Raw genomic sequence first — 144179 nt, 5'->3', positions numbered from 1 at the left:
TTGATAAAGTTTGGGTAATTCTTTCTTTAAATTTGATCAGCCATGTTATATAGAGAATTAATTCCAGCAATTTATGATGGAATATGCCACTTCCACTGGCATAATAATGTGCCTTTAAATTTGATTTGCTTTGACTCCTTGTGTATCAAACAGTCTTGGCCAAAGCGCATATATGGTGCCAGTCTCCAAAGTAATTTGACATCTAACTAAATTCAAGTGTTGAAATAGAGACAGATACATAGATAAGAGAATCATGAGTACAATTTAGTATTTGATTTTTATCCACAATTGTTTTGATTTTGTGAACTCTGACCCTGTTTTGAGTGTTTGATTGACAGGTTTAGCAATTTGAGCCACGACCTTCCTACTCATATTAGGTCACGGGTCAAAGGTCAAGATCACTCCTAAGAAATGTTTGATAATTTGATCTGTGCAAAGTGGGAGGGAAATATCATAGAAAGTCGGTACCTTATGATAACCCTCATATCAGACAAGTTTTGGCTCAGAAAAGGTGTCCCTGGAGGCTTGATTACTAAAGGCCTATGTAGAGATTTCTGGAAAGACATACATGATAGCAACATTTTCATGGATCAGATCAAAGAAATATCAACCATGCATTCAATAAACAGGTAAAAATTTATGCATGTTGTCTATTGTACACAATTAATGTCCCCATGTATTTTTGCTGCTTTATAAAGTTGTCCAAGAAAAAATATGATTTTTTTTTTTTAGATCATGCATGATTACAAGCTTGATTTAGAATTTTCCTTAACAAGCCTGAAATTATTTTTTTTAATTTGATAATACATATTCATTTCAAATAATGGATAAATATTTTAGACATCAGTTATTTTATGGTTGTGTTTCCCTCAAATATGAAGGAGCAGAAAAAACAAAAAAACTTAATTAAGATGCACATTTGAGACCTTGAATAAATGAAAATAAATATTGTTCAAAGATGTATATAAAGTGTGAGCAATGAGGATCTAAATTTTAAAGGCATAGATGTTACTTAATATAGCAACTACCGTATATGGATTATAAACATACTGTATATTGCAGTGTAATATTAAAGCACAAGTCCACTCCATCAAAAAATTAATTTGAATAAAAAGAGAAAAACCCAACAAACAACAATCCATTGGTGAAAAGTTCATAAAAATCTGATGTAAAATAAGAAAGTTATGACATTTTTAAATTTCGTTTAATTTCACAAAACAGTTAATGCACATCCTTGTTTGTATGCAAATGGGGGACTGATGATGTCACCCATATGTCACGTGGGAAGTGACTTTTTTTTAATTATTTACTTACTGCTGCTTGACACCAAAAAAGAATACGTGAAACTGATAAATACAGTTATTAAAAAGATTTAATCATATCTCTTCAATCTTTCTGATGTTCTCTTTTGATGGTTTTACAATAATTTGTACATGAAAATGTACATGGATAAAACAAAATACAACTTAACTTAACGGTAATCGTTGACTCTAGCCCCCATCGTCTCATCTGGCCTGACATGCCCCACTCGGCCCTGGTGGTCGGTCCAGTTCCTGGCCTCCGCAGCTAGCGATGTCTCTTCCACTCGGCCTCGGCCTCCGCAGACTGTGTTGCCCCTTTGATGAGTAACCCCCAGATCAGAGATGTGGCTTCAACGAATTAGTGGACGAGATCGAGCCCCCAATGATGACATGAGTTTTGACGAAAACATGTCGGTGGAGAACCGGTGGCAGCTGGGGTCGTTATCTCGTCACCGACGTAGTCCCTTCAGTTATAACTTAGACTGCCTATACGAACGTCTGTAGTCTATTCTAGCTTAGGTGGTTCTCCTTGAATTATTGAAACTAACCTCCTAATATACCCTACCGTTACTAGGAATAACTGTAAAATTTCTATAACGTAATTCAAAGAATTTTTATAGCAGATGAGTGCATAAAGCAACACATTCTTAATAACAAAAAGACTTCCTGTGCATCTGTACATCTACATTCTTCAATGCTAAAGCACAGTATTAACTATTTATGACACCTGTATGAAGATGCTTAGCTAGTACGAAATATGTCTAACACTTGAACAAAATATGACATCCACCTGATCTTGGACTCTAGGGGGGGGTGTATCAAACGTTCCCAACGCTTGCTTTTGAAACATTCAAAACATATGTACATATACAATTGTCTATAGGCCTACCATAAGCTGGACCAAGTGAATATTTTAAACACATGTCTGAACTCAACTGAAATACTCTATAATTAAATTTCTTTCCTGACAATATCCCCCACCTTAAGATGAAATTAAGGGAACCTGAATTACATCCGTTAAAGAAATTTACTTTCAAAGCATTGACTAAGCTTTCATAACACTATTTCCAAAAACACAAGTAATAATCGATTTTTATACCAGCATAACATATATGCCAAATGCATTATACAAAACCATTTCATATCAAATCATCTAAGCTTTTTAGTTTTGTAAAAGATCAATTTCACTTTCAGTTTCAAAATATCGTTTAAATTCTGCAAAGCGCATTATAATTTACAATCCTTTCTTACTTTGCTTTGTCAAATAACTGTTTAAATTCAGTAATCTTTCCGAACACAACTTCTTTTAAAACAAAGTGCAGTGTTTGTTACCACTTTCATAGCATTGTATATTTCAATAAATGAAAGTACTTCATAATCCTTAAAACATTGCTTTATGTATGTAAAATCAGTATTCTTCTCAAAATCAGCATTTTTTTTTTTAAACATTCAAGTAAATTAAAATTATTGCAATGCCATTCAGTTTTCAAAAATTCATATTTTTGTGTACATAAATTACTTCAAAAATGGTTACAAAGTTTCAACCGTTTCATGTTTAACATATTTGAATTCAACGTTATGTTCTTGCTTAATTTTATTTTTTTTAAATAATCGATTAAAGAAACAAATTTTATATTTCAAACACAGTTACTGATTCGCAATATTTTCATTAAACGAATTTGAATAGCACTTGTACGAATACAGCATATTCTAACACATAAATATGTATTTTGTACAATGAAAGTGCCTGTTTTAGAATATCAATAACTCTTTAAGATTTTTTTTTGTTTAAGACTTCTTACGAACAAGCGACTCTTTCCGTTTTGTTTTCATTGCATACATATTTTATATAAAGTACAACAAAAATATAATTTTACAATCTTATTTCCTAACTTCCTAAACTAAATGACCTATAAGTTTCCCTATTCTAACTAAATTCACAGGTAAGCCCTACTAACGTAAATCCCTATTCTAATTTCTAATCGCGAATTGTAATTGAGTTGCGATTGTGATTAGCTTCGAAGATCCAAGGATACCTGGAATAAATGATAAAAAGATCATGAATATCTGCAAAATACTTATGCATCAAACAAAGCATTGTATATATATATATAAAAAAAATTGGCCTTATGGCTTCTTTTACACGACAGGAATATAGAAAATATTACTATTCATAAGTGCACAGATATTATATAAAATGTTTATTTTACGAAAACGAGCAGTGTATAATATTGTGTATAAGTATTTAATGTTTATGAAATATATTTTGAACCATATATCCGTAATTATCAACATCCTAGTGAACTAAAGCTCTCTCACACCAGCTCATTTGATATAGACCCGGGATCAAACACGGTTATCTTGTTAAGGTGCCGGACATCTATCCAAAACCAGTCTGAACTATCCGGTTTCTTAACCAATACAATCGGATGCGCATAAGACGGATCCGAAGGCTCGACAACCCTTGACTTCAGCATTGACTCAACCTCGACAACTTGGGGTACTCTAGTGTAAGGGGGAGAACGAACAGGTCCATCACTTGTCAAATTAATTTTACACTCAGCCACTGAAGTTCGCTTAGGAATGATCGTGAATACATCCTGGTATTCGCATGACAATTCTCGAACCTCATCCTTAGGATCATGAACATGATTCACAAACTCCTTTTGTAATGAGCATGGCATATCAGGCGCATCTCCAATACACTCATCTATCATCTCTCCCTCTTCTTTATCCTTAACATTGAAAGTACCAACATCAAAACAGCTAGCAGCCACCTCTTCTTCCCTACGAACATATCGCCTGAGAAGATTGATATGATATGTCTTCCTCACACCATTGACGTCGACAACATAATCATAGTCAAACTTGGTACCAACAACCTTAAATGGTCCTTGCCATTCCACTAGTAACTTGTTATGAACAGTAGGTAAAAGTATCAAGACCTCATCACCAACAATCAACTTCCTTTTCTTCGCATTTCGATCATAATAACCTTTGTACCTCTTTGCGGAGGATTTCAAAGTGTCTTGCGCCAATTGCCAAGACTCGACCAACCGCTTCCTTAAGTCAATTACGTATTCATACTCGTTACCTAACTCTGCGTCAATACTCTCATTCGTCCATAATTCTCTCAAAATATCCATTGGACCTCTCACATGTCTACCATAGAGTAATTCAAATGGAGAAAACCCCAGGCTCGAACTGGGTGCTTCTCGCAGAGCAAACAACAAAGCAGGTAAGTACCTGTCCCACTGACGTGGCTCCTCAGAACAAAGACGCCTCAAAGCTGTCTTAATTACTCCATTGTACCTCTCTACAAGGCCATTACACATCGGATGGTATCTAGAGCTTGTTATTTGTTTGACTGATAACAACTGTGACACCTTCCTCATTAAATCAGATACAAATTGTGTACCTAAGTCTGACATTACTTCACAAGGAACACCTACCCTACTATACACAGTGACTAATGCCTCAGCTACATCTACAGTCGATATTGATTTCAATGGTATAGCTTCTACATATCTAGTCGCATAATCTACTATCGTTAAGATGTGAGTATGTCCTCTTGCAGATGGAATGAATGGACCCATTAAATCTATCGCAATTCGTTGAAATGGGACGCCAACTATCGGTAACTTACCGAGAGTCGTTTTGGGGACTCTCCCTTTACTAACAGTCTTCTGACACACGTCACATGATCGGCAGAAATTGGCAACATCCTCATACATACTTGGCCAATAAAACTGGGCTTTAACCTTTGACAATGTATTGTTAATGCCGAGATGTCCACCAAACAATGAATCATGGGCAATTCGCATAATCTCAGACCTGTGTGTCTTTGGAACAACCACTAACTTGGGACCAACACCAACACTTGGATTTCTCATATCCCTTTCTTGTCGATAAAGACAATTCTTCTCTGACATGAACAAGAATCTCGATTTAGTCTCGATATCATTCACCTTGTTCCACAAAGGCTTAAGTGACAAATCATCCTTTTGCTCTCGCAAAAAGTCCTCCGACTTCACTTTTACTCCCGAGTCTCTTACTTTCAAATCTTGTTTAGGTTTAGATTGACTTTGCTTTTGTGCTCTAGTTTCAACAGCCATCGCCTCATCCACACATGAAGGCACATCATCCAAAACCTCATCCACTTTCGTAACAGACTCATCCATTTTGGAAACCCGAACATTATCTTCCGAACTCGACACAACTTCCGAACTTTGCATATCAACTTCGGATACCCGATCATCAACATCGGAACTATTCGCCTTTTGAACTATACTAGGCACCCATTGCAGGTCAGGATCCTTGGGCTCACGTGCCCCCTTCACATCATTGCCAATAATGACGTCACACAAACAATTGGGCATACACAAGGCATTGATTTCTCCAATGAAATAGGGACTATCTAGCATGATATTTGCCCTAGGAAAACGTCTCAGAGTACCATCTATCAGCCTAACTAACTGAATCACTCCCGTGAACTGATTGTCTAATACTAAACTCGTTCTCACTACACTTGTACTACTCCCAGAATCCTTCAGCACGGAAACAGGCTTGTTCTTGGGTAACAACCTACCCGAAACAACTGGCATATCATCAATCATTGCACCAACCTCATCGTATGCCATACCAAGCGTTTCAACACTCTCACTTTCTGACGGAACTGTAATCATTGGATTGCCTATGAGAACACATCCAGCTGAACTTTCAACAAATCCAGTGGATTTTGACTGACTACTAGCCCTATCGTCTGAACGCAAAGTTCCTATTGACATAAAATTCTCATTCCTATTCAAATGTAAACCCGAATTTTCTGACCTAACACTATCCAGTGGAGTGTCCTCCACACTCATAGCCTGAGCTGAATGAACTATGGGCTTCATTGGACAATTCCATTTCAAATGATTCGGACTACCACACATATAACATCCATTCTTTGTACCGCTATTACCATAGCTAGGTTTTGTGCTATTTTTCGTTGAACTAGCATACTTGGGCTTCCTATCTGCCTGTGGACCTAATACTGATTTAGTGTTATGGATCTGACTTAATTTCTGTTTCTGATTTTGATTCTGTCTTTGGTTCTGATTCTTAGGATTGAATTTATCATTTCTATGACCAATGAAAGTATGCAATCCATGCGCATGCACATATATCTCAGCACATTCAACCATCTCATGTAACTTCCCACAATTCCTTTCCTTCAAGAATCCAACTACCTCTCTGGGGCAACAATCCAAAAATTGCTCCCTAACAACCAAATCGACCAGGGAATCGTAATCACCAACACCAGACAAATCCAACCACTTATCAAAGTATCCTTTCATCCGAACAGCAAACTGTTTTGGGCGCTCTTCCCTATTTGGTCTTACCGACCTGAATTTCTTTCTATAACCATTCTCAGTAAGATGGAAATATTCCATAAGCTCACGCTTTACCCTATCATAATCGGTGCGATCAGTGCTATTCATTCTATTCACTACATCCAGCGATTTTCCAGTCAGATTTGAAATTAAATGCAAGCACCTAACTTGTTTTGGTACGTTCTGACTATCCATTAACAATTCAAACTTTGTTATGTAAGAATCAAAACTGTCAGTTGATTCGTCAAACTTTCCTACCTTCAACTTAATCCCACTGAACTCAAGAGGGCGTTCCTCTAATTTTGCCTGTTCAATTTTAATTTGGGCCAAGCGCAATTCATGAACTTCCTTTTCACGTTCTCGTTCACGTTCCATCGAATCTGTGACAAAACTACTCAATTCGCCACCACTAAGTCCCATCTCCCTACCTAAAGTAGAAAACTCCTTCATTTTCTCTATGCTAGCCATATTGAATGAATTCCAAAAACCTAGCAACCAGACTTGAATTGTGAAAGGCGTCCGCAAAACAAAGCAACAATAGCTTTAACCTGGCAACCAAATGCCGAACCCTAGTACAAGCACCGCACTAGAAATCGTATCTCCACGAGCATACAATTATTCAACCATGCGAACAACAAAGCCCACTTCACACATACAAATTCACAGTCTGTAACATACAATACTTGCTACCCTGCCAACGAGTTACCCGTAAGAATAGACAGTAATTATGTGAATTAAGAACAAACAGTTCTTCCCGACATATCCTTTATCCTAACGACCAACAGCCCACTATATACCATAGCATTAAAACAGGGCCTGCTTTCCCTAAATGCTGTTTACCCGGCCGAAAAAAGGTATGAAGTATATTTTCTCACTGAAAATTTCCCACAATAATTCATCGTACTATCCAAATGTAAATTCAAGCATAGCAAGTATGATTAGTACCAAGGCTTCAATGCACACCTTGGGGAGAAATACTTTTAAGAGCTATTACCAATAGACCATCAATAAAGTATCCATTTGGAAAGATGACCACAGATTAATTTCTTTCCTAAATAATTTTGAATTATTTCAAGCAGCAGTGTCTCGGTGGGACCTCCAAATTGTCACGTGGGAAGTGACTTTTTTTTAATTATTTACTTACTGCTGCTTGACACCAAAAAAGAATACGTGAAACTGATAAATACAGTTATTAAAAAGATTTAATCATATCTCTTCAATCTTTCTGATGTTCTCTTTTGATGGTTTTACAATAATTTGTACATGAAAATGTACATGGATAAAACAAAATACAACTTAACTTAACGGTAATCGTTGACTCTAGCCCCCATCGTCTCATCTGGCCTGACATGCCCCACTCGGCCCTGGTGGTCGGTCCAGTTCCTGGCCTCCGCAGCTAGCGATGTCTCTTCCACTCGGCCTCGGCCTCCGCAGACTGTGTTGCCCCTTTGATGAGTAACCCCCAGATCAGAGATGTGGCTTCAACGAATTAGTGGACGAGATCGAGCCCCCAATGATGACATGAGTTTTGACGAAAACATGTCGGTGGAGAACCGGTGGCAGCTGGGGTCGTTATCTCGTCACCGACGTAGTCCCTTCAGTTATAACTTAGACTGCCTATACGAACGTCTGTAGTCTATTCTAGCTTAGGTGGTTCTCCTTGAATTATTGAAACTAACCTCCTAATATACCCTACCGTTACTAGGAATAACTGTAAAATTTCTATAACGTAATTCAAAGAATTTTTATAGCAGATGAGTGCATAAAGCAACACATTCTTAATAACAAAAAGACTTCCTGTGCATCTGTACATCTACATTCTTCAATGCTAAAGCACAGTATTAACTATTTATGACACCTGTATGAAGATGCTTAGCTAGTACGAAATATGTCTAACACTTGAACAAAATATGACATCCACCTGATCTTGGACTCTAGGGGGGGGGTGTATCAAACGTTCCCAACGCTTGCTTTTGAAACATTCAAAACATATGTACATATACAATTGTCTATAGGCCTACCATAAGCTGGACCAAGTAAATATTTTAAACACATGTCTGAACTCAACTGAAATACTCTATAATTAAATTTCTTTCCTGACACCATATTTCTTTGGTATTTTATTATATGAAATACAGTATTCTAATTTTCCCCTCATTGTCATGTGATGGAAAGTTTTACATGTATTCCTCCCTGAACATCTGAAGTTACCAATGTTGTTTTAATAACATTTTATGGTGCAGTCAAGTTGGTCCTTGTCAAATTTGTAAAAATTGAAATATTGTATAATTCAAACAATAAAAAAAAATTAATTGTGAGTGAGGGACATCATCGACTCTCTCAATTGCATGTCACTGATTTCTGCATATAACTATTTTGTGAAAAGTAATCAAAACTTTCTTATTTTACAACCGATTTTTATAAAATTTTCAGTGTTATGGCTGATGGATTTTCTCTATCGATTCAAATCCACATTTTTCTTGGGTGGACTTGACCTTTAAATTATGAACTCTTTTAGACCGTAAATTCACAGATTATTTTTAACATATGTGAAAATTGGTATTTTGTCTTCTTTATTCTTTCATCAAACTGTAGATTGATTTGTTTTCATAAAATGTAATGTACAAAATTGAGTTAATCTGCATTAGTAATCAAATTTGGTAAGTTGAAAGTAATGGCTTGTATCTTATAGTAATTATCACATCAGTCAACTCTTCATTAGAGTGTGTGTTGATCTCATTCGCAGCTTGATTTCTCTCCTGTACCTGGGCTAGGTCAGTCATGAATTCAACAACACGATTGTTTGTTGACTGAATATAGAGTTCTTTGCAAAAACTTAAAGGAGAATGAAACCCTTGAAACCAGCGGAATACATATCAAAGAGAAAAATCAAAGAATCATATTGTTGAAAGTTTGAGGAAGATTGAATGAATAATAAGAAAGTTATGAGCATTTGAATATTGAGAGCACTAATGCCATGTAGTTCCTCCCATTGGCAATGTGACCAAGATCTGTGATGTCACACACGTACAACTCCCTCATTACTTTAGTACTTATTTCACTTATATTCTCACTTTTATAGAGTCTATCACAAGGTGAGGTGTTCTCTTTATGAGAGGACAAGTACAGAGGTTTCACAACATTATATCATTGATGAATTGTTTGTCATATGATTAAAATGAGCAAAAAGAGATGTTTTGGGGTATATTTTCAGTGTCCAAAAGGGGAGAGTTGTTCATCTGTGACATCGTAGATCTTGGTCGCATTGCCAATGGGAGGATCTCCATAACATTAGTGATCTCGAAATTCAAATGCTCATAACTCTTCTATTGCTAGTCCTACATGTATTTTACTCAAACTTTTGTTGATCTTATTCTTTGATTTTTCTGCTTTCACAAAAGCTAACTTGCTCCAATAGTTTCATTCTCCTTTAAATGGATACATCTAAGTTGACTATGTGCCTACACTCTACATGTACAGTCTGCTACAAATTCAGACAGATGCAGTGCATTATGAAAAAAATATATTCATGGTAGTTATTTGGAAATGAATGTCATTTTTCAAAAAAAGCATGATATCTTCCTACACAAATGAAGTATTTCAGGGAAATGCCAATCTCTTAAAGTAGCCAAATATTTTGTTGCTTTTTTATGAAATGATATTCACCAAATTAAATTAAAATCAGTATGTTACATTTAGTTCTGTAATGGTTTTAATCACCAGTTCAATGAAATATTATTGTTGTGCTCTGTGTCTTTCTCAACTCCAGTTATTTTGCCGGAAGAGTTCTTCTCGCTGAAGAAGCTTGATACACTCTGTTTATCAGGTAACCGTTTGACGAGCATCCCATCATCCATCACTAGACTGTCTTCTCTGAAATCTCTTCACCTATCTGGCAATCAGATCAAGAACTTTCCTACAGACATAGGGGCCCTAAGACATCTCGATGTACTGGATCTATCAAAGAACCTGATAACGCAGATACCCGATGGCTGCCAGACCATCCAAGCCATAGAAATCAATGTTAACCAAAATCAGGTAATCAACCAAGTCTTTCATGTTAATTAATGTATCATGATATCTATGCATTAATAATGAGAAGTAATAAGTTTCAAAAGTCTTAGCACTTCTATCCGATGCTTGATATAGCCGATGCTTACTGTAGCAAATCTTTAGTAATTTATCAGGTTATTTTTGCATTGCATCTAATAGAAGGAGTAAGTATTACAACAGGCTGAGCTACAAGCCAAGTCTTGCTCAGCATTAAAACATGCAGAACTTGTACATCAATTGACCTACAAGGACGGTTGCTTGCCACCTTTAACAATTTTCATCTACCTGTACCTCTGTCCAATGGGTCTGCAGCCAAAGTTCAGAACAGAGTCCAGCTCACTCCATCATCATGGAACGGAAATGGATAAGACACAGACACGCTTTGTGTGTAAATTCAATCAAACTTGTTATAGTCATCAGAGTCTATAATAGTAACCAGGATTCCTCATCAACCTATCTGTTATTGGCATTTGCAATTTTGAGAATTACCAGAATGACAACCAAAGTTGACATCATAATTTCTACCGGGTTTGAGTCATCTTGGCCAAGGGATAAACACTTTCAATGTGCATGTACGCATTACATCAGTTAGATGATGGATTTGGTGGACATTAGTAATAAGACAACTGCTATTACAAGCTGGCTTCTTTGGCTTCGTTCTCACTCATGCAACTTGTCAAAAGTCTCTGTTATCACCTCTTTTAGCAGGAATCTTGCTATAAGGATGCTCTGCATCTTTCATTGAGGCTTTCGTGCATTAATACCTATTGTAATGTCTTTGATGAAATACTCTGAAAAGCTGCTTGCAGTATTTCTGCTGGCAAGACATGGCTCTAACCTTTGACAAGGTGCCGTAGACCTACTAGACCATTAGCTTAGGTGGCAATAGCTCTTAATATGAAAGAATTTGATTTTTATTTTTCATTTCATTTCTATAATGTCCTTTGAAATAAAACAATAGGGAATATGTATACCTGATTGAAATACCCATGGGGGGGTACTCAAATTATAAAATGATACCTATGTGCCGCACCAAAAACGAAAAGAGGGGGCTCTGGGACTAAACTCTCTCTCTCTCGTCAATCTGTCTATATTATTGTCCAATAGACTAACACTCTTGTTGATTTTAACCATGCTTTCCCCAAAACCTGGGGGGTAGAGAAACAATTACTATTTTGTGGATCAGATGGTCAACTTTCATCTTTACATTAAAATGAAGAAGGACCCAATCTTCTATTACTTTTTTATTATTCATTGACATTCAAATCATTAAAGACAAATGAATAAATACAGAAAATTATATAAAAAGAAGGCCCATGACAGATCTGAATAAACAGAACAAGCAGGGCATACATAGAGAACATAGCTTGTAATAACGGAGCTTTAAAATTTATTACTACAATGTAAAATTACATGGAATCAAAATATTTTACAAGTATATTATTGTATTGAAGAGCTACTGTAGAAAAAGAACTAAAGCAGTTGGAAAACAAGAAAAAAAAATGAATAAAGGCAGATTTGGTACATTTGGTACAAAATTGAGATAAACATACTTCATAATACCATGGACCTACATGATGATACATACTCAATGTTTGCCCCAAAAGTTTGAAAGCAATACATGTACACACCATTGGCACAACTTCAAAACATAGCTAGTAGTATAACGCCCATCAGGTAAAAGAGACATCAGCATTGATTGGGTTGTTGTCACCCACGAAAAGTTCATTTTCCCAGCTGGATCAAACTTGGCTACACACAACAAACTTCTTCTTATGCTTGTTCTCACTGCCAAGGTCAAAATAATCTCAAACTTCTGTTACCATCTGTGCTTCTTCATCTCATAACAGAACATATATCTCTGAATATCTCTCTTCATCAAGTAGGCCTAATTAATATTTCATCCTGTGACCTCTATAAAGAGTACAGCTCCGTAGGTGTGTAGAAGTTGCTTTGAGAGCAAGAGATAAAGTGCAAGTTTTTGTAGACCTCCTCTTAAGAATTCCCATTATCTATTTTATCCGTATTATATCAAGGAGTCTTTTCTGGGGAGCATTTCGTGGAGTAATTTTTTTCACTATTTGTTATAAGCTACTGTAATTCTTCCACGCGATTGGCTCAGAGCAAATTTGTCAGTGAATATCTCTGTCAAGATGGTCCATGAAACACTCCTTGGACTGTAGCTGTTACACTCTTTTGATCTTTTTCTTTTAACCAAAGCTTATCCCATAATCGCACCTCATCTTCACCTTGGCGCTATCACAGACATCACTGCTTTCACAACTTTGCACATTAAGTACAACAGAAGTCATTATTTTGCTGCTCATTTTGGTGAATGAATTCTGTTTTTTTAAGACTAAAAAATGAAAGGAACCCTAGAAAAAGTAAAGAGAGTGAGGAGACAGATGAAGAGGAGGATGAATATGAAGAAAATGATGTGTAGGAAGAGGAAGAAGTTGAAGAGGAAAAATTGGGAAGGGATTATTTGTTTTCATTTCATCTCAAATCCTTTATTCTTATTGATGTGATATCCTGTTCATTGCTGGTATTATATAACACTGACAAATCAGAGTTGTCCGGCAAAAGAAAGACGAGTCATGATTAATCTTACAGATACAAGTACCTAATTACTCTTGATTTGACAATTGACATTGATTTGTTTTGAATGTAAATTACAAAGAGAAATACAAAAAAAATATGGAAATCATTAGGTTTGAAACTACCTATTAGTTTCCATTTTTAGAATTACATGCAGATGGCTGGATGAGATAGAATAAATTTTTAGGTCAAGGTTGTTGTGATTGCATGGTGAGCTCAGTTCAACCTCCGGTCTGCTAATGCCCTCTGCAGTATGAAAGAGGGTATTAATGTAATCATATCTGGCAAAATTTATTATTGACTTAAAACTTAGAACATGTCCTTGCGCTGAAAGGAAGTTGCATGAATTGAGAGTAGCCACAGGGCGGGATGAGATGGGTATCCAAATATCTCTTTTTATGAGATAATAATTACTGCATATGACCCTTCAGTGATGAACTTTTGCAAGGCCAGTACAAAAAGGCCGTCTGCACCAGCCCGAGTTTTCAAATTAGCGCGCTATTTCTGATCTGGCAAATTATCCCAATCTGAACAATCTCGAGGTTATTTGTAATGGAGATGCAATTATCGCGATAGTTCGTAGGATTAATCTCGACATTGTAATCCCAAGTCAACTTGGGATTGTTTGCAAAATAGCAGGCTATTTTACGAATTATTCACGACGTCAGACCATAATGCATCGATGCCTTCTCAAGCAGGAATCGCTCTACTTGCGATGGTGGAGACAGGGTTTCTTGAATCTCAAGATTAATCGCGAAGAGGGCCGATTGGGCTAAAATCTCAAGATTGAGCAAACTCGGGCTGGTTTTACAATTTTTAGTAGTCCCCGGGGGGGGGAGGGGGCACTCAGTATATAATGCATAGTGGGTATGTGCCGCGGAGGGGACCCCTATTTTTACACTAAATTTCCGTTCCAAGGCATATCATTTTTTGTCTTATTGAGAAAAAGAACAAAGAAAGCCGCTCCAAAGCATAGCATTTTCTTCTTATCGAGAAAAAGAAGAAATAAATCCGCTCCAAGGCTTCGCATATTTTTCGTTCCGGTCGCATTGTTCTGCTACAATGAGCCGCAATTTTGGTGAAAAGTGGCCGCAGAGCGCTGTCCGACCATCGCCTCTGCGCTAGCGCACCCGGCGCCCGTACCGCTTGGCTAGCTGCATGCAGGTTCCATAGGGATGCATACGCACTCACACGCAGGGATCCGTTCCAAGGACCCCCGTTTTCACAAACATTTGTAGTTCCGAAGCCCGTTCCGAGGACCCTCCTTTTTACAATAAGCCCGCTCCAAGGCCCCCGTTTTTTGTCTCGCCCGCGGCACATACCAACTACTTTTTTGGTCGAGTGCCCCCCCCCCCCCCCGGGAGTAGCCCCGCACTTGCTTTCAACCTGCATTTATATCGTCTCCATATAGAGGATAACTTCCTGTGCCCCAAAAAATCCTCTTCATATTCTTTCTTTTTTACTCCCCTTTCAGTAGAGGGACAGAATTTGGAGGGGAGAGAAACTTTTGATGAGAAATTGACAGGCCACACATATTTTCACCAAATATGAATGTAATTGGTGCAAAGATGTGCTATTCACAGCCTTGAGCCGTGACATTGGGCCGTATGCATAAAGACAAGCAATTGCTTATAAGCAAATGCTTTAAAGGGATGGTCCGGGCTGAAAATATTTATAGCTTAATAAATAGAGTAGAATTCACTGAGCACAATGCCGAAAATTTCATCAAAATCCGTCAAAGTATCAAAGTTGTTGAATTTTAAAGTTTAGCGATATTTTGTGAAAACTGTCGTCATGAATATTCATTAGGTGGACTGATGATGTCACATCTCCACTTGTTCTTTTGTATTTTATTATATGAAATTAGGTTTATTCAATTTTTTTTTTTGCTTGCACTGCCTAAGCAATTGCTTATGTGTTGGACAAAGGATCGTTACGGTTGTGCGAACATCGCACAGTAGGACAACGACGCTTCGTTCCCGACCTGGCAGAAGTATTTTTTATTACGCAAATAGGGGGAAAACAGTGCAGAGCATCAGGGGGGTTTCTGTGTAGATCGATGGACAAAAATTGCCGTAAAAAGTCTAAAATAACAGGAATTTGATTAGATATGAAATCACAACATAACCTCTGGAATATGGAGCTTGAAACGGTATGAAAATGTAATCCTTAAACCAGAATGCCATGAGTAAGCAAGAGCTCAAGCTGGTCTGGAGGTGCTTGAAAAAACGCAAGCAATTGCTTATCAAGACAAGTAAAAGGTTTGTTTTATGCATACGGTTTTAAGCAATTGCTTGTTTGGTAAGCATTTGCTTACGAGTAGTAAGCAATTGTCTGTGCTTGTAAGCAAAAGCTTTTGCTTATGAGCAATTGCTTGTTTGTGTGCATACCGATTCAAGCAAAAGGCTAGCACAAGCAATTGCTTGTTTTTATGCATACGGCCCAGTGTATACATACTTTGAATATTCTCTCCAAGGCTTGGAGTTTGTTTCCGAGATATGGACACAGATGTAAAGTAAACTGTTAGTGGTAAAAAATATACATAAATTATTATTTATGACTTTCCCTGTTCTTAGGATAATGAATCTGAATTTAGAGTTGACCAATGATTATTGGAATCTAATCAGGAAAAAGAAACTTGGCTGAGGTTCAATGGCCAATCAAGCCACTGTACTGTCCAGGGTCCCATTTCTTAAATTGGTCAAAATCCATTTATTTTGATGTCAGTCCATTAAAGGCCATGATTTCAGGGATGGGGGGGGGGGGGTTCAGTTATTGTCATTACAATATCAGTTAATTTGAACCATGTGCTTAAAATCAAAGGAAAAAAAAGATATTAGCTTTTGGAATCAATTGAGCTCCTGTATTAATTCCTTTTGAAATTGAGCAGTTTGGAGCCATCCAGTTGAAAGCATGTGGGCCTCGGTATTCAAGATACGACATACTGCCATTGACAATACACTTGCATGCAGCTTGCTGATCTGTGATTGTAGCGTGCATTCTTGTTCACATGGTTGTTTGTACCATGTACCAAGTACTATGCATTCAATTCTTTGTATTTACCTGTGTCAGCAAATCAGGGAGGTACGGTAACGTATCATTTGATTATTTGAAAATTGTGAACAGGGCATGAACTGCCATACACGGACCGGAAACTTGTTAACCTCCTTTATTACACCATACGAAAACAAAGTTTATCTAACAATAGATTCCCATGCCATTTCAATTATAATCATGTGAGTGTATTGAACCAATCTCAATAACAATTGATTAGCCTGAAACTGGGAGTAATGCGTGTACTGAGTCACTAAAATTAGAATACTAAAACAATAGTTTCACTTGTTGATCTGAAAAGCAGGACTTTTGGTGGAAATGCCAGTATCTGCATTGCTTGTACTTTCATTACCTGGGGTGGATTCTTGAGAAAGGAAAGGGAAAAGGAAATTATTCTGTTTGTTCAGATGTTTTCCTATGAGATGTTGCTCATCAGATGATGTTAGTATTCAATCTTTTAATATGCTCTGATCTTTTTCCCTTCTATTTTTGAAAGAATAGTTTATTTTACACCTCATCCTGTCCTTGATACAATGTATTTTGACAGATTGAGGAAATTGAGGTTTTACGTAAAAAAAAGAAAATTAAATTATCTTAATTAGCATTATAACTCATCTACCTTTGCTCTTCATTGCCTAATTACTTTTACTTTCAAATGAGTCACTTCTTGTTCTTACTTTCCTCCAACCCCTCATCCTCTTATCTAGTGGCGGACCGTGACCCGGAGGAGACAAAGCATTGGGGGGGGGGGTGGCACAGCATTGTTCACAAACAATACAGTGCCCCTCCAATGCTTTGTCTCCTCCGGGTCACGGTCCGCTACTGCTCTTATCCCCCCCCCCCATCCATGCCACCCTTCTGGATCCCATACCAACGGTACTAGGGTGTATTACAAAACGCAGATATAATGAGAAACAAAGGGTGTGTTCAACGTCCACTATTCCCGGTCGTAAAATTGAACGTCTTTCAAACCACGATTCGGAGGAAAATTTAAACGTTGAAAAAGATGCATCTGTAAATGCGATCAGCTCAGATTTACGACCTTGAGCATCGCGAATGCAAACACAATTGGATTTTGAAACGTCTTTAATTTGCTCTCGCAGTGAAAGCCTACACAAACAAGTGCCAGGACTGACCTTTCTTGTGATGGGTCAAACTGAGCACTAAAGCTGAGCTCACGAAAGCGGGAAATTCAAAGATGATCAACCTGTAAATGGCTTTATATTTTAGACACTGAACGGTGCACCGATGATCCTGTTTGTGTTCGGTGTTTTGGAATTGAGTTTTTAATCATGATTCATGTTGCTGTTTAAATTTCAAAAATCGACATTGAACACACCCTAAAGTCCTCTTGGCAGCTCTATTTGGTTTTAATTCATTTCCTCTCTATCTTCTTCCAATCCATCTCTCTCTTTCTCTCTCCCTCTTTCATTCCATCTATCTGTCTGTCTTTTTTCTCTTCTGTGTCTCTATTTCTGTCTCTCTCCCTCTTTTCTATCTTTCTGTCTGTCCATCTGTTTGTTTCCATGGTCCATCTATTTTTCTCTTCATATCACTCACACCTCTATCTATTTCCTCCCATTCCATCTTCTTTTCTCTCTCTCTATTTTGTTTTATTCCCTCTCTCTTACTCTTTCTTACCATTTTTGTTCCTCCTTTCACTATTCATCTCTCCCTCTTACCTTCATGTCCCTCTTTCCTCCTATACATGTAGCAAAATTCCTTCTATTCTATCTCCCTCTTCTCCCTTCCCCTTCTCACTCTTGCCCTATTTCTGATCACTCCCCATCCTTCACGCTCTCTTCCTTTCCCTTCATTTCATTTTCGTTGATGATTGGTGCTCCCACCCGTGCTTTAACATCGTGGTCAATCTAGTTCTGTCCTGCCTACTTCCTGATTCTGGTTGTGTATGTCACGAGTAATCGGAAGTTTGCCTGAAATGTGTTGCCTCTCAATGTACCTTGAACTTGACTAGTATATTCCTTGGTCTACAGAGGATGTCTGCCTTCTCTTGGGACTGCTTTTGCTATCCTGTATGACCCATATACCACTTCTTACACCCTCTATGGGGCATCTTAGGTGGATGCTTACCCCCCTCCTCTTCCATTATTCTGTACCCTGATACCATATCTTACAATTACTGTAAGAAAGGTCAGAGGTAGATCTATCTAGCTGACCCCATCCCCACCCTATGTCCATCACTCTTTACGCTCTGAAAGGACTAAAACAATTCTTTAGATTTGATCAGAAGAGTATAAATTGATAGAACTTAATAGTATTTTTTACATTTACTTTTTACAATTCTTTATCTTGAGTATCATTTGCCCATTCTTTTTAATAGGGTTCTCTACTTTTTTTAATCATAAATATATTTCACTGAATCTGGTCTACATATTCATTCATACAAGATGTAAACCATTAAACCCAAAACGATGTGCCATTTCAGATGAAAACATTAGTTTCTCGCTGGTGCCAGAAGAGGTAATAACATAATACTATAAGAAACAATTTGAAACTGAGTTCTTCATTTTGATCTATTTCTTTTATTTAGTTTTACAATGACAAAGTGAAGCTTTACATATAAAGGAACATTGATCTTGAACAAAAAATTGTTTTCTACACAGTATTTAATGTTCAGGTACAGTGATGATATTTGGAATGCAGTACCCTTATTGTGACCCCTGCTAATCTTAATTGTGTTTGCTATCTAAGTACCTTACTTTGCCAAATTTGTATTATATTTTTATGATTTCTGTGCTGTATTTGTAACAAGAAATGTGATCTCTATCCATAAAATGTAAGCTGATATGTATATGATTGGGAGGTCTATCCTCTCCTTGGTTTGGGCTGGAAACATTCATTTTTCTCCTGAGAAAAGCGAGGAAGAAAAGGATTTGCAAGTGCGTGATGCAATCACGGAAATTGGAATATGAAGAGCAACAATCAGATTGAAGCTGTGACAAAAGACCATAACAAACCTCATCTCATTTCACCTTCCTCTAAATCAAACATCATATGCCATAGTTGATCACCCCTTCTAAAACAGATCTAAACGTACCGTGGTAAAAAAACCCAGATATGAATATAAGATCAATTCCTACAATCCTGTACCCCTTGACATTGCCAAATTTATATGTCTTTTGACGTTGATCGATGTGGCTTGAGAATAATAACCTTTAACATCTCAGTTTGCAAAGACCAAATAATATTATCATGTAGCTTGATCTTTATTTGTGTTTCTTGTGGTCTTTTGTTTATAGGTGATTATGAGTGATTATGTCAACGCAAAAACACTCTGGCAAATAGATTATAATTGCTGGACCAGTCAGTTGGTTTATCCAGGGTTGAATGCATTATCTTTCGGAACAAAAGCAAAAGTGAAATAGACAACAACAACAGAAACAACATTATGTTTACTTGTACATTTACATGTAAGACACCGTTCTCACTACCGTCCTAAAACTAGTTTAACGTGTAATGAGAACGGTCGAAGGGGTCTTGGAAGTGATCTTCCAAACCGGTTCAGAAAACCACCTTGCGATGTAGTTTTAAAGATTGCTTTGCCTCGTTAAACTGGTTTTAGTGTAAGTGAGGACACAACCGTTCTTCGGGAAGCGATCTTCGCACATTTTGAGCGTGCTACTCCACACACTGTATGTGGAATGCCTACATGTATGCTGCGGTTTCAAATTTTGCGCGAAACATGTCACCCCACTGAGAGTGTTCTCATAACAAGACAACTTTACGTGAAGTGGTTTTGAAAACCACTTTCAGGTGATCAAATGGGAACGCTAGCAAAGCGATCTTCCAAACTGGTTTCCTGAACCGGTTTCCAGTAAACCAGTTTTAGAAAGTATAATGAGAACTGTGTCTTAATTACATAGGTGTGATAGTATGAAGATACATGTACTATGGGTTATGTGTCTGTTTATGTTGATATTGATGAAACTGGTGTAAGATTTTCTAGGGATTTTCATGAAAAAATCATGAAAGTACACTTTGATAAATAAGGAGTGAATCAGACCTTTTAACAGGTGCCTGTCTTGAAGAGATAAACAAGATCCAATCTTATTTTCTGAATGTGGTTTTCTTTTCATTCTCATATTTGCTTTTATAAATGATCTCTTAAGGCACCCATGGTTATGAAGATTTTATAGATGTTATGTCTTATGATGCTTGATAATGTTGATACTTTTGCTGTCTGCAGATCTCAACGATATCTGACTGCGTATCCCAGTGCCCGAGACTGAAGGTGTTGAGATTAGAGGAGAACTGTCTTCATATCAACGCTCTACCAGCCAAGCTGCTCACTGAATCTCATGTCTCGTTACTAGCCCTTGATGGAAATCTCTTTGAGATGAAAAAGTTCCAGGAGGTCCACGGATATGAAAAGGTGAGAGTATTCCTGCTCGTGAAACAGAGGAAACCTATCTACACCTGATGTGGCAATGATTTCCTCGTCTCGCATACTGACTAAGCTCTTTTAATCAAATCTCCATCGTCATATACCTTAAAGAATCAAAACTCTGATGGAAAAATCATAAATGAAATAGAAGAATTATTGCCATTATTTGTTCAAGGGTGGTTATGTGCAGCCCATGTCACCCATGGAACCTAGCTTTAAAAAAACTTAAGAATAAAAACCCAGCCCATATAATCTATGTAGCCTAGCAATAACAGTTTGTGAAGAATTAAAAAAAAAAAGCTCAGATCGAAAAATCATAAATGAAAAAAAATTGCTGTGATTTGTTCAAGCATATCAGTGTGCAACCCTTATCATCCACGTAGCCTTGCCATCGAAACCAGTGACATTGAAGTCCTTAATGGTATCTTTATCATGAAAAAGAATGAAAGCTGACTTCTATCGCCTTGTCAAATAGGCTACCTATGCCAACTCTTGTATATTTGAAAAAACTTGTTACATTCTCAGGAATATTTAAAAAAAAATCACTCTTGAAAATTTGCACCAATTTATCACCTTAGATTACTTCTAGTTTATGTCTGGTAGAATTAGACTACAATTCAATTTCATACCATTATTGTTAAATTTTATATTTTTGAAATATATTTATATTCAAAGGTTAATACCATTATAGAAAATGAGTGATGGATGGAGATTGGAGATTGGAGAATATCAGATGTGTTCATTTTTATATTGAGCAAATTTTCTGAGTGTCCTACATGATCTGACAAAAGTAAAACCTCATATTCCATTTTTAATCATCAGAGCTATAAAGTCCTGGCTAAGACAATTTTAGCACATTTCTGGTAACTAGTGGTAAAGTGTGTAAACATGTGTGATTGCAATCTCTTTGCTTGCCCCATAATTTGCACATCGGTCTTTAATGTCAGAGATAATTTAGCATCAGATTTGTCAATTGAAGTTGACTGGTAATTGATTGAGATTTGAGATTTCCTCATGGTGTCAAGTTTGCTTCATATACATGTACATGTAGCCCTACCATTACAGCTTTGAAGGCCATCTTAAAGTTACCAGTCAACTACATCAGTTCTATCATTTTGTCGTCCAGCAAATCAAGTCATGGAAATGATACTTAAACTTTTCTAGCTAATTATGATGGAAATATATTTTTTGTTTGTTGAATTTGCTTAATTTAAAATGAGACAGAAATGAGAATATAAACACTGATATTTGCTCTGTTATTACCTTTTAATGATATTAAGAAATAAATAGACTTCATTGCGGACACGTTGGATAGCCTTTGTGCGCCTTTTTGGGAGTAAAAACTACAAATTCTTAAAGAACCCTTTAATTCCATGTTTGAAAAGGGGACTAATTTTGTTTGCTTTGCACTTCCTATGGGTATATTTCTACATTTTCCATATCCTCCTTCAATCGAGGTGGCTGAATGAATTCCATGTGGAACAGACAATCCATATGTGTTTGATTACACTCAATCCTATGCATTAAGAGCTCTTCACTTCATATGTGACCTCTTAGCTTCTCTATCTAATCCTCAGCCAACTTGCTGAGATGTAACTTCATATTAGCTGCATTTGCGTTATACAATATCCTCTACAAGGCTGGGATAAAAACTGTGGACAATCTCACCATCATGTGCTGGGTTTTTGTTTCAAAGGAAGTCACCTGCAGACGGTTGTCAACCTTGCATTACAAATGAAAATTATTGACTTGAGACACATATCCAAAATATATATAGGTCTTATAGTAGACACACAATAAATTGATCTTTTTACAGTATAATCCATGGTTACATGACGTGCACAAAAAAACATATATTTATCATGTGTTTTAATTTCAGTCTGTATGATTTTTCTTTTGCAGTACATGGAGCGATACACAGCAGCTAAGAAGAAAATGTTTTGATGTGGAGCTAGTTGATGCTATGTGAGGCTATCTCCAAGGTCCTGCTGCTCAAAAATGAAGTTGTAGCTGTGCAGATTTCATATATGGTGCTAACATGGTTGACTACTGTCATGCGAGTTTTGTTAAAAATCAAGCATTATAACCAGTATCATACTCTTCACGTTCGGGTACTGGTAAGAAACTTAGGCCAAGAATCATACAACTGGTTCTAGGACATTCAAGGACAACTCCCCAGTGCCTGGCAAGTTATCTTCAAATTAGATATTGTTCGGTTATCGTGTGGATATTGTTTGGTTGACCTAACTGCTGGCTATCTGCAATGAATCGTCTTTACATCAATTACATTTCATATGCTGGAATCACATTAAATTCAACATATCATTTCATATAAACTGGTAATTGTAATGAATTAATCATCCCCATCTTCTAACAATTCAACAGAAGCCATTTTTCGTTTTCTGTCATCAATATTTCATAAGTCTCCTACTCACGCGCCATCTGTCAGTCGCCATTTTGAACCATGGTAATGTATGTGGATCTGAGCTGCTATATGTAGAGTCACAGTAAGCGCCACAAATGTTTTGGTGACATTGTGCCGTCTGATGTCCAGAGTCCTGATTTCGATATTCAGTTGGTATTTGCAGTAGGGTTATGAACAGCGCCGCTCTGACACTTTTATACTGACAATAGAATTACATGTATTAAGGTCCACACACAATGTACATTCCTCAAACATACATGTGTCTACTATAAGTTAAGTGGTTAAGGTGTTCCTTAGGAGACTTCATCTCCAAGATCTCTTCCATGAGGGATGTTTTCTAAGAGTGTAAGTAAGATCATGTGTGAATGGTATCTGGGGAAGTTGTCTGTCTATAGGATCTGTTCTTCTTGAGGAGTTGTCCTGTCATGCATACGACTGAAGGTAGCTTCCTATATCCAGAACCCAGAATATCCAGAAGCAGGTTTGATTGTTAGAAACTGCACTTTTGTACTTGTTTCATGCGAAGACATGAGACATGTAGATTGTTTATTGACCGATGTATCAGTCTTTAATAACAAACTGTGATGCAGAGATTGATTGTTGGCATAACTTCTTAGATCTGTCTTGAGATGTTTGAACATCCTGTATCCTGAAGATCAAGGAAGTAAATAGCCGAGTTTAAACCTGGCAAGGTTACGCATTGATTGGAATGGTGATTTTTAGAAAGATAGTTGGTTTGACAAAGGTTCTATTGTAATGTGAGGCATGGATGCAATATACACCTACACGTTTCATGTTATTCGGATATGGTATGCTATTATTCAATTGTTACGTATTTAACATTTTCCTTTTAATTCAATTTTGGTAAATGATGGTCAATCAGTGATGGAAATGACAATCTAATGGAATGTGATTTGGGAGATGCTTCTACTGTTCTTTCATACCCTTAGTTTTGAAGTTATCTCAGTAAACAACTTTAAATGATATTTTTCCCTTTTTTATCCTGTTATAGGAATGTTTGCTTCTTGAATTTGTATATTTCATAATGATGATATCTTATCCAAGTATGCACTTGTAAATGAGCCTTGCTATCAAAATAATTCAACCTTGATTACAATAATTGGTTGAATTAAATTGATATTAGACTTTTTTATTCCTTAAGTTTATTCTCATATGGATTGGGATGAATTGTGTGGGTATAATGAAGGAATTATGATTAGTAATAGTAAAATTAGTATTACTCAATTAGGTTTTTTTTTCTCCATCTCCTTTGCCTCTGAGATGAAAAGATAGCATGATCAATTCAATTGCTGTGTGACACTTTCTTATATAAGTGAATATGTGTCATACAGTTGGTCCACTACACTGGAAGTTACTTCTCTGATGATACAAAACCAACCAAAAATTGTATGATAGCTGGACGGTCAATCAACAATCAATTTTGTTGAAATTTTTTTTTTATCAAATGCTGAATTATTCCAATATTTATCACTCAAGTATCAGTTAGATTTTTCAATGTGAAAACTGACATGATATTAATATGTTTTAGGGTTGTTTTCAGCTTAAAGTGGTAGATTATATTCTTTTTGAGGAATTTAAAAGTGTGCCTATTGCTGACTGACACCATCAAGTAATTTGCCTACAGTTTTCAACCTACAGTGTATTCAACAAATACACCTTCAGTTTCACATCAGGATATTTCAAGGGGGAGGTAACTGTGTGTGGTGCGATTGACTGTGTGTTATGAATACATAGTCTTAAAATATACGTTTTCAGATATCTACTAATACTACAGAGAATAAATACCTATAATTGTATTTGTATAGAGAAACTAAAATGTTTTGAGAGGAAAAGTAATTGGTAACATAAATATTGCGGTATAAATGTATTGAGTCTTTAATTAGCATGTTATCATTCAAGTGGGTCTATATTACTAGACTACACTAGCATTATGGGTCAGGAAACTGGCCTAGTATGAGTAGTTGAGGACTCGAGATGGTGCTATTGGTTCGTATCTGCTTTAACACAACCTCTGTCTTTGATATATTGGGAGGAGCATGTTTTATAAAATTGATTGATCGACTCAAAACCACTGCACAATTAAAATACAAATACACTCATAGTTTAATCCTTATTCACATTTTTATGTTGGATATGTTAAACCATTGCCTTGTTTGTTACTTATTTTTATTATTAACTTAATATTGATCACTTATATCAGGGCTCGACATTAGCAGTGGCCCGGGGCAACTAAAAATGAGAGTCGGGCCACCAAAACTTTGTAAAAGCCCACACTTGGTAGTCCACATGGGCTACCAAAGTTTTGATAAATTATTAAGTTTTCTATCAGTTGTTTTAGGGCCACCAAAAATTTAAAGTGATGATTTTGATGGGCTGTAAGTGTGGAGCCTTGCTTATATGCTGATTAGAGTAAGTGATAGAACAGAAAACTAACCTCACAAACTTTTTAATGCTTTTTAAACCAACATTCCAATTTGAAAAATGGGTGTTGGACAATCAAACAAGATTTACTATTTTATGGAATTTCTGGGTCCATAATTATGGCCTTGTCAAAGTCCTAACACATAATCCTCATTGGGTTACCAATTAAATGGTATCGATTCATCCAAAAAGTAATTCCATTAAAAAATTCTTCAGATTAACATTTTGATTAGTTTTGTTTGCCATGACATACATGTTTTGTGTGAACAATTTTTTTTCTCGAATAGTGAAGGGAATTCCTTCTATTTTATTGGAACAGTCTGTTCTGTGGTCCAAACATTTGCTTTATGTAGGGGCCCTTTCAGATAGCTAATTACCAATTTCAAAATTTTGAATAAAAGAAGGATGTTCTCTCTGATTAGAAATGTAGACTGTACCCTTTCTGCAAATGGCCCATTCTTGCCAAATGTGCAACACAAACATAAAATGGTTTGCAGTTATGCCTAAAATCTGTTGACGGGCGTTTGGCATTCTCTTGAGAACTAAATCCAGTTATAGATGTTGGCAGTGATATACAAACATCCCTTGCAGAGGATTAACAGTGTTTTTTCATCAAATTTATTGAAATTCTACAGGATTAGCCTCTTTGGTCGACATCAGTCTCGTCTTTCCAACCTCAAGCCAGACCATATGATATTTTAGTATCATTTCTAACCACATGAAGCATTGGTTAACTGTGCTGTTTAAGCATATGATGCTAGTAAAAGTGTGTGTAGATCAGCAGGCTGTAAAACAAACTGTTCTCAATCTATGCATGAATAGTGACAATTTCTTGTGCTAAATGAGATGGTACTCCAAATTTCCATATTTTAACATATAGAGAGTGTATTCCCTTTAACACTGATTAAATTTGGAGAAATATTTATATAATATTGACTGGCCTTGAGGGGGACATCAAATATATTGCCGGCAACAGAATCATATTGGCCCGAGTCTTTAGACGAGGGCAATATGGTTCTTTTAAAGGCAATATATTTGATATTCCCCGAACAGAAGAGCCATTCAGTATTATTATTATTTCCTGCAGCTGTATAATTTGTGATTCAAGCTAATATTTGGAACAATTTCTATGACTATTTGCTTGTCACAACTTCAGATTTCAGATTATTTATGAACTTGATGAAGTAATCCTTGCTAATTGTTACTGCGCAGTCGGATTGAAAGTAGAGAGCGAAATAGGTTTTTTATTTAGCTGCTAAAATGCCTTGTATAGGTAATAATGAATAATGATTCAGAAACAAATAGAATATTTCAAGCTACAAAGATCAAAATTTAGCTTAGTCACTGATGGGACTCCTATTGATAAGAAATCGAATTTGGCACCCAAAAAAGGGTGAACAGTCATGTGTATTAAGGATAGCTTTATGAAACACCACCTATATTTAAAAAGATACATAGGGGTAGAGTTTCTAAAATAGCCCTCATGATAAAAAAAGAGACCCTGCATATGTTCTACTCCTTATAAGACTTGTACATTGATACAAACAGAAGTAGGAAATTAGTCCCTGAGTAGAAAACATCACATTTTTTTTCTTGTAGAGATCCTCCCTGTATGAACAATTTTTTTGTACTCTCTGATATTCTATCTTTCTCTAACAGATATCTGTATACCTGATGCTTGTGATCAGATATCAAATAGAGTTGATGTTCTGAAGACCAGCATCTGTATTCCAAATGTTTTAATTTATCTTGTATTGTCTTCTTTTTTTTCATCTGCCTTTTCTTGATTCTCTTGATCTTCTTTTCCTTCAACCTTCTTTAGGGGCAGTGACAGTGGTGTTTTTTTGTGTGGAGGGGGGAGGGGCACGGTGAGCTAAAGGTTACTTCAATTTTTTTTCTACATAAGAAAATGAGGTATTACATAGCTATACAACCCAAAATACTCTATTCAATATTTTTTCCCCTTTTTTTTATTTTTTATTCTTGGTCCTTTTTTATCCCTTTCAATTTTCAGTCACTTGAAAATCATAGCGGTAGTCGCCAAATGCTCTCCCATGGAAATGTCCCTGTCTGTCTTTTTTCCTCTTATATTAATCTCCCCCCCCCCCCCTTTCTCAAACTTTTTTCTTCTTCTTGCTTTCTGTCTCTCTCTCTCACTATGAGCTGTATTTGTTTTCCAATGATTTTCATGGTAAACAACTTTCTACCCATTTTTCCCTCTTCTCTACATCTCTCTTCTCATTTTCCTTTATTACCATGTTTTTATACTCTTTTGATCATCATTTTGCAGATATTTTCCTCATCTAACTTATAATCATTATTAGATCTATATTCAGTGAAATTCTATTTTTGTACCTCTTGACCAAGATATTCTTGCTATGTATTACACTGTACTTTGTTATGTTTGTGATGTATATAATTATTATGCAGTCTGCTTTATTTTTATAAAAGGGGGAAACTTCATAACACTTATTTCCATTTCATTTTGTTGTTACATTAACTGAACATAAACAAGCGAAGAATGTCAAATGCAATTTTAGTTTATGCCAGGGGTCGATCTAAATCTCCGAACTCATACTCAAATACCCTCTCACAATGCCAACACCCCACACAACAAAATATGGAATGTTATAATCTGAATGATTCAGTTTCTCTGTGCAATAACTTCGCTTTTGTCTTAAAATTTATAAATTCTCTTGTATATTCTTGTATAATATATATGATTCTCTGTTATATGTATTATGTGTTGATTATTGAGATGTATGTGTATAAAAACAATGGTCATATCATTAAAATACCAATTTAGAACTTATAAGATGTCAGTTATTTTTCTTTTTTGGTGAAAGGGTTGCTTGTCTCCAAAATTGCTTCCCTAGTATGATAAGTCAAACTTCTTATAAAAGGAGCTTAAAGAAGTTTTTTTTTTAATTGGAAAACTAGATCTATTTGTGAACAAAAATGTAACCAAGCAAAAGAGTCCACCTTCAAATTATGTTTTAAGATCATTGTTAATTCTGTTTTGATGAAGAACATCCATGTAGGTGCAGCAAAAAACCTCAATAAAAATGTATGATCGGTCAGATTTTTTAAGGAATTCGAGACCCTTTTGTTGATTTTTTTTTGGTTGATTGGATGGAGACCCCCACTCATCAACCCCACCCCCATCCCCACTAGTACACCAACTATTGTAACGAGGCAGACAAATGAGGAGACTGAGTTTTTCTTTTGGTGCATTTTTTTTTTCTGAAAATCTGTCGGGGAGCAAATAGGAAAGCCAACTGCATGTATTTTGTAAAAGTATAATAAAAAATCATTACAGCCAATGATTGAAAGATATTAAAGGGGAAGTTCACCCTGAAGAAAAGTTTGTAGTAAAAATAGCAGAAAAAAATAATAAGAAAATATTGGTGAAGGTTTGAGGAAAATCCATTAAAATTGAGAAAATGACTAGAATTTTAAGATTGGGATTTGTGACGTCATAAACGAGCAGCTGCCCTCATGGGCGGAAATCTGTCCCCAAAGGTAGGGGGACAAGGGCCTGGAAATTTTGACAAGCAAAAAAAAAAGGTTATCACCCAAAATGTAAAGTAATTTTAACCCAAAAATAATTTGACAAGCAAAAAAAAAAAGGTTTTACCCAAAATGTAAGGTTATTTAGTCCAAAACACATGTATTATTTCGATTGTGAAGTGATGTAGTTTTCTCCATCATAAAAGACCAAAAATAGTAGGGGGGACATTTGATATTGTGTCCCCACTACTATTTTTGGTAGGGGGGACCTGTCCCCCCTGGGATTTCCGCCCATGACTGCCCCATAAGTTATGTAATATAAATTGCAGAAATTTCCATTTGTGATGACTTGTTTTTGCTTTCTTTTTACTAGGAACAGGTGTGAAATGATTTGACTATTTATATACTGAAGGTACAGTAAAAAACATTTCAAATTTCTCTGTATTTTTGACCATACGCTATGTAGGAAAGCTGCTCGCATATGACGTCACAAATCAAATAATTAAAATTCTAATAACTTTTTTATTCTTTGATGGGTTTTTCTCAAACCTTCGGCAATATTTTTGTTATAATTTTTTCTTCTATTTTTACAATAAACTTTTCGTCAGGGTGAAATTCCCCCTTAATGATAATTGGTACTACAGATAATCTCTCTCTTTTCACTACTTAAAAATCATCTGGAGCTGACCCCCCCCCCCCTTTGTTGCACCGCCCCTGCCCTCAAATCCTTCCAATAAATACACCAATAGAATGTACGTTCTTGATATGCGGAGATTCAAGTTTATTATCCAAACAATAATTCTGAACGTTATCAGACCGTTTACCGATATTTATTTCTCCACTCGTTTTTTTATATTTTTTATTATGGTTCATCCAGTGTTGCGTTTACGCTCACATTGGCCAAAATGCAAGTATTATGACTGCGCTATACTTGTTATAAAACGACTCTTGATCATGATAACCAAATAGGATGAACAAAAGTGAAAGATATATATGACAATCGTTTGATAAATTCTATCTTAATGGTCTTATTCGTTGTGGTTAATGCTTCAAATTAATTATCGCCTCGAATGAGACTTCCATGAAGATTGATGGAAAGTGTGTCAACATACAACATACCAAAATCAATTTTCATAAATTCAGCCCCCTATTTCTTGAAATACGCACTCCCACCAAGAAGATATATCCTTACTCCGACCAACCTTCTCATATATTGCTGCTAATGCTATCTTCGTATCATCCGATGGCCATATGATTTTGATAAGTGATTGACCCAGCAGTCTCATACTTTAATCACGTGTCTGCCCCCATATCTAGTTCTATACGTCAAAGGGAAATAAAAACATGGTCCGATTTGGATGATTATTGTATGATAACATAGTTTCGATGTGAGGTGTGAGCTATTATTTACCATTTACCTATCTGCCACGATCGCATGTGTATTGTTGAACTCTAGTTTCGTTTGAGATGGCCCAATTATGTGGAAAATAATTCCTGTTGGGAAACGATGCAAGCGCACACAGTGTCATGTAGGAATACAAGTGAAATTTTCAGGACCAACCTTATACATGTTTAAGCATGGATCCTACTAGTAGGATCCATTCTTTAAGTTAATATTGAAAATGCAGTACTAGGGGTTCTTAAGTCCTGAAAGCGTGGATCCTACTAGAATTAGAAGGATCCATACTGAAAGCCTCTTGACCTCTCCCGGATGGGTATTCGGCTATTCAGCACTTTTCCTGTGCCCGTCAGTCTGGAGGGAGGTGGGGGGGGGGGGGGGGGTGGAGCGTATTTTCTCACCTTCCCCCATTTACCGTATCTACACTCATAATAGGCAGAGGGGATGGGGCAAACATTGTTTAATGTCGTCCAATGGTTAGGAAAACCAAACTTTCTTTATGAATTTATATCTCCATCAGTTATTTTACTCACTTTTCTTTACTCTTGATTCTATGTAACAGTTTAAATTCCGAATGCTTTTTCTGCATATGAATTTGTGTTATTCCCATTACCATAAATTTCTCCATCTCATGTAATAGCAAAGAAACGAGGGGTAATTTTATGAGCTAATCACTGGGTTCTGATCAGTGGCTTTCAGAAAGACTATAATCCAATTTAGATATTGAGGCAGGGGCTCATCCAGTTTTCGCCAATAGGTGGTGGGGGATATTTTCATCCACATTCCCCCCCCCCCCCGAATTTCGACTGACTTTTTTTTTTTTTTTTTTTTTTGGGGGGGGGGGTGAATATAGACTAAAGTTTTAACGACATCTATGCTTTATTTTACACACAAGATAGGTATCTCATAAGTGCGAAGTGCGAATTCTATTTAAAAAAAAAAATTATTTAATGCATTTAGATATCATGAACAAGATGCGTATCTAAATAATTAATGAGAGCGCGAAGCGCTAGCTGAATTTTTTAATTTTTGACCCATGAAGAGCATAGATATTTCATACATCAAATAATGCGAGCGTCCAACACATGCTGACAATTTTTGATATTCCGACCTGAGAACTGGACATTCGAAGCACAGGATAGCTATTTAATCAAAGAATTATTGAGAGTGCGAAGCGCGAGCTGATTTTTTTTTATATTCCGACGTGAGAATTTTGACAGTTTAAGCACGTTTTAATAAAGAACAAGATATTATCATTATCTCATGAAATCAGTGGCAGCACCAGGATTTTTTAAACTGGGGGGGGGGCAAATGTGGACAAGAAATTGTTTGCCTGTTTCACAAAATCGAGCGCAAGCTGAAAAGTTTAAATTTTTTTCACTTTTTTTTGTAAATAGGCCTATGACCATGCAGGAAGCGTGTCTCGGTAAACAAAATAATATAAACTCTAGTCACAAGAAGAATAATTTGTACATACTGACGTGAATACTGGATTTTTAAGCCCCACGTTATTTTGAACAGATCATTTATTTATCTCAACCAATATCCACTGGAGCGCGAAGCGTGAGCGAAACTATGAATGTTTTAAATTAGTTATATCATGACTTAAAAGATTTGTGCTAACGATGACTGGTTGAAAAAAAAATGTTAAAAATTGAAGAGCGAAAATGCTGAGTAGGATTCTTATGACAGCATTTACTATACATTTTTCAAACAGTTTTCAAAATGTCGGGGGGGGGGGGATGCAGATCAATACAATTATACAATGATTGAGCAATTATACACAATTTCGGGGGGTGCAAATCAATACAATTATTGAGCGATTGATTGTATTTTTTGTTTTGGTTGATATCGGGCTCAGAAAGGTGAAACGAACTTTGTTAAATAGTGCATTATTTTGATGGTTAAAGAGTGAGCTTGTGAAGAGCAGTTATCTGTTGGGGAAGTGTGTTGGTAACCATGGTATCGAGATGTTTCCGTGGTTAAAGTAGGCGGAAGAGCGTCCAAGAAGGCAGCGAAAAGCCTAGGGATATTTAGCAGAGATGGGACGGGGACCACCAAGGCGGAAAAAGATGCAAGAATTCGGTAAAATTGCATGGCAAGCTTCTTGAAATATTTTACTGACAGTACGGACTCAGAGTCAGTTTTATAATCGTTTTGGCCTTTTGACAAAGATCCTCTCATCCTAGTAATTATGTTGTAGCCCGGATGTTGTAGGTCTACATCATTAGAAGAGTTAGCTTAATTAGAGTAAACCTATGCGTTTTCATGTTGTTAAAAATGGCGATGTCGTAAAACGTTAACTTTTCAACTTTGTACCCAAAATGGTAAAAATTGTCAATTCACATGTAATTTCAATTAAAAGTTCGACAATGAGGAAGGTAGAGATCGTTTTATCGAAACTTTTATTTTATTCTCACTATGGTCGGAATAATTTCTTTCCACATTGTAACTATGACCTTCACTTAATTTTTTTTTTCTAAATTACAACAAACACTATTTTTCAAATAGATTTTTGATTTTTTTTAACATGTTAATTGCTCTATTTGTATATTAAATTATTATGGTTACATGATTGAACGACCCCATGACAAACATGCCATCTCGGCTTTCAAGGGCTATCCTTTCGAGAAATTGAATACAGTAATGCCAAATGTTTCTTCTTTGTATTTCCTGTGCTACCCCCGACGAATATATCAATCATTGAATCATCCCAATCGTATTGCAAGCGGGTTTCCCAAATATAATGTGGATTTTAATGCGTTACGATTGTAAAGATTGTCTATTATATTTTCTTTATCGCCCCAAACTTCTTTTTTGCTCTTTAAAAACAAAAATTGATTGCGTGTTTGCAGCTCAAACGATACCGTAAATGATAGAAGATTATATGTAGTTGAATATGATGGGCAGTAGATGTATCTGGAGGGTGAGCATCTGTCATCATCAGTAATATTTGGAATTTTAGATTGTCACTCTACTAATATTGATACTAATCCCTCAGCCACATAATGACAGGTTCCGTCGACGAGCTGAAAGATTGGTGTCATTGGATTCGGGTTTGGAAAAGGAGTGGTATTTAAAGGACAAGTCCACCCCCACCAACAAGTTGATGTGAATAAATAGAGGCAATCGAGCAAGCGCAATACTGAGATCAAAATCGGGAAAATCAGAAATATGCGGCATTTGTAAGTTTTACTTTTTCACAAGACAGGGAATCGATGGGATCACCTACTAGATTCGAAGTCCCTCATTGAATTGCGTTACCGTTATGGTCTTTGTTCCACCTGTTCAGTGAAGAGTAAAACCACTTCATTCATTATTGAAGGAAAATTAGAAATTAATTTTTTTTATTTAGTTTTCTCTTCGAATCATACAGTCGATATAAACTTGGCATTTAATTTGTGAAACAGGGGCTGGGGAGGGGGCGTTAACATGCACTCTAAAAAATATTGGGTAAAAGTGCTCCATGAGGGTAATTATTTGCCAACCAACATTGGGCATTTCTTTGGGGCATTTTTATTTATCCAGTGTGATGACAATTTTGCCCATTCTAAAGCAATTGCTGCTTATTTTTTTAACCATACTGGACAATTATGTTTCCGCACTGGGTAAAATACTGCCCCAAATAATTCACTTTGAAGGGTAAGTTGAGAAAGGGGTCATGTTTATTTCAGTGGTAGAAGAAAAATTGATGTGCATGGAGGTGCTTGTGGTTTGTATGGGAGTGGTTATTTGGCCGGCGTATATAGAGAGAAGGGTTTGGTACTGCCATGACTTGAAAGAGATCTGGCAACTTGGTTAATAATGTCTTGAAATCAGATCATGGTATCTTAAAAAGCAGAGGTGTGGTTAAAACAAGCCAACATTTGAGTTAAATCGGTTGCTTTTACATCAACCGACCCGACTGCCAGCTCTACCTTCTTACTAAATGGCAGAGGCGTCGATCCTGGGGGGCAGGGGGGCGATCGCCCCACCAATGAAAATATTGGGGGGCAAACATATCGTTTTGCCCCCCCCCCCCAATAATTCCGGAAGTGCAAAAATAAAATAAGAATGTAATGTTACACAGCGAGTTTGAGATACACAACTCGTTCTTAACTTAAAATCGTGCTCAAAATGTCCGCTTTTCAGATAGAAATCTAAAAATTTTCAGCTCGCGCTTCGCGCTCGCATAATTTCTTTAGCCAAAATGATTGAATAGGTGAATAGAATGTCCCGTTTTCAATTCTTTAATTCAAAAGAATTCCCGCTTCGATTTGCAATAATCTTTTGTTGGATATATATCTTGTTCTTTATTAACAACGTCCATTAATCTGTCAATTTTTTTTTCAGATCGAAAAATCAAAATTTTCAGCTCGCGCGCTTCGCGCTCACATCTATTGTTCTTATGGATACCCATCTTAATCATTGATACCAAAAATGCTAAGAATATCAAGCTTTCAGGTCAGAATATAAAAAAAATTCAGCTCGCTCTCGCATTATCTGTGTAGTGAGATATGTATCCTCCTCATAATCGAGTTACTACAAAAGTCCTAAACAGGTACCATTTTCCTGTTTTCAGGTCATTATACTAAAAAATTTCAGCTCGCGCTTCGGGCTCGCATTGATTTGTTGGTGAAATGTGTGTCTCTTTCTCATGAGTCATATATTATACAAATTATTATATATGTATATATATAGGCCTATGCGTGTGTGTGGGTGAGTGTGTTTGTTTTGTGTGATCGAGCGCCTTTGAAACGTTGATTCATGATCCTGCCCCCCCCCCCCCCATCTGAAAAATTGGATCGACGCCCCTGCTAAATGGCTCGCTCGAGTTCAGTTGGCGCTGGTTCGTTTTTTTTGACAATTCCTCCGCAATTTCTGCATGTCCGAAATTTGTATACAGTCTCTATCTACAACGGATTTAGTCAAAAGCGCCTTACTATTAGGTTTTATTGGGGCACAGAGTACCCCATGTTTTTTCCCCAGATTTTGGTGGGGGATAATGCTATTTTTCAACTCTTCAACGATTCAATCTCATGCATGATTCCAACAATATCCGGACACAGTTATCTAATCATCTTTAATTGACACTGACATTTTCGCTCAAATTACTCATTATATTATTACATTTATAATAAAAATACTAACGATTATGATCTCATTGAAGAAAAAGTACAGGTTGACACCAAGTCGGTTCTTATAAAGTATAAACTAGAGAAAATGAAGAAAAAAAAATCTAAAGAATAACAGCGTTATTGTTTTTTAAGTTTCTTGGCACATGATCGAACAATGAATCCAGATGACACGAGGTTTTAAATGTTCCACACGCGACATCCCTACAACCAATACTGCTCTATACAACATCTGAATGGAATGAATGATATATGGGAGTGTATGATTGATATGAAATGAACAGAATATGATCTGTCACATGATATGTCAAATGATTGGATTAACCAATCACTCTCATGGACAGGAGTGTGGATTCCGGAGTACATTCGGGATTGTTGCCAATTTCATGATAATATTCATTCCCACCACCCCCTCCCTCAGTGATGGAGATGTCTTTATTGATGACCTGGTTGATTTTTTGTAGAGAAATTATTCATTGATTATTTTCGTTTTCTTATAATTTATGCAAATAAGTATCTAAATACTTTTATTTCACAACTGATGTGAAACTGCAAAGTCGCAAAGAAATAGATGAGAGATTAGTTGCCTTTTACATGTTCAAATTCTTTTGGAAATAATTCAAATAGCATTTAATTTATATTCTATCTAAATTTATATTGTGTAGCTCCGTGATGTGCGTATTTTGGTCCCTTCTGTGTGATAGGTGATTTTATCTTAAATTCCCCCAAATATGATAAAAAAGTAGGCGTGCATTTCAAGTTATTGTTACCTCGCTGTTCTTAGCACTTTAATTCAAGTTTGTTAAAACTCGAAGAAGAGGAAGAAGTAGGAGTAAAAGAAGTAGGAGAATGAGAAGTAGAAGTAGAAGAAGAAAAAAAAGAAAAGAAGGAGGAGGATGAAGAGAAGTAGACATGGCGGTGAAGAAAAATGGCGAAGGAAAATTTGAGACACATAAGGAACATTAGGAACGAAAAAGACACAAAAGAAGAAAAATATGATAGAAAATAGACTATAATATGAAGTAATTGATTTGCATTTTTATATATTAATATAAAAAAAACTCGAATATAAAACAAATGAATAACAGAAAAAATGTTCTAAACATGATTCCATTATTCCAAATCTAAAACTGAAGTATGATTGCATACCTCGCACCACAGCTCTATCAATTCATAATTTTCTTAGAAAATGACTAATGGAATTGTGGGATGTGAGATGAAAGTGTGTCTAAATTATCTTTAGCAGAGGGGAGGTTGATATGATGCATCTCTCGTTCCTTTTGTGGAGTTATTCTTGACGAACCCCCTGCAGTGCAGCAGAGACGAGTTGTGAAAGTCAGTCCCATTTTATCACGATCACACGTCTTGTTAAAATGTTAGCTTGGATCAGTTTACCGGGCTACTGCCGGGCCAGAGTACCTTGACACATCCATTGGGTGATTTCAAGTTCGGTGTTGAGTGTTGAGCTGATTTTAACACCAGTAACAACACCGAACATGAACGAAAAGCTTCTGATGCTGGGTGTTGGCGCTTGGTTGCGCAGCCCTAATTCACTCTCCTATTACTAACACAAAGCTTGAAGTCACCGTTCCACCACCAAATATTTGTTTTCAAATTCCAACTGCAAATAACAATTAACATGTTAGTCAACAGTTTATTCACTTGGACTTGCCTTATTCTTGTAACTACCATATTGAAGGTTTGTATTTGTGACGCAATAAATTAATTGACATAAAAATACACAAATTCATATTCGTAATTGCTGATGATAGCAAGGACTTCCAGATTTAAACTCGTGATAATGGTTAACGTTAAAGAACAATCAGTATTAACGCCTATCATGATGATTATACTGATAGTGATCATGATCATGATGACGGTACCATCAAAGATATTGTTGAGGATGCCACTGCTGATACTAATGATGATAATGAAAATGATTATAATAGTGATGGCGATGATGATGATGATGATGATAACATATGATAATTTCAAGATAACACCAAACAGAAGGGGAAATTCCTTTATATTCCCCCCACTCCTCAAAGTTCCCCAAAACCAAGGAGCTTCCATGCCAAAACATAGTGGTGCTCAATAGTTAGTGAGCCCCTCTAGAAAATGAGCATTTATTTAAAGTGTTCGAGTTCTGCCATGTTTTAGATATTTAATTGTTAAGTCAGATGATAAAATGTTACATTCAATAAAGTTTCTTTCGCTGGGCTCGCTGAAAATTGTAGTGTTGTCCACATTCAACACTTAGCATGAAATAGAACATTTTGTGTGTGGGTGGGGGGGGTACTAACTTTTGAGCACAAAGTAGATTTAATTTCCCATTGTTGAAAACATAATCTGTGGTCCCTTGGTACTCCATAATGTCTATTCCACCTATTATAGTTTTAAGCAAAAAATAATAATGATGATGATGAGGAGGAGGAGGAGGAGGAGGAGGATGATGATGAGGATGATGATGATGATGAGGAGGAGGAGGATGAGGATGATGATGATGATGATGATAATAATGATGATGAGAATGATGAGGATGATGATGATGATGGTGATAAGGAGGAGGGGAGGAGGATGATGATGATGATGATGATGATGATAATGATGATGATGATGATGATCATAATAATGATAATAATTTAATGTATATTGATAATAAAGGAAAAAGAGTTTTCAGATGCTGAATAAAGTACTCATTTTCTCAGAGCTCTAGCAAAATTCTTGATTTTAGTGTCATCCATCTGGATCTGTATTTAATATTTGTAATGTTTCCTTTAAATTTGCAAATTAAGCAGGGCCTTGGTCAATTCATTAAGATTTAGTTAATTACATATGTATAACACATTGACTGACATTCTCTCGTTCTCTCTCTCCCTCCAATTTTTTCTCTCTCCCCTTCCCCTCTCATTTCTCTCCCTCTCCCTCGCCTGAGGCAATCGGAAGCAAGGGTGTCTAAATCACCACGTCTCAGAGTCAGGTTCAAGTTCAGAAACACCGCCAATCTGGTCCGAATTTTACGTCTAATGGGAATTTCGCCCAATAACGCTTCATCTTCGCGGCGTGTTAACTTGCCATTTCCATCTTGCAACAAGTTGAAATATTTGCTACACGTGCATCGTATTTTGCTAGGTTGAAGACCCGAGGCTTAGCTTCCAGAATGAGGAGGATTGTTGTTACTTCCACACGTTCTCAAGACTTGAAATAACATGGAAATCTTCATCTCCTAACTTTAACTTTGGCTTATTTCTCGGTGGGTTTTTTGTCGTTGATTTTCTCCGGGTCACATTTTGTTCTGTTTTTACTCTAAATATATCAAGGTATGCATCTTGTGATAAGTACATTGTTGAACTGATGCGAAAATATGCCATAATATTTCATTATACAATATACCTAATGAAAAAATATTAGTTTCATGGACAAGTGTTGAAGCTTGCTAATGAATAAAATAATTTTATTTTGCCGAAATCCATAATTAAATACGTAATTACATACGTAGAAATATTGAATGTCTTATAGTCAAGGATGTTTTTATAATTTATGTCAGAGATAATGAAATTAGTTCCCTTCCGATATCAGACTTCATGTCTTTTGAAATAAATTTGGTGAAGAAGCACATAAGATCAACGAAATGACCTCAGTAGTCTGGACACATACAAGAAAAGAAACCAACTAGCACAAAAATAATTGAAGAATGAGGTATCTCTTTCGATTTAATACTACACCATGACAATGAATCATAATAATTTATATGCAACGTCTCTAATTAAAAAAGAAAATACGATATAAATTCATAAAGAAGCATTACACAAGTTATTGAAAAAACAGCTTTGTTTGGTATATATAGAACGAGTATAAATGGATGGTCATAGAAACTAAATCTTTTCTCAAGATCATGAACTCGATGGATAGGCTACAAGAGTTGCGTCCTTGAAGGTCTAGAGGCATAAGGACGACAACCTGCGTGGTTGTATGTACGACCATAGACACAAGTACCTTTTCGTCTTCACTAGAGCACGCTCGTTAGCTGTTTCGATTGGTTTTATAATTATCTTGAGCCATCATTAGTATTCGTGACGTGGGTGGACATATTCAACAGCAACACGGATAGAGAATAGCCACAAGCAATCAGCTAAAATCCTAAAATTAGTAAAGCTTTATTAAGCAAAAATTGGAAACCGTGCCAGCATAAATAGGCTGACTAGCAAATTAATGCACCCCTCCTATACTTTGATTAAGTTATTCCAGTAATTACAAAGTGGAAAAAGGGGCGTCTTATATACCACTAGACCACATTCGACATCCCTTGCAACATTTATTATTATGTTTATACAATATAACATAATCTATTATCTATTCTGTAAAATGACAGTTCCAATACTGATCTTGTTTTGTTTAATTATGACAACAAACTATGTACAATTATAGGCACCTGCTTGAAATGACTATTGCTTGTTGTACTTATCACTCTTAAACTGAGTATCGAGGCACTGTGTAGAATAAAGGCCCAATTCATTTCCAATTCCACCACCCTTGATCACGTAACATCACCAAACCCCGTCGGTGCTGCAACACTGCATGGTTTAGCCACTTAAGAACCTCAACCTTTCGTGATGAAAACTCGTATGTAAGTGCATCATTATATATATCTTTAAACTGAAAAAAAAATCATCCATAAATAATCACATGTTCAATAAATTAAACACCATTATATAAATAATATAGCATAAATAGTAGTAGTCATGATAACGGTACATGCAGTGAAGGATTGAACATCAAACGATCTTACTGATTGCATTTGAGAGGATAGAAAATACAACAAAAGTGTTGCTAAGCAACGTTGGACCTGAGTAGAAGAATGACACCATCAAATCACTTATCTCTCTTTCTCTCATCATTTGAACAAATACCAATATTCAATATTAATGTCAGAAAAGTCGTTATATTTTTAAAAGAATTAAAAAAAAACAGGATAAAATAAATGCTTCATTCCTCAATATGTGACTCAAAGCCTTAATGATTAGACTGAATCGTTATTGAGTGTTCGTCAGAACTACAAACATGAAAATATTTTAAAACTGTACAGCATCACTTATATGCATTTACTTTAAATTACAAAATATTACACAGGAATCATATGTAACGTATATAAGATATGTTCTTTCTAAACAAACTATCAGCTGCTCAATTCCATCTATCAAATTTATTAACATCTATAGATATATATTTTTTCGTATCGTTTGAAAGAGATTGTCATCAGTATATGAGGCAAGAAGCCCATCTTCGTCAGTTGCAAACCAAAAGAGCTGCATTGAAAATAGATCACCATGCTACGTTCACTGAATACGTCGTCACATATTTGTAGAAATTACATCGAACTTAGAAATGTCCCACTGAAGTAACATCTTAAAACCGTCACATCTTCGAAATCGCACGATGGATCCTGCATGATTTTTTTTTAGAGCGGGTAGGATTTCATCAGATTCACCACTGATCAGAGTCAGTCAAGCTCATCCTTAGTCATCAGGATAAAGTTGTAATCTCAATATTTTCCTTCTCTCAATTCAAAAGTGAATCTCGTGTTTTTTCCAACACCCAAATAGCCTACTGGTCCTTGACACAGTCATACTCCGTTGAGTGTTCAGGACATAACCCGATGTTGCTGAAAACCTTTGAGATTCACAGCTTATACACAATCAAGATGTGAAGCAGGTCTCTGACAGGAATGGATGTTGCCGAAAACCTTTGGAAGCAAAGGCAACAAATCATCGATCCTCAAGATCTAACAGGTCTTGGATCGGATCAGTTTCAATTGTTCACTGGCGTTGTATTACACAGATCTTGTATGGTTTGGGGTTTAAGCTGATGCCATAGTTCTTGTAGATACTCGGGTTTGGGTTCTCTGGTGCGGGGATGAGCGTGAAGTATCTAAGCATCGATGAGAAGAATAAAAATAGTTCCATCCTTGCAAGTTTCTCACCTGGACATGCTCGTCGACCTAAAGAAGAATATAGCATATGAGTAAGATGATAATTTACTTCATATTCGTGGGGTAAATGTTCATATATATACTGTATATTTACATTATACTGAAGCATAGTAAGTACATAAATGACTACCCTTCCCCCTCGGCTGGTAGTGGACATTCGAGTAAAACAAGCAAGTCTTAATTATACAGGGGATTACTTTATGAAGCGACATGTAAGTGATTTTTCTTCATGAATTCGCTTATATTTGCCGACCATTGAAAAAATGATACGTTACTGATTATGATACTAATAGCTGTTCTTTAATATTGCCTACAAGCCAGCATGGCACTTCATGAACACTTCCTAGAGATATTGACCAAATGTTCATGTTCCGGGTGGTTGTCCGATTACAAGAACATAAAGGAAAATTATTGAAATTGTTAAATAATTTGGCCAAAAAGATCAAATTATCTTTGAATGTAATGAATCGACGGCTGCAAATGGTATATTCTTCCAATAAAGCTATATACGCACCTGCAGAGAAGGGCATGAGAGCCGGGTTGTGGATGACAGTTCCATCTTCATTCAGAAACCTTTCTGGCATGAACTTATCAGGTTCTTTCCAGAGGGTTGGGTCTACATGGACTGAATACAGATTGATGAAGACATGCGTATCCTTGGGAATACTGTAGCCTGCTAGGTCTGTATCTTCTGTAGTCTTGTGTGGGAAGGTTAGGGCAGTGATGTTGGCCATCCTTTGGATCTCCATGAGTGTAGCTTCTGTGTAAGGCGTACGGTTCCTGTTCCTCCATGACGGGAGTTCCCCGGATGCAATAACCGCATCAAGCTCGTCTTGGACCTTCCTCTGTACTTCTGGCTACATTTCAAAATCGTTCAAGAAAATGCTAATAATTGATCTACAATATTGTAATTGATATGATTCAAGCTAATGATTGCCTAAACGGGAGCCCGGATAGATCATCTTGAACATGACTGGTCACGCAATCCAGCTTCAAGGTTCAAATCACAGTCGAAGCGATGTTATATTCTCACATTTATTCTTGAAAATATTATATTCATTGTCTAAGAATGAGCAGCTATTGGACTCGAAACAGGTCACGGCTATTTATAGTTTTTATAGTTAATCAACATCCCACGCGTCGCGTTTGCAAGGATTTGTGATTACTCTTGTTAAACATAATACATCACGAAAAGGTTTTTTATGTTCTGAATTGAATATTTATACCTGTTATGAACTCTGATTTTTTAATCGAACCTTTCAATTTGTAAAAGACTGTCCATGCACTTTCATAATTTATCGTGTTTATGAATATTTTCTTCTTTGATTAAAAATGCTGAGATATGTTTGCTGTAAAAGAAGTTACTCCAGGGCTTTTTGCAATGTCTGAAGATATTTAACACCATCTAAAACTGATCTACATATAAGAATCAAATCAATCACATAATGTGAACTAGTTACATAAATTCACCACAATTTTTATAATACATTTCATAAGAAATAAATATCCTATCAGCTTTCTATTTACTTGGAAACACTGCATCAAGTTGAAGCAACATTTAAAGCATGAAATTAAGTCATATTGTAAAAACATATTCGACAGAAGTTTATGAATGTTTGAATGTTAACCTACCTGAACTATCATATAAAGAATAGCCCATCGAATGGTTGAACTCATCGTCTCTGTTCCAGCAAAGATGAGATCATTTAAGATGTGAAATAGATATGTCTCCGTGAAGGATGCATCCACCTCGCTTATTTTCTCCCCGTTCTTCAGTGCCTGAAAATTAAGGATGACGTCAAGAAGTCGTCATGGATTAAGACAATTACGTCAATCTTTAAAATAGGATTGGAAACAAATCCAAACTACAGTCGTATTCAGATCATGGTTATAACATCTGTGGTGTAATATGGTGTTGCGATGTTATTCATAATCTAATGGTTAAATAACGCTTATTAAGATTGGGAAGATCGTGTACTTGACACTGACTGTGTTCCATAACGATAAGCTTCTCTAGATTGCAACGGACTAATAAATCTATTTTGAAAAGGTGATGTATTGATGGGGAAATATGAAAGACAGGGGGTATCAGATCCTGGTAATTACCGACGAGTTACACGCATGCTTAGCGATCTTTTTGATATAACATTAAGACACAGAGGGAAAAGATTTACCTCTTGTCTGCGTTTGATCTCCAGGAGATAAGCATCGATGAAATCTCTCTGTCGTGTCTCATCAAATGTCTCCTTATGATCTTCAATCATACGCTCCAGGAAGCTACGAACCACCTTATCGATCTCAAACACTTCTCGGATTTCAGGAATAGGAAGATGCTTCAGAAAAGGAAAGAAGTTGACTGCTGCGGCGTTCGTTCCTATCTCGGCGAATCTAAATAGGAATGCAGAAATATAGGAGGGATCCAAATAATTAATAAGAACTTGAGGACAAAAATGCGTATACATTTATATCCAGCATGAATATCAAGTCTAATTTCAATCAACAGGATGCTAATTAGGTTACAGAATTATGCGTTGATCGGTTTCTTAGAAATATTGGTGATTGGAGCTGATCGTTCTCAATTTTCAGCTTGACTTGAAAGAGATTTTGAAATGTGTGATACAAGTACGCCAAGGCCTTTCGTGGGGGGGGGGGGGGGGGAGGGTGACCTAAGTGGTTCATATAAGTTAATTGAAAGGTGGAGTCACCGTATTGTTGGATATGTCACTACTACTTGTGTTTCCATTATACCTCATCTTTCACCCAGTGTTTAACAGGGCGGTTGGGGGCGAAATTTCACTCTTCATTAGGTTTTTAGAAGGGGATTCGGCATAAATTTAACTCTTATCAAGAGTGATATCATGACATGATTAGCATTAAATTATCAATACAATTATGTCCGATACTGAATAGACAAGCGTATCGATTAAAAAATAGATTAATTAGTTAATTAACTAATACATAATTTTAAAAAACTACACAAAAGGGGGTCCTTTCTACCTATAGATGCTATCCACAAGAAGCTGGAATTTGGGGTCTTGATACTCGAACCTCCGTCCGAAGTTGAAGTTACAGACGACATTTGATACGGCGATCTCTACGATATGATCAGAGTTAAACGACGATCCTTCCTTCTCTTTGAAAGCTGCCAACATGTAACGAATTTCCTCCTGAATTTCGCCTTCAAAGTTCTCTTTTCCAAAACCAAAGTTACGAAGTGACGTCAGGGTGAACCTTCTCTGTTCTCTCCACACTGGGCCCCAGTCAGCCACAACGATACCTATACATGAAAACAAACATGAAGACAAGTATTTATAGATATGTATTAGAAGGGGGTTTAACTGGAGTTGTTGCACAAGGAATTGCAATAAAACACAACTATAAATTGAAATGAAACTTGGTTTTCAAACAAACAGATGTGCCCACTTGGGGGCTTTGATTTTCTTAGGTCTTTTGAACAATGGACCTAGAGTATTAGGTCCATGTTTGAACGCATCTCTTGCAAAGCGACCCGACTTATTGCTGTGTATCGTTATTATTATTATTTTTTTGTTCCTGTTCGTGTAATTTAAGGGGCATTTCTACCAATGAAAACATCAAGATATTACCCTGCAGGATATACATTTCATTGGACAAATACAATCAAAATTTACTTTAATCTCTACATAGAAAATCTGTAGCAAAACCTTATGACAACTACTTATTTTAGTTACGTTTAATGCAAAACGCAACGACGGCAATTGCAACACACATGTATGTATCATCCTTTAATCGGCCTAGAGAAAACAAAAATCACCATTCTTACTTTGAAAAGAATTAATGAAAAGAATATTTCAAAACCTTTATCAATAATTGTTTGTGGGTTTTTTTAAGGAGCCGGACGAAGAAATACATGTTATTCGGGTAACACAACGTCAAGCACGTTGTAATTGTGTTTGTTCATGACGAATTTATCATATAAAGGTCATTCAACATAAAACTTGTGCAATCAATCCAGAATTCAATAAACAGCTCATGAACTATTACCAAATAGAAGGCTTTGTCATCGATTTCCATGATAAGTGAATGTCACTTTTATGGTAATAGATGATACAGTCGCCGAGACAAGGACACCAACTAATTAAGTCACTAGGGGCAAATATATCACAAAGCTTAGTAATTGATCTTACTGTTGATTTGTACGATTGATTGCAATTGGTGGTCAGTTGTCATTACAATTAATTGTTTGAAAAAATCTTCCCTCAGAGCAATAGCTAAGCTTACATGTAGTTTAACGGGCCTCATTCGCGTTACATTATGCCATTTTATACATGTAAGATTTATAATGATCTATTTGTCCTTATTACACAAATAGATCTGTGAAACAAGCTTGTTTGGTTTCAGAGTGCATTGACTTAAATTCAAGTATTATTTAAGTACTGTTGCGTCATGGTTTTGATTAATGTCTGCCATAAATCGTTCATGTTTCCTTCACCATGTACTTTATTTCTCTAAATTCTTCCATTCGATTCGGACGGTTTAAGATAGTGGTCATCAAAGTTCACAATCGCTCATTTTCAGTAGTCAATACTGTCTTCTAGTAATTTTGGTTGAAGTGATTTCGACGACACAAACACAAAATAGAGACCATATACATGTATGCAGGGCTGCACCAGTGAATTGTGCACCGGTGTATGTTTGTTGGGGGATAACAGTAAAAGTTACAAGACCAGGACCTCATTCATTGTCATTTCTTCTTTCTTCTCTTTCATTACCATTTCATTTCCTTTTTTACTACTTGAAAAAGAAAATCATTATGTGCAGTCGCCCCTCCCCCCACTGTAACACCGCCCACTTTAGGAACAATAGACACGTGAAATCAAAGACTTAAAAATAATAAGAAACACCCTGTAACTTGAATGTTCCAGAAAGTGATGTTATTTGAAATTTAGTGCGATTGTAATAAAATTGTCGATTTCTTTTACCAACGCTTGTGGTTAAATCATTGCAATCGCAGATTTTCAAAGTTTTGACAAGTCCGACAATAAACCCAAATAACAATCTTCCGTTCCATAGTTTTCATGACAACTTTGTCATCAACTCAGAATATGTGTCAAAGTTCACGATTCCACGGATAAATGTTTGTTATTCCAATGATAGACTTCGACCACAACCGTTCGAAAATGATCAACAAGTTAACAAAATCAGCAAGTTTATTCATCATATGGCACGTACGTTAATGCAAAAGATGACGAGAAAAAAATTAAGAATCGGCACGAAATACCTGTAAGCCATTTTTTTTTCTTAAAAAAAAAAAACCGATTCTCGGTCAGGATTTTAACAACAAACACCACCACGACTTCCTGAGATCAACATAACTTTTAGGATGCGACCAATATAAGGTCAAGACTTCCTTCACGTGTGACACAAATATTATTAGATGTCTTATTCCAGACATGCAGGTCAATGTGATCTGAAAAGACCACATATCCGTAAGGAAAAATATCCGAATGCTGACAAATAAAAATGACCGCACCATCTTCTTAAAGTATGTAATAAGTAATAAGCCTTGATAAATCTAAATGATATTCATTTTCAAAACTTGAATATAACGTCCGTTAGAAAGAAATAGCATTATGAATGAACAACATGTCTTGTGAAGGTGTGGTGTAACTCTTCTTTTAATAAGAAAGATGGGATCCTATTTTATAAAGTATTTTCTTTTATACTTCCTAAGCATGGAATACGACGAAAATGTAAAGGTACAATCTTCGTACATAACCATTCTTTATAAACGATAACTAGGTATGTAAAAGATAAAGAGTTGAAGACAAGTACTCAGTGCGTTCGCACTTTGAAACAAATTTGTCTATGCTGAAATATTTCTATTCATCAAAAGACAGAGAAATTAGAAAAAAAGATGAAATTAAAATATGACAGGTTCAAGAGGTAGACACCAGCCATTGGGGAAAAGGGTGAGGAAATGGGAAATACAACATGTACAATGTAGGAAGACAACTTCAATAGGAAGGAAGGGAAGTCAAGTTTATCCGGATACACTTGAAGTAAACACGTAAGAAATAATCACATCTGACTACTTCTAAAAGATTATTAATCATAATTTCCAATACCATGATAAGAGTCATATCAATCATAAATTGCTTCCATCTGACAAAAAAATGAAATACCTGGTGGAATTGATCTAAGTTAAACCGCGGACCTACTTCTCTGGTTAGACTAAAATAAAATGCATGATATCCCTCACAAACGAAAAAGGGAAATTGAATAGGTAAGATTTATGAAATGGAAAAACGTTTTGAAGCATGTACTTATTAGCGCCATTTCAAATTTTGAACTTATATTTTAATCCCCATATTTTATCACAAGTATCGATAACTAAACTTCTAACGAGGATTCGAAATACAACCATCATTTATGTTATTTCAATCATCCAACATTAACATTTTCAAAAGGAAAAAAGACAAAGAGGAAGGTTCATCATCTATATATTTGTTTGAAACGTTTTTTAGGGGTATCACGTCAGGGCAAACTGGTGAACGTGACACGTAACTATGCATCATATTACATCTACATGTACTTCTTAACTTCGATCTATAAAAACCGGTGTTTACTATAAAGGTTTACAGACCACCGACTGAAAATCAATTTGTCTGTTGATTACAATCGATAAACTGACAAAGGACGAGTGATTCTCACTTCAATATTTCGTTAGCACGCTGTGTCAATTTTCTTTATCGTACAGTCTGTTTATCATTGTTGTTGAGGGATGTTTAATTTAGTAATGCAATGTTGGTAAATGTTACAAACATGTAGAGTTGATCAATAGTCGTAACGAAATCAAGAGACTTAATTGCAAAAGCAACCTTCAACAGCCGCGATGTGTGTTGGGAGTGAAATTATTGTATTTTTCAGCATCATGATTTTTAACGAAATCTCCTTTAATAATTGCCCTATTTAACTTTTAAACATTCCAAATTTATTACGAAATCAATCTAATTCAAAATCACTATTTTAAAATTTTGATTTAATTTATTTAATTCTATTATATTTCATTTAAATATCATTTTATCTATTTAATTTACTTTTCAATTTGGATTTCATTTGTAAAATTCTATTATATTTCATTGTATAAATCAACTTATTCATATAATATATTATAATTATCTTCATAATCTATTTGTTTATTATTTATTTTTAAGAGGGTGATTGGAGGGGGCTCCCTCCCAAATAATGCAAAATCTTTCCCCTCATTTTTTTTTCATCGATACGCCATTGACGGCGAGTTCTTTGACAGAAACCCTCAAGAAACATGAGATGAAGATCTTGGAACCATTTTCTGATCTTAGTTCGGTAATAAGAAGCTATCATGTCTGTCAAATGAGGCTCAAGTCTCGGCGGATACCGGCCCAATGGATCATGATTTAGCGTTTTCTTTCAAGAAAGGTGTCTGTCTATCTTGGGCCATTTAAGTGCTCCAATCCACATCCATGGCAGGATATCAAGAGATTTGTATAATTGGTCCTCATCTTGAGACTTCTTTATCGCCATCAAGCCCAAACAAACTGTGTCGAATGCAATCACAAGTTCTTCCCAATAGAGATTTATCAAGTCAAAGCTATTGGTTGACGCGATGTACATGATTGGAAATTGTAGTTATTGCTCGAAAATTTTGTTCCGAAAGTTCATATTGTAATATATGAGGGTATTATTTTAGAAAAGATTAATGATCTCAACCAATTTTTTAAACGATATCAGTCTTTTCATCGGATGAATCTGGAAACAGCGGTGTAGATTCTTCAAATTATAATTATTTAAAAATGAATATGAACGTAATATAGTTTAGCATTGGTTTAAAATCCAAACCTTATAGATTTTGTAGCAATACATTTAGTTCTTAACAATTGTAATATAAAGTAGGCTTTCCTAAAATCTAAAGAGATGAAATAATGGGGTATGTTTTAAGGGTTCCAACAGAAATTGTAAATTATTTTGTAGCAATAAAAAAATAAACCAGGTATATCTACGCAGAATAAACACACAGTTTGTGATTGCTCAGCTGATATCCCCATCCCTATCCCACAACTCGGTGAGGGATCAACATCATATTGCATAATTTACAGTAAACTTGTAAATTCATTATGTGGCCTAAAGCTGGAAACCTTAATCAGAGACTAGCTTAAGCTTGTCAGTATATGACACCAATCACTCTTTTGATATGTTTCCAAAAAAAGGCAGAATGTGTGTATAGAAAATATGAATATTGTTGATGTCCGCTTCATCTCTCTGTTAAAAGGTAACTTCCGACGCACAATGTAAACAAAGGCGTGTGTGAAGAAAATGCGCGCGGAACATTGTATGTCTTTGATGCTTTTATTCATGTCTAACACGGCACCAGAAGGCAAATCTAGAATTGGACCTTGCTAGATCCTTAATCCAATTTCAGAGCCTTCACATGATAAATTCGTGCAAATTGATTGCATGAAGTGGGAATTGAGAAAATTGAATATCAATGTTAGCATCTTTAGCAGTGAGCGGGTCTATCCGGCTTGTCTAATGAGTTAATGGCCAAGAGCTTCTTCGGCATGGTTAGGACGACCAATGCGTGTTTGTCACCCTGAGGCTATACCCTCTATACCAGGACATGTACGTGAACTGTACTTTCTATGAGGTCATATCAACTTAATTCTTTGCAGTTCACTGATTCTTTAATCCTTATTATACATATTGCGTTGCACCATCCCATATTATAGACTTTAAAAAAATGATTCATTGTTTGGTTGCGCGAAACTGTGATATCTCGTGCGTATATTATTCAATCTCTTCATTTTTTTTCTTTTTTCGATCACCCTATTATATCCTCTAACTCGTCTCTACGTGTAATATGTCCACGGTTGGAGGATCAGTGGTCCCCCCCCCCCCCTCTCTGCATATAAAAGTAATATGGCCATATTTTTGTTTGATAAAGGGGGGTCCATTTTGTGCATTTTCCCTTTTATCCACTATGCAAAATTATGAAAGACAATCTGAATGTCTTCCCCCTGGCATAGTTTCACCCTCAGTTCGTGTGGACAACGAAAAAGATAAGCTGGAAGAGCGTGATACTGATACCATGGTCTGTGTTGCTGCGATATAGTATCAGCACAAGATGCTTGAAGGGCGACGCAGCGGGCATGGTGTGAGGTACAGTTGGTGGAGACGAGGTAGGCTTACAGAGCGACACAGCATGCATGGGGTGAGTGGTGACGAGATAGGCGTCGAACCGACGACCCTGAGTCACTAACTACGCCTTGGAAAAGAATTTTCCCCTTTTAACATTACAACTTTTACTCTCCACCAACAAAAGACAAGATCGTATCATGGACTTGATCGTATCAAATGGATTCCCCTATCAATGCCAACTTGGTTGTTTATTCGTGTTAGTGTTTAGTCACAGGGTGCAAACTCCAATTTAGGAGGTACCTCTTTCACGCCATTGTTCAGTTGAACATGTTAAGATCCATGCTTAGTATAAGCACGGGGAAATACAGTATCTTTTTAAGTTCTTGGTACGTTCAATATAAACAACGCTGAACAAAATGTAGAATAGGTCTTACCAAATGGAATTCGACTGGTATAACAGTCCAGTAAAGAGGGAAATCACATTTCGTAGATCCAGAGATTACGCTAATCATGTGATTTTAGGTTATGAAACCAGTGTGCAGTCATCAAAGTGGGAATGTTTAACTTGATATCATTGTGTTTACCAGGGTTCAACTAATAAACATCTCCATGGTGGGTGTGATATTCGATAATATCGGCAACTTCTATACTAAAAGTTTGCAGGATTGTGTTTGTGACGAGAGAATTCTTCAAATAAACACGTACATGTAATTTAAACGCCCCTTGATCAGGATGATAGCTATCTTTTACCTCGATGTGTGGTCAATCTGAAGTGTTCTACGTGCAGGCACCGACCAAAATCATTTTTAGAGGGGCGATGCAGTTTACCGTAGACAATCACCTGACAAATTGGGCCTTTACATGTATTATGATTCCCACAAAATACAAAATATATACATTTTCAAAATAAGGTTTACTCAATATTGTGAAAGGTTTGTCGGATAAGATAACAGCAAACAATTAGTAGAAATTACGCATGGTGTGTTCAAACTCACCCATTAAACTTTCATCAAAGTATAATTAACAACCGAATATGCATGTTCCAAAGTTTCTACTCGATCTTCTTCGAAATGTAGTTTCGTCACCACATTTACAATGTCTACATGCAATCACAACATCGTTTTGGGAAAGGCATTTACATCTCATAGATGTACATGAAACTGAAAATAAATAATATAAAGGTCAGATTTATAACGATAAAACGCAATTTACAACAGAGTACGGTCTACAAAAATCCATTTGCAATCCGATGGTTTGGATAGTTGAAGAGTGGGCTTAAATTCTCTTCTAAGATTGATTTCAAAACCAATAACTTTTATTCTCATGAAAAAAATAAATCTTTATTTGAATTTGTAGAATAGTCCTTGAAAATAAGAGGGTATACTTCTGTGCTTTGCTGAAATTGCAGGGTATATTTGGCAGAAATTTGTAATTGCTTGGAATTCAACCTTCATCCCCTATTCGATTCATGCTTTGCCTTAGAGCGTCAAGTACAAGGCGTCGTGGCGCCACATTTGTAATTTATTTATAACCAAGAACAAAAGACGTTAATCATTTAGATTTTGTTGCGTCAGTACAAAGTGAAAAAGTACTTTTGGTTTCATATGAGAGTACAATGTCAACAAGTATTTGATATTCCTCGCTCCGTTTCCTCAATCGATTGAACTTGCTTTAATTTTGGTGGTGAATAATGCAAGAAGGCGATCTTAGTTTGCAGTAGTAAACAGGTAATGTGGCGTGTAACAAGATAAACTGGAAGGTGCTTATTCTCTGTTCGACAAAATGTAATGATGCGGTGACACGGCTCATTTAACACACACAATCCAACAAAACCATTCTATGAAATTAACTCGAATGGCTATTAGATATGAAAAATATAGGGATAACAAAATCATAGCAAACAGACGCTTTCCTTTCAACTGAGGGAAATAAAGGATTTCGCTCCGGCGTGAATCTGGATCATGCATCATGGTCCAAATTCGTATCAAAAGGTTTTCATCTCTTTGAGAATTCGATTCTATGCCTCTTGCGAAATCTCATCAGGAAAGAAGAAAAATGGGTTGGAAAAAGAAGGGTTCGTTTGTGGAATGGGCATACCTGCATTAATAACAAAACTCATATCGCCATTCAAGATCTAGATTGTATTCATAAAGTGATAAAGCTTCCCCTTTTCACGTTGTACTTTGCCTAACTAAGCATCTTCGTTTCAAACGATCCGCATATAATCAGACAATAGGAATATTATAGCCCCAAGATAGATATAATTCAACGTATACGGATGAACATGTTTAAGTTGCTGTGTTAAATCACAATCATGACAAAAATGACAATTGTGATGAAAATTAAAATCTTTTGGTGGTTTTATATCTATAGAAATCTTGTAGAGATCTGTTCCCACCATGTTAAAGAAAGGTTCCCGAATCAAGATAATTTAACCATGACATTTCAAGTTCAACAATAAAACACAATCTATTTGCAGTAAAATAATATGAAATCAAATTTTTATTCTAAATATGCATGTTTCTGCATTAACAGTCTTCTATATCATTGAATGGAAAGGCATATATTAAGTTAAATATTGTATTTAGAAGTTATAACTCGTTCTCTTTCCAACCATTTATCTGGATTCTGGATCATTGCAGACTCCGATGTTATTGGTTCCATTATTAGTGTTTTTGAATGGTTTATGTTCGGATGATTTCCTTTCATATTACAACTGGATATAACTTAAATCTTGGTAGTCTTTTTATTGAATAAAACGCATAATGTAAAGAAGAAATAGTGAAAGCTTGAAATAATGTCTGTCTGTGCATATTTTGTTGCAACATCTCAGCTCTGTCTTGAATTATAACCCCTATTCTCATGGTCATCAATTTTGATTCAGATCTGAAGGCCTATGGTTCATTCTCTTGGTTGTTTTTCTTTGCATTTTTCTCTTCTAACTTCCTCTAGAGATTGGTCTATTGTGAAAACCAATCATTATTGATTAGGGCCTTTATCTTTTGAAATACAAACCTTAATCCCAATTCTTGTATAGACAGCGATATTACAAAGGTGTGTAAACTCTAAATGGTATCAGTTTATGGAGTTAACAGTTGGTAACTTGTCGAACATTGTACAGAAGGAAAAAAGTACAATTTTGCACCCTTGAAATACAACACTGTTAGCTCCAATTTGGGTGGAATTTTGACCGTAAGGATTTTTTTTGCACCGTTACAAGGGTGTAGTTACCAATAATGGGGTTTCTTTTTACATTTATAATGAATCTGAATCCATAGGAGAGGTCTCTGTACTAGCAATTAGTGCATATATGACACATCATTCAGTTGCATCTTTAAAGAGAAAGTGCAAATTTTTGCATTTTTGTAACTTTGTGCACCAAAAAGGTGTTGTCAGTGTTGCATAGTGTGCAAACTTGAACCTCTTTTAGCGTAGGCATATACGTAGCTTTGGTCTACGCTAATTCAGAAACAACATCCTGAGTTAATAGGATAAAGTAATCACGAACTTCGTTGCACTCTTATATGGAGGCTATTAGTTAATCTGTGTCGAGTGACACATGAAATTATTACTTCCACTCCAAATAGCGTTCGTCTTCCACATTTTTAGTCAAATATTGAGTTTGGCATTTTCTGAGTGAGGTTTTGCAAACCAACCATGGGGTATATCGAATCAACAGAGGAATAGAACTAGTCATCATGGGGGGCTGTATTATTGATTTTGTTCTTGAAGTACAATCCGATTGAACGTGCAAGAAGCTGTTGAGGAGATAATATTTCTTTTGTTGTAACAACCCCAGTTCAAAGTCTCAATCCCTGTGTCTTGTTTTTTATGAGTATGATCCAAACATTTCCACTCTTATAGACCGAACGGCGATACAATAGTCAATTTTGAGTATAAAGAGAGCGGTTAAATAGGTCCCCATTTTATGACGTAATCTCTCTTTTATTGCTTACAATCTAATTATCTCCATAACAAAGGCTATTACTTGGTTAGGACCTGGGCACCCTATCAGACTGGTGCGTTACAAACAACAAACAAATAGCCACCACTTCAACGTCTTTAAAGCTCAACTGAAAATAACGCAGACATGTAAATCATGTTGACTTATACACCTCGTCGAAACACATTGTAGACTTGGAACTACATTAACACTTTAAAATACGATTATTTACCCAGCATCATGTACATTGAAACATTTACTGAGAAATACCAGGTTTAAAAGAGTATTTTATGGGTAAATTTTCAGGAACAGCGTGTAAACAAGTTTTTTATTAAACCAAAAAGACATTCACGTTTCCTTGATCTGTTGATATCAATATTGAGTAATTTTTTTAGAGCGTATAATTCCATCATGTTTATACCAAATTGTCTGTTACACTCTGACTCTATAAATGCCTCGATTTATCTATGTACATCACAATGTATTTGCCTTTATTTTCTACTTTCCACTGTTGCATTTGTTTAACAAATGCAGTTTTCGGGATGCCAATATGAAAAGTCGCCGAATCAGCCACTCACATAGATTTGGCGGGAATTAGGTTTTTTTCTTCTTCCTATGAGCTATTTTTTATAGGTTGCTTTTAAATGCATACTGGATGCAGACGCTGATTTAAATTCATACCAAAATGGTGTGAGATGATTAATTGATAGCTATGGTACCAACACATGTCTAATTAATTATGTTCAAGGTAGAGTCATAAATCACAACCAGTTTGTCATAATCAACGAGTTTGCTGTTACCTACACGAACATGCCGATGTAGTTGTTTTAGCTATTTGTGACTCACTCAATATTATCGATTAACATGACACTTTTAAATACTAACGAAAGTACTACCAGTGGGTACGTCTATCCTGCGGTTCATTGTACAGTAGGCTATGGGATGGAACTATGTTCCGTAACAAGCCGCCTTATCGATTTATTAAGAGCACCGGACAAAAATCGAAAAGCTAGAGGTGAATAACCAGTTTGGACAACACGTATCCAATTAGTGGACATTTAGAACGCATAGTTTCTCAATTTCTCGACATTGTTGCATATTTTCATTTTGCCTTTACCCCCCCCCCCCCCCATCCGCCACATTTATAAAGACATCACGGATCTATCGGCCTAAAATGAGATAGCATTTATTATTTACCTCCGCATACTATACACTGTAAAAAAATATTTGGTTAAATTTTTACCACCACGAGGGTAATTATGTGTCCAACCAATTTGGGGCAGTATTTTACCAAATGCGCGAAGCATCTTGTCCAGTAAGGTTAAAAAAATAAGCAGCAATTTCTTTAGAATGGGCAGAATTGTCATAACACTGGATACATAAAAAATGCCCCCCCAAAATGCCCAATGTTGGTTGGACACACAATTACCTTCATGGAGCACTTTTACCCAATATTTTTTAGAGTGTACTCAATAATAAATACTCAATCACTTCAAATCAAATAGCAAATATTACTGGGCTAATATACACCATTTACATTCGGTTGAATTATTGAATACATGCCAAAGTCCATCTTCATGAATTGTGATCAAAACGATATAAATTGTATTGAAACGTGCCGAAAGTGCAAGATAAATATTATCACCACCTTGTCCATGCCGACTATCTATTCATCAAAATACAGACTTGATGAAACGGCTGCAAATCTGTGTACAAACATCTTCTTCCTTTTCTGGTGATTATAGAAGTATACCATGGACCTACTTCTCTCAGAGTAGTAGGTCTATGAACATACCAACAAAAAGGTTTATCTCCCAGTTAGGTATTATCGATCCCTATATATTTCTTCCAACAATACAGTCGAGGACAGATTACAGAGAAGTTACAGAATTTGAGAAAATATTCTGATTTTGGTATGACTAAAAACTAGCGAATTGGCTAGGAGTTGGGTAGAGTAAATATTTCATTTTTTCTCAGTCAATAATTGTCTCTACAAAGTCAAGAATGTTAATAATTCGTTTGCAAGTATATGAGTACAGTACCATCTATACATTTTGTCACAGGTAGTTTTCTCTTTTTTTCTGGGGGGCGTTTCATTGTGTTCTTTTATACTGTTATCGTGAACTAGCGACGTTGGCGATAGTAATCTTCAGTTTTTTTACTTCTTTAAAAAATGACAGAGTAGCATACCCTTGAGCAGAGTCCACACAAATAAGAGATAACCTGGTTTACGAAGTTACATGATTCGATGTTGGACAAAAATATTTATAAATTGGCCTACGTGATGACTTTTAATGAAAAAAAAATGTGACGGAACAAAAAAAAAACACTTGATATTGAAAATGAATGTGAGATGACTATCTTACCCTGTCCTTTGGTAAGTTCTTGAGTTAGTGCCAGATGTGGACGACCAGCGAATACTCCAGCTTTCTTGACCAACGCCTCCCGGACAGATTCATAACCATTGAGGACGACAACCAGCTGGCCAGCTAGGTTGAGGGTGAAGACATTCCCGTACTTCTTGGCCATATCCATCAGGGTTAGATGAGGCTGTTTACCCAAGCTGAATATGCTGCCGATCAGCGGGAGGCCCCACGGACCTGGCGGAAGCTTCCCGGGTAAACCAGACCTCTGACGGTACCACCGCACTGCCAGCATCGTCACGAGAGTCGTCAGCACAAAGAGGAGAATCGTTTGTAATCCAAGAACCATCATGGTGAAAACTCTTGACTGGTCACCATGAAAATAAAAAGAAGATATGAACTAAATCTAGTGCTTTCTCCGTTATTAATGTTTCTCCAGAAGCATCGGATTCATATCACCAACTTAATGCAGCTCTGGAGTGAAATAAACTCAACGAAAGAGAAATGCTATCTATCTGGGGAATCCACTTCGGTATCAGTATCTGGTTGCTCTATTCCTAACGATGAAGTTCAGCATCATAGCTCTAAGCTAAGAGTCTGACTGGTTACCAATGTCCAAAATCTGTTCCTATTTGTTGTTTATATATGTAAATAACTATCAAGAAAACCCCAACACAAACATCGCGGTCCGTGTCATCCGTGTTTATGTGCCACCGGTCCGTAGAAGCCCACTGCGCGTGTCACCAATTATAACCAGAGAACCTCGTAAAGTTTGCTGTTCACTTATTGCCCGCCCTCTTCTTCCATATTTGGGGAAAATGATGTGGGTGCGTGCTTCGGTACGGGTTGATAAGTGGGTTTTGATTGGTTGTTAAGACATGGAATTTCTCTTTCACACGCAATAGAACTTTCCCTTTCACAGAACTCCGTTGCCAAGGTTTTCTCACCCTGGAAACATACAGCTTTATCAGAATAGGAAATTGGTATATCCATGGAATGATCAGACACATACATTGACATAATATGTCGTTGTTGGAGAATCTAGGTTTGATCAAAATTATTGACTGTTTAATAAGTTACATACATGTATGTTAGTTTTCAACATGGTTGAGGCTTTAAAACCAACACTTACCCCTCCCCCTCCCTCTGTCTGTTAACTTTCAGTATGTCTGTCTGACTGTTTATTAGTTCTTGTCTCTCTCTTTCTATGCCTCCGTCTCTCTTCTTCCTCACAATAGTCAATATTCTGCTATTTTTTTAGATTTAATGTCACAGAAAGGTGGGGAAGGGGACGAGATCGACCCTCTCTCTTCCTCCTTGATTCTCCAACCCCCCCCCCTCCGTTATGTCTCACCCTCAATATTTATGTTTTTACTCAACCTTATTACACGTTCCTTACTTCTAATTTCTTCGAAACAGTGGGATAACATGGATAGAGACCTTTCCGCTGGAGAAGTTAGTTTCGTACACAATTAGGGCCTATGATATCTGGCAACTCGAAAGCGAGTTTATAAAAAGTGAATAATGGACAATTTTGTAGATTTGTTTTGAAAATTACTTTACATTTTGATGGAAATGTAAATAACCTAATTGTTAAAACATGTTCTCAAAATAAGTTGGAACCCAGCCCCTTCCCTCAAGTTCAACAAGCCATTGCTTAAAAACACACGGCTTTATAAATTCACGAATTGTGATTTTTTTAAATCTCGCCTGACATGTCTTATATCATAAATTATTATTCGCTGAATGTAAAAAAAAATGGGCTCATACAATCGAAATAAAAATAAATGTGCATGATTGATCCGTACTGCTTGCCTCACAACTTATTAAACTTTACTTTTCACACAAATATTCTTGCTGACATGAAAGCTCGTTCGAGGATTTCTGACATAGCAACAGCTGATGAACAGTAAGTGAATTAGATTCCAAATATCGCAGTTCAAGTTTTAATTACATTTTTATTCGTCACCATCAGCAAACTTAGTAATAAAACAGTTCTTTTTTTTATGTATTCCAATTCTTATATAAAAAAGGGCATATCTTTTTAATATAGAGTACATATATAGAATCACAGAGAAGTCAGTGAGTACGATTCTAGATCTAAAAGGAAAAAGAAAAAATAGTAGAATTCAAGGGATTTTTTTACTAAATTGTGTTTACTCTTGTTTGAAAACTTCAGGTACCCTCGATGTTGATGAATTTGTTTACCTTCTGCTTTACTTCTCAATGTTTTTTGTATATATACTGCACTTGGAGGTCTCCTTGAAGATAATGACGATTGTTTATTATTTGATTTCATATAATACTCAACATGATTACTAGAATTGTTTGTGCATTTCAAAGTACAGATCATTTTTTTCTTATTGAAAGCATGTATAGTGTACTAGCTCATAATAATCATCACCATAAAGCATGCATAATCCACATAATTTTTAGATTATGCAGATACAAATCTGTTACCAATGTCAATCTTTTTCTAAATTCAATTTATCTGATAACAATCTCGGCATCTCTTCGTTTTGTTTAATTTGTTAAATACTCAAAACCAATTTGATCTGAAAATTATTTTGCACATTCATTGTTTATTAATGATCATGACAATACGGATCGCCTGTAACACTGAGGTCGTTATTAATCAATTTGTCTGTTTCGGATTTGTTTGTTGTCATGCAATTACCAAAATTTTGTATTTAAAAAAAAAATCATTATTCATCACACGCGGAACGTTGCATTCACTTTAAATCATAATTCAGTTTTGTTCATTATGATCATTTGATCTATTTTTATATCATTATTGAATTGTAATTGTATTAACTCCGACAACATATTTTTCTGGTAACCACAATGGTCAATATATTTATCACCTAATGACGATGGAATGTAGACCAATTGTGTTTCACACCAGCATTACTTTTTTTTTTTTACAAGTCTCATACCTCTATATAGTTGTGAAACCGACCTTGGAAAACCAGAAATCCGCCATCGAAACATTTAGTCTTTATTTAACCTTTTGTCAATCAAACCATGTCAGACAGGATTCAGACAACTTCGTCATAAATAAGTAAAATAAGTAAAATCATCCATATTTCGCCGACTAGCACCTTTTGTCCAAATTGATAAAATTACAATTTTTTTGTGAATGAAGTGACTGATACCCTTATCAAAAGGATTTCCAACACTAACCTAAATATACCGTGTGATTAAAAAAAATAATAATAATAAAAATTGACACCTCACAAAGCCCAAATTTAAGGGGAAAATACGTCATGATCAGGATGTATTCTTTGCATTTTGATTTGCGCCAAAATAAGGCATGACTGCAATGGATGAATTCAGATGTCAGTGATGTCACAATCCTACCATCACCATGATCCTACAAGGGTTGCATTAAATAATTATTTTTGTTTCAAAACACTTTTTCAGTAATTTACATAATACTTATCTAATAACTCTTTTTAGTATCAATTCTAAATTTAATTTCATTGAAAATGGGTTTGTAAATAGGTTTACTAACTCATGTAGGATTATGACATCATGATTCATTCATTGCAGGCATGCTTTACTTTGGCGCAAATCAAAATTTACATCACTGCCAAGAATACTTACTGATTGTAAAAGCGTGAAGACATACCACATAAATATGGTATTAAATTATTTGGGAGAAGATACTCGTTTTTAGCCATATATAATGATTATGCGTTCATGACATTTTTTTTTTTAATTGGGGATTGTTGAGGTGTCAATTTTTTTTAACCCACACGGTATATGTAGACTAGCATAGAATGAGAGCAAATTTTTAACACCTTTGTGTGAGCATTTAGCTGGGAAAAAAGCCTGTTTGCTCGTTAAAATGAAGTCACAATGAAAATGAAGGAAAGAAAATTACCTTGCTATATTTTGCAATAATTCTAAACTAATTTTGTATGAATTTTCATTAGGATTGTATTGTCTTTAATCAAAATAGCAATGATAGTTGTTCTTTAGAGTAATAGCTTTGAAATAATCGAAAAACACCATCCTTTTCTATTTGAAGTTTGATAAACCAAATCATACGCAGACGCGGGGGTGCTCAGTCTGTTTTCACATTTGCGTTGTATACTTGTTGTCTTAGTCGTCATCGTTGTCGTCTCCATCGTTATTTATTTTAACTTCAAAGGCCTATTCACCTTCCTCTTCCCCTTCCTTCCAGTCGAAATGAAGATCACACCCTCGACATCCGTTTCGTCTATTTTTTATTCGACACATTGCCTCAGTCTGACCTATGGATGGATCCAGGATTTTCCTTTTTTTTCGGGATGGGTAGGAGGGCACAAAATGACGATCGCATTGGCCTGGCATGGTGGTAGTTTCATTGTTCGACTACACATGTATGTTCTTGTTTACAGATACATACTTTATTATTTATTTTGACATTAAATTCTACAATGATGGGGGAATACCTACAGATAGACGCTTATGTTTATATCAAATCACTCCCACGTAGAGCACTTTCGGCTATGATAAAAGAAGCGGGTCACCAATTTTGCAATTTTCATCAGGAAATCATTGTCAGTTGAAGCGTTTATATAGGATACCAGACAGGAAAGCCCTCTATCTAATTGCTTTATCGTTTGCATTCTCTCCTACATGTATTTGCACACGTAATGAGATCGCACCGATTTCAATGAAAATAATTCATACCAACAGTGCATGACACTTTAATGAATCAGATTGATGAGAATTTCAAGGTACGAAGAACAAGGTATATTCATCAAAGACAAACTTCTAATCATGGTAATTAGTACAGTGACATTTCAGGTATCAGTGCACTACAATCACTGCTCAGAGAGCAGTAAATGAGGGCGCTGTTCAAGAATCCTTGGAGAGATTGTGGGCGCGGCCGTCATAAGTTCATAACCATGATATGAGTCTTCTGGATACCAAGGTAAAGCTAGATATGGGACCAACTCCCTTTTTTTATATTATTCAATCAAACTTGACGTCAGCATACAACGCAGAGTGTTAGATATTGTGTCATGAGTAGAACAATGAAGAAATAAATGAAAAAATATGTACCTTTTTACGTGGCCGTCATCAATATCTAGCCTAATCGTTCACGGTGGAGGTCTCCTGCATTACTTAATTGTCATTTTGTTTAATGAGTAATACGTTTTGTTGAAATTATTGATTCAATGCCTATACTGCTACTAAATTATTTATTTGTAATATACATAAAGATTTATATATATTACAAATCAATCAATCAATCAATCAATCAATCAACCAACCAAGCAACCAACCAACCAATCAATCAATCAAAGAGCCAAACTTAAACAAGCAACAGCTACAAACCATCATTTTTTCTTGCCCTAATAACGATAGGCCTAGCTATAAAAAGGGAACCAGTAATATTATAATCAAGTGCAGGCCAAAGTAATAACACTCCTTCGAATCCATTTTCTCTCAGTTTACCTCTCCATTCCAACCGACCATAAATGGGTACCAACTTTCATCATCAATATACCAGTGTTAATTTGTTCTTAGCTCCATTACTAAAATCCCACAGGTAAATTAATTTGATTGGTTGAGATATTAAAGCTTAGTTAACTTTTCAAGTTTTATCATTCTTATACTCTTCATAAGAATTGATAACCAACCTATTAAGTTGGTAACCTATACTGGTTTAAATGAAATACGCATTTGTTTTGCACGCAATTTAGTTTGAACTAGCACGCTCATTATGTTACCAGTGTAGTATAATTCTTAGACTTTGTTTTCAATATAAAAAAATATTCCATATAATGGAATTTCTGTTAATAAAAGATTAAGATCACATGGAAACACCTACATTTCATTATCTAATCCGATGGATGCCCCTTTTTCATTTTTTTCCCGCTTTATTATTTTTAAAGCCCAAACTGGAAAACCATTCAAGACTACTGCTTTGATGTCCCGTAGACGTTAATTCATAGTGAGAGAAATACTCGAGGAAATCCGTTATAGCCTACATTCAGGAAACAATCATATCATGTGTCTACAATAAAAGCTCAAAGTAGATTTTTGGTCTGCAGTCAAAACAGGATGGGTCTAACTGACCGCACTATAAAGCACCAATCACCACATAAACCATAAAGTCGAATACAGAAGATTTCCTTACATTCTCACAACCCTTTAAACTATAAAAACATTTAAATATGTTTTTAGTGTATACATATATATCCACTTGAAGATGAATAATAAGAACTAGACTTTTGAGGCTAATAAGGATAACAATTTGTAAAGCTCGGTCGCTTTGTTTAATTGCATGATTCCTTTCAGAATCGTCAAATTTCGCGCCCTGTCTTCTGTAACCACTATTTTAATTGTCGTAATCAGGGTACTGAGTTTGCAAAAACATTTACCCTCTGAGGGCATTTTTTCGGGCGCGGGAAATACAAAGGAGAAACAGAAAATGTGAAATACAGAAAAATAACAATCTTTATCATACACAAGGTAAATGGTCTATAAATTAATTTTCTGTAATCTGTATAGGATCAAAATATCCAAATGACTTGCGCTTTGTCACTTCGCTACTCATCCACGAATGTTTCTCTTCGGGATCTTTTAAGATTTCACAGCTTTTTAAGTCTAAACAAATTTGTTGCCGTGGCTAATTAAAAATAAGGTCTCGTTTAATTATGAAGTAATTCGTTAATTTTACTCCAAATCTTTCAAACTAGAAACCAAGCTAACTGTTTATTAATATCATTTTTTTTACAATCTTTACCGTTTAATATTGACGTTTACCACTTAATTACCGTTTAATATACCTGTATATATTTATTTTATTTCGAGATATTATGTTTTACGAATCAAAATTTGAATCAAATTTCGACGCTTCGTCGCTTTGCCCTATTTTTTATAACATAAAGAAGATGAAGTTATTGCAGTCGGGTAGGGGGTTGGCAAGTTTCATTTTTGCCCCGTGCGTCAAATAATAAGTCACTGATTTAAGGTCAAACTGGCCTACTAACAACGTGAAGGCAGCAGATATTCATTCGAACCAACCCATTCTCATTTTTTTATATTCTGATATGGCTGATTGACAAAGTGTATGAATATGATTGTCCATCTAACACTGATTCTATTTTTGGTAATTTACTGAACATCCTTTTCCTAAATTGGGAAGAAATATCAGCAACTTTGGAACAATATTTTGACTGGCGGAAGGATAAGGGCTGTTTTACTGTTTCAGGTGATGAATCTGATCCCTTAGGAGATGCCTTTATAAATGCCGATTTATTTTTAAAATGAGCCTGTCGAGGGACCCTTTTCTGGTCAGATATGGATTGTCAGATATATATATATATATATCATATCCATTGGTAGTAAACATTCGACCCCCGAATTTCGTCCTAATTTTTAGTGAATTTCTTATAAGTGCCACTTTAACACACGAGTCTATTGGAAATGTTTAGGCCCGTGGTCTGTGATCTTTACTAGTTTAGCGCCCTCTTAGTCATCGCATATGCATACATAAATCTATAATTCATACCAATGCTGAATTACTAACTTTCAATTTTTTTTAAATCTCTCTCTATCCCTCTTGCCCCTCAATCTCTGCCTCCCCCTCTTATATATTTTCTCTCTCAAAGCCACTCCTGTCATAGGGCCTACCATCTAACATGTATCTCTTCACTCAAACAATGCCAACTCCCTCTTATAAAATTACCCTTTAAATGTGCCTTTAAAACTATTATGCCCCAATTACCATGATAAAATAGGAAATAAGAATAAAACTTAAATACTAAAAGCCAAGATGAAAGAAGACTTTAGCACATTTTTTCTCTCTCTCGATATCTCTCTGCCCCTCCCCCTCTCCAGTTATCCCTACTTCATTTCTCATCGTCTGTCTATCTTTCCCTACTTCCCTCTCCATTTCAAGTCTGATTTCCCTCTTTCCTTGTCTCAATCATCACCCCTCCCTCCATAACCCCTTTCCTCTAGCGCCTCTCTCTCAATCTCTATCATCCTTTTTTTTCCTTCCAACGAAAACGCCTTCACCACAACCCTCACCCCTCTCTACACCAACTCATCCCCTCTTCTACCTTCTCCACTCCAGTCTTTCTCAACCCCCCCCCCTTCTCGTCGTTTCTAACATCTAACACCTCTGTTTACAAGATAAATCACTCTCCCCCTCTTATTGTAGCTCACCCCTGCTTGTTTTTCCACAAACAGTAATAAACATTAGATCCAAAATGACCATCATAATAGATTCAAATTTTATTCCAATTATGCATGATCAATGTTTATCAATATGACTGGCGATTGTTCTGCTTGATATTATGAAAACGATTGTTATTACCTTTGAACTGCTTATACCTATTTCCCACTATCACGATTCGCACTCCGATTGAAACCGTGTTCTAATTCGTGGAGTAACCGTATATAGTGATCGTGGCAGATCTTACCAGATCTTGAAGTCAGTCATGGCAATCTTTGTTTTTGGAGATAAAAGATTTGGGCGGCTCAAGAATTTTCGCGATTAGCTAGAAAAACCAGTCCCAACGGATGTACAGTACAACAGTGGGAACGAGGTGTTAACAAAGTTTTATTTCGTCAAGATGTTTGCGAGAGCGCAGAAACAGAGGCCCATGATTACACTCAGCGTGCTGAGAGATGGCGCACTTGCAGTTGTGTATTCTGTTGGAGGGGTCGTAGGTACCTCTTTGATGAACCCATTGTCAGCGATGATCTTGGAGTATACAGAGACAGATCTCTTTGGCGTTCGAGGTCGCTCTGGATCATCGAAGTCGACGTAGTGCATCCCAAACCTTTCACTGTACCCAGAGGCCCATTCAAAGTTGTCTAAAAGTGACCATGCAGTGTAGCCTCTTACATCAACGCCATCCAATTTGATTGCTAGGATGAAACATTACATAATTAAGATGATAAGAATATTAACAATTGTTTACCAAAAGAAAACGATTAACCATGGGTGGTGATCTGGGGGGGGGGGGGCTAGAATTTCGAATAGTAGCCTATGAGAGAGGTTCGCCTCGCCCTCTTAAAAATGACTATAGAAATCTCAAGGAATCGTTTTATATAGCCCCATCACCAAAGGCAATGTTTCCATCGAACCACGATCTGCCATTTATGAGGCATGCGTCCTACACCACTGGAATATAAGACAGGGTCAAAATGATGTACAAAAGGACGTTGTTGGAGGCTGCATATGTCATTGCTCTGTTACAATCAATTTCGACACTATCAAACATTAAGACGACATAAAAGAAAATAAAGCTGGGGGAAAAAGGAAGAAAATAATGAATGAAAAACAGACAGGCGGGAAGAAAGGAGCACAGAAAGAATCTAGAATATGTTGATTTACAGAATGTGAATACGAAAAATTATTTTGTAGGAGTGAGTCACTGCAATCCTAAAAAAAGTATTTGTTATACCTTTAAGGACCTCATTGATATATGCCCTGTAGTACTTCTGTCTGATGACGTCATCAAGTTCAAACACATCATGCGTGGATACACCATTTTCTGTGACGTAGATGGGCACCTGATACTGCGAATCGATCCATTTGAGAATGTTTCGAATGCCCCATGGAACAATCTTTAACCATGATGATCCCGCAGTCTCCCAGTCATCATCCACGAAGGTCAGAACATTACGATCCTTAAGGTAACCAGGTGGGCTGGTGTCATCTTCAGGTGTGTTGTTCGCATAGAGGGTTGTGTACTGGTTCAGACCAAAGAAATCAGCCGTACCTTAGACAAGAGCAGAGCAAAATGGATTATGTCATTTTACACTTTTAGAAAGTATAGAATGGATGCCATCCAAGTCCAATGATCTTGGATGTCATCGTAGTCGAGTGCCCCTGTTGACTACAGATTTCAACATAGATGGTGGGGGAATCTTTAGATCGTACAACGAGATGGCGTGAAAATAAGAGCACGTCATTTTAGATTTAGGAGTGGACGATGAAGATGACGTGACGCATGATTGATTATTGATTCAATTAAAGTTTAGATCGTAGACGTCATCAAAATCATATTGGACCCGGCCCCGACAATTATGCCCATGACTGGATCTTTATACTCCCCCGACAAACCCCAAGCCAGGGCAATTATTCTCACCTCTGTTATATTCCTTCTCTTCTTCGGTGAACTCAGGGAGTCTGGACGTGGCGAAACCTTGAGCAGCACTCTTTCTCGCAATAGATGTCTTCATGATATCTGGGTAGTCACCGTTCTTAAAGATTGGATTGGCCCACCAACCAAAGTGAAACTGTAAACATCGATCAGCAGCGTCGACATGATCTTGATTGGTTGGATCATAAGGTTCTACATGATCCGAGTTCAATGTGATGCCGACTTGACCATTCTATAATGCAACCGGAAAATTAAAAGGTAGACGAAATAAATGTACAAATATTTTGTGTCTCTTGACATCAATTATTGTAATACGCAATTATCCTATTGTAAACCTAGGTTCGCTATTATCTTGAGTATTGGTTATTTACATGTCTCAGTGTATACCTCAAATATATTATTACGAGAGCTCAAGAAAATTATCAAAACATTCTTAGGATCATTAAAGATTTCGAAAGTATTTTAATAGAATTTCAAGACAGAAACAAAATTAATACTGTTAAAACCGTTTGAAACCGCTGCATGAAACCTTTGCTGGACCATGCTGATCCGAAATCTCCAAGATTCTACAATTCAGAAGATGGCTCACCTGTAGTTGCCTGTAGGTATCATCGTATGTATGCCACGCCCTTGCGTGTGACCTGATGATGTTATGAGCCACCACATAGATGGTTGTACCATCTTCTGTTACTCCTGGGGCAAAGTACCCGATTGCATGACCTAGGAGAGTGACTATCCACGGCTCATTGAATGTAATCCAGAAAGGAACACGGCTACCAAATCTTTGATAGCATAGTTCTGCGTAGTCATTGAAGTGATCGATGATGGTATCGTTGGCCCAGCCACCGACGTCCTGCAATGCCTGCGGTAGATCCCAGTGGTAGAGAGTGACCATGGGTGTGATGTCGTTCTCTCGGAGCTCGTCGATCAGGTTGTTGTAGTAAGCGATGCCAGCTTCATTGACGCTGTTGAGAGTACCATCAGGAAGAACTCGAGGCCAAGAGATTGAGAAGCGATAATACTTGAGACCCATCGCTTTCATCAGAGCAACATCCTCCTTGTACCTATTATATATTTTACAAGGATTTGTAATGTGTCAATGTACTGAATCAACAAACTAGCCTACTGTTCGAAAGGTGTTTTGATTTATTATTTCGTACTCTATGCTTTTCCTGATTTCAAGAGAACTGAACCAAACTTCTCAATGAATATTGTACTCTCTTTATTTGCCGTACTGTCTTCCTGAGTGTCCCTTATTGTATCGACCTCACCCACGATTTCTTTATTGTCTGTTATGACTTCCATCACCCTCCGATTTCCCCCTCTTATACAATCATGAAAGAGGTTATTTGGGATAGCATACATTGCAAATTATTATGAAAAATCCCGGGACACCAAAAATTACCAATACACATACCCTAAAAAACAAGATGAGTAGATGAGTCGACGTATTTTTTCTATGTGCTTGCGTTCACCATGGTGACGAGAACTTTGTCCTTGTTTTTCTGAGAGTGTTACGCAACAACGAAATTTGGCGTATACAATGTGGTCAAGGGATATCAAAAGTAGACCGATACATCTAAAAAGATTCAAAGAATATTTGTTTAAGAGTAAACATTCATGTATGTTTGCTGCGTAAATTATCCCCTGATGCTGTGTAAATTTCGGGCAATGTTGGGTGAAAATTCACACATTACATTTACTTTTTACTTCACATAATGCATGTCCCTTTTTCTTCCATATTGGGTATATTTTTTCTCAACACTTTCAAAACTTTTTTATCTTCTTACTTATGATAGCTGTCGCAGGCTATATCTCCTGTATCGTTGTTGTAGACGTTTCCTCCTACATGAGTGAATCTATCCCAAATACTTTCTCCTTTCCCATCTGTATCCCAAGCTCCTTCGATCTGGTACGAGGACGTCGCTGAACTCCAAATGAAACCTTCGGGGAAGGTGTCGTAAAGGAAAGCATCTCGATCAGGGTCGTTGAAACGATCAGGATAAACGAACTCTGGGTCGTCGTCGAGTCCAATCACTGGAATCAATAGACAAGAAAACACTAACGAAATTCGTAGCAGATCCATCTTGAAACACTCCGATTGAGATGCGTCTTGTATTCAATAGCATGATACTCTGGCAAATCGTTGTGTTTACTAGAGTATTTGGCTAGGAGGGATAACAGAGTATAAAGTTTAGGCCTATTGGTAAACTTAGACTTACGCAACAAGGATAATTAAAGCTCAAAGATCGCACATTTTTTTTCCAGTGAGTTCCGTAAAGATTTATTCAACTTTGATCCACATCGACAACTTACAAAAAGGCAACAATAAGAGCTTTTACTAAATATCCATTTTGAATACTGGAAATGGACCATAATGAATTGGAAATCAGGTGGCGTCACGGTGTATTTGACATAGATATATGCCACATATTTAATGAAAGCATAACTAACTAAGCTTCATTCAAAATCACGTAGTTTCATAACAACAAGCCAAAGTGAGTAGTTGAATGATGTGGTCAAGGAAATCAACATTTCAATGTAAAAGCTTCCCGGAATGTGAAAACGATCATCGATTCGAATTATTGATATTAAATGAATAAAAATATCTATATCAAAATATAAGAATATTCGAATAATCGAGATCGCGTCGAATACAAATAAAATAAAAACCTTGAAATTACATGACAAAATTGTTTCACATCGGTATTCATTATTCTTTAAAATTTCTGTCTATTTTTCAAATAATTTAGCTTTATGATGGAGCTTGGTCTATGAAATGTGACCTAGAATAATATGCATACATATCTACATACACACATACATACACACACACATACATAATACATACATACATAATATATATTTATATAAACGGATTTTGAATTCTCTTTTTTTGTCACATCATGGGCACTGACGAAGAGTGTGACTTTACCTTTCATTTTTGAAAGCTATGCTCCTTTTAAAATCTACGATTTTATTTCTACGGCATTTACTAAAGTATTTGTGATTATTTTATTCCATATGCCGAAGCAGACTATTTCAATTTTATATATATATATATATATATATATATATAAATGTGTGAAGTTATACATGTACAACATGTATATATATCCTATTTTACACAATGCATAATTCATGTTACTAAAAAGATAATTTAATTTTCTTTAAAATTGTACCCTACATGATATGATTATGGTTCACATGGAGGTGCAGTGCCTTGAAATGTGGGGCAAGGCCAAAATTCAAAAGCTGCAAAATGACACAATATTGAAAGTCACTGTTCTTTTTTTCCGTGGTGATGAGTGAGTTTCTTAGCGGTTTCTTTTGTTTTATGCAAAATAGTCAGGGGCCTTAGCAAAATTTTGGGGACAGAATTTACAAAAGCGCCATTTTTTGCATGTGGGTCCCTGTTATCAAAAGCATTAATTCTAGATAGGGTGTCTCGAAATCGGTGAAGGGCACCCTATTTTAAAATGCTAACTTATGCAAATTTTATGCAAAAAACTCATAATTCACCATATCTCACTAAAAATAATTTTCAAATGCCCAATTTTTGTGTATTTGGGTCTCCTTTTGCTAAATATTCAACTGCAGGTCGATTTTTATAAAATTGGTGAGTATGAATCAATTTTTAAGGTTAATTTATGCACATTTTATGCAAATTATATGTAAAAACACATATTTTATCATATCTCGACATATAGAATTGTCAAAATCACAATTATTTTTCCACATGTGTCACTGGTACCAAAAGCATTATTTCTTGATAGGATACCTCGATATCAATGACTGGAATCCAATTTCATAGTGCTAATTTATGCAAAATTATGTAAATCACACAATTCACCGTAAATTACTGTATATGTATAGTACAGATCTAAACTTTTCTCGAAGCCTTTTTTTATGGGGGGGGGGAGGGGATGGGATTTGGGATTTATTTTGATGGGGCATCAAATCTAGATTGATACAGTTCCAGAATAAGAATCAATTTTCAATGTTAATTAATGCAAATTTATGCAAAATTTATGCACATATGTGTAAAACACATTAACTATCATATTTCGATGTTTTAAACCGAGGGACGAGCGCAACACTATGCATATGAGACACTGTTAAACAATTCATTCATTATGGTGACTTTCCATGCGACCAGAGGAGGGTATCATGTTTAAAATGCAAATTTATGCAAATTATAAATCCTGTGCATTCCCCTTTCACAATAAAAAAAAACCCAAATCATATGGAAAAGATAAACCAGTATTTTATCCTTTTTTTTCAAAGCAATTAAAAAGGTTAGATTTCTTTCCCAAGTTGAGTTTTCCCCTGTCAGAAAGAGGAGGGTATATGGATGGTTCTCATGTCAGTAAAAGCTGTCCATGTCTTCCCCTCTGGCAACTATGTACATTTTGAAAACAAGGACACATCAGATTTGAGCAAAGAGACCTGATCATTCTTCTTTTTCTGTCGTCCCTTTGTTGACGGTGACCTGAATAATTTCAGTGATTTTTCTTTATTGGCTTATGAATTGATCTCTATCACTAAAACTAGGGTAACACCAAAACCAAATTCTCCCAATCAATTTCAGACCGAATCAGAGTCGAATCGGTCTGGAATAGGTCCCGAATCAGAGCACTATTGACTTCCCAAAATAATTGTCCAAATTTCCCTTCCCAAACTCAACCGAATTCCATCCGAATACATCCAGAATGTGGCTCGAAAAAAAATTGTCGTGGCTACATTTTGGAGTATTTTGGAGGATATTCGGCTTGTTTTAAACATTTCAAGACAAGCAGAATCCCTCCACGAATGTTCCCGAATGTTTTCGTATATGGGGACGGAGAACAGAATAGTCCCGGATCCTTCCGAATTGATTCCGGGAGCTCCCCGAATTGGAGATGAATAAGTACCGAATCCAGGCCATTTTGGGCAGAATTGGTCCGAATTTTTTTCGGGAGAATTTGGATTTGGTGTAACTCTTGCTTAAAGTTAGGGTTAGAATGGAACCGAATCAGCTGCGAATCCATCCATATACGTATTCGGGTGGTTTCAGGAATATTCTGTTTTGCCTTCGTAAATGCGAGAAAATTCGGGAACATTCGCTGAGGAATTCAGCTCATTTTGAAATGTTCAAAACCAGCCGAATACCCCCCAGAATACTCCCGAATATGACCACAACAAATTTCATTCGGGCCACATTTGGGATCTATTCGGGTGACATTCGGTTGGATTAGGGGAGGCATTTAGAGTTTTCTGGGCAGATTCGGACCTATTTGTATCATTCTGGACATAACTGTCCCGAACATTCAGGCTATCTTTTGGCTGTAATCAGAGATATCAGGTCACATTCGGCTGGATTCTGGACATGCTTGGGTCGATTCTTGCCACTATTCGTGTTGGCATTCTGCTTTTTGGGGGATGGCCAAAATTGATTTGGTCAGTTCTTGGCGATTCTGCGCTGAATCGGGACATATTCCGGACCCATTCTTCTCTATTTGGGGGAACTCCCCTAATCCATCTGAATCAGGCCATAATCGGGCAGAATCAGTCCGAATTTATTCGGGAGAATTTGGTTTTGGTGTAATCCTAGCTTAAACCAGGACTGACGTGATGTATTCTTGCGACTGTACTTTGGTTATCCTCCGAATGTTTTGCAGAGTGTTTACCTTAGTTGCATCCTATTCTGGTTTGTCGTCTAGAAACGGATTGCCTACTTAAAATCAGCTGCAAATACACATAAGGATGAATTCTGGAGCACTCTGTTCTCCCCTCCCGAATGCAGGAATATTCAGGAGGAATTAGGGAACATTCTTGGAGGAATTCGGCTCGTTATGATAATGTTCAAAACCAGCCGAATACCTCCAAAATACTCCCGAATGTGGCTATGACAAATTTCATTCGGGCCACATTCGGGATGTATTCCGATGGAATTCGGTTGGATTTTGGGAGGCATTTGGGGTATTCTGGGAAGATTACGACGTATTCGTATCAGTCGTAGAGTAAAGGTCCGACTCTTGCCTCCCCATATCGTACGAATCATTACTCGAATACAGAGAAGAATGTAGACGAGTGAGACGAATTGGCCAGAAAATAGAAAAATGGCATCCGAATAGCTGCCGAATCGGTTATTATAGCCCATTTCAAAAGAATCTGGGGTATTTTCGGGAAATTCGGTGGCATACTTGGCGAATTCGGGCATAATTGTTCCGATTCGGGTCGTTATTCAGGTCGTCATTTGGCAATAATCGGAGGATTCGGGCTAAATTCGGCTTGATTCTGGCCACCTTTGGCTCGATTGTTGCCACTGTTCGGGTTGGCATACGGCTTTATGCGGGACAGTCAATATTGATTCGGGTAAATTCTTTGGGATTCTACTCTGATACGGGACGTATTCCAGACCTCATCGTCTCTAATTCAGTGAGCACCCCGAATCAGAGACGAATAGGTTGCGCATCCACCGAATTCATCCGAATCAGGCCATATTAGGGAAGAATCAGTCCAACTTTATGAGGGAGAATTCGGTTCTCGTGTAACCCTGGTTGAAGTATAGTCTCGATCAGACGCGTTGCTTGCTGCTTGAATTATATCTTGGTCTACAATCCCTCCTCACGGTGAAGCTGCAGATTTTGATATTTACTGAAAATCATTACTTCACATCCAAACAAATTAATTACAATATAGGATAGGTCTCTAACCGAAAGGAGATAGTAATAATGTACAGATTTATAGAATATGCCTATGTATACATTGCCCATGATGTGATTATTACACAACTTGAAAGAGATTTTTGGACACCATTTTGTTTCCCAAAGAACTGTGATCCATATATACTTTATAGCTATTGGGAAAATCAGACTTTAACTGATAGTACATGGCTATATGTCTCCGTATACATAGCCTTTGGTGTGGGGTGTCTCCAAAGTTTTGAATTTTCCTGTCAATATATTGCTGGTAAAATTGAAGCTTTTGAGCTGATAGAGGTACTTCAAAAGTTTGGCCCCTTTTTCACTGTTAGTATCCATTGGAATGGGACTAATTTATACATATGAAATAAGTGCTAATTTACATAAATTAGCATATTTTGCATGGAGATGGAATTTTCAATAGCACGTTTGATAGGGAAAATTAAAGCTATCGATCTGATAGAGATTTTCTTTAAGTTTGGTTTATTTTTATTCCTTTTTATTAATTTTTACTATTCATGCATAAATTAACTGCTAATTTACATAAATTAACATTATTTTGCATGAAGACACAATTTTCAATATCATGTTTGATAAGGAAATTTAAAGCTATTGACCTGAAAGAGACTTTCCTAAAGTTTGGTATCTCTTTTAGTCTTTATTTACTTTTATTAATTAATTCCTATTGGCATATGGCTTCATGCATAAATTACTGCTAATTTATATAAATTAGCATATTTTTGTATGAAGATGCAATTTTCAACACCATGTTCTGTGGGAAAAATAAAAGCTATTGACCTGATAGAGACTTTCCTAAAGTTTGGTATCTTTTTTACTAACTTTTATTAATTAATTCCTATTGGCATATGGCTTCATGCATAAATTAATCACTGCTAATTTACATAAATTAGCATATTTTTGCATGAAGATGCAATTTTCAACACCATGTTCTGTGGGGAAAAATGAAGCTATTGACCTAATAGTGACATAGGGAAAGTTTGGTGCTTTTGTAAACTCTGTCCCCAAAACTTCAAATTATGGGCCTAAGGCCCCTGACTAGCACCTTAGCTTCAACATTAACATGGAATCACACACAACTCTGCACAAGCAAACACATAACAAACAAACAAACATACATCGGTATTTCAAAACACTACTCAAACCATGTTCTCTCACAGATCTCCATGTTAAAGTGATTGGTTAACATTGGTTTGACTTTTAAAAAATCTGAGCTAGAAGGTCACACTTGTCACCTGTGTCTGTGATATGTTACACAAATGAAGCCCAGAAAAAATTGCGTTCGAAAATAATTATTTAGTGCTTCAAAATTTGAAATATAAAGTGACCGAAAACACCATCTTAATTTCATCCCATACACTTATGTGTACTATTTAGGCGTCTATAAGACGCCTATTTACAAAATCGGGGTTTGCCTTGTAGTTTTAGCTTTTCATTCTCAATAATGGTTGTTTTCAGGTTGTTATCAGTTCTAATACATGCACTTGTACACATGTTTCATCTTGGTTTGAGAATTTTTTTAATCGGCTGCTCACAAAGTTAAACAATACCTTTAATGTTGATATTAGGTGCCTGAAAACAAAAGAAAACGCTGAGAAACACACTCATCACTACGGAAAAAAAGAACAGTGACTTTCAATATTGTGTCATTTTGCAGCTTTTGAATTTTGTCTTTGCCCCACATTTTAAGACACTGTACCTCCATGTGAACCATAATCATATCATGTAGGGTATTATTTTAAAGAAAATTAAATGATCTATTCATTGATATCAATCACTTATTAATATTCACTAAAACTGAGGAGGGATTATCGATCAAAGTCAGATTTCCAAACTTTTTTTGAGGGGTTTATATAATTATATAGGCATGAAAACAGAAGTATATAACCAATACTATTTCAATTGTCTTTAGAAAATGTACTGAGTTGTTGGTGTATAAGGGGAGGGGTATTTATAGATATTTTTTAAGTTGCAGACTTTGTCTTTGATCTTTTTAACTGTGATATAACGCCAAACAGGCGCGGTCAGGATTGGATAAGGACAAGGATTAGCTAATCATCACTGATAAAAAATGGCGATCTCTTCACCAAATATTTCCCAATCTTCCATTTGTTTGGTACATCCTAACCAAGCACAATCTCATTAGGTGATATCTCTGCTCGGTCATTACAGATATCATTTTTGTCTGACTGAGCAGTATATATAGGTTTCTGCTGAAATTATCAGTAGGATATTATACAGGCATCACCACACTGGTTGAGATTTATCCAGTCCCTCAATCTAGAAGGCTCAAATTAAGACTATGAGGACATTGATATTACTTTGTGTTTTGCAGTTGATGCTTGCTGTTTCCGGACAAGACTCCGAACCGGAGTTTGTTTATCCGGATATCTTCAATGACCCGGAGCGAGATGCCTTCTTGTACGGCACTTTCCGTGATGACTTCCTTTGGAGTACATCTACTGCAGCATATCAGATTGAAGGAGGATGGGATGCGGACGGAAAGGGACCCAGCATCTGGGACACCTTCACGCACGAGCCCGGGAACATCGCTAACAATGACACGGGAGATGTTACATGCGACAGTTACAACAAGTGAGATTTGATAACAAGTATTAGCAATTGAATAAACATGATTTTTCTTCCAACCGTTCTTGTCTGGATGAAGAATGGCAAGGTGTCTGTCTGAAAGTATCTATATCGTCTCATGATAGAGGCGCGATAGCTCAGTCGGTAGAGCGGGGGTTTTGGATTCCGGTGACCCGGGATCGATTACCACTTGGTGCGCTAGTGCCCTTTGGTATGGCATTTATCCCCATTACCAGGTCCCTCGGAGAGGACCTTACGCCGTTGGTCCTCTGGTTGGTTGCTTGCAAGCATTCATGCTTTCTTAGCAATCAGGCAAAAAATCATCACCTACATCCTTCATGACATTCTGTTTCTCAATCTACTATTTCCTCTTTCATAGTTACAGAGATCTGCACGCCTTCTTCAACCGTCGAGTAGGCCCTTTGTATATTATTTTGATATCAATCTTCATTGCAGGTACATGGATGATATTGCCATCATGAAAGCCATGGGTCTGAAGTACTACCGCTTCTCTATCTCCTGGTCTCGTATTCTCCCAGATGGCACATTGAACACCATCAACCAGCCCGGTATCGACTACTACAACAACCTCTTGAACGCCATGAGGGATGCGGACATCGCTCCCATGGTCACCCTCTATCACTGGGACCTTCCACAGGCCTTACAGGACCAGGGAGGTTGGCAGAATGAATCCGTTATCCAACATTACAGAGACTACGCTGATCTATGCTTCAGTAACTTCGGTGATCGGGTTAAGCTGTGGATCACCTTCAATGAGCCTTGGGTGGTGACCATGTTAGGGCATGGTACAGGTGACTTTGCTCCCGGTATAGATGGGGATGGAACCATTACTTACGTGGTGGCACATACTATCATCAAAGCACATGCCAGTGCATACCATGTCTATGACAGCATTTACCGAGAATCACAGGTAGGGTCTATTTAGATCTTCTGGATTAAGAAATACGGCATGTTACTTTTAGGAATATCCATGATAAGAATCGATTATGATGGTCACCAGTTATTATGTTTGTTAAATGGGCCTACACGTAGGCCTAGCCTATCACCACCGATTGGTGACCACTAATTCATTATACCATTCTTTGAAATCCAGATGTCAAAAACTGCGCACTCAATATTAATTAATAATCGTATAACTAATTATTGATTTTTTTTCTCATCAGTTATTATTTCATATTATTTGAACTCAAAGGTAGTAAACCCACACTTCTTACATTTTACATTCAGGGAGGAGAGATTGGAATAACCCTGAATTCAGACCACTATGAGCCGGCTGATCCTACCAATCCAACAAACGTTGATGCTGCTGAGAGAGCTTATCAGTTCTATCTAGGTTGGTTTGGGCATCCTATCTTTCTCAATGGAGACTATCCGGAAATCATGAAGACAAAGGTAGCAGAGAAGAGTCGTAGGCAAGATTTAAGTGAATCTCGTTTACCAGAGTTCACCGAGGAAGAAAAAGCGTTTATCGTCAACACTGCTGATTTCCTTGGAATCAACACCTACACCAGCAGTTTAGTGTACCCCGCTCCGTCTATCGCCCAACCGGTGAGCTACTGGATTGATCAAGACGTGCTTCCTCTCAAAGATCTGGAGTGGCCCTCCACGGATCACGAAGGGTTCAGGATTGTACCTTGGGGTATCCGGAAGCTTTTGGGATGGGCTGACAAGGAGTACAACGTGCCTATATACATCACCGAGAATGGCATGGCAACCAATGATACAGATGACCTGAATGATGACAAGAGGGTGAACTACTTCCGGGCTTACATAAATGAAGTTCTCAAAGGTATCAATAGCCGATCAAAAGTTTTAGGGCTACATCATATTTTGTCAATGTGTATATCAGAGATAGGATATTATCAGTAATTTCTACCTTTCCTGTCTTGGTCCTGATATGAATTAATCATTTTACGGATCTTCGTATGATGGTGACATTATTTTCCATTCATGCGTCTAAAGCATAGTGAGCTTATTTTGTATGAAAATGTGAACATTATGCTTAACAACATGATCAATAACAAAAATTGGAAAGAAATAACTTCCTATCGCATTTCTTTTTTATCTACACTTTCTTCTTTCGGTCTTAACCATTTGGTTGCGAGTCATGCAGAATATGTTGTATTTTCTACTACCAGATAGAACACTTCATTCAATCTTAAGATGATCTTGATATAAGTTTATATAAATAATTCAACATTTAAAAACAGCCCTAATGAACAAAGATTATTGTAAATAAAAAATAAGATAAGCAATACTTAATGAGAGTAATTAAATTTTCTTTGAAGCTTATCTTTTGGATGATGTTGATGTTCGAGGTTATGTCGCCTGGACCCTCATGGATAACTTTGAATGGGCTGTTGGTTTTACCGAACGATTTGGTCTTCATTACATCGACTTCAACGACCCGAATAGGACCCGCATCCCTAAAAAGTCTGCTACTGCTTTTGCTGAAATTATCGCTAATAATGGATTTAAGGTAAATAACACAAAGATAACAAAGTTGCCTAACACAGAAGTCCATCCCAATGCAGCGAACGAGATATACTAGTATGCATAATAAAACAAGTTATAGCTTTTGCACCACTTTTCCGCCTTTGTTTGTTGCCGTGGAGTGAACATCAAAATTGTTACTCAATTTTCATTGATTTATTTTGAATCGATTAGCAATTTCTATCAGTCTACCATTTAGTGGGTCAATGGTTGCAGGATTACATAAGGGTAACCAAGTACCACTCACAATGCGAAAAGATATTCAGGTCACAAAATTGAGGGCTAAAAGTCAGTTTGGTAATTAAACTTGGACTATCGAAATCCGCGAAATTATTATGTCGCCAAGTGTAAAAAGAATGCATCATGTAAGACATTTCGATATTTGGACTATTATGTTAAAACATTCAATTTAGTTTTGCTTTTTATCTTCATTATTTACTTCGGTTCTGTAATCGCGTGTTATTATTCTTGACTTTATTTCTAGTTCCAGGATGTTGATCGTAGTTATCGTAGTTTACAGAATGTGGAAAGCAAGGGGTTACTTACTGTACTTTTGTAGTCAGTTGAATAACTTCAATAAGCGCAGCGGCTATGTACACTAGATAAGATGAATAAAATCTCAGAGCTAAATAGATAAGAAACAAAGTTCGCTACGGAACAAGTCAAACACTAACTGCATCATGTGACACACCCACACACACACACTCATACACACACACACACTATATATATATATATATATATATATATACAGGACTCTTAACCGCAGCAAATAGAAAACAAAAACTACCTTGTGCTGTATTGATGCGCACTTCATCATATGTTGCACAATATTATTATTATTAACAAAAACACATTTATGGTAACCCTTTTACTTTGGGATGTAGGCTTCTACCAATTCTGCGTTGAATTTGGAAATGAAATATTTTGTTCACATGACAATATTGCAAAACAGTATCTACAGGTCCCATTGTATGGTTACAAGAGGCAGTATTTGAAATAATTCATAAATTTCCATTTTTTATTGGGGGGTCCTTGTGGTTTCGTGGTGTGTCGTGCTGGATGACCGCTTGAATTGCTGCTGACCCATTTTGAATAACAGCCCAAACCTGTTTTTATAGTCAGTAAAGTTCAAAGTGTAATATTCCTCTATAATTATGTAAATATAATAATGATGGACAACCATTATAAAGATTAACAAAAAGCTAAATTCTGTATGTGAATCATAAATTATGTCTGAAGTTACGTGCGAAGAAATCTTGAAGGGTAGAAGAAGTCGCGCATGCGTGCATAATTAAGTAACTCGGTCAGTTTGAAGTAGTGCTAACACTTTTAACATCAGATGTGAAGTTCGGTGAATTTCCGCAGTTTTATTAAGCATCATCAAAGTACGGAAACATGCCTTTCAAATTCTTACAAGGACTTTTGTTCTTATTTCTGAGTTTGTTGTATTCTGCTGCTTCGCAGGAGGTTGAATTCGTGTACCCTGATTACTGGAACGACCCTGATCGAGATGCTTTCCTTTACGGCACCTTCCCCGAGGATTTCATCTGGAGTTCAGCGACATCCTCGTACCAGATCGAAGGAGCTTGGGATACAGAAGGGAAAGGAGAAAATATCTGGGATAGATTCACTCATGAAGGAGGAAACGTCTACAACAACGATACAGGAGATGTAGCATGTGACAGCTATCATAAGTAAGTTCTTAAACCTGTTAACGACTGGAATTATCATTTAAAGTCTTTCGAGACTTATCTAAATGTCATGATTTATTTAGATTCGAGATAACGCTGTTATAATGCAGTGAATTTCACCAACGTTTCACAAGCGTATAACGGGGAAGTGATATTGATTTATCCATGAAGAAAAAAGGATAGAGTGTGTTGGCTATCATATGATTTTAAACTGCTTAAACACCCTTTGTTTCTGATTATTGAATATATTAAACAAAATAAAAACAAAGGATGTAAAAAACAATGAACAAGTGTAAAAATTTCAAGTCCAAATCGAAGAGTGAATAGTCACCAGACAGAATTTCTTAAAAACGTTCATCTGATTCGGTTATGAATGACAAAATACGACAGCATGAAAAGTCTTCACTCATCTGAAATAGTTTTTTTTCCCCTTGTTCCTATCTTATATTTGGGGAGAAGTGATGGTCTTTGTTTCAAGGAAAAAGTATTAGTTATTCATTTTGTAGATAAAATAAGATTTTCCGCTAAAATACTAAGGATAGTACTCCCAAATAGTACCTCCCATATTTTTAAAGGATTTTCTTCATTTTATACAGGACTATAAGTTTTTTACCATAACACTCTAAAATATCTAAAAGACGATTAATTTCTAGTTCTATAATTGTTTTTTTTTTATTTCTAGAATTCTAAAGGTTGTATCAGATCTTTATATCATTCAAGAATTATTCGAAACCTCTCTTTTCAATTCCATCTAGTGTCCTTTTCACGCTTGCAATACCATTTTTGGTACAGACAAATACTTATCCGCTTTTAAGGGTGTCTTATTTCATGGCACCAGCCCCATTAATCTTGCCCTTTTTAATTTGACTTTGATTAAAAACATCTTTCCATTAATTGCAGAATGACATAATAGTATCTGATAAATGTATAATGGCACCTTTATTCTTGGTGAAAAGATCCCACCTTCATTGTTAAAGTACTCACACCCTCCCAGTTTCGTCTCGCTTTTTATCTGTGATAGAATTCATTCGACTGATTTCGGATGTTTTAGGTTAGCGTCTGATAAACGATACATACATAATACATGTGCTACTTTTCTTTGTTGAAGTGTCAGTTCTCTTTTTGATAAGTGATCATTTTCCTTTCCTTCGAATTCATATCCCTAATTTGAATCGACTGTTCATAAAAAGGCTTGCTCAAAACGCAATTAATACTATACATGAAGCATTATTCAGAGACATTTTGAAGCTCTGATTGTCCCTTCAAAAAGACGCTTTGGAGCAACTTCGCTTACTCGTTCTTTATCTGCGTGTACCATCAAAGCTAACTATAAAACAACAAAGATCGATGGATAAAACTGTCATGCAATAGAACTAAAACGTTGTAAAACAAGAAGATGGGTAGTAGAGCGCTTAATTTTTTGTACGTTATACCATCTTTAGCGTAATAACGCTTGAATTTTTTTTGGCCCCGAAATTTTGAAAATTTCATCTTTAAGTCGTACTGCTTGAAGCAAATTCATGTCACTGGTTTTACTCCCCTCAACGCAAACAGCGTCGTCGCTAAGAACTAAAAAAAAACTCTACAAGTTTTTAGATATTTGGTGCTGCTGTGTTTGCCTTACTAAACAGTAGTTTTTACTTTATGTTTTATTGCCAGGTCCGACTATTTCATTATTTTGTCAACTAATGGTTAACGCAGCTAACCAATGATTAATTACATGTTAAGTTCGGTAACAAACGAGGAATAAGTAAATATTTGTATCCGCTGTGTCGCCCATTGATCTGTTTGCGAATAAACACTTTAAATGGGGGCGAACATCGATAAACGAATTTCTTACATTTCCAGAACTTAACAGAAATCAAAGATAATCTTATAGTCAGTTGCACGTGAACGGGGAAGTGGAAAATTTATGTTGAAACATTGTTGAAATTACGCTGGATAAAAACAAATATTTTAAGAAGCATACGAGTTGATCATTATCAAGATTAAGGTATGACATACATGGGAAGCGAGATGAGAGAGCTACGAATATTTGATAAATCGTGTTTTGTTAGATCTTGAAACTGTTCAGTAATTTTCATAATGTCCATTTTTTCATTGTTAAAATGATGAATGCTAACATACAACATTTAGTTAGAACTTAAGGCAGTGTATATTTTTGCGCCGGCAGAGTGCATGTAAATAAGTTTACATTACTTTTCTTTTCTTAGGTAACCGCTTAATTATACAACTATTCATCATCATTTGTTAAAAAAAAAAGGCCCATGCTAATCATTAAAAAGGAAACAAGAACTTTGCAAGTTCGATCCACCATTGTCCACTATTCAACAACTTTTATATTTGTTTGATCATGATGGTAAAGTGTTCTTTAGAAAATCAATGATGACTTCAGATAACTTTTTAGAACGCCCCCTAATGATCAGTTGTACTGGCAAAATATCAAAATAAGCACTATTTTTTTCTCTAAGATAAAAGATGATTCTAAATTCGGGTCAATACATAGTTCTATACAGTCCTGTAAATTGAGAGGGAAAACAGCTTTAAATGCCTATATACTTATTTTGTTTCACACACACACACAAAACCACCCTCGCACACCCTCACACACCCGCTCTCACACACGTACTCACTAAAAGATTTTCAAAATGACCCCTAAAACGGTTTGTCAAAAATAGCCCATTCATGTACTCTATTCCCACCTTTTTTCTGATACATTTAATTCCAATGGGAAGTATTAAATAGGTTCCGACTGATTAAAAAAATCTAGATAGCACAAAAACCAACATTTTGAAAATAATAATTAAAAAAAAATCAATAAACAAATATCTTATTCCCTTAATAAACTGTCGCCCCTTTTCTTTATAAATCTGAACCACATTTATTCTGGTCGTGCTTTACTGTGTATATCTATAGTTGAGTGAAACCTAATTATGGTATAGCTCCTTTTCCATAAGTGACCAACCTCTCTCTTTGCCCGACATTGCAGCTATAAAGAAGATGTTGCTCTGATGAAGGCCATGGGTTTAGAATACTATCGCTTCTCCATCTCCTGGGCGCGCATCCTTCCTGATGGAACCATCAACAACATCAACGAGCCTGGTATCGCTTTCTACAATAACCTAATCGATGAGATGGCTGCGAATGGTATCAAGGCTATGGTCACCCTCTACCACTGGGATCTCCCTCAAGCTCTGCAGGACATTGGTGGATGGGATACCCCAGACATCGTACAACATTTCAAGGACTATGCCGAGCTCTGCTTTCAAAGGTTCGGGGATCGAGTCCCTCTGTGGATCACATTCAATGAACCTTGGATCGTGTCTCTCTTTGGGTATGGCACCGGACAGTTTGCTCCAGGAATCTCAGATATTGGAACAGCTCCATACAGAGTCACACACAATCTCCTTAAATCCCATGCCGAAGCATACCACGTATACAACGACACCTACAGACTTAGTCAGGTATTTGCACAATTATTTCGTTAAGACAGGCGGAACTTTCACGTTATTTTGATTTGGCAATGACCACAATATTGCATGTATAATACAAATCGGATTTCTTTCCCGTCCCAGTTTTATTTTCTCTGATCATTAAGTTTTATTTACTTTAATGAAGATGACATTTTGTTTTATTCTGTTTCAGAAAAAGGTATGATATGATGATGTTTTGTTGAGGTTTCAAACATAACATACTTTTGACAAGTCGCTTGAAAAGGAAACATTCCACGACGACTGCTTGAACGGTATAATATGATATTTTCTTACAGGGAGGAGAAATTGGAATTACGTTGAACTCTGATTGGTCAGAACCACTGGACAGGACGAACCAGACCAGTCTGGATGCATCTGATAGAGCCCTTCAGTTCAACCTCGGTTGGTTTGCTCATCCAGTCTTCAAAGGTGACTACCCTGAGATCATGAAGACCAAAATCGCCAAGAAGAGCGCTGCCCAAGGATTCAACGAATCTCGACTGCCTGAATTCACAGCAGAAGAGATAGAAAGGATTATAGGAACCAGTGACTTCTTTGGTTTGAATCATTATACTTCTAACTATGCATTCGCTGTCCCAGAATACCTTTCCAACCCTCCCAGCTACTGGACCGATTCAGATGTGGGTTCATACCAGGATCAAAGTTGGCCTGGTTCTGGATCTAGCTGGTTGAAGATTGTTCCATGGGGCCTTCGCAATCTTGTGAACTGGATCTATGAAGAGTATGGAGTACCCATCTACGTGACGGAGAATGGCGTTTCCACATCTGACATCTACGAACTTGATGACGAAATCAGACAAAACTATTACACAGCTTACATCAATGAACTTCTAAAGGGTAATAAACACAACAATATCTTATAGGCATATTACGTTTAGAATTCAATATAATACAGGGCCTACCCCAAACACCCTGAAAATATTGTTCTTGAATATTGAACACGTCATTATACAGTTTTTCATCGCTCTATCTCCCTCTCCCATTCCAGCTATCAATATGGACGGCGTTGACGTCAAAGGCTATACAGCGTGGTCACTTCTGGATAACTTCGAGTGGGCTTCTGGTTACAGCGAACGTTTCGGACTCCATTACGTAAACTTCTCAGATCCAGCTCGACCTCGAGAAGCCAAACAATCATCTAGTGTTTTTGCAGAGATCATATCCAACAATGGCTTTATTCAAGATGAACAAGACGCTACACCGGCCAATGGTAATTTTCTTGGACTTGGCTTTTGATATTTTTTTCAATATCGGTGACTAGGACGTATATTAATTCTTTGTAGAATGTGGTTCAAAATTCTGTACCTAAATTTTGGAACTTTTACTTCACGTTATTGCATGGTCATATTTTGACTTAGTGGGCATGTAATAATCTGTTTTGTACTTATCATAAACCGTGAACTTACTAGTAATTCTGTGTCCAAACAACCTGAAATTTATCGAGAACATCCCAGTCCTAAGTAAGTGCCTTCCATGATCAGTTCCTGCTCCCTACAAACCATCGAGTAGAAATCCGAATGACATATGCCCCGACAGACATTGAATTACACACATATAATAATTTGATGAATAATCAATTCCTCGCCAGTGAATGGCATCAATGCACCAGGTAAACCACCGCCATCGCGCGGTGAAAACCAGCGACGTCGTCACCTACTACTGCGACGAGCTGTATGAGGATACAGTGTCATCGGAATAGTTGCCATAATCGAAAACAATAGAAGGCCTCATAACGAATTATCCCTGACTAACAGGGAATATACCAATACAATAAATCCACTTTATTCAAGATACTCGCTAAAAAATGGTAAAGAATTTCAAATATTGCCCTTCAAATACAATACGTGCTTGGTCATGAGAGTTCCTGCCGCAAACACAGTGTGGAGAAAATGTTAGATTAGTGCAAACGGTATAGTTGGACGGGAGTGTGTGATACAACCTATGGTACTTTTAAAGGGCAAACTTCCATAGCTTATTTACTTATTACTGTGTAAGATATCTTGATATTTCAATCTTATTGATGAACTGTTCATACCATGACGGTTTCAGAGCTTGACACCGAAGGAATCATCCTGACCTGTACGGACACTCAGATGATCGTAGAGATTCCCAAGACTCTCCTAACTGGTGGCATGGTTGGTACCGATGTTCGTTTTGCTTTGGCGTCTGAAGACGATGAGGACTGCTGGGGAATCGATGAAGTCAATGAATTCAACATGGACATCATTGAACTCACTACCAACCTTACAGGTTGTGGGACATCAGTATCGGTAATGATCATTCTTTTAATTACTTTTTTTTTGCTTAAGGAATTATGAACATACACGTCCATTAGCCTCTAATTGCTTTGAAGATCTTTATGGTATGAGCCGTGACAGGTCCACCAATGCCGAAGAATACCCGGTTGATTTAGTTTGATTCGGTTCGATCATCGAAGTTATGTTGGTCATTACATTTTGCGGGAACTATTTAAAATAATCAGATTATCATGCAGTGTGGGGCACATTCTTTGGTATCTGGCCATGAAGGGTAAGGAGAAAGAGATATGCCATCAAAACCTAAAACACCGTGTCCAGGAGTGAAATCAAGTAATCATTAGATAATATGCACGTCAAAAATATTGTGTCTTCCTCTGTTTCTATCTAATTTCTATATGTAGACAATAACCAACATTTCTTGGTAACTTTTTTTATTCCAGGAATCTGCATCCGAAGAAACTTACACGAATCAAGTGGTCAGCCGTTACGAAGACGGGATCATCAGCCGTCTGTATGCCGTCGATATACCGTTGACGTGTTCGTACAACCGAAGCAAACGCGTGGAATCCGTACGCTACCAGTTGAGCGACTACACCATCGACAAGACTCTCGAGGAGAAAGGAGAATATTCTTTCTCTTTCGAACTCTACACCGATGATTCTTACAATGAAGTGGTTGAACGATATCCTCTGGTGATTGGACTCAACGAGGACCTCTACTTCGCTGCATCAGTGACGTCACTCGAAGGAACTCTTGATCTGAGCATTCGATCGTGCCGGGCAACACCCATGTCCCAATACGAAGATGACATTCGTTATGATTTCATCGTAGACGGGTATGTGACGCGCAATGTTATTATACTAAATGATTTTTACGAGATCAAAGAAACGTAGTTATAAAATGTTCAAATTCCATTAAAGAAACTAAACAACGATACATAGCAAGGTGACTGAAGTAATTCTTGTCCTGTGTGTAACGGTAGGATTAACATTTCCAATAATTCATACATAGAGAGAACATCTAAAAATATCTTATTTTATAGTGGTTATTTTATGTTATCGAAAAATTAAATTTCTTAATCTTTTGCCCCCTTTCAGTTGTTCAGCGGATGGAATCGATACCAACATCACAAGACTAGATGGTGGACATCGGGTCGGGGTCGAAATGAATACTTTCCGGTTCATCGATCAAGGAGATTTTGTAAGTCGCATGGAATCAGTCAATCCAAGCTATCGATTGATTTTTGTTATGCAAACACGCATCAATACCTTGACAGGACGATGTCCATGCACTATAATTAAACTCTCAACAATTTAATAGTATGACAGTAGTATGCAATGATCAATGTTATCTTTCTACATGGATTTCATCGTACCAATACTACCAACTTTAAAAACTTGATAATAATAGTAGGGTCTGTGACTCGAATTCTTTCTTTATTTAAAATGTAGAACATGTGTATTTGCTACATTGATTTTTTTGGTGTGACATCAAATAACAACTTTTCCGCGTCTGACCGTCTACTGCAAGTCTGTACATTTTTTTAGGGGTTCACATTGTAAAAAAAATGGTTCATCGATAAAGACAGTCTACCAATGAGTTAAGATTGGGGAGACCTTTGCCAAGCCCGAAAAGAGACATTAATCAAAATAGGACAACGGTCGACAATTTCATTTTAAAAATATTTACTTCTCTCGGGAGTTTGTATGGCCTTGTATTGATGTTGGAGATTCTTATTCTTTAACACCTGTAATCGATCTTTTACTTTATATTTAACTGTCCAGGTTTACATTCATTGCAACCTGTTGGTCTGTGATTCGGAGAACACAAATTCTGTCTGTAACGATGACAGCTGTGAAAGCGATGCAGCAAGTCGCAGACGACGTGATGTTAATATCAACGAACAAAATACAAAACGCTTTACCCGTGGGCCGATTCGTCTCGTTCGTGCGGCTCCGGAGAAGAAAACAATCTCACGTCTGCAGTTCAATGAAAACGGTAACATTTGCATGTGTAGCTAGATCAGGGAAACGATTTACGAAATGACTTGTCGGACTTTTATCTGGCAAAGGCTGTTAAGTCACGAACGTGTTTGATGTCATCAAAACAAATGATTGTCAAAGTCGAGACGGTCTTGTGGAAAGTCATATTTGAAAAATGCTTGTTCGAATTTGTTACAAGTTAACCTCGACTCAGTAATTTGCACAATATAATACTTTTTTAGTACAGATTACTCGTACGATAATTTCAATTGTAAATTTTGTATTCATTATCTGTGTTGTCAACAATATTTTCCCTCTCTACCATTTCAAACAGATACACCTGGTCTTGCACCATCTCAGACCACTTTCAACCCCTGGATAATCGCTTCGGCTGCCATGGCAATGGTTGTCATGGCATTGGTTGCCATGATGTTCATGGTAATGCGAAAATTGAATAAAATGACAGCAGCACCTTCACGACGTGAATGCCTCAAAGAAGAGTCTGCACATCTCTTGTCTGATGACCAAGAATGACGACATCATTCCATACCGATCATCAGAACAATCCTCAAATTTAGAATTTAATAACATAATTTTTTTTCATACATATTATGTTAAAACAACAACTGGGCACATGGATGACTAGCGAGTTTGTAAATTCTGAAAATACAACAAATATATATTCGTTCTATAACCATCCAACTCGTATGCCGTTGATTTTTTTGTTTGTTACAACATCTGGTTAAAAAAAGCCAAAACACGAATACATATTTTTCATCATCAATTATCTTTATGAAAATGATGAATAATACTTTATGATTACCCACAATTAAAAAAGCAACGGAACAGTGTAGTTAAAATTTCATCTTGTAGAATAATGAAAGGTAGGATTGATACATTTTTTTGAATAAAAAAGTAAATAACCAATTTGAAGTCATTTTATTCATTCTAATAATGAGAAAGAGATAGTGGAATAAGAGAGTGGTTGAGAGAGAGAAAGACGGGGGGGGGGGGAGGGGTGAGAAAATTACAACCAAATCGATAAGCACATGAGCGTTCAGAATATACAGTGCGTCCTACAAAAAACGAAACCGAGATTTATCGATGATTTATCATAACTTAATCACAAATACAATAGACAAATGACCTACCATTGTAAAGTTTAGAATCTCCTATTTCATCTGAAACTACTAAGATTATTTCTCATTCACGCATGAGTTAGCAAAAACAATTTGAAGAGTGGATACCAAAAAGTCATTTGACGGGCTGTATCTGGGTTTAAAAAAGAAAACCACATTTTTGAAAAGTCCAATATCTGCTCTTTAATTTGATACCTCAATTACAGAAAATGGTCAAGAAATAACAAAGTTCTGGTTATTTGAAATAAGGTTTAAATTTCAATAATTTCATAAAATTAAGAGGTTCTACAGGCTAGCGTTCAAACTCACTTGACACTCCGTTTTGTTGACGATCAGCCTTGCATTAAGTCTTTTGTTAACCATGCGATAGTTTCTGTGGGTCACCGTTTATTTAATGAAATTATAGAAATACAAGCATTGTTTCGAGGGAACATAACTTTTTTACTTCTTGACCATTTCTTGTGATTAAGGTATCAAATGAAAGAGCAGATATTGAACTTTTTAGGCATGTGATTTTCTTTTTGAAATTCAGAAACCCCCCGCCAAATGATTTTTTGGTATCCTTTCTTCAAATTGTTTTTGCTCACTCATGCGTGAATGGGGAATAATGTAGGTAATATCAGATGAAAGAGCAGATTATAAGCTTTACATTGGTAGGTCATTTGTCTATTGTATTTGTGATTGAGTTATGATAAATCATCGCTTAAACTCGGTATCGTTTTTTCTGGGACGCACTGTATATATATGTGTGTGTGTGTTTTAGAAAAAAAAACTGCAAAATTTGCGAAGGAAATTGGTAGGTTCATGGTATATTATCTCTTATTTATAGTCAAAGATTTTGCGCGATTTAAGAATTACATTTTGAGGAACATATTTTCTTGGGTTGCACTTGTTCAGGGGATAAAATGTGCGTGTATCATTTGACAAAAAAATACAACAACGACACAGTTATGTGTCCGAATCCAGTCAGTCCAAGACCGAGTCCGGCATGTCCGATTCCGGCACATGTGCAAATGTATAGTATAATCAATCAGAAACAATTTTCTCATTCAAAATATCTGTACTTAAAATACAGTATATACAAACGCACAAAATAATTACAAGACGAAAGTATGTAATTGATTTTAATTATAAAATTATACATGTAGTTTATTGAGAAGTCATTAGAAACAAACCAAGATTAAGTTTTCACTTGTTTCTCAGCACCCTCCCTGTTCTATAAGCACAAATTCCCCCAAAGCTTCAATATGTGTAAATGTACTATCTGAGATAATACTTTGCTAGATATGGTGAACTGAAGATATTCTACTATATGAAAATGAAATTCAGATACACATATATGAAATATATCAGAGATTAAGGTTTCAAAGATATTTTAACTTGAGTTGACATAATGAGCATGGGTTACAACGTTTCGGACTCCACTACGTACGTTAACTTCCCAGATCCTGCCCGACCCCGATAAGCCAAACGATCAGCCTGTGAAGTCGCAGAGATCATATCCAAAACTGGCTCTATCAAAGACAAACAAATCACTACACCTGGATATTGTTGGTACCTCTTCGTGAAAAGTTCAACCCCACTCCAAAAAATGAAACTTATGTACAGAGATAGGGACCAAAATACGAGCAAGCACTTGCTTCTTCTTTTTGCTGCATTCACTTGCCTTCAAATGTATGACATATTCCCAAGTATCAATGATACGTAATAGTATGTGTGCGCGTGTGGGGGGGGGGGGGGAGGGGTGACATAACCGGATTACTAATATTAATATCGCATATGTTATGTATATTTAAATTCAAAATGTTTTATTTTCTTAGTAAACCATACATAAGAAACATGATGCAAAGTTAAAATACATGTATTACACATCGATGTATACGCCTGAAATACTGAGTGGTGGCAGCCAAAAAGTAAAATATAATTTTACTAAGGGCGACCGATTTACAAAATATGAGCTATTAATATAACAATGCAATAATAACATACTGTATAGGAGTGTATGATATTAATTAATACATACATCGACATACATATCAATGTCTTATCCCAAAACGATGAAAGCAATATCTTTCCTATTTCTACATCTACTTTAGATAACACTTAATAAAATAAACGAATTCTAATCTCTGCTGCTACCAAATCTCATTTGACAACCGAACACTTGAAAAGTTAATGTGAATATAATAAAATGATTCTCTCTCTCCATCGTCTGAATCAGATACCCAATATCGAGCTACAGCCCAGACTGTTTTCACACTATGGGTAATGACTATCGGATTGTGTTGCATATGAAGGACCTATCATACTGTGATTAGATTATAGGTACATCGAGGGTTTATGAAGAGCAGCTCGAAGGTGACGGCATTAAGTCAAGTCAATATAGAATATTTTTGTCTCCTTTAAAATAAGGCCCCGTTTTTTAATGTAAATCTATTGTGATTGACATTGTGTGTTTCGGCCTAAAATACACTGGAGATGACTGTTAATAAGCATCAATCTGTTTTAGAACAACATATAAGTTTAATTTTCACTTGATTCTCGCAAAGAATTGAATTTGAACATACAACTTAGAAATATTATGCTTTTGTATGTGTGCATTCTATAACGTTTAAGATATAGTCCAAGTCTAGTCACAACCATACTTGTTAAGATACAAAGAGTGACAGAGTGAGAGTGTGTGAGAGAGATAAGGAGGAGGAGGAGAGAGAGCTAAATATTAAAGAGATTGTGCTGGATATAGAGAAAGTGAGGAAGGAAGAGGTCGAATTGGTTTCTAGAAACATTGTCTAACGATTATGAATTCCATATGATAAAGTTGAATAACCCTAGGCCATCCAATCCAATAGTTTTACAAGTCGTACAATAGTCATTATCCACTCAATGCTCACTCTTTTTCCATCGTGCCGTTCCGTCTATGATTTTGGATTCATTTGTGCAATTAGGACTGTTTGGACGAAATGGTTATACACATAGTAGTTATTGGGCGAAACTGAGTTCAACATGATAATATTACTTACCCATATTTTGGTCACTTGATGAACAGTTCATTGACGAAATACCAGCAGACGGAGTTATGTTAGCATACTAGTAGTTGGTAATATACCAAAATGTCAATTACTTAGTATTCATAGCTAGCTGTGTAAATAATTGATCTTAACCTTAGTAGGAGATGTTATTTGATTTCAATATAATGTTGATTCTAAAGTATTAGGGGATGAAGCTCAAGAGAAAGATGAGATATATCGAGCATAATTAGCTTTTCTCAATTATCTACTCCACTGGCGTAAATCCCCGGGGGGGGGGGGGATGGAGGGATATATCCCCCCACTTTTCGAGGAGGGGGGGGGGGGGTGGTCTGTACAAACATCCCCCCACTTTTTACGAAAGAAATGAAAAAAAAATCGCAAGAGATAATTGTTTTATTGGTGAAAATTCTTCCTAAAATACCGCTTAACAAATAAAACAATATTATTGAATCATAAAATGCAAATAAAGAGCCAGTTCACCATTTCCAAACGAAATACTTATGTCCGTATTATAACATTGAAGAGAAACCCCCGTTTCTTCCAATTCATCAATGTTGGGGTCTTTGGGAAGGGAATAAGATGGAATGTCAAAAAAATTTGAATGTAATCTCTAATAAAACCATTAAACCATCATGGGGTAAAAAAAAAAAAAAATATTGGAGGGGTATTTGCCATATACAGTGGCGTAACTACGGTGGGCATGGGGGGCACACCCCCCCCCCATCGGCTGACCAAAAAAAAAACGGGGAAAGGGGGAAAAGGAGAAATGAGGGAGAAAGGAAGAGAAACGTAGTGGGAAAGAAGAAAATATTATTCATTATGTAATGTTATATTATATTATAATTATGTTATGTTACATTACATAAGAAACATTTTTATCATAACTTTATGAAACATAATTTGCCCAGGGCCTACGTCTTCATTGTTCCTGGTGCTCGCATTGTCTGTTTAACGAGATATATAATCCTGTTGTACTAAAACAACCCGTTTTCAAGTCAATATAAACCAAACATATTTCCTAGCACATGAGTTATCATTGTTTTATGTAGTGACATATGCTTCTTTTTCATGACTCAAAAAGTGATTGCCCCATGTTAAGGTCTTCGTATATATGTATATAAAACATTTCCTGTCCGTGATTACGTTCGCATTAGTGGATTGGTGAGATATGTCTGCTTTTCATGAATTCCTAGAATCAGTCCTTAAAATGTCCCTTCTTCTGATCTGAATATCAAAAATTTTCAGCTCGCGCTTCGCGCTCGCATCATTTGGTTAATGAAATACGTATGGTCCTAGTTAATTCCTACAAAGAAACCTTAGAATGCCCCACTTCAGGTCTGAATTATCTAAATTTTCAGCTCGCGCTTCGCGCTCGCATTGTTTAGCGAGACAGGTACCTATCATGATTACACAAATTTGATTATAATGTCCCTTTTTAGGTGTGAATATAAAAAAAATTCAGCTCCCGCTTCGCGCTCGCATTATTTGATCAGTGAGATACATATCCGTTTAATGACATTGTCCTTAAAATGTCTCTATTAGGTCAGTATAACTGGCAACTTCGCGCGCTCACTAGCGCACTCACTCAGTGATTCAAACATTTTGCTGGTGCCCCCCCCCCCATGCCGTGACCCACGGTACGCCAATGTGGACATATCAATGACAATTCCTTGCATATCTAAAAAAAATTGCAAAAAAAAAAAAGCCAAAATATTTCAGTCATCCCCCACCCATCAACACGGATTTACGCCAGTGATCTACTCCATCAAAACTCCCTTATGCCCTGATTGCTAAGGTGTTTTCGTAACCAATAACGTAATCTTTGAACCATTCGAATAAAAAAACAGATAATGATTTGAGTAATCCACAAACATAACGATAACCATTTTATTTGCACCAATTACCAAAAAAAAAAATCAAAATCACGTGTTTGGAAGCATGAGTATATTTTGAAAGGGAACCTCGAAATAGGCCTCCTATTATTTTTGAAAGCTTACACTCTTATAATTGTTGGGCAAAATACTGTCCACACAACAATTGCTAAAAGTTTATTATATTCTGGGTAGGTTTAAACTAATAACGTGTGCTTTGGGTGAAAACTACACAGTATTGGTTGAAAACTACCCAGAATTGGATAATCTTTTTGAAACCAATAATTGTTGTGTGGACAGTATGTTGCCCAATATTTTAAGAGTGTAATGCTGTGCATCGAAACACTTTTAACGGGATAGATCATCGATCAACTCACACGCTGTAATAATGATCCTGCATTAGAAAAATAAAAGAAATGAATAGCATATCTTACAAAATTATTCACAACGTAATAACAGTTACATAGCATTGTGAAAGGCACTCCGAGTGTATATAGGAATATAGAGAGGACAAACAGAAGAAAGAAAAAACAACAACAAAATATTAAGACAGGTAGATATTTTAACCGATTTATAGAATGAAATAGGTTTCTTGCATTTACCTTTCCACATGAAAAACATACCACCTCTGTGGTTATATCTATCACCCCTCAGTCATATTTAGGGAAACGCCCCCTTCAGGTAAACAATGTTATCTGAATCAATGCATTGCAGAAGTTTACAGTCCATGTTTATATTGTTTAACCGGTTGCACGCAGGATAATCACCGCTTTCGTGATGAACCAACCAATCGCGATATCTCATGTTTTAAGATATCAATATTCTGTTAAAAACACAGGAATTCGTCATCTACTGCAAAGTTATGAAATATAGAGGCTTGCACAAGCATAGCAAACCATAAATATTTATCACAAATATAGCAGAGTAAAATAAAATCGTGGGGCCAGTGGCTAAATTCCTTCTTAATCATTCAGACGCTAAGATCTTTCAGAATGTCCGATATAAGTACATTGCAACAATGTACCGTATTGATGTAACAGCGCCCCGACACAAAAGTACGCCATATAAATTATTCGTCGTACCAAAAGAAAACCCCGTGCCTCGTCTGAAACATGTTGTCTGGGAATATGCGAAATGAGAAATATGGCTTCCGAATGATTCTTGGGCTGATTTTATCTCCGATATAAAACTAACATCATCAATAACTATACAGTGGCAATCGTGACGACAACCCTTCAAATGTAACAAGTTACGAGAATACGTTTTATCCACATCCATTGGCCTTTCAAAGCTTGATCGTAATAATCAATTAGGAGTTTTCACTTCACGACGCACGACGAATTCAAGAACACACAAAATGTATTGTCAAATGCCCTTTATGACTAAGATCAACCAAGAAGTCTTTGTCGAAAAATGGTGAATCGAAACACCAATTTCCTCCTGGACTCTGAACAAACAACACATTTGCAATTATTCGTAAGCTCCAAACGTTAGGACGAAACTGCTGTTCTGGTACACTAATTTTCGACAAAACGACCCAGCTGTTCATTGTCATTTGACGGGCCTTTTTAATACATTTACAGTGTTCTTTAATCCGTCATGCGTCGCGGGGAGAAAACTCCCTGTTATCACGTATCACATTAGACTCAACATTTTTTAAGAAATGACTAGCGAAAAATCTAACTTATGTATTAATTGGTAGAATTTGATATTAATTAATGATAATACTATGAACATAATATTTAGAAGTCAACTTTGTGTATTATGTCTCGTCGACATGAGCGCCGACTTTCGGCATAATCGTCCAGCCCAATGGCCGAGACCTGAGGTGAAAGGGGGTGGGGAAAACCCCAACCTAATCAAGGTTAAAGCCTATTTATCATTTGATAATGCTGAAAATGAATCTCAAATTTATATGTTTTTTTCTCTCACTGCAACCTTATCAATAATCTGCTTCTGTTTATTATTTATATTAATGGAAGAAAAACTTTTAGGAATAGTGATACAAATGGGAACGAAAATAAGCAACGTTTCATAACTACTCTAGTTTTTTCACGGTACACTATCAACAATGTTGTGTTTGTTAGGCCAGTTGATAAGAAGTATATTCAAATAGACCGATAGTCAATTACACAACCAAACTCAAATGACATAATAACCCCCATCAGAATTTGAGCATCAATACAAGCTGCTTCATCTACGAGAAGACATCTAGTGTCTTTCTTGCCATATGCGGACGTAAAATTAAGTTCTATCTCAAAATGGCTGTTCTGAAATTACTGGCCATCGTCGCGATGGTCCTCGGTTGCCTGTGTACTACCATGGGAGATGATCCCGAGTTTGTGTACCCTAACGACTGGAATGATCCAAACCGAGATGCCTTTCTTTACGGCACCTTTCCGGATGATTTCATATTCAGTTCGGCAACATCCGCCTACCAGATTGAAGGAGGTTGGAATGCCAATGGAAAGGGAGAAAGCATCTGGGATAACTTTACTCACGAAGGAGGGCATGTTAATCACAATGATAATGGCGATATAGCTTGTGACAGTTACAACAAGTAAGTGATGGTTACCTTTAATTATTGTTATCTTAATAATAAGATGCACTTTTCCGGATGACAGAATCCGTGGCCTACTCAACATATAAATGTCAAAGTGTTGGTGAGCTCCGAATACTTTAGATTTAAGAATGAATAATGTCTTTGGCATGATTGTATTTTTAATGTAACAGTTTCATCAGTATACTTTTTGGGGAATGGAAACCTTAGACCGCTATTTGATTTATGTTTAGAATTTGAAATTTTTGGTTTGATGATAACAACTCATACATGTCATATAATAAAACGCGTTTTAGAATAAAAAAGAGAGGAATACAGAAGACCAGTCTTAGCAGTTGCGATATATTAAAAACAAACTTAAACTGAGATTGATCTTAAATTGTCTACTTACTAAATATGACCTGAAATAAACCTTAATTTAAGTTCAATTTAAATCTATCATATTTTTTTCAAAGATAGCACCCAGGTTAATACGGTTTTTTTTTTTCCAAATAAGATCATGCCAGTATTGGTCCTACTTTTTTTTCTTCACTCCAGCTACAAGGAAGATGTTGCTTTAATGGCTGCCATGGGTTTGAAATATTACCGGTTTTCAATTGCTTGGTCTCGAATCCTTCCTCAAGGCACCATCAACAACATCAATGAGGCAGGTATAAACTATTATCAGAACCTGATCGACGAGTTGGCTATGAATGGTATCAAGCCAATGATCACCCTCTACCACTGGGACCTTCCGCAAGCTCTGCAAGACGTCGGTGGTTGGGACAACCCTGGCATCGTGCAACACTTCAAGAACTATGCCGAGCTCTGCTTTCAAAGATTCGGGGATCGAGTCCCTCTGTGGATCACATTCAATGAACCTTGGATTGTGTCTCTGTTTGGGTATGGTACAGGAGCATTTGCCCCAGGACTTTCAGAGATCGCATACACTCCGTACAGAGTCACTCATAACATCATCAAGTCCCATGCTGCAGCTTACCATGCCTACAACGACATCTACAAACCTTTCCAGGTATTTACATATTAACAGGTAGTAAATAAAGAACTTCATCATTATTTTGTCAAACAAGGAAGCACATAAATTCTTACACTTTCATCCAATTATATGGTTAAACTTAGGGACATTTCCCCCCCCCCCCACATTTTATAGGCAGATTGAAATTTCCCCTTTCCCGTCGGCCCGGGTTCGTAAAGACGAAAGTGCGCGAACTCATGCCCAATCAATTCACCATCCTTACCAAGTGGCATAAGGACCAATAGTTGTCTGCCCACTGGTTGCTTACTATTGAGATTCGTTCTTTCCTTGAAAGAAGTTATTAATAATTACAACCACTAATCCGTTTCTAATTTACTGTGTTATGCTGCAAAAGATCAGGCTATACGTGTGTTAGATTTCTTAATTTGTATTCAGTATAGGCTATGTGCAGTTTTTACAGCTAAGGAGCTAAAGTAAAAATAATTTGGGGTCCAGTGACAAGTATGATCATTAATTGAAACTAAACACACACACCATCGCTCTATCATGTTCTTTACTTTGCAGAATGGACAAGTAGGTATCACGTTGAACTCTGATTGGTCAGAGCCATGGGACAGGAATAACCAGACCAGTCTTGATGCATCCGATCGAGCTCTTCAGTTCAACCTTGGTTGGTTTGCCCATCCAATCTTCAAAGGTGACTACCCTGAGATTATGAAGACCAAGATCGCCAAGAAGAGCGCTGCCCAGGGATTGAATGAATCCCGATTACCTGCATTCACTCAAGAGGAGATTGACTACATCAAAGGCACTGGTGACTTCTTTGGCATCAATACCTACACGACCAACCAAGTAGTGGCTAACGTAGAAGACCTATCTAACCCTCCCAGCTACTGGAAAGATTCTGACATCATTACTTGGCAAGAAGGTTTCTGGCCTGGCTCTGGGTCTAGCTGGTTGAGGATAGTTCCATGGGGTATCCGCAGGCTCATTAAGTGGATTGATGATGAATATAATGTACCTATCTACGTCACAGAGAATGGCGTCTCGACAGGAGACAAGTATGAGATTAACGACGTCATTAGACAGAAATATTACCGAGCATACATCAATGAGGTTTTAAAAGGTAAGGATCATGGGGTAATCGTACGAAACTATGACTGAATTGTATATTTTACACAGTGCTGGTAAAATGTAACAATCAAATTATTGAAATTCACAAATGATATGGACATAAAATATAGATTGAATAAACAATATATGTTAAAAATATGGGGAAAAAAAAGATCAAATTTAATGAATAAATAAAAGCCACTCGGTTGTCATTATACATGTTATAGAGGTGGATGGTTGTCATACATTACAAAAACTGATAGTATGGAATGCTATTGGACATACATAAAATCCACATATATTCAGATATTTTTTGCGCTATGACAGATCTTGTTAGTGATATGGATAATTTATAGTTTCCGTAAAGGAAATCCAGAGGTTCATTATTTTCACTAGTAACTGACAAAAACTATTGAATAATTGAAAAAATTTCATTTGATAAAAGCAGATCTGCATGAGAAGATAGTTGACAATACTCATTTTGACAGTTTCACCAGAAATTAAGTCGTGCTCTTGAAATCATCGCACGGGCCTATACTGTAGGCGCTTACCATGCAACAATTCAAATTTAGACTTAGGTCTATCATGAAGTTTATAATGCACTATTTGTTTGTGTTGTTGTTTATAACTTTCGCTACTACTCTCTATTTTTATATTCCCTGATATATCTCCTTTTCTCCTCTATCTCTTTCTCTTCTTCTCCCTTTCTCACACACGCCCCCTTTATATTTTTAGTTTATTTTTTTTCCTAATTTCCTAAAACTGTCTCCAAACAACTCATAAATTTTCGTTTCATTCCTACATTCAGCTATTGTTCTGGATGGTTCAAATGTCAAAGGGTACACCGCATGGTCATTAATGGATAATTTCGAATGGGCAGCTGGATACAACGAACGATTTGGTCTCCATTTTGTCGACTTCACCGTCCCCGAGCGAACCCGAATACCAAAAGTATCTGTTAGCGTCATATCGGAAATCATCAAGAACAATGGCTTCGTCAAAAGTAGCGACGACGGGAACAATGCCCATCCTGTGACGTCATACGGTCTTGCCTTCACGTGTCTCATTGTTCTCGCGTCCTACATTTTAAGTATTTAATTTTAGTGCATTATTCATGTTAAACACACCTATTTAAATTATGAAGTTTTTTTTTAAATATAATATGTTATACTATTTTTGTTCCCTTTCGGTAGTGGGGGTATCCACATTATACAAGCAATGCTTTTCAGTGCATAAAACCTCACATAAGTGGAAGCGTCGCGGTGAAATGGTGATGACTACCGTCTGTCTTGTAATCAAAAGGTTGTGTTTTCGAATCCCACGGCTGCCTCCCGTCCTTTGGCAGTTTGGCAAGGAGTCAGTGTTGAATGGAAACCCAACATAGTGTGCCATAGTGTGCCAAAATTTAGAAACTCTTATTTTCATTAAGAATATGAGGTAAAGACTGTAATTTCTATTAGATTTGAACCTATAAGACTTCGTATTTGAATAATGTGTATTCTTTTAGAAACAGATCCCATTCATTAATAATTCATGTTTGGACAACGAGCCTATCGAGTCTAATCAAACAGAGATTGGTTTATTTACCATGTTTATGTAAAAATGGCACATGTTGTACGTTAATGCAAATTCATGTTTCCATCACTTCAAGCAAGGGCTTGTCTCCAGCCCCCCTTACAACCCCTTAGGTCTAACTTTTCGCCCTCTTATGTTTTTTTTTTATAAATCCACATTCGTTTTACCTATGATCCTCACGCTCATATTGAAATAAATAAAGATAAATACGAGGTTACATTAATTTGTCCATTACTATGTTTATTACAATATTACATAAAATTTCAAATATCAATCATACTTATTAAATGTAAACAACATATTTGTCAGGTTCGTACACTGAAAGTAAATTTTGTCCGTTATTATTAAAGATGAAAGAAGTGAATAAAACAAAACCTAAAAGAAAACGAAACTAGAGTATATGCATATGCTAGTAGTCAGATGGTCTTTTTGCAAGATAATTCTGAATAATTGTTCTGTCATTCGCCCCCCCCAAAAAAAAAAAAACAATGATTACTACATAAAGGTACGTTCTGGGAGCGTTTCATTAAAGGACTTGTCGGATGATTTCCCCGACAAGTTCTGTTTTATCCGACAGTTACCATAGTAACAATAATAATAATAATAATAATATAGGGTATTTATATTGCGCACATATCCACCTTGTTAGGTGCTCAAGGCGCTCCTATATTACCCGGCTAAGCTAGGCGTTCATAGCGCACACAGCTTTTTAAGGAATTACTTCCTACCGGTACCCATTTACCTCACCTGGGTTGAGTGCAGCACACTGTGGATCAGTTTCTTGCTGAAGGAAATTACGCATCTCAATGCATCTCATCCAATCAAAATCAAATCCAAGGAAAGTCGGTAGATCTGACAACTTGTCGGATGAAATATGTTGATGAAATATGTTGATGAAATGCTCCTCTGCTCGAGACACTAATGTTCTGAAATGGTGAAAACATTCACCTGGGCCCGTTGCAGAAAGAGTTGCAATCAATCGAAACTCTAAAAATCATGCACAACTTGATTTTCAACCAATCAACAGCGCGCATTTGGAACTTGCGATTGATTTTTTGACTTGCGTTTAAAAACGCAACTCTTTCTGCAACGGACCCCAGGGCCTGATAATAAGCGTATGCTGAAATATTTTGCAATCGTCCAAACGATCAGAAATTGATTTTTCTTCACAGTCACAGTTTTGTTTGAGGATTCTCATTAACGACAGGGTTGGCGATCCAGGGTGATAGGGGACGGTCCTCTTTAAATTTCATTTGGGGACCGTCCCTCCAGAAATTTGAAAGCTGACGAAAAAAATGTAATTAATGAATTGCTGCCAATGCATCACATCAAGATCCTCCTATTTTTCAAAACAAGCAATTAAAAGTAAAAAAGAGAGGAAAAGTAAAACATGTAAACACAATTAGCTTGTATTGACATATAAAAAAGAAGACTTATAAAAATGACCAGAAAATGTTTAATTTCATTTTCTTGAAACAAGACAGTTTTATAAAATTTTCCTTTGATTTCTGGTGGGTTTTTCATAAAGCTGTTCGTAAGTTAAGAGCAACTTTAAGAACGACTGGTGAACATCTCTTACACGCGAAGTAATCACCAATGAACATATCATTTACCACAAGAAAGGATCACCAGTCGCTCTTAACTTACGAACAGCTTTATGAAACGGCCCTAAGATTTTCTTTTTTATTCTTAATGATGAAAGAGAACAAAATTGTATACCAACCGATATACTTTCTTCATAGAAGAAAACAAGGAAAATTAGTCATTAAAATATGGGATTATGAAGCTTTGATTTTCGTCAATGGCGTGGAATTTAATGAGAGAGAAAGAGAGGGAGGGGCAGTGGCTGTAGACAAGATCGACAACGTTAGCCATGTATATACAGACAAGTGGGATAGAGGTTGGGTAAAGCCCCTTTCACAATTGACGTACGACCATTTGCGACCTTTTGGTCGTGCGACAGGCTGCAACAGGCATCAATCGCTAGTCATCTCATAAGATCGCACAGAGGCTTTCACAGTTGCAACAGCTGTCGTACAACAAAACAACCAGTAAACCCCGATGCACGAGTAAGTCGCATATACTCTTATTGTGCTCGTGCGATCACATGCGAGTGTTGCACGAGGGATTGCGAGTGGAACGGTCGCATACATGCGAATGAAACGGTAGTGCAATGTTGTAAGCCGTTGCGATCGGTCTTGCAACAGTCTTATGGCCCATATTATTATCGCAACCAGTCGCAAGACAGGTCTCTGTACATGTAGGTCGCTTGCACATGTGCAAGTGTTGCACGACCTCCAGTCAAGTAAATGCGACTACTTAGTTGTGCCACCTCTCGCACCAAGTCGTACAACGTTGAAAGACACTCGCACGATGATCGCCCGACCGATGGTACGACCCCGGGTACGGTCTGATGTGAGTGAATCGATCGTATTTGATCGCGTTCGGATTTTGAACATGTTCAAAGTTCAGATGTGACCAGTCACGACCACCTCGAGTTCGTGCGACCGTCTACAACGACTGCGAGTGCTCGCAAGACACCAAGAGATCGATCGTGCAACAACAAGAAAAAACTGTTGCAGGCAGTCGTAAACTGGTCGGACGTCAATTGTGAAAGGGGCTGAACGGTCGCATACATGCGAATGCAACGGTAGTGGAATGTAGTAAGCCGTAATTTCGATCGGTCTTGCAACAGTCTCATTTTATCGCACCCAGTCGCAAGACTGGTCTCTGTAGGTCTCCAGCACATGTGCAAGTGTTGTACGACCTCCAGTCGACTAAATTCGACTATACTTAGTTGTGCCACCTCTCGCACCAAGTCGTACAACGTTGAACAACACTCACACGATGATCGCCCGACCGATGGTACGACCTGTTGCGAGTGAATCAATCGTATTTGATCGCGTTTGGATTTTGAACATGTTCAAAGTTCAGATGCGACCAGTCACGATCACCTCCGACCACCTCGAGTTTGTGCGATCGTCTACAACGACTGCGAGTGCTCGCAAGACACCATGGGATCGATCGTGCAACAACAAGAAAAAACTGTTGCAGGTGGTCGTAAACAGGTCGTACGTCAATTGTGAAAGGGGCTTAAGAGAGCCCAAGCTTGAAATACGGGGGGGGGGCAGGGAGGCGAGATGAAAGAACGTGAAAGGAGAAACGGAGGGAGAATAAAGAGAAAGCGACAGATACAGATAAAAAAAAAGTTGATATCGCTGCATTGACTGGATGGAGGGGGGGGGGAGTATGCATACACGAGTTCAAACGATCTATAAATTTGATAAAGCCTTTCTTAGATCTTGGTAAGTTAAAAAATGTCTGTCACTGTTAAATTAGTGAAAATGCATGTCCTCAAACTGTTATTGTGTGGATGATATGAAATACAAATGAGTGTTTGTGACTGACCGTTTTTTTTTTTCGATTTTACATGAAAATTTTCATTGGTGAGGATTCCGACAAAAAAACCCGTATTCTATTATTTTTAATGTAAAATCATTAATCACGCGTGGAATGGGCTGGACATTTCATTAATATATATACAAAGTATATATTTTTTTTACAGTTTACTGATGTACAATCACTTTATTGTAAGGCAGGTTCAAAGGACCCTTTAAAAAAACACAAGTGACGCTAGCTTTTCTTAAAGTAAAGATGAATAGTGAAATTTTCACAAAGAATCAACAGAGTAAAAATTTCCAGCTGTCATCAGACATTTGTAAAATTTGAACGTTTTATGATAGTCAAATCAACAATTCACATTTTTATTTTTTTAGCATTTACCAAGCCTTTAGCCATCGGCTGGCAAAAAACAAACAAAAAAACAAGACAAAAAAAACGGGGGGGGGGGAGAAAAGGAGGGAGAAAGATAGAGAAACGTAGTGGGGATGAGTATTTTTTCATAACTTTATGAAACATAATTTGCTTAATGCCTATATGTCTTCATCATTCCTGGTGCTCGCATTGTCTTTTTTATTGAGACATATAATCCTGTTCAAGGAAACTAATTGGTACTAAAACATCCCGTTTTCAAGTCTATATGCACAAAATAAATTTCCTCGCACTTCGAGCTTTTATTATTTTATGTAGTGACATAATTTATACTTCTTTTTTATAACCTTTGAAGGTCTGAATACAAATTATTTCCAGTCCGTGCTTATTTTCGCATTACTGAATTGGTGAGATATGTCTGCTCCTCATAAATTTCTAAACACAGTCCTTAAATGTCCCCTTTTCTGGTCTGAATATCAAAAAATTTCAGCTGGCGCTTCGCGCTCGCATTATTTTGGCTATCGAAATACGTATGGTCTTACTGAATTCCTACAAACAAGCCTTATAGAATGGCCCTCTTCAGGTCTGAATATCAAAAAAAATCAGCTCGTGCTTCGCTTGCAATATTTGATTATTGAAACACGTATCATCTTCATAAATACAATGACTACAAAAGTTCTTCATCTGTTTAGGTGTCATTCTATTAATAAAAATCAGCACGAGCTTGGCGCTCGCATTGACTATGGTGAGATAAGTATGCTCTTCATAAATTCCTAATAAACAGTCCTTAAAATGTCCCTGTTTGGGGTCAAAGTATACGAAAATTTCAGCTCAAATTTGCACAAAATTTTACACAAATTTGCTTATAATATCCTTTCTTTATATCTGAGTATCAAAATGTTTCATTACATATTGATATTGAACGCGCTTTGCGTGCCCGCTAAGTGACTCAAATTTTTGCTGGTGCCCCCCATGCCGTGACCAACGGTATGCCACTGGGTTTCCGTATATCATTATCATGATTACGGCACTATTAATTTCTTTGGTGTTTTGGTATTCTTTGGAATGATATATTTTAACGTCAATCAAAATTATTTTTTTACAAATCCGTTGTCTTTGACGATTTGAGAATATAAACGAGCTGATTTCTTAGCAGTTCGGGGTCGAGCTGGATCATTGAAGTCGACGTAGTGCAGTCCAAACCTTTCACTGTACCCAGAGGCCCATTCAAAGTTGTCTAAAAGTGACCACGCGGTGTAGCCTCTTACGTCAACGCCATCTAATTTGATTGCTATAAGAATATAAAATGGAATATAAAAAATTAATAAAACTAATATTTCAAATCATTCAATTCCGAATTCATATAAACATGCCAGGTTACAAAGAGCTGGATTTCTTGGTTTCGAAATTGAGTTTTTGTTTATAACTACGCGCTTCCCCATTTTTTTTTGGTAGCTCGACAACCAGCCATTACAAATATTGAAAATCAACGTTGAATGTTTGTGAAAAGAGAAATCGAAATCATCTGTAAATATTCATATAGGCCATTGACATATAATAGTTTTTTTATATTCATTATAACTTTATGGCAAAGTACTTACAAAAGAAAGAAATATCTTTGATAATTATGATCTACCTTTTAATACTTCATTGATGTAAGCTCGATAGAACTTCTGTCTTGGTTGATCATCAAGCTCATAGACATCTGAGGTTGAAACTCCATTCTCAGTGATATAGATAGGTACATGATACTGGTCATGGACCCAATTCAAAAGTCGCCTTAAACCCCATGGAACAACACTCAACCAGATAGATCCAGCCTTGGGCCACTTGTCGTCTTGCCAGGTCTTGACATCCGCGTCATTCCAGTAGCTTGGAGGATGCGACGACGCATCTTGTGAGTCCGTGGCGTATTGCGTCGTGTATGCGTTGAGCCCAAAGAAATCACTTGTGCCTTTGACATAGGCCTTCTCAGCTTCACTGAATTCTGGGAGCCTGGATGATTCTAGACCTTGCGATTTGCTCTTTGATGCGATTTTTGTCTTCATGACCTCTGGATAGTCACCGTTGACGAATATTGGATGTGCAAACCAACCAAAACAGAATTGGAGGAAGGTTTCAGCAGCATACACGTGGGCTTTCTTAGTGCGATCGAAAGGTTCAAAGAAGTCGCCATTCAGGGTTATACCCACTTTTCCGCACTGGATTGAATACAATTTAAACAAAAAGGGGTTAGTATAGAAAGGAAAACATCTGTCACTTCCATTAATGAGCTATTTGCAAGTTTTTTTTGTGTTAAGTTTTTTATATATTAAACGTTTCAAATTGTGTTCATTAGGCCTACCTACATTGAAATTGAATTGAATATAATTTACCAAAGAGTCAGTTGAGAGGAAATTTATCGATTTTTTTTTCTATTAGCTTCGTATTTTATTGCTAGGCCTATATACATTCATTTATAATTTGCAGATTTTATTCGTCAATGTATACACCCATACGTACTTCTCGTAACAATTAATACCACTTTCATGGCCCCTGACCACTTTACCGTGTTTGCAGTAAATTAAATCAAGTCGGAGAGTTTAGAACTACAATAAGTAAAAAAAAAACTAAACAGGTTAACCGGTAACATGATTATTTCCAGTCTATCATGTTGACCCAAAAACCAAAACACATCGTGCATACTAAGCAAAATGCCTGTTTGTATAAAATGCTAAATTAACACGTAAATTATCGTTTATTTTAGTAGTTAGATATGTTAAAGGTTGACTGGAATCATATTTCTCGATGGCCTACATACCTGCACCTTTCTGTATTTGTCGTCATAGGTGTGCCAGGCTTTAGCGTGAGCTTTGATGATATTATGGGACACTCTGTACACTTTCGTTCCAATCTCCTTGATCCCAGGAGCGAATTCCCCTAAACCGTATCCTTTAACCGACACGATCCAAGGCTCATTGAAGGTGATCCACAGCGGAACTCGATCACCAAACCTCTGGAAACAGATCTCGGCGTAGTCATTGAAACGGTCAATGATGTCTACGTTGTCCCACCCACCCTGGTCTTCCAAGGTTTGGGGTGTGTCCCAGTGAAAGAGCGTGACCATGGGAGTGATGTCGTTTCTATGGAGCTCGTCGATCAGGTTGTTGTAGTAAGCGATGCCTGCTTCGTTGACGTTGTTGAGAGTACCATCTGGAAGAACTCGAGGCCAAGAGATTGAAAAGCGATAGTACTTGAGACCCATCGCCTTCATCAGAGCAACATCTTCTTTATACCTAACAAAAATGTTCAAAATTGTGAAACGATTCGGTGCATATTTTATACAAAGACACAATAAAAACATATTTTTAAGGGAGGACGGGAAGAGGTGGTCTGCCATCGTTAGTATCCCCACAGCAGCCCGAAATGCATCTTATTTCAACTTAGCTAGTTATCCCAGCCATGGCGTAATTTCCTTCGGCAAGAAACTCATCCACATTGTGCTGCACTCAACCCAGGTGAGGTAATGGGTACCCGGTAGGAAGAAATTCCATCAATGCTTGAGCGCCTAGGCAGCTCAGCTAAAGCCTAGGTAATAATAATAGCAGGGCCCGCTGGGAGAACAGTTTTCGGAACTGAAGTGGCTATACCCTGGGTAAATATACCGTTATTATTATTATCATTATTATTATTATTATGGAAGTCAGCATCCAGGTATACCTCCATCATGTCCATTGCTTCGGTTTTTCATTATCATTATTGCATTGTGCTATGCCCCCATAATACTGTAATGATTGTAGAGAGAGATGATTCAAGAATCAAGCTAAATTCAGAATAATTTAGAATGCCAAATTATTTATTTTTTCTTTCTAAAATTGCCATCCTGACTCCCCCCCCCCCCACACACAATTAATGCAATAACCCTAGTTAAGTAACTCTTGTTCGCTAGTCAACCAAACCATAGTAGGTCCATGACCAAACTTACTTGTGGTAGCTATCACAGGCAACGTCCCCGGTATCACCATTCTTTACATTGCCCTTGGCGTGCGAGAAGACATCCCAGTTACAGAGTCCCTTCCCATCTTCATCCCAAGCTCCTTCAATCTGGTACGAAGCAGTTGCTGAACTCCAGATGAAACCTTCGGGAAAGGTACCGTAGAGGAAGGCATCTCTATCGGGGTCGTTGAAGACGTCAGGAAACACGAATTCGTCTCTTGGTTCGGTGGCAGCCATCGTCCCTTTACTTCAAACGACTAAACATTGGAGGAATATACATGTAGTGTTCACCAGAGCTATTAGTATAGTGGCTTGAAGTGAGTTCAAAGTTGTATTTACAAATCTTTCTCTGCTGGATGATTTTGATTATTTAAATATTGGGATTGCACAATGGGTTTTGGAATCATGCGTCACTAAGTTTATAGGTATAGAGACGCGCAGAGTGAAAATAGTCTGAATAAACAGACCTATTCAGATTCAGATTGATACTAAACAATATATTACTTTGAATAAAAGTGTAGTATAAACGATAGTATAGGATAAATTATTAAAATCAAATGCAGATGTTGAATGCACTCACTTTACTCACTTTATGTTTCATTAAAACACATTCTTGGGGGATTAACTTCCCCCCTGCCTCAATGATGATCGTGAATAAGACTTCACCCATGTGAAAATAAGCTGTCCACATCATGTAAATAAGGTTGTTTGTTGTTACAAGGAAGATTCGGGCAGTTTCATGATATCATGGACCTACTACAGTAGTAGTAGGTCCATGATGAAATCCACATGAAAAAAAAACGTACACCACATTTGTAAGAAAGTAAGAAAAATGGTGACGTTTCAAGTACGACATTATGACAAGTATGTGCTTGCATGCCGCCTTCAGAAACACATTGGCATAGTTGATGATTCTCGTCAAAAATATAAAATTTTCTTCACTCTTTGTTTTTCATGACATTTAGATATCACCACTGTAGACCCCAAGCCTAAAATATTTGATGGTTAGTTTATAATTGTAAAAATTTTCGATTTACATTCTTTTTGTGTGTGTGTGTGTGTGAATATTCACCAAGATTCGATAGATTATTACGGTTCCTTTTTAAGTAGTGTTAAGAGTATAATTATTTTCATGAAATTTTCTAAAACAGTCTTTTTCGACCAAAATGACAAAAGATTGGGTTCATGATTTTTCGAAAAATATCAATGTTTTTAAATTTTCTTTAATATTTTGTTTTGAACGTTTCCCATGCCCAGCATGTTATCACGATCCCTTTCAGTCTGAAAGGGGAATTGGGCATTTTTCATACATTTTCGAAACCTGGCTTTTTGTCCAAAATAAGTTTAGTTCATGATATTTGTCAAAAACATGAATATTGATGATTTGCTTTTTTATTTTAAAACGAATGCTTTCTAAGCCCGTAGATTGATTATGATACCTTTACGTGTTTTACAAAGGGGTTGAGGTAATTTCATTAGATTTTCAATACTCCTTACGTTTTTACCCCAAAAAGGGGGTTAGTTAATGATTATCGGTAAAAATATAATGTTTCCATTTTCTTTCCTTTGTTGTGAATTTTCCCTCAGCCTAAACTGTTAATAACGAACCAACTTTTATTCTAAATAGGTTTTGGGTAGTTTTTCATAATTTTAAGAAATAAAGAACAAGGAGTTAAGTAATGATTTTCGTCAAAATATCAACCATTTTTCTTTCATTCTTTAGTTATGAATGCCCCCTCAGCCTAAACACAAAATTAGTAAGGAGCCCAGTTTTTCTTGAATATGAAAAAAAATCCGTTATGAATGCTCCGTCAGCCTAATTTGATTATTGCGAACCGAATTTGTACTTAGATAATAAACTTGGGCAGATTTCTTAAAAAAAAAAAAAATCTTTTTCGAAACCAAAATAACAAGGGGTTCGTTCATGATTTCCGTAAAAAATATTAGTTATGAATGCATTCCGAGCATAGAGGTTTGGTTATAACCCTCGTTTGTGTTGTTAAAATATAGGCTTTCGGAAGTTTTCATGAATTAATTTTAAAAAATCATAATTTTACCCAAAGGAATAAGGGGGGATTCATGTTTTTCGTAATAATACATATTTTCTCTATCCTATATGTTCTAAATGTTACTCTAAGAAGTTCGATTACAACCTATACTTGTTCATTTTAGATATGCTTTGGGGCAGTTTTAATTAATTTTTTTTTACAAAAAATAGATTTTAAATATGATTTTTTGTCTGAATGTTCACTAAATCCAGCATATTGATTACAACCATTTAAAAAAAAAAGATGTTTAGTGCAGTTTTAATAGGAAATACAAAATCACCCTTTTTTACAAAGTGCACTTCCGATATCTATTTCTCTTCTCTTTCTCACCTTCACTCCGTCTCACCTTTCTAGTCTCTCTCCCCCTCCCTCCCTCTCTCTCTCCCTCCCTCTATACAGTATGTCTTTATCTTTAAGTCCTTTACTTTCATTCGAACAAACGCAATATCTTTATATGGTAAGGGGAAGGGGGCGTTTTGGGAAACAGTCATTTTTAGGGGGGGTAGATGATAACCTATTTCAATTGATCAATTTAGAAGAAGGCAGTATACACGAGACAAAAATTTGGGGCAAAATGAACCCCTTTTAAAAAGGGTTATTAGAAAAAAAATCTTACGGCCTTGCGTGATTAGAGATTTTCTCCAACTCGTAATGAAATAAAGCTACATGATACAAACATTAACTTAAAACTTACCGAGGTAAATATTTATTTATCTTTCAACATTTTCAACATCGCTTTTGCCATCAAATTTTCCATATCGATAGAAACAAGTGATTTTGGTCTCCCATATAATCATCGATTCTCCAATTAGTTTTCACAAAGTTTTGTCATTCATCAGCATAACTGTTTAATTTGTAAACCATGTTCTTATAGTATCTCTTAATATTTTCCAATATCGACTTTTATCTGTTGCATTTATCATGTTGATAATCATTTCTATCTCTTCTTTGCTTCCTAATCATTTGAGATAGAGAAAACATTTTTAAAAACCTTTATGTTATCTTTTCACTCTATAAACGTATATAATATTCTTCTCAAAATATTATGTCAGAAATTTTCTAGTAAGATGTTTGGCAAGAAAACATAATCATAATGGTGAAAACATAAGGAAAGAATGTTTTGTTGACTTATAATTATCGATGCATTTAATGGATCCGTGTTGTCAAATGCACTTTCATTTGAAGAAATGTTTAACATTCACCCATTTGATGAGCTTGAAACTCACACTTTTAAAAACCTTACTTCATTAAATCACATCTAACTATTTTAATTCATAGATGTCATGTAAGAACGAGGACCAATGAAAAAATTATTCATTGAAATCATATAATCGATATTCATTAACACAATATTTTTTTTCGTATGTACAATAAGTAGCATATTGGTGATAAATTGTTTTACTTACACAATATAGAAACTGTAAAATTACCTCAAGTTAATAGTTTTAATGATAAATATTTACAAAAATTCGAAATTTGACATTATCAAAATCGTATTATATGACAGCGTTGATGATATCATATGATACGATATTAATCTCAAAAGAGGTTCTCAACCTTTAAATATTCATAAATTTCTAAATCTGAATTGGGGCAACTTTTAAATATCGAATTTTAATATCATAGAAACATAATGATTTATTATTTCACTGATTACTGACCCTTTTTTCAGTGAGAACGTAATCATTGTGGTTATATAAATGTGACTAGAGTTGCAGAGAATTCACATTTTGACAATGGTCAGGGTTTAGTAATATTCAATCATTCATTATTTTAAGAAAAAGTACCGAAAAGTAGAATGAACGATTAATCTATTCGTTCATAATTTTAGAAAAGAGTACAAATAAGCATATTACTATACAGACTAAAAGCACAACGCATGCGCATTCCACCATCAACATCACATAGACACAGTCACAACTTTGGCACACACATACGAAATACACAGACACATCATTGCATAAATTCAGTTGCCTTGCTTTATGTTACTTTTAGTCTTACATACACCATAAATAGTCAAACAAATAGAATCACAACAATCAATATTATCCTCGTTGACTTGGAAGCCACAGTAGAGTTTATTTTCTAACTATATTAACTGATTATGGAAACAATTTTGTTTCTGAAAACGGAGTGTCACATGACCACTGGGTCGGTCATACTGCTGACGTTACAGACTTACAGATAAGCGAAGTATTCACTAAGGCCATGCATAATCATTCTGTACATAAGTTAAAATACACCATTAGTATTTGAATAATAATAAATCCAAGTGACACTCTATCGATAACATAACGTCGGTCACGTGATGATGACCCGAGTGAGAAATGAAGAGGCATACACAATGCTGTAAAGTAATAATTAAAAAATGAAATAAGTCGCGTTTTCCATTCGGTCAGGATTTCATTTTGTCATAATTCATGATATTTTCCACGGCTTTATTACAAACACATTCTCACTTCAACACATCTTTTATAGTAGACGCCTCCTACATGTCCTATAGTTTCTCCTTCAAACTCATGAGACGTGTTTTAATAGACTGCTTCTTGAATGATTTCACCACATCGGGACATCTCTCTCATCTTTATGTGTGTTTCTCCATCAAGATCGCTCACCAAGTCTCCCTATTTCAAAGAAATCTTCCCTGAATATGCAGCTCTGTCGGTGGCTCTTCCCTCACTGTTAGCACACACCAGTAAATGTTCTCCTTCATTTCAATAATCGTCTTTTTTTTTCTAGCGATTGAACTCCGATGATGAATACATTTTCATTGTAAAGGAAGGGACAAGTTCGTTTTACGTATACTCCTTGTACACGAGAAGTATCAAGTATCTCGTTAACATTCCGATTTGTTGTAGAAGTCAAGCTTTAATGTATCGCTCTATTCTTAGTAATCTGAAAGAGAAGGATATCCATTTAAATTCATTTATTATTATTACTTTGACAAATGGTAATGGGTTATATAAGACTGTATAAGTGCAACGTAGGTCTATTAGATGCATGAAGTATATAACAGATTCGGTATAGAAATATGAGCATTATTCCATAAATAAATACTGACATTTATAACACTTTATGTCATTACTGGAAAGGCTTTTTAAACTTCACTAAAAATGGATTAAGTTTCATTTCATCTTTAAAGATATACTATAAAATTTCGTTAACTAAATATTGGGTAACATCGAGCATGCATGTCTGGTAATGATTTAATGTTGCATGTAGTATACTCATTTTCCACATTTTCACCTTAAAACATTTACAATGAGTAATGTCTGACCAAAAAAATGAATAAAGACAGCCAGGCGTGTTTACTTTTAATCCGGATTTTTTTTTCTTTGTCTCTCACCGATATTACAGTGCAGATTTTGGACATTCTATTGAAATTGATATTAATGAACTAAATCATAAAAACCGAAATTAATGACTTCTATTTAATATGATCCTCTGATCGCATTATGCTTTTAAAATCTAACACGAGCTATGCCTGCAAGGGGCTTATATAAAATGTTAATTTGTAATTGAAAACAATACTTGGCAAGCTTATTACCTGATAGACATCTATATTCCATGTCAGAGAAGAAGACCATTTCCTGAGAGAAGCAGTAGAGTCCCAATCGTCCTCCTCTTAACGTTGAGTCGTAGAGGGGGCCGGAGTCTGCCAAAACATTACTACCTTCCCACGCTGTAACCCTACAACAAACAAGAAAAACAAAAAGATCGCTCGATAAATAAAAAATCAAAAAACAAAGTAACATAATGAATCGTCTTCGTTAAAACTACTTTTAGTCACATTCTAATCACACAATGATGATTCTTTTTAAGACAAATTCTACAACAAAAGAAATAGTAAATGGAAATGACAACAACTGTATTTCAACAAAACACATAGGCACCCGAGAAGGTGACAACGTACATTATTTGAATGCTGTAGCAGGCGAAAATATGAAGGATCAAAAGCAAAACTTTCAAAGACACGATTTTTTGTTATCAACGTCGTTTCACAGAGAAGAAGTGCGCCATCTGTCGACATGCGTCTCATCCCAATGAACATAGAAACGATCCTAACCTAAGGGATGTGAAAATTATGTTTAAAGGAAAGTAATACCCGCTTTTAATTCGTTTCACAATCTCCCCTTTTTAGAAAGAATTATATTTTGACACTGGACTAAGAATGAGAAATAACAATAAATTGTAGAACTGTAACTTTATTTCTCTCTTTTATCAATTATGGTTTCTTAGACGACACAAGAACAAACCTCCTCAAATATCTATGAATTATGTGCAGAAATATCGAGAGGACATTGGCCTTTAATCATTAGTGAATGGACGTCGCCTGCCCTAAAGCATAATGAATTATGGCACCGGAAATAAAGTTATTTTAGACTACTTGTCGCCATTCATCTTAAACTTCTGTTTCATACACAGTCCGTAAGAATTTTCACGTCACGGCAATCCGGCAATCCAGGCGTTGGAGCGTTATGCTAAGCCATGTCTCCATGTCTTTTCATCCCAGTCGCTTTGGGCTTTTCCTGTCCCACATAGAGCTATTGTCTGAAGCAAACAACATCCCTCAGACATGGATGACAGGAAGGGGGAGAGGAAGGAGGTGAAGACGGGGGTTGTTCCGCTCGGTGACAACCAGTGACAATTGACGAGGACTTTGGCGAGGGTTTATACTACCATCACACCCATCACTGTCAAACATGAATGAATGTGCCATACTTCTCACCAAACGCAGTGTCTAATAATATATCTACTCCCCTTGGCTTTCGCGATCAATTTAAGATGTGTTATGGGATACCCTTCCTTTTGCTATTCTAATTCGAATCACGTCTCCGTTGCTCTTGTCATATGGTATCCTTTCGACATTTATTCGAGCTACTTCACCATACCGATGAGACATTCTGAGAGACCGATTTAGAATATTTATCACATGAGCTCCTGTCACAGACAGCGAGTGAGTGGGAAAGATACTGAGGGATGCCTGCGTTCTGGCATAAATCTTAATATTTAAATAAAATGAAAGTAGCTCAATGGGCGAGGCCGAGAAGACAATATCTGAATTAACCACAGAATTACTTACTGCATAAAACCATCGATGGGTCTGTGTGTAACGGTCCACCTGTAAGCAGTGAAATCTTTCCATCCAATTTTATTTGGATCACTCCAAATCAACTTCACCTGTAAAATGCGAGAAACATGAGATTTGTTAATACTTTAAACAGGATATCCATAAAAGTTTATATTCACCAAGACGTCATTTAAGAAGAAAAAAACAGTTTACTGATATCCTGATAAAATATGGAGAAAATAGGCAGAAATAGCCTATCATTGTATGTTTGAAAAAAATTAGCTGGATAACATTAATGTTAAATGACATGTTGTTCAGATCTCCTAATATCATTAAAAACCAATCTTCCTTCCGCTTGCTGCGTGGTTGTCTTCTGAATTGATCCGATCAGAAAGCTTTTGAGAAATCCCATGGGGATATGGAAATCTTCAACACCCTCTAAATCCTGCATGGGATCACATTGGACACCCTATAAATCCCCTATGAATTGGCAGGGACCCCTTCTTGGCACCCCTTCTCCCATCCTAGTTACCCCCGACAGGCACCAACAAACCAACCTGTTGGTTTCTAAGGGCGCTATCCCTGCCCCCTCTTCCATGTCCTCCACTCCCCATGTAATCTTATAGGTCACTCTAAACCAAGGAAGTTCCTCATTTAATACGCCTAGTTTGTCCTAGTTTCCTTTTCATTCAATATTCATTTCACTCTTTTAGAACTGTTCGATTTATTACTCTGCTGATGCCTACTTTTATTTTACTGAAGTGTATTAACAAAAAATGCAAGATGTAAGAAAGATGCATCATTACTATTATTATCAAGTCATGTTTTTTATCAGAATGCAGCCTGGCTGAAATATATGCACTCATTTCATTCATTTTTCATTAAAACATTATTGTTAAAGGCATTCTAAAAAAATATTAATTGTAATACAAGAAATCTTATTTCGTTTACTGCTAAGATTCGATGGTAGAGAAACTATCCTTCTTGTAATTATAACGTTAGCAGATGAATATTTATTTTTAATAAGGTCCAGAAAAGAAAGATGTTTTCTTTTTTCTTTTCGTGGAAGAAATGCATTAAGTTTTATCAGTATTTCTATTACCGATTCTGAGCCTTACTTTTTCGTTTAAACAAGATCAGCAAGATGCAATGACATAGCAATATTTCAAGCCTTTGGCAGCTCTCAATATCTTAAAAGAAAAATTGAGTTTATGAACTTGAAATTTGCCCTAAAGTTAAAAAAGAATTCCCAAGGTAGCATTATTTTCTTTTTTGAGATCACTACGGAAATTAAGTTAGGATAAAGTTTCAAGATCGCTCGCAAATGTTTCGATTTCCGATCTGATTTCTTGGATGGAAGGCAAAAAAGGTTTAGAGGATGGGGGAGGGGATCAAAAAATGTTGGAGGGTGACACGACGAATCTTGGACAAAATGACTCAGCCTCTAGAGAATTTTATTTTGACTTCCGGTTTGGCTTCAAAAAGAAAAGGAAGGAATATTGACCTTGGAAAACTGCCACCTTCGAACACACCTCAAGTATGAACAATTAAATTCTAGAATTTTCTTAAAAAGACATTGTTCTTTGGAATGAAAAAATAGCCATCCCAAGGCATAACATTTTTGATGAACAATGATCTTTAAAGCCAAAATCACCAAACCAAAAGCCCGATAAGCTGATATGAATCCGAGAAAATCATACAAGCATAGCAATGAGAATTTCATGAAAATCGGATGTAAAATCTAATTTCTGCTTAATTTGACATTGGTTCGACAGTGAAATCACCATTTAACACTGTAACTTATTATTTGACAAGAGCTTTTATGTCGTTGTGCATAACTAATTTTTTTAAATGAATATTAATCTACAATGTCACAATTGCATCATTTTACATCCGATTTGATTGAATTAATGCTAAATGATTTTCCTCTTTATATACAACTCTTAATAATTATTCAGATCAATTGATTGTATGGTTGATCTTGATGGTTATATGAAGAATGTTTGAATTGTAATAACCTCACCTGATTTTCTGTATCTCCAGTGTGCCACATAGCATTTCTCAAGTATTCTCCAGGGCCAGTGGTTGAGTTGATCAGCTGAAAATAGAATCGAAGGAAAGTGATTACCGAAATTTGTATTTCTGCGTCAATTTATTCATCACACCTTCAAAAGACCCATATCATTAATAAGTAAATGTTTTGTGCTTCGTTTGAATTCTTAAAACAGTTTAAAATAATGATGACCTATGATTCCAAAAGTATTGTGAAGCGAATTACACAAAGTACTGTTCGGATTAATTCTTTATAGTTCTTCCTTCCGTTCAAAACGAGCATGCTACTTTGTGTTTCATTTGAAATTTTGAATAGTTTCAAGAGGGTCTGCGTTTGGGAATTCCTCAAGCATCATGAAGCAGCTAACATGGCTGAAGAACAAAGTTCCTTCTAAAATGGCAAAGGTTACCTTGAGTTGTAGACCAGCGGTAGCTTCAGCAGGGCTTGGGTCCGGTTGCCAGTATTTCTGGGTGACCTGTTTCCACATGACAGCATAGAATCGATGGTTAGATTGGTAACCAAAAATAAAACCTGCATAATCGTCATCTTTTGCTGTGTTCACGTAAAAGGTACCACTAAACTCGACGCTCTCGAATTCGTCGTAACCTGCAGTGAAGATTTTTAAAAGAAATAAATATGTTGGAATAAATATTTTGAAAATGTATTCTGGGTTTAACTGACAAATCTCCTTGTCACAGAGTTCTACTTCAATGCAAGAACTTATATTTAATTATTTTGTCATATTTATGAAAGGTATCAGTAAATACAAAACAAAGAAAAAAGTAACAATTGACAGGGCAGTGTCTCCAAACGCACTATTTCAATTATAGCATTTTGTTTCAAGTTCATTGACTCCTTTTTCATCAATATTTAGCTAGATGTTTCGTGAGTTATTTCAGGTGTTCGGCCATCTGGCATTGTGTCTGACTGTAAATCCTGTTTTTAATTTTAACTTCAGGAAACCGCAAAAAGGTCTGAGCAAACCATATGATGGGTGGTGTTTACATGGTCAATTTGTGACAAAGATCATAATCATATCCTGATTATGATGTCAACTTTTTTGCATCATTATTTTCGATATATATTTGTTGTAGTTCTGCCAAAATTGTAATCTGGGCGCGTTTCCTTCTCTCCATGTTGCTTGCATTATGAGAGACTGGATGTCATGCCGTACAGCAAGATATTTAGAAAGCTGGTTCATATTTATGTACAACAATCTTGGACGCACAGCATACGTAACAGCCAATAAATATAAGACTTAAGAAATTTTCTCTCTTCCAAATAATTATGTAAAATATGAAAATAAATCTTTGATCTGACTTAAGGTAGAAAAGATAAGATGGGGAAAAAATTGAGGGAGGTTAAATGTTTAGGGAAAGTAATGAAAGGAGGCGTGAACAAGGTGAAGATGTTAGGGGGACATCGAAAAATGAGAATGTGATGGAAAATGATAGGAAGATATGGAAGAAACAAGTGGCTGGTAAAGAAGAAGACGAAGAAGTAGAGGAGGGGGTAATCGAGGTGAGGAAGAAGAGTATAGGTAGAACATCGGAGAAGGAAAAGGGAGAGGAATATGAAACTGACCGACTGCTAATCCAGGATCGCTGTTGATAGTTTGGACAAGCTCAAGACCATGATTCCTGACCATCCAGTTCGGTTCCAGTTGGGATGCACCGGAAGGATCCATGGGCACCATCTGGAATGCTGAGAGATCGGTCCGTTGGATCATAGCATTCTCTGGACAGGCATCCATGATGTCAGCCACGCCATCACCATCGAAGTCAGATTCACAGGCATCGCCACGCCCATTTTCTACAAGGTAAAATCAGAAGAGAACCGTTCAAGGTTCCAACATAAAAAAAATAAGAGTGACTCATTCCTGATTGTTTCATGTCTATGGATGTTGATAGAGATTTATTTGAAATTGATTAAAACATCAATTGCAAATTAGAAATCATATAATATTGAACTATAGCATTCAAATCTACACTTTCACGTTGTGAAACAGTATTATGAGTATACAATTTTTCACTTTTTATACGGAAAACATGTGTTTATCAATATATGATAATTTTTTTAAGATTGCGCTATAGGAATTTATATAGAATTAGGAAATTACAAAACTTTGTGTAAATGTTTTCTAAATTTAAGTTTCCGAGAAGTGTAAACCGGGTACTTTTACCACTTTTTTCCCAAAATTTATTTTTAAAAGTCCAAAAATATCTCTCATTACCTTCCAGGATAATAAAATTCTATCAAAGGGATTATCGGAAATCAGTAGCTCAAAAATAGAACTAGTCTAGGCAGCACCCACGTCTAAATTGTCTATGTGAATTTCATTTGAAAAAAAACACACTGAAAGAATGGTAAGCCATTCAAAAGATTTAAAAAAAAAACATTGAAACATTTATCTTCACTATGTCTAATGTATTTGTTCACGTGTAAGTTATGTGACCTATTTATTGATAAAAATGGATTAATAATATTGACGGACTGAAATTGATTGAATAAAAAGGAATGACATGTATTCTTTGTGATCAACTCACCATCGGTGTCATTCTGACTAGGATTAAAGATCAGACGGCAGTTATCATCGGCGTCATTCACACCATCGTTATCATCATCCGGGTCACAAGCATCACCTAATGAGAAGATAATATGATAATTTACTTTTGATGACATTAATAAAATATTGTTCAAAACTCATCAGTAACAATAAAATGAGTAGAGGTGTCAGTAGGAGAACTCAGGTAGCTAAATCCACTTGGGCATCTCTGTTGTCCTTTTACATGCTTCAGGTCCCGGTTTGATTCCCGGCGGAGACATCTTCCAAACCCTTAAAAATGTGTTTTAAAGGGTAAGCTTCGCAACTATCATTCTTTCAATTCACATCGCATATACTGTACATGTACATTATACACAAAGTGTTAGTTATTTTCCACTTTCTAATTGAAATTTCAAAAAGAAGAAAACTCGGAGGTTTAGACTTTGAATGCATGGATCATGGATTGCCAATATGAGAGTGGGTTGCGATCATTAACCTCATGCAACTAATTGCACATGTCACGCTTTATAAACGTGAAACAAGGGGAAATTAAAACCGGTATGTTTAAAGAACATTTTTTATACGACTCTATGCTATATTCTGAAGGAAGAAGATAATGATAATAAGTTCCCCTTGACGACATGGAACTTTCCCAATTTTGGACTTAACTGCAGATCGCGAGCTAGCTGTATAAGAGATGATGGTGATATGGAATCAAGCCAAAGTGTTTTCCTCTTTTTTAAACATCGGAAAGTAGTTGAAATTGCCCAAATTTCCTCCCGAGTTTCAACAAGATAGCCCTCAAGATAAGGTCAATATCTCAACCCGATTGAGCGATGTGATGTAAAGGAATCTTCGAGGAAATGGGTAAAGAAAATTCTCCTTCAGCTCCACATTCTGAACAAGACGGTCCAGAGGGCCATTCAGATGTGATTATTGAATGAATAACAGGAAAGAATGAATTGTAGAATGAGACCGATCTCTATCATTCATTATCTAAAAAATGTTCAAAGGAAATAACATGTTTGGACGCAGCTTGCACATAGTGATACACAGCTCACTCTCACAGCGGTATCTATTCTCATAACCTAATTTTTAAGGCACTACGAATAAATACTAGTGAAAATCATCACCTCTTTAATTTTCATTATTAATCGAAGTTAATACTGTAACATCGATTCTTATTATTCATCTATGAAAGTGTTTAATGCTTAAATATACTATACTACTCAATGTCATTGCTGCAAATCGTTGTCCTAAATAACGTACTTACTCATACTATAGGGACTTGAAGCTTGACAAAAATTAGTCTACTTCGTTATAGAGCATAGCTAGCATGACAAATGGTCATGTTCTGAATCACATCCCACAGTCCAATGTCATTAATAACGCCAAGAACTATGTTTGATTGGGTAATTGTCACATAACGTATGTATCATCAAAGAGACTCGTAAGCACCATCCATTAAGATAAAGCCCTAATGCCAAAGATTTTTAGATATACAAAATATTTTAGCGCAAAAAAAATTATAGAAACTGATTAGAAGAAAGCAAGTTGGAATTGTAGGATTGGTTTTGACTAATTACCACCAGTGAGTCCTTGATAACCACCATTTGAAAAATAAAGTTATTTCTTTTTCACTTACTACACATTATCATAATAATTATTGTCATCGTCATCATCACCATAAACATTATCATCGTCATCATCACCATCATCATTATAATAATCATCACCATTAACATCATCGTCATCATCATCATCATCATCACCATCATCATCACCATCATCATTGTCATCATTCATCATCATCATAATTATCACCATCGTCATCATCTTCATTATCTTACCGATGCCATCGTTGTCATGATCCTTCTGACTGGCATTTGGGATGTCGGGGCAGTTATCCAGATTATCTTGATGCCCGTCTCCATCCACGTCTTCATCCGTATCGCACTCGTCACCAACGTTATCATCATCGGTATCGATCTAATGTAGGAGAGTTGGTGGTCAATTCAGATGATTTATGTTTGAAATAAGTGTACTGATAATGGGCGTTGGAACGCAGAAAAGGTTTTTGAAGCAAATATATGTATACCTATATGACTAAGTTTATTTAATTTTGTAACCATGAGTCGATTGCAGACTTCCGTTGCAAATTTGGTCGATGGCTCTCTAAATTGGCAGAGATTTGATTCATGGGAAACATTTTCCAAGCTGTAAAATATATTTATTTAATACTGGTTAGAGTTAACATGCATGTTGTTGCGTAAAGTAACATCAAATGTTGCTTAATGTTTACACATTATTCCATAAAGAACACCCATAAAACTTATTTTTTAATTATAACTGTATAACTTGCACTACTGTACATAACAAAAGTACATGCTCTATTTTTACTCTGTATTGGTTAACTCTTTACTCAACGTTGTGTATAGTGTTTAAACATGTTATCTGGACATACCTGAAGAGGATTGAAGTCAAATGGACAGTTATCGCAGAGATCACCGAGACCATCATGATCGCTATCATCTTGGTTAGCATTGGCATGTTTCGGACAATTATCCATGAAGTTGTCATGTCCTGCAAAAAAACAATTGATAAAATGGAGGTCGTTCATCAGCAGAGCCATGCAAAAATTTTATTTAAATCAGGACAATAGTAGACTTTTTTTTCCTCATCGAGACTGATAACAAATCAGGCTTGGATGAATGAAAATTAAGATCCATAACTCAGTCTTGAAGACTTTACATGAGACTTCCTCGGTATTGACAGATGCTTTTCTTGGCAATGCTTCGGGGAAGGAGAGAGGGGTTCAACCTGTCGAAAATAATTAAGTGTACACTGGCAATTATAACCCATACACATGAATGTTTCAGATTTTGTCTTAAGCGGTTATGACTAGTAAAGTTCAAGATGATAAATCATGCTTAATTAACTGCCAATCACGGATCACATTTTCAACTTTTTAAGGCATAGCTCAAGTTATGCCATTAAGGAACTACAACGAAATTAAAATGCTTTACCGTCATTATCGATGTCATCGTCGCATTCGTCACCGAACTCATCACCATCGACGTTCTCTTGTCTTGGATTGGAATGAGTAGGACAGTTATCGCATTCATCACCGACATTATCACGATCTCGATCTCCTTGCCATCGGTTAGGAGTATACTGACAGTTGTCCTACAAAGAAATATGAATATTATCGCATTTGTCCCTCCTCTCGCCGTGACATGCTTTACTGTGTCATTTCGTGACAGGCGAATCATAAACGTAATATGGGAGCTCAGTGTGGGAGTTTTTCAGTTTCATCACACCCTTTTATTAGGTTGATGTAGATATGCCATTGATGACTGAGATTTTTTACGTTTATTTCTATCAAATAATTCAAATATCATATTATCTAAAAAATCATTCAATCAATAAGATTCTTTTTATCTCTTATTAAACAGGTCAACAAGATAATTACGTTGGATATCAAATTCTATTAATCAACTGAAATCGCTTCAACAACAAAAAGAACACATCAAGAAGAAAATGAACATTTGCAATCCTAAATCTCTGGACTGGAAAAAAGAAATGGAATAGAAGAGGAAAAATGTAAAATATCGAAGTTCAATTTACCCTAGCATCCCTGATACCGTCATCATCGTCGTCATCGTCGCAAGCATCTCCTTCGGCATCGCCATCGCTATCTTCTTGTCCGCTGTTAGGTATGTGAATACAATTATCCTGTTAAGAAAGAAAAAAAATTATACGGTTGTTATCGTTCTAAGAGCGTGTTTTGCACCAATTTTTTTGGGGGGTTGAATTTATTGGTGGAAAATGTTGTAGACATAGTAATTAACTTAATCATTTTGTTTTGCCGAGTAACCTCAAACACGGTAGATTCGTACGTGATGACAATGCATGGAAAATTCTCAACTTTTTTTAAAATGATTATTGAACGAGAAAAATTATTGCTAACATCCCAATGTTGATCCCTATGAGTGTCCTTCGGGACAACTCAGGTAGCGCGCAGTTTACGGGATTTCCAGAAGGAATGAGAAAGGTATGGTTGAACCAGGTAAGGTATGTGTCACTTTCCCAATATAGGATGATAGGTGAATGCATTTAATTGCATTTTCAAATATTTACATCATTCTTGATGATAAGTGCAAAAATAATCAATCCATATGGAATTGTTGTCATTCTTTTAGAGGGTATATTTCAGGGGTGCCCTGAATATCTGGAAATAAATTTATTTGATAAAACACACCATTCCTCAATAGCACTCCTCGATGGTTTGTTAAATATTGGGTGAAGAGCGAACAGTGTGTTTCATGTGAACAACATCAACAAATGTTCCTTTTCAGTTTCACCAAATGTTGGTGTGTTTTTTTTTCTTCATTTTTTTTTAAATATTACAGTGATATGTCTTTCATCCAATATCAATGACAATTAAAAATATCGTCTTTATACATGTTAGAATGGTGAGAAGAAAAGAGCTATACACATAAAAAGACTTTATTGCCCGATTCCTTAAGTCAGTAGTTTGAGGAAATAATACAATTTTATTATTATTCTACATCTTTTCCTATATTTATTATTCTTATTCGGCTACCCTTGGGAAAGAGATAGACAGACAAGATAAAGAGACAAAGAGAAAAATAAGAATAAAGTCAAAATAAAGATTATAATTGTTATGGGTACAATTAATTTTACCTTCTGACAATGCATGTAATCACCAAGCCCTTGGCAGTCAAGGTCGACATCAGGTCGGCCATCGAGATCAGAGTCTAGACCGCAAGCATAGCCATCACCAGCGTATCCTGTCCGACACTACATAGAAATATGAAAAAAAAAAAAAAAAAAATTGTGCAGGGTATACAAATTAAAAAAAAAATTGTTCCGTGGTCCAGAAGCACGATTGTGTTCTTACTTTTGGTTTCTACTGTGGCATACGCTCATTATCTTGCACTGTTCTTTTTTTATTTATTTTTTTACATATTACGCAAAATTAAAAATACATGTATTACCAAATTATCTAAAGAGACAGACTAGTTCTCTCTTATAAATTGTGGTTAGAAGTCATTGTGAGGTATTGCCATGTACGAGGACAGGTGTCTTTTTAGTTTGTTGAAATAAAACCAAACATTTCATCCAGTAATCAGATGACTAAGGGATTACGACATAATATAGTCAAGTGGCATTGAATACTGATAAATGCTTCCTGATTTTAGTCATTTTTGTTCACATTGTCTACCTAGCCTATGTGGTAACTTCTTGAAAAAAACACATTACATCACACGTGTCCAAGACGTAATTTAATTTAAACAAACGTCAAGTTCTTGCTGAATGCGTCAACGCGAATTTCATGGATAGTTTAATGTTCTGTAGAAGTTATCGCCATTGCGATCCGACACGAGTATTGCTTGCTTTAATGTGCTGAATCCGTTATAGGCCAATCTATGCAGGCCTATACGTCTATAACTGCATCTTCATGCAATCAAGGGGGTAGAATTTGAATTGACCTCTCTTGATTGATAATATATCTTTGTTTGATCGTGCTGGGATAGAAGCAGGTGGACAAGAAAGATGTCAACAAGAAAGAGGAACAGAAATACCTAGAGGGTCTCTGGAAAGAAACCGGGGAAAGAAATAAGGAAGATCAAGAGAAAGAGAAAAAAGAAAAGTGTCATCTTTGATTGATTCAAAGAAAGTTTAAATTCATAAATCTAATTATTTTGGTAAAAGACACGAACGAGTGGAATGTAGAGAACGAGAAATTGATACAGGAATACCAAAGAGGGTTGAAGGAATTAAACGAGAGGGGACAAAAATTCTGAATTTTTTAAGCAAAAAAAAAAAAAAAACTGGGAATAAGATGAAGAAAGGACGCTGCATCGTCACTGATTAAGACAAACATTTTATTCTGGGTAAACACCAACATGGAAATTAAATGACATATTGCAAATCATATTTCATGAAATCGTTGTATAACTTTTGGCAGAAATGTTCCTCTCGTAATTGTATGATTTATGGCAAAAAAATATTTCCACGCAATCATAAGATCCATGATGACAATCTCTCTTGGCAAAAAGCCTTTCGTTGAGGTGACGTCACAACCTTTGTGCGCACAATACACAATGGAGATAGATTGCGCAAGATAATGTTGAGTAGATCTTCCTGAGGTGGTAGTGAGCGAAATGAAAAGTTCATGACAGAATCATCTGATGGGCGGGATTCCGTTGAGAATAAATATGTGGATAAAGGGATTTACCCGAAAAGATTTCCATCAGAAGTGACAAACGCTATATGAACGATCTAGAACTCACTTTAGAAGAAGGAACAATGTTTGAATTACCCCCCCCCCCTTTAAAAATCAACACCTCTGGCTAAACAACAATACTGATACGTTTCTTCTTTATCAAATATGGATCAAAACATCATTAACAATCAAAAAGCTTCCTTTTTAATTACACACCTTTATATGCATAATATAATTAGGATTTAATGTTTTTATAGATTGAGGTGAATGCCAAATATCTCTTTAATACTTCAGGAATGACAAGCAGAAATCTTTATCAGAGTTGTTGATAACACCTATTTCTGGAAGATGAAACTTAGATCAAAACCCGAATACCTAACTTTGATTTAAAGGGGGTTCACTACCCCTGGAACCAATAGGTGTAACTCAATACACATTGATAAACTTACGAAATGCAACATACAAATTCCTATCGGTAGTAACAACTATGATATAGTGCTAATATTTCATATTTCAAATTGATTTATCCGTGACCCTTGACGTCAGTGTTATATCCCTGTGGTGAGACATGGGTCTTTGGAGGGTGAATCTTCACCGAGTGGGTTAGGAAAGCCGACAGTCTCGGCTATACTCGGGCTATACAACCTCCTACCGAGATCACCAGCTAAGTGCTCCCCTATTCGCACTCCTTGCTCTAGACCTGTTCCCACCACCAAGACACAAATCATCATTTTTTTCTTTAAAAAATACAAACCGATTGTTATCATTTCATTTTGATACTCTTCATTTTGGGAGAGAGGAACCGTCAAATTGAATTAGACGAGATATGCGATGGCTGCCAAAAGGGTCGGTGGTATCACGCTAAATACGGATCTCTTCCAAGACATTCGCATTCATGGAAAGTTTTTGAATGACCCATTTTGATTATTTTATTAAGTTTTATTTAGTATTTCTTGTCATTCAGAATACAAATACAATATTCTCATCTTAGGAAGAGCGTGTGCATATCACTGATACACAGAGGCACAGTTCTATATTAGCAACTAACGTGATGATGCGAGCACTCGTCAAAATGTCTTTTCTCGAAAATGATAACATGACACCTTGCAAACCGATCATGACATTGCATTAATCATGTTGAGTTCGAGAGAATGAAATATATCAAATATTCTGCCTCGGGATCATATCAACAATATTTTGACGAAGTGCCTTGACATCACCGCCCATAGAGCTTATGGAATGCCATATATTGTTGACATATTTAGATATCTTAGCTGCGAGGGTGTTTGAATCTGTTAACGTTCGATGACAGTTTTCTAATGGGCAGTGTGGTTACCATGGCAATACTGGATGAAATCGCGTGAACTTTGACATGTTTCACATCCCATCCTGAGTTTCCGGATTCAATAATATTTCATCCAACAATTTATCAATCAAATACAAAAATACACCCTCTAAACATAATTGTACATGACACGATCCCCTCCCTATTGCTATGATTACTTGACTTGCGGGCAAAATTCTATGTGGTATCTGTTGACGCTTCGTGGAAATCTCAGCGGATATATTTTACTCAATAACCCAAATGACATAATTCATTGTATAATTTGATTGATTTGAAAAATAAACACAACTCGACTATGGTAACATTGACTGTCGTAAAATATGATGAAGAATTATAGAGATGAAGATAGAATTTAGAGCGATTGAATGAATTCATACACTACAAATAAAATTTTCCCCGTTTTGACCAGAAGTACCTTCAGTTGACAGTTATATATCTGTTCATAATTATATTATAGTTTGTCGCATAATCGCAATAATGATAAAAACACTGTTTGTCATTCATTATCATTGTTTGTGACGAAATTTAACAGAAAAGCATATATTAAGGCTAAATAATTGTAATAAAAATTCGCTCCCATTCATTGTAGACATATAATGTCTTGGGATTTCATTTGCATTTTGATGTATAAGGTGCTTGGGTGATTTTCCAATATTCAACATTCATAGACGTTTCTCAAAAGTTTTGTGTGATAGTGTTGATATTCACAAAACCAACCATCTTTCAAAGGAACATCCCCCTAAGGCCCCGATACAAATTAGTTGCTGAAGCACCATCATAGAAATGACTTTGAAACCACTCATCATGCTCATGGGATCTGCAAATTATCAAAATGATAAGTGAAATTAAACACAAATAAAGAAGCACGCAAAGGTAAGTTTAATAGTTTCTGATCAAGAAATAAGATGACAGAATGAATTTGAATGAAAATAACTTCAAACTTACCCGACAGCCATATTGAGGTTGACTATACGGTCCGAAGAATGTACATTTAGCGTCAGCAGCACAGTCGTGGGTGCCTTCAGTACATGGGTTGATCGGGATACATTGCTGGGGGTGACAAAATTAATGAGTGATAATAAATGACAAGTCCGATGAAAAGAAAATACAAATAACAAGTTAACACACGTTAATGTAAAAGTAAAGAGCAACACATGTCGTTATTTATTATCATTTTGGTTAAGTCCTTAACTGTTTGTATATCTAGAGAGGGAAGAGCCCCCTGAACCCCATAAGCATGATACGTTCACATACAGGCTATCATTTCCCCACTCTCTCACCACCATCGCCCAACAATGCAAAGGCAAATGGAGAAGATTTTTTTCAATACTTTTAATTTTTTTGTCTTGACAGATCAGTAAAAGAGAACCCTTAAAATACTATTAATAATTTATTTTATGGAAAATTTATCGACCACTTGGTTTAAAGACGAAATGAAAAATAATGTATAAACATCGTTGCGTCCTTTTTGATAGATTAGGGTCTTTTATCATGGACCTATGTAGTAGGTCCATGCTTTTATAAAGAAAGTTTATCGGGGGTGACATACATCTGCTTGATGTCTGGTATTGCGTTCACCTCACATCTCAACTAGGCCAAACAATTCAAATTTTCGTTATCCTATTTTCTCGAGAAATGTTATTGTCAAACATCTGACGCCTCTCGACTCATCAAAATCCATTCATCTTGTTATTGTCTCTTTACTTTCGATACGATTTGAAATTATTGGTGATGTCGGGAAAATCCATCATGGGTTATTTCGTGGTCTCAACTGACCATGACAATGACATTACAAGAGTGAACTATGTGGCCTTTGAAGATTGGCTCTGAAGGACAGAGGATGTCTTCTCCAGGACTTTCAAGATTCTTTTGGTCACGGGGTTTACGCTAACAGAGATAGGAAGGTTATCAGTTCGTTCATCACACACTAAACTGATGATTTGTTGAATATTGGCTTAAAACTTGGTAGACTCGCCCAACCATAATACCAAAATAAATCCATAAATGTGTGTAAGTACCCAATATAAGTTTTTTGCCAGATAAACAGATTTTACTCAATTGTTGTATACTTTTACTCTAGTGCTTATGGTGTCGGTATTATTGAGATGGGGGGGGGGGTGCTCGAATATTTTCAAAGTACAGTGCTGCAAGGTCAAAATCAAATAAACAGTATCTCCAACGATCTTGGCTGTGCTCATTTGAAATGACCCATGTTCTTTCATGTCTGTTGTAATAACATCTCAGTTTTCTAAACTTTCTATCATTGAGACTACTCTTGGTACGTGACTCTATTACCTATTCTCACACCTCCCCTCTCTATCCCCCCCCCCCTCCCTCCCTCTCTCTCTCATACATTCACTCTATTTCAGGTTCGGTGTTACATTGGGCACCCTCCACGAACTTGGAGTGGAACACTTCCTTCTTCATTCTTAGCGGTATCCGAATCAGACAAGCAAGGTCCTGTAGTTTCGGGTGGGAGGGAAATGGGGTTCAAATACGAGCTACATATTCCATCCAACCATCCATCGTATCAAATCTTTCCCCATAACACATGTCATCGATATCCCATTGGATAAAAACAACCTGGAAAACACGTTCGGATCAATAAACATTTTTGGAGGCATTTCCAAAATGAAAATATGGTTTGAGGACACGATGGCCTTGAATTTCTAAGCTTGCAGATTGAGTGTACGGGTTTAAGTTGGGACGAGGCGACGTGTCAGGAGAGAAGTCAAACATGAACATGGCATAATAGGAAGTATTGAAAGGGAGGTTGGCGTCTAGGGATTGGATATGTTTCCGATTAGACTCGAACGATTCTCCTTCAAGAAATACTTCACAAAATTATTTTGCGGATATAGCCGTTTCACCTCATTTACCGAAATATTTTACTGTTAGTGGAAAGTGTATAAAGGGTAAAATAAAGGAGCAAAAATATCACGTCAGGTAGTAGAAAAAATTGGTTTCCGGGCAAAACCATGGTCTATCCGCAAAATGACATTTACCTATTTCATCAGTCAAATGTCCATGGATTTGTTGTTTTGTGGTGTAGACCGCCGTCATGTTTAGAAGCATTACGCTCACAGGGAATTTATGAACTTGATGGAATATCGAAAGTTAATAATGTGGTACGTGTAGCTAGTACTATATAAACACCTCTGTGCAAAAATACATTGTCTATAATTATTTCAGAATGTTTTGAGGCGAGTAGCGTCTGAAAAGAATAATGTGGGATGAATGCCAAAATAATAAGGAGAGAGAAGGATGGAAGCAAGTCGGTTGAAAGCATATCATGAGGTTCTTTACAGGGCGTTTAGCATGTCTAACATTGAATGTCTATAGGGTACAAGAGTTTCCTCTTGGATGGGAGGATAAGGTCATCAGTAAAGCTGTCTTGTCATCAAACATGTCAAATTAGGGTGTACCCACCCAAATAACCCAACCCCCCCCCCCCCCTGTGAATTTCACCCCGTGGTGCTGGTAAAGCTCGGTCATTTTTAAAGTTAAAATACAGCATTATCAGACTCCAAACCATTGACTACATAAATTATGTGTTGTCATTGGATATGGATTAAACTATAATTTTTAAACAATTACCTGGGGTAATTGACTCCATGTCGTATTGGTGAAATACATGCAAACAGACCAAATGTCTTTAATTTGTTCTTAAACTCTAAGAATTAATAAATAACACATTGACATTGACACTAGATTAAAAGTCATTCGTTGGCCAATAGGTAGGAGAAAGATGGCATGTCATTTATTTGGGGAATCTTACATCTAACAATTTTCTCTTTTAAAATAAAACGGAAATTGCTGACAGAGACGGAATTGACAACACAGTGAGTTTACTAGGTTAACGGAAACCCCCTGTTCATTGTCAGAAAGCTGAATAGGAAAACCCCCTCTTGAACAAAGGTAAAGGGATGTTTCATTCGGAAATACCTTGATTCATGCTTAAGTTTATTGATAAGTAATTCTACAGCTAAAACTATATATGACTCAAATTTATAGATGCACGGACACGTTTTCATGTTTTGTTTCAAGGATTATTCCAGAAATTAAAGATTTCCTCTCTGTTATGTATTGAATAAAGTGATGATTAAAAATATAACCATATCCACAAACAGTATACCATTATGATAACGAAATACAGGACAACCTTTCAATATTGCTCTTATCGGACAAACAAATTTCATGACCATAATGAAACACGTGATGATCAAACCACCATATTCAATATTTAAGATGGTAGCCACGGCGCCAGACATATTGAGTCGCTCAATACGATCGAAATTCTTACACCAAAGAAATTATCTGCCCTTGTAAACCAGGCCATTTCGTAATACAATCATTGATCCACACGTCATCAAATGATGACTTATTAAGACAAACCAATAAACTTAAGAATGAAATGAAAATAGAATGAAATAGTGACACACCAAGAATCTCTTACCTGTCTATATCTACTTGCGTGGAAGATACCGACACCGTTGGGTTGGTTGCCACGGTAACCAGTCGGACATTCTTGACAGGAGTATCCAGGAACCTTATTGATGCACCGATGCTGACTGTGGTGATGAAAACACGCGTTCACAACCTCCATGCACTGTAAGAAGAGTAATAATATATATACTCAATTATCAAAAGTAAGTTCAAGTTGAGTTTATATGTTCATTTACAAATGTTACCGGTTAACAGAAACTTACGACAATCAATGAGTTAAACGTAAGAGACATGTAACAAAAAATATGATGTCTTAATCATCCAAAAGTGGAAAGGTTTAATATGGGTGAATAGTTTGACCAAAGATTTTATAAATAAAGAACTGGTCAATTTAACTAATCAAAAAATCACAAGATTCAAAGGGTTTGAAATCAGTAGCCTCAGGGCAAACTTTAAAGACGAAAAAACTGGAGGGGCAAGCTATTGTGCCAACATTGACTTGCCCCAACAATCTTTTGCCTGATCAATATTCTTTCGGCGCCAGGATAGTGTCTACTTCTGAATGAATTCGTACCTCATTGACGTCTGTACACGTTTGTCCATCACCTCGGTAACCAACTGGACAAGGTCCACATTGGAAGACACCATCATCAGAGCTACGGCAATCAACACCCTCAAAGCAGGGGCTTGAAAGACATCCATCTACCAAGAAGAAATGGGTTAATTGATCATGTAAGAAAAATCAAAACTTGACCATTCTACATGGATATAATTATGTCTACATGTTTATTGTAAACATCAAAAATATTTAATTCTGCATGCATCATTCTTGATTCCGAAAAATATATTCTCAATGTAAATGTCATGCCCATCAAAAGTACACATGTCTCCTTTTTTGTATAAAGTGGATATTTTTTAAAGGAAATAAAGAGATATAATAACTGAGATAACAAAATATGAATATCTGACGAATGAAATGCATGTCCTCATCACAATACTCTAGATTCTAATCGTAGAAGTCGGATATTTTCACAGTGAACGATTGAAGACAAGGGTCTTTAGAGACTTTCTTACATCACTCCCTCTAAATGACCTCAAAATACAGGAGACCAAATATTGTTACAAAGAAAACTACAGAGTGACATCGTGAAGACATCACAAATGTAACATCAGTTCAAATAAAGATGTCTACTTAATCGAAAAACGTTAAACGACATTTTGATAATGAGCCTGGGAGCATGTCAAGTACAAACATATGTGAAAGGAGGAAGGAGATCCGCTTTCTCAGACTAATATCAGTTTGTTTGTCCTCTTTCAAGTTCAGCGCCAACGACTTACAGATGTGAGACCAACATTAACTGTCTCTGCGGAAACATCATGTTCATTATCGTGACCTATTAAACATGGAAGGTAGCAATGCACATCCATGTCTCATCAAGTACTTCTCGGACATGTTGAAAGAGTGATATATGTCCTTTTTTTTCTTTGCATGATATACCCTTTCTATTTTTGATTGAGCGTTGTGGCTTGCATTTATATTCAGCTACACGTGGACATTATAAGTTGATTCCGAGGTTAGAGGTTCGAAGCTCGGGTCCCCAGACATAAATAATTTCTTGATGAAACAATCCAAAAGAGACACTGTCTTGTGCCCACTCCTTCGCCCCCCCCCCCTCTCTCTCTTTCTATTTTCTCTGTCTCCTCTTCACTCTCTCTCCCTCTCCTTTTCTTGTCTCCTATTCCTATCTTCTTTCTCTTTACATTTCTTTATCTCAAAAAATTAAAACAGGAACATGTTTGCTTACCGATCGGACATGGTCTCTGGTTGCACATCTGTTCTTGTTTGGTAATACCTGAACAATTCCTTCCACCGTGTGCAGGGGTGGGGCTGTCGCAGAATCGATACCTCTCCTGGCTTCCACCATCGCAAGAATGGGTACATGCCGTCCACAACGACCACTCACCCCACGCACCATCAACTATTCAAAGAAATAGGGTAAAATCGTTTGATGTGAAAGATTCAGAATGAAAATGTCTGAATTTCAAACAATTTTAAATCACATGATTGCATTAAAATCATTCGTGCCAGTTTCCAACCAACCCCGCAATATTCCTGACACTGTAAAGCGGTACCTGGTGCTGGCAACTCCTTGCTTTTACACAGGTAGGAATATTCCTAGGCATTAATCAAATTTATGTAAAGAAATACCTGTCTGATATGTTCAAAGAAATATTGCCATTTATCAGTCATTGCAAACTGATACAGGAGATGGAATAATAATTGTTAGCCTCACAGACACAGTCTACATTAATAATTGATAACGATTCCGACTTGAAATGTAACAATCACCTCTCATGATTCAATAATAGAATAGCAACAATTTAGAGGACGCTTTTTTATTTTAGAAAAGAAAATGTTTCAGTCGACTATTTTTAGTCGATTCTTGGCATTCATTCTTCAATCAATTGTACTGAAAAGTTCTAATTCAATCTAAGAGATTTGAACCAATTATTGATGGACCCGGCAATTTAATCAATCAAAATTGTGTTGATGGATTGGTGAAAACCCAAATCGTGGAAGTTTCAAATACAGAATGATTATTCTTGAGAGATAGAGGATATCCTTTTGGGGTACTTTCTCCAGACTAGGAAATCCGACAAGATAACATCAGCGGAAACATAATCTTCATAAGTTATTTTATATCATAACGCAGGTACAAAGGAGCTCAGAATTATTTGGAATATTATGGCTGCACGACATCTCTATAACAGATATACGTCGGAGACTGTAAAATTGTATTTTGATATGAACATCCATGATTAATTACACGGATTTATTTTCGTTATCCTCCAAGAGATTAGTTTACTTAAAGTAATTAAATGTTCCATTGTTATTATCACAATTTGTCACTGATATTTCATGAATTATTATTCTTCCTGTGCGTCAAATACTCTTCATTGAAAGTAACGTGCTTTTGAAATTAAGTGCTAATATACAAGTTTGAAAATATACAGTTAGAAATATTGAACAATTTGGAAACGGACAATAACAATTATTGATAAACAGAGTAAAGTGTGAAATACATTGATGAATTGAAACAGACATTGTCAAATTTACGAAAGATATTTACAGGCAATTTTGAGAACACTCGCATCACGATTTTCTTGAGTTAAAAAGAAAGACGAGGGTGGGCTCAGAGTCAAGAGTGTATATTGAACATGAATGGACCCAAGGTTGAATGAAGTCAATGAACTAAATAAATAACAAGATTAGTCTAATTGAATAAACACTGTTTTTATTTTGTGAGCCATAGTAGTCAAGCAAAGAATCTGTTTTTTCTGCTATCTCTCGAACCATCTCACATCTCATCTCCCACTCAATATTATCACGTCCGAACCACTATACGATGACATCTTGCATTCTTTCTGAAGTCTTTCCCGAGCCCTCCCATCTTTCTCTCCCTTCTTTTCATCAGAACATGTGACTACATTGCCATCGGTGTGAACAAATAAACAGATCAGAAAGAGAGTGAGATTTAAAAAAGAATTGTTTATGAGAAATAAGTGAGATTTCCCTTACCAGGACACGGGTCGCGTTGACACAGCCTTTCCTCACGTCCTGCTCCGAAGGCTTCACCGAGACACCTTGCTCCGCCGTTCTGCGGGGGTGGTGAGTTGCAGGACCGGACCCGAGTCTCGGTTCCGACACCACAGGTGATACCGCATGCCCATGGAGTCCAGTTACTCCAACCGCCATCAACAACCGCTGAACAACGAAACAGACACAGCAATAATTAGATTGGACTTCATCAAATCATTTAATGTCATATTGAATGACATCACCTTGATTCACCCACAGTCCTCCTCTCTGATTTTACAAGATGTTTTTTTTTTAATATGTTTCAATTTCATCGTGCATGGCACTGGATGAGATCCCGGGAGTTGTGTTTCGTGTGTAATAGAGTAAGACGAGGAGAAGTAGACATACATTCCAACTTGTCCAACGTTATATAGTCGGACTTCTTGTAGATACTTCTTTTAAAAACTAGGTCTGACCATGTCTTTGTGGTTTAACCTCTTGTCTACATTCATTACACAATACTGGACCAAAGGCCTATCAAAACTTTTTTGAAGTTCAAGGGGGTTACTAATAAATCTCAGCATCGTTAAGATATGCATCAAATAAAATAAAGAAAATTAGTATATTTTCCCAAAAGTATAGAATTATAATTTTCTGTTTTAAAGATTCATTGAGCTTTATCCTAAAACACCTTCTTGATACACATTGGTTCGTTTCATATTTGTATAAAAAGACTTTAATATTGGTATTATAGTCAATTATCATTTCTTCAAGATCTAACTGAGATTTTTCACAACTGTTTGTGAGGAATGGTTAAAGGGGAATGAAACCTTTGGAACAAGTAAGCTTGTGTCGAAACAGAAAAATCAAAGAATAAGAACAAAGAAAGTTTGAGAAAAATCAGACAAATAATGAGAAAGTTATGAGCATTTGAATATTGCAATCACTAATGCTATGGAGATCCTCCCATTGGCAATGCAACAAGGATGTGTGATGTCACATGTGAACAACTTTCCCTTTTATGGACTATAAAATACTCACAAAATGTATCTTTTTTATTTTTCTTGTGGTGATACAAACTCTTTATCCATGATGTATTCTTTAAAAATCTGTATTACATGCCCTCCTATAGAAATAACACATGATCTACTGATAGACTTGATAAAAGAGGCATATTAAGTGAAATATATACTAAAGTGATGGGGAGAGTTGTTCACAAGTGACGTCACACATCTTTGTCGCATTGCCAATGGGAGGATCTCCATAGCATAGTGATCGCAATATTCAAATGCTCCTAACTTTCTCATTATTTGTCTGATTTTTCTCACTTTCGTTGATCAGTTTCTTTGATTTTTCTGTTTTCACACAAGCTATCTTGTTCCAAAGGTTTCATTCTCCTTTAACGTTTTCATTCCAGGCTATCTGCAAAACTAGTAAAGATTACAAAACAAGGATAAACTACAGAGAATTGAATTCTAGTTTATCATTACCCATGGTGTAAAAGGGAGAACATATCTCCTCCCCTCGAAAATATGAGAAGGTGAAAAGTTACAGTTTACGTCATCAATGCATTATTTTGTTATGTTTTTATCTCATGCTTATAAATCCCATCACGTAGTAGGATGATCTAGCTTCGTATCCGAGTCAGAACACCCGTTTTCCCCCCTAGTCACGCAAGGTATGCTATGCACAATTTCACTTTTATCCTGCTCTTCGCGTGCGGAACATTTTAGACATGTTCCTGATCATCGCTCTATGACATCTGGCAAGAAGTGTCGAAGTAAGTTAGATGAATACAGACACTGTCTCGTTACATCATCAGTAGGTTGATGTCTCGTCGTTCCATATTCCCACATTTCGAATTTACCCCTTAAATAATATTATTCTGTCTTGAAAGCATACCTTGCATTATCTTTGCCTTGCTGTGCCATTGTTTTATCCATCTTTTTGTATTTAAATGTATTCTCGTGTTGACGGATCAGTAATGTATGACAGTTCGTTCAGTTGAGGAACAGAAACATATGTAGAGACCCTTGCCATGAAGAACTTAAAGGTCAAGTCCACCTCAGAAAATGGTGATTTGAATAAATTGAGAAAAATCAAACTACCATAACGCTGACAATATCATCAAAATCGGATGTAAAATAAGAAAGTTATGACATTTAAGAGTTTCGCTTATTTTTCGCAAAACAGTGATATTCACTATTACATTGTATTCAATGATATGCAAATTAGACAGTCGATGATGTCCTTCACTCACTATTCCTTTTTTTTATTTTTATTATACAATATTACATTTTTTTTTAATGTTTGACTATAAGTACCAACTTGACTGAACCATATAGTATTAAACAATACTAATTCCACAAGTTCAGGGAGGAATTAATCGTTGTTTCACTTGACAATGAGGAGAAAATTAGAATATTTCATATTTCGCACAATAAAATACAAAAGAAATAGAGAGTGGATGACGTCATCAGTCTCCTCATTTGCATACCGACCGGGCTGTTTTGTGAAATTAAGCAAAACTTAAAAATGTCATAACTTTTTTATTTTACAACCGATTTTGATGAAATTTTCAATGTTATGCTTGTTGGATTTTTTTTTTATTTTTTTTTTATTCGAATCAACTTTTTTTGTTGGGGTGGAATTGTCCCGGGGGAATTGTCCTTTAAATATGAGGGTAAATTGTTATTATGGAATCTGACATGCATGCCGACAGTGCTCGGCAACCAATAAAATTCTAGGTTTGTATGTGAGTAACCATTGGGGGTAAAGTAAAGTTCCTTGTGAATTTACTCCACGATCTAAAAATCTTTTCCAGAAAGGTTGAAATACAAACACCATATCTGACTCCACTGAACAGCATATCATTTAGATGTCCCGTTCGCTCCTGCCGAGATGTTTATCCCCTATGAAACCCATTATTATTTACCAAGGCCAAATAACAACGAATGCAATTTCTATTTTCCTCGACCAAAATTAGAGCAGTTTTGCCTTGTAGTCTATTGTCATGATTGGGTTTTGTGAAAATTAGAATGAAACATTTATATACTGCCAATCCATCTCCTCTCAGTCATTCCTTATTTCCCTTAAACCATTATTTCAATTCCCCTGCCATATTAAAATGTCTTTGCTGACAGAGGTGTTCTTTTTACCCATTTTTTCTCGTTGATAATTCTTAATGGTTTTGTAGTTTCTTGTGGGATATTAAAGACAGACTTTGGGAGAAGAGAACAAACATTACAACGTGTCCTCCAGATCTAACCCGGTGAATGGTATGAAAAGGTATTTCCGTTGATATTTTCAATATAACTATGTCTGACTTCTGGTTTCATTCGTCTGTTGTGCGAACTGACGAGAGAATGAATAAATTGATTGATCCGTTGTTGGAAAAAAGTGGAAATCAAAGAGAAAAATACTTTATTTTTTGAAGAATAATTCATGATAGGCTCCCGAGACTTGGTAAGCAACATGGACGGGTTTTTTATTCTCTTCAGAGTCAGACTGAAGTTTGTACACCTTAGAGAATCAAAGCAGTCTTTAAGGTCAGCTAACCATTTTCACTGATTTTTTTTTGTTCATTGGATTTCATATAGCGCCATTTTCAATTTTGAATTACCACACAAGAGATCGATCTACTCATAGCCCCTCTCTTCCTTTTTTTTTTTTTATCTCGCTCTCCCTTTCTCTTTCCCTATCTCCTTCTCTCTCCCTACTCTCCACTGTCTCCCGGTTTTCTCTTTCATCCTCCCTCTCTACTCTCCATCTCATCAGACTAAAATCACCAATATCTGCGTAAAGTTATGAATACCAAATATAAAGAACATGAGAGACTTACAGACGCACGGGTCGCGGATGCAGTTCCTGGTCTCAACGCTCCTTCCGTTGCACGGGTACCTCATTCTATCACAAGAGCGCCCTCTTTGCATGGTTCCAGACCCACAGGTCACAGAGCATGATGTCCACTCGGTCCAATCACTCCATCCTTGCTCTTGATCTGTGGAAATATGAAAATACATCATTACTTATACGAGTAATCTACAACCCTCGACAACATCTAATAAGGATCGAAACCAACATCAAAATCGAAACTCTCTCCTGATATAGAACATAGGCCTGAGAGGCAGAAAGCATTGGTCTTAAAATTGTCACGATCTTTTTCAGAATAATTGACAAATAAAGACATTTGAATGTGCGCAAATAATCCCGGCGCACATGCATAACCACACCTCCCAAGCATGCATCAACAACTATCAAACAAATGTCAAATGTAGCTTGCAATCAAGTAAGGCGTGAATGCACTGTGTTTACCTGGGCATTGAGGACAGCATTCTCCTGGTTTGATGATAGGATTCTGGCAAGTGATTGGCTGACATTCGATCAAACGACACGTAACAGCAGGGGCCTGGATAAAAAGAAAGACAGTATAATCTGAACATGATGAATGTATCTCGCTCCAATTACCAAAGTCAAACTCCGAAGAATAATGTTTCTTTTCTGACTATGTTTTAAATAACAGTAAATAGGAATAAGAAAATGTGACTTACATTGCATTCACAGGTAGTACAAGCATCGTCCTTCCACTGCTCGTAGTTTTGTTTGATTTCATCTTTATAGAAACATCCATCTAACCATGGAGGGGGCAAGCTTGGTATTCTGTTATCCTGAAATGAGAAAATTAAATGTATTTCACATCATATATTTTTTTAAATCAGTTTTCTGTAGTTCTTTGCCAACATTTATTAGACTAATGAGTACTATTTGCAAGTGGAACATATTCATCCACCTTTGGGTATAGTTTGGTCATAGTTACACCGGACGTGCATGGTCCCAGCTTTCAATTGTTAACTGAAGAAATACTGACTCATGTTGGGTAAAGAATAATCACGCAGAATCAAACCCACCCCTGTCCTGGGGCCAATTGCACAAAGAATTACAGTCATCCACAACAAAAAAAAACTATAAAAAAAACCGCGGCTTAACTTTCACCAATCAGACATTCGGATTGAGGATTTTCAAATGATTTTCGGGGATGCTTAATAATAGTGAGACTTCTTACCATATCAGTCATCCTAGTGAGGATGTTATCCTGTCCCTGAGAGAGAACATCGACCATATTTTGTAACTGTGAGACCTGATCACAAGTTATGGCACATTGACCATTTGTGATAACGTCATTCATGTTCGGTAAAGGTCTCGCACCGTTCGTTGGCTCTGCGTAGTTTCCGATGTTCGATCCGGGGCTGTTAGGAAGATACAGCGATGGGCGATTGTAATTGATCGGTGATCCGTCGTTGAGTGGTCCCTCGATGACCCCGGGCTCGATGGCCGAATGGGGAAGATTGGACTCGGTATGGACTTCGGGAGTCTTCGGGGGTACGGGTGCGATTGTTTCATGTTCGGGGGTTTCGACCTGAGGGACTGAAGGTGGAATATTGGGTTGACTAACCACAGGGCCAACTCCAACTCCGACGCCCACGGCTCCGACTCCGACACCTACTCCTACTCCAACATTAGGTATGCTTTCTCCATCTGTCCCCTCTCCTTTATGAAAAAGAGAATAAATATAATGATGATTATGAACCTGGCACAATAGGGATTTTGGTTAAAACAGTCAAATGGTGGCAGCCCTTCCGAGTGCCCTTAGTGGGAGCGTCGAAATAGAAGAGTTGATGATATCAAATTCATCATTCTTTGTTGATGATATCAAATTCATCATGCTTTGTATATATCACTTGTGCGCATGCCTTCATCTTCTTTTCCGAATCATATGGTACTTTGACCTATTCTTGACGTGAAATCTTCTGATTTGAGTAAAAACAGCCTAAATCTAAAATGATCATTTATGATAACGAAGATGATGACGATGATGACGCTTACACTATCACCCAACATGTCCGCGAGCAATTATATCATTGGTCAATGTTTGAAAAGTTTCCTTAAAGTGCCTTAAAGTGCATGAACCTGTATAGCTGATCTATTTCAAATGCATGTATATTGGAAACATTTTATTGTGAAAATTATATTTTATTAGCATCATATTTTGTATTGAAATTAATTTCATCTGTGGGATGGGCCATCTTCGTGGTTTGCCCGCTGGGCACTCCCACTATATGGCGAGCAATTTGGTCTAAAAAAGTTCAGGGTGCATGTGTTGATGATAAACTAGGAAGAGATTATTCCTTCAGATTTTTTTTTGGCAACGTGAATTCCTCTTTTAAAAATATGTACAGTTACATTTTCTTCGGCTGAACTAACTTGTACAACACGCTGTTATCGGACTCTACAAAGTGTATAACGCCTACGCGAATCAGGGCGGTAGAATATGGAATAATTGCAAGTAGTATCAACCAAGAAGCAGTTGAGAATCTTCGGTCCTCATTGGAAGTGGATCCCATTGAAATACTTCCATGAATTGACAGAAAGAGGTGTGATTCGGCTGCTCTTGCTTCACAATAGTTTTTACAACAAACATTTCTTCATCGAAAACAGTCTTTAACATTTAAAGACCACCCATAATTCAGCTTTTAGGAGGAAAGAGCACTAGACTGGGACAAATAAAGAAGAAACTTTCACATCAGCAAACAAAGCATAACGCCATAAAGAGCAATTAAGTGGACAATGATATTGCTATGCGCATGGATGCTCATTGTAATATAAATATACAGTGTTTACACCTCAAATAGAACATTAAGAAAATACATAGATTCGTTGAAATTGGTAAGAAGTACAAATGAATGAGATTAGTAGTTTTTTTGGGGGGGGTGGGGGTACCGGCAAATTTTCGATATTGGGTACAGGACAATTGGTCTAACGATGCAACACTCTAATCTGCTAATGGCTACATATGCTTCTCCAAGAATGCAACTGTTGTAGAAATCCAATGAAAATGGAACTTTGATATTTAAGGAATTTTATTAAGATTTTGCCTTGCCATTGTTACTCGGAAAAAAGACAAAATGAACATCACTAGAACTCGACAAGCGAAGCAAGCCTAGTGTGAAGAGACTGATGACATCACTCGAGTTCCAGATCACAGGTCATCGCTGACAGATATCCATCTGTCGAAACTAAACGAAATGTGATATAATTTATTCTCGAAATAACTGCATGAATAATAAAATGATGTCATGTTCGGGTGATCGCATTCGTTTGATTTCTATTCAAAAGAAGTGCAAAAAAATGTAGTGGTAGTGAGAGAGAAAACAAATCAGAGACTCAGCACTGAAATGGTAGCATTGACTCTATTCAGCCGTTAGGTGGCTCTGGCTGGTAATCATTGCTATATTGGCCACTAACCTCAACTGTAATAGGCATTATGTATTTCTTACAGTATCTGTTGTTATACAAAGTATATAGCTCATGATAACACATAATAACCTGTTTAATATTTAAAAATTTTTCATTTATTATAGTTCAAAAAGCAATTACTTAGATCCTGAAATTCGGAAAATTTGAACGAATGTGTCCCACGGATTGGAATTCTAAAAGGCGTGTTCTTTGCTTTGATCAGGGAATTGCATTGATTATGGATAAGACAAGTAACTTTTATACCAGGGATTCCCTTGTTATTCAATTAAACACTCATGGGAAAAAAAGAGTGAAGAGAAAATGATATGCGACATATTTGACATGTTTGTCTTGTGCATCCCAACTTAAAAAAAAAGTTAAATTGTCGGCAGGTAGGATCCCTCTTGCATGTCTTGGGGTTTAGAGCAGCAAGGTGCAACTTTTAGTTCAATCATCGCACCGTCTTCAGATATCATCATTGGAAAATTACCGACTTGGTCAGCATTTTTGGCACATCTAAGCCAATAAACTGAAGATGACAAGTATTATAAGAAACATCTGAAAGATGAGCACGGGAACAAACTTGTTCCGTTCTTTTCTTTACTGACCGGGTCAGACTGACTGTAGTTTGCTGACTCGATGCTTCCCCATTAATGTATTGTTGCATATTCCCAAACGCAATTACTGATTCTACACAAGGTTACCCATCACTATCTCCTGGCAGCGCTTGGGGTTCACCTATTTACAAAAATGTTAAGCCTTCTTTCTTTGAAGATAACCTATCACCGCCTCAGATCGAAATAAATGACCACAATTATTCACAAGAGAGGGAGAAAGGAAGCAACTCGATTCACATGCAATGACACCAAATTATTTTCAATGGATGGACAGCATTGAAGGCAATGACGAATGGTGTGGGTATGTGATATGTGACAAACATTCATTATAATGGTGATATTGTTGCATCTTCATCTGTTTGCCCAGTGGACCTTTTTTCCCTGGGGTCGTTCTTCGTGCACTAGACACATTCAGATCATAGGCATCGCACTTCAA

The 144179-nt window shown here is 36.5% G+C and overlaps 9 protein-coding genes across 14 annotated transcripts; 3 read left to right on the top strand and 6 right to left on the bottom strand.

Moving 5' to 3' along the window:
• Nucleotides 1-1354: 1354 nt before the first annotated feature.
• LOC135154724 (uncharacterized) lies at nt 1355-8774 on the bottom strand. 2 transcript variants are annotated; one of them, XM_064102100.1, is made up of 2 exons: nt 4396-8774; nt 1355-3337 (listed from the first exon to the last, which is right to left on the bottom strand). In XM_064102100.1, exons 1-2 carry the CDS (start codon nt 7142-7144, stop codon nt 3273-3275), a joined length of 2814 nt encoding a protein of 937 aa, XP_063958170.1. In that variant the 5' UTR covers nt 7145-8774; the 3' UTR covers nt 1355-3272. The 2 variants fall into 2 exon arrangements, with proteins under 2 accessions (XP_063958170.1, XP_063958171.1); XM_064102101.1 differs by having other exon boundaries at nt 4548-8774.
• On the top strand, nt 8216-28468 carry LOC129265445 (leucine-rich repeat-containing protein 57-like). Its single transcript, XM_064101381.1, has 4 exons — nt 8216-8264; nt 10446-10714; nt 20589-20774; nt 22689-28468. Exons 1-4 carry the CDS (start codon nt 8216-8218, stop codon nt 22728-22730), a joined length of 546 nt encoding a protein of 181 aa, XP_063957451.1. The 3' UTR covers nt 22731-28468.
• Nucleotides 28469-39363: 10895 nt separating this feature from the next.
• LOC129265446 (cytochrome P450 2U1-like) lies at nt 39364-52092 on the bottom strand. 5 transcript variants are annotated; one of them, XM_064102096.1, is made up of 6 exons: nt 51817-52092; nt 44663-44942; nt 43840-44053; nt 43298-43444; nt 42180-42522; nt 39364-41674 (listed from the first exon to the last, which is right to left on the bottom strand). In XM_064102096.1, exons 1-6 carry the CDS (start codon nt 51818-51820, stop codon nt 41493-41495), a joined length of 1170 nt encoding a protein of 389 aa, XP_063958166.1. In that variant the 5' UTR covers nt 51821-52092; the 3' UTR covers nt 39364-41492. The 5 variants fall into 5 exon arrangements, with proteins under 5 accessions (XP_063958166.1, XP_063958168.1, XP_063958169.1 ...); XM_064102098.1 differs by lacking the exon at nt 51817-52092 and adding an exon at nt 51256-51383; XM_064102099.1 differs by lacking the exon at nt 51817-52092 and adding an exon at nt 45503-45595.
• A 4645-nt stretch (nt 52093-56737) lies between these two features.
• On the bottom strand, nt 56738-57476 carry LOC129265447 (cytochrome P450 1A2-like). The gene is made up of 2 exons (XM_064101380.1): nt 57131-57476; nt 56738-56754 (listed from the first exon to the last, which is right to left on the bottom strand). The coding sequence occupies exons 1-2, from the start codon at nt 57474-57476 to the stop codon at nt 56738-56740; spliced, it is 363 nt and encodes a 120-aa protein (XP_063957450.1).
• A 7877-nt stretch (nt 57477-65353) lies between these two features.
• On the bottom strand, nt 65354-69809 carry LOC129264855 (cytosolic beta-glucosidase-like). Its single transcript, XM_054902812.2, has 5 exons — nt 69039-69809; nt 67838-68312; nt 67234-67480; nt 66547-66864; nt 65354-66007 (listed from the first exon to the last, which is right to left on the bottom strand). The coding sequence occupies exons 1-5, from the start codon at nt 69332-69334 to the stop codon at nt 65697-65699; spliced, it is 1647 nt and encodes a 548-aa protein (XP_054758787.2). The 5' UTR covers nt 69335-69809; the 3' UTR covers nt 65354-65696.
• A 6028-nt stretch (nt 69810-75837) lies between these two features.
• Nucleotides 75838-89410, top strand: LOC129264857 (lactase/phlorizin hydrolase-like). Its single transcript, XM_054902813.2, has 13 exons — nt 75838-76547; nt 76998-77472; nt 77790-78351; nt 78851-79041; nt 80523-80752; nt 83739-84213; nt 84519-85080; nt 85232-85453; nt 86293-86513; nt 86942-87336; nt 87599-87701; nt 88286-88499; nt 88818-89410. Exons 1-13 carry the CDS (start codon nt 76255-76257, stop codon nt 89015-89017), a joined length of 4143 nt encoding a protein of 1380 aa, XP_054758788.2. The 5' UTR covers nt 75838-76254; the 3' UTR covers nt 89018-89410.
• Nucleotides 89411-95593: 6183 nt separating this feature from the next.
• LOC129265957 (lactase/phlorizin hydrolase-like) lies at nt 95594-102531 on the top strand. The gene is made up of 4 exons (XM_054903855.2): nt 95594-97082; nt 97620-98094; nt 98623-99184; nt 99980-102531. The coding sequence occupies exons 1-4, from the start codon at nt 96784-96786 to the stop codon at nt 100267-100269; spliced, it is 1626 nt and encodes a 541-aa protein (XP_054759830.1). The 5' UTR covers nt 95594-96783; the 3' UTR covers nt 100270-102531.
• A 1777-nt stretch (nt 102532-104308) lies between these two features.
• LOC129265958 (lactase-like protein) lies at nt 104309-108817 on the bottom strand. Its single transcript, XM_054903856.2, has 4 exons — nt 108482-108817; nt 107318-107792; nt 106154-106718; nt 104309-105808 (listed from the first exon to the last, which is right to left on the bottom strand). The coding sequence occupies exons 1-4, from the start codon at nt 108727-108729 to the stop codon at nt 105609-105611; spliced, it is 1488 nt and encodes a 495-aa protein (XP_054759831.2). The 5' UTR covers nt 108730-108817; the 3' UTR covers nt 104309-105608.
• A 2401-nt stretch (nt 108818-111218) lies between these two features.
• Nucleotides 111219-142480, bottom strand: LOC129265448 (thrombospondin-1-like). Its single transcript, XM_064102094.1, has 21 exons — nt 140896-142480; nt 140384-140500; nt 140148-140241; nt 139675-139833; nt 135834-136019; nt 134059-134232; nt 132828-132955; nt 132264-132416; nt 128753-128857; nt 124917-125033; nt 123837-123944; nt 123236-123395; nt 122674-122792; nt 122060-122198; nt 120211-120306; nt 119249-119476; nt 118074-118270; nt 117635-117709; nt 115624-115721; nt 114088-114230; nt 111219-113435 (listed from the first exon to the last, which is right to left on the bottom strand). The coding sequence occupies exons 1-21, from the start codon at nt 141016-141018 to the stop codon at nt 113428-113430; spliced, it is 2727 nt and encodes a 908-aa protein (XP_063958164.1). The 5' UTR covers nt 141019-142480; the 3' UTR covers nt 111219-113427.
• Between the last annotated feature and the right edge of the window lie 1699 nt (nt 142481-144179).

The sequence above is a fragment of the Lytechinus pictus genome, chromosome 7 (assembly GCF_037042905.1).
Source record: "Lytechinus pictus isolate F3 Inbred chromosome 7, Lp3.0, whole genome shotgun sequence".
Taxonomy (NCBI): domain Eukaryota; kingdom Metazoa; phylum Echinodermata; class Echinoidea; order Temnopleuroida; family Toxopneustidae; genus Lytechinus; species Lytechinus pictus.
Note: the sequence above shows the minus strand (reverse complement) of the source record. Positions and strands in the feature narration are given on the sequence as shown.

Excerpts from the sequence above, each read along its gene's own strand:
- LOC135154724 (XM_064102100.1), bottom strand. The coding sequence starts at position 7,144 with ATGGCTAGCATAGAGAAAATGAAGGAGTTTTCTACTTTAGGTAGGGAG. Across the intron at positions 3,338-4,395 it reads GAGTATTGACGCAGAGTTAG|GTATCCTTGGATCTTCGAAG; the intron begins GTAACGAGTATG and ends CATTTATTCCAG.
- LOC129264857 (XM_054902813.2), top strand. The coding sequence starts at position 76,255 with ATGAGGACATTGATATTACTTTGTGTTTTGCAGTTGATGCTTGCTGTT. Across the intron at positions 76,548-76,997 it reads ACATGCGACAGTTACAACAA|GTACATGGATGATATTGCCA; the intron begins GTGAGATTTGAT and ends TCTTCATTGCAG. Across the intron at positions 85,081-85,231 it reads CATCAATGAACTTCTAAAGG|CTATCAATATGGACGGCGTT; the intron begins GTAATAAACACA and ends CTCCCATTCCAG.
- LOC129264855 (XM_054902812.2), bottom strand. The coding sequence starts at position 69,334 with ATGGATCTGCTACGAATTTCGTTAGTGTTTTCTTGTCTATTGATTCCA. Across the intron at positions 68,313-69,038 it reads GCCTGCGACAGCTATCATAA|GTACAAGGAGGATGTTGCTC; the intron begins GTAAGAAGATAA and ends AATATATAATAG. Across the intron at positions 66,865-67,233 it reads AGAGAAGGAATATAACAGAG|GTACGGCTGATTTCTTTGGT; the intron begins GTGAGAATAATT and ends CTCTTGTCTAAG.
- LOC129265446 (XM_064102095.1), bottom strand. The coding sequence starts at position 45,426 with ATGATACATACATGTGTGTTGCAATTGCCGTCGTTGCGTTTTGCATTA. Across the intron at positions 43,445-43,839 it reads AGATCAAACGCAGACAAGAG|GCACTGAAGAACGGGGAGAA; the intron begins GTAAATCTTTTC and ends CTTAATTTTCAG. Across the intron at positions 41,675-42,179 it reads TCTCATGCCCTTCTCTGCAG|GTCGACGAGCATGTCCAGGT; the intron begins GTGCGTATATAG and ends ATTCTTCTTTAG.
- LOC129265447 (XM_064101380.1), bottom strand. The coding sequence starts at position 57,476 with ATGGTTCTTGGATTACAAACGATTCTCCTCTTTGTGCTGACGACTCTC.
- LOC129265957 (XM_054903855.2), top strand. The coding sequence starts at position 96,784 with ATGGCTGTTCTGAAATTACTGGCCATCGTCGCGATGGTCCTCGGTTGC. Across the intron at positions 97,083-97,619 it reads GCTTGTGACAGTTACAACAA|CTACAAGGAAGATGTTGCTT; the intron begins GTAAGTGATGGT and ends TCTTCACTCCAG. Across the intron at positions 99,185-99,979 it reads CATCAATGAGGTTTTAAAAG|CTATTGTTCTGGATGGTTCA; the intron begins GTAAGGATCATG and ends TCCTACATTCAG.
- LOC129265445 (XM_064101381.1), top strand. The coding sequence starts at position 8,216 with ATGTCGGTGGAGAACCGGTGGCAGCTGGGGTCGTTATCTCGTCACCGA. Across the intron at positions 8,265-10,445 it reads GTCGTTATCTCGTCACCGAC|TTATTTTGCCGGAAGAGTTC; the intron begins GTAGTCCCTTCA and ends TCTCAACTCCAG. Across the intron at positions 10,715-20,588 it reads TCAATGTTAACCAAAATCAG|ATCTCAACGATATCTGACTG; the intron begins GTAATCAACCAA and ends TGCTGTCTGCAG.
- LOC129265958 (XM_054903856.2), bottom strand. The coding sequence starts at position 108,729 with ATGGCTGCCACCGAACCAAGAGACGAATTCGTGTTTCCTGACGTCTTC. Across the intron at positions 107,793-108,481 it reads GCCTGTGATAGCTACCACAA|GTATAAAGAAGATGTTGCTC; the intron begins GTAAGTTTGGTC and ends CATTTTTGTTAG. Across the intron at positions 106,719-107,317 it reads ACAAATACAGAAAGGTGCAG|TGCGGAAAAGTGGGTATAAC; the intron begins GTATGTAGGCCA and ends TATTCAATCCAG.
- LOC129265448 (XM_064102094.1), bottom strand. The coding sequence starts at position 141,018 with ATGAATGACGTTATCACAAATGGTCAATGTGCCATAACTTGTGATCAG. Across the intron at positions 140,242-140,383 it reads GTACTACCTGTGAATGCAAT|GCCCCTGCTGTTACGTGTCG; the intron begins GTAAGTCACATT and ends CTTTTTATCCAG. Across the intron at positions 114,231-115,623 it reads CCCATCGATGGTTTTATGCA|GGTTACAGCGTGGGAAGGTA; the intron begins GTAAGTAATTCT and ends TGTTTGTTGTAG.